Source organism: Oncorhynchus gorbuscha, linkage group LG01, assembly GCF_021184085.1.
Source record: "Oncorhynchus gorbuscha isolate QuinsamMale2020 ecotype Even-year linkage group LG01, OgorEven_v1.0, whole genome shotgun sequence".
In the NCBI taxonomy this organism is placed as follows: domain Eukaryota; kingdom Metazoa; phylum Chordata; class Actinopteri; order Salmoniformes; family Salmonidae; genus Oncorhynchus; species Oncorhynchus gorbuscha.
Genome location: NC_060173.1, coordinates 85429160 through 85572627, shown reverse-complemented (window position 1 = coordinate 85572627; position 143468 = coordinate 85429160). Strand labels below are relative to the sequence as shown.

Sequence of the window (143468 nt, the reverse complement as noted above, 5' to 3'; positions counted from 1 at the left end):
TTTTAACTTGCTCAGAATTTTCACACAAGAAGTTTGAAATCTTTGGTCTTTCCCAGCATCCTTCACACCATCTGTCTTCCTCGGAATCTTTTAAAGATAATCTCTTCTCAATTCCCAGAAAGACAGGGACCTTCCCCTATCACCACCTCTCATTTTCTCTGTCACCTTCTCTCTCTCATCCATGACATTCTCTCTCTTTTCTTCACACCTTACAACACACACTGACACAAACACACACACAAACATATACTCATCTTGCCCCATCCAACAAAACAGTCTCCTACTCCATATACAATGGGAGACGATAATACAACAATTTTGACTCTGATGTCACTACGATAGCAAACACATTCTAATCTTAATGTCTTACACAAGTAATGTCTCATGTTAACACATCATTGGTGTGATATAGGGATAACCGTCGACTAACGTCATTGATGTTCTCTTTTTGTGCACACACACACACACACACACACACACACACACACACACACACACACACACACACACACACACACACACACACACACACACACACACACACACACACACACACACACACACACACACACACAGTGTGTCAGATCTATCACCAACACTTTGTCCCTTGCTCATACTCAGTAATCTGCTCATTATCAGGCTGGTGGTGATGTAAGCTGGATGTTAAGTCTGTATTGGTTACATGGTGTTTGACAGTTTCGACAAAGGCTTCAAGCTCATTGTCAGGGCTGTCGGAATCAGTCCAATCTGTTAACAGAGACAACCAAAAAGTAACATGGGAAAGAAGGATATAAAATATGATAGTGAACCATGAACATCAGATGTGTACATACTGTAAATGTATACACCTGCATAATGCAGGCATACTCAAACTGATTGCTGAAAACACATGGCAACATTCGCGAATACACACACAGGGAGCTGTCCACTTCTATCAACACAAACAAGTTGCCTGTAATGCTCACACACAAGCATAATAAATCTATTCCCAGTAATGGGGAAATGTCTATTTCTTCTCTGGTTCACTTCTAGTTGTTTCAGTCACTGATGCCTCTCTCACAGCTCCACATATGAGACCCATATGTTTCTTTCTCTTGTCCTCCCCCTCACTCCTTTTAACACAACCAAACATGGAGTGGGGACGGTAATAACCACGACACCTTCCTCTGGCGGAGCTCTGTCTCCTTGTCCTCCTCCGACAGCGGCTCCCTTACACTCGCCCGCCACTAGCTCGCTGGGAAGTAGGTTGTTGCCATGGTGACAGTGCACTTGACGGACAGGTTTGTGTATGTGTACTGGCGCTCAGTGAGGAACGTCCCCATTACCTGCAATTAGCAGCTCCACTACTCTACACACACACACACACACACACACACACACACACACACACACACACACACACACACACACACACACACACACACACACACACACACACACACACACACACACACACACACACATATTTACAGTTGGCTCCAAAATTACTGGCACCCCTGACTGGCAATGCACAAACAATACTTTAAAAAATATAAACAATATAATTATAGAGATAAGCTCAAAATACCAACATGTGAGAAATACTGTAATTTATTAATGTTTCAGTGGAACCAACCAAAATCATACAATTATTTAATACAACATACATTTCACCAAAATCAAGGTTTCATAATTATTGACACTCCTCATTTAGTACTAATGCAAACAACTCTGGCAAGGTTAACAGCATGGAGTCTTTTCCTGTAATGTTTGACAAGGTTAAGGAACACATTTGGAGGGATTTTGGACCATTCCTCTATGCAGATCCTTTCAAGATCCTTCACATTCTTGGGTTTGCGCTTATCAACTTCCCTCTTCCACTCAGCCCACAGGTTTTCCATTGGATTGAGGTCCGGCGACTGAGATGGCCATGGCAGAACATTGATTTTGTTTCCACAACTATTTCTGTGTGGATCTTGAGGTACCCCGCTATCATCCAGAAGGCGAGGTCAGTACAGGTGCATCAAAGCTGGGACCGAGAGACTGAAAAACAGCTTCTATATCAAGGCCATCAGACTGTTAAACAGCCACCACTAACATTGAGTGGCTGCTGCCAACACACTGTCATTGACACTGACCCAACTCCAGCCATTTTAATAATGGGAATTGATGGGAAATGATGTAAATATATCACTAGCCACTTTAAACAATGCTACCTTATATAATGTTACTTACCCTACATTATTCATCTCATATGCATATGTATATACTGTACTCTACATCATCGACTGCATCCTTATGTAACACATGTATCACTAGCCACTTTAACTATGCCACTTTGTTTACTTTGTCTACACACTCATCTCATATGTATATACTGTACTCGATACCATCTACTGTATGCTGCTCTGTACCATCACTCATTCATATATCCTTATGTACAGGTTCCTTATCCCCTTACACTGTGTATAAGACAGTAGTTTTGGAATTGTTAGTTAGATTACTTGTTGGTTATCACTGCATTGTCGGAACTAGAAGCACAAGCATTTCGCTACACTCGCATTTAACATCTGCTAACCATGTGTATGTGACAAATAAAATTTGATTTGATTTGATTGATTTGATGTTTTTGGGTCGTTGTCTTGTTGGAAAGTCCACATATGGTCAAGTCCCAGACTTCTGGCAGAGGCAACCAGATTGTCAGACAAAATTGCCTGATACTTGGTGGAATTATGCCATCAATCTTAACCAGTGTCCCTGGACCTCTGGAATGAAAACAGCCCCAAAACATCACTGACCCCCCTCCACATTTCACCGTGAGTAAGAGGTACCTCTCCTTGTATGCATCTCTGTTTTGATGCCAAACATGCCGATGCTGTATCTGACCAAACATTTAATTTTGGTCTCATCTGACCAGAGCACCTTCTTCCAGTCATAATTTAAATGACGTTTGGCAAACTCCAAGCGCTTGCGTCTGTGTCTTGGGGTCATTAAGGGCTTTCTTCTAGCAACTCTTCCAAAGAGCCTGTGGTTGTGGAGGTGGCGTCTGATGTTGCTTTTTGAAACCTGGTGATCCCAAGATGCCACCAAGGATGGCAATTCTTTCACAGTGATTCTTGGGGATTTTGTTGCTTCTCTCACCATCCTCCTCCCTATCCTGGTTGGGGCAAAATGCATTTGCGTCCTCTATCCGTGAGGTTTTCAACTGTTCCATATCTTTTAAATGTTTTAACAATTGTCCTGACAGTGCTCATGGTCTACAACCATCTGTCAATTTTGAACTGCCAGTTCTTTTACTTTCTTCATGGTGATGGATGACAAAGGGATACTGCATGCTTGTTACCTCATTTTTATACCCTAGTGAAACAGGAAGTGATGTAATGGCTCAATATAGTTCCTTAAGACTTAGATAAACATAAATAAGTGGAATTGAATTCCTGGTTTAAATTTGGTAGATGTTATTTAAAATAATATTTAAGGGTGCCATTAATAGTGAAACCTTGATTTGGAGGACATTGATTTTGAATTAAATCAATAAATGATTTTGGTGGGTTCCATTGAAACATTAATAAAGTACAGTATTTCTCACATGTTGGAATTTTGAGTTTCTCTATAATTATATTGTTTATATTTTTTAAAGTATTGTTTGTGCATTGCCAGTCAGGGGTGCCAGTCATTTTTGATCCCACTGTATATACTGTATATATATTAAAACACCTACACACACACACACACACACCTATATGTCAAAATACACACACACACCTACGCGCACCCACCTAGACTACATACAAACACTTATAAAACTGCTATACTCTCCTGAAACACGTTATACTTAAGTATAACACACACCCACTAATTTGTATAAAAGTTGTATGCATGTGTGTCATGTGATATGCACATACCATACATGCACAGAGACCAGTTGTACAAACATCAACAATGCAGTCACATACTGTACACATGCACTCAAACAATTGGAGAGGCATACAAATATACCCACACACAAAAGCAGTCAGACACACACCACATATTACATACTGTCATACACTCTGTTTTCCTCAGCATATCAGATCATTTTTCACACACAAATACAAACTCCAAACAAACAAACAAATCAACAGCCAGGCCCGCTCAGATCTACACGGTACATTTACAGCAACATTTTTACAGTTAGCTACTGTAATTCTATATTACAGTACTGTACTGTAAAGAGCAATGCATTTTGGGAGCTCAATGGCATTTTGCTACACTGCTGTAAAATTACAACAATTGCTATAATTGTACAATACAATTTCAGCAGAACACTGAATTATGGTGTATTGTGAGAAAAGGTTGTGGGTGGTGAAAGAATCTCTGGCTCATAAAAATATTTTGAGGCATGCCTTGTAAGAGGCTATATTTGTTGCACTCATTGGTAAAAATGCTTTACCCCACATAATACAGTGTCATAACATATTAAAAAATGTGTCCTGTAAATCTATAGTAATTTACTGGCTACTGTGCTACCAGTAATTTATTGTATTTCAGTACCACCTCACAGAATACAGTACCATACCATATTTTTACATCTAAAAACCTTTTCCTGTAAATCTACAGAAATGTACTGACTACTGTGCTGCCAGTAATTTACTGTAATTCAGTACTACACTTATAGAACATAGTACCATACTGTAATTGTGATGTACCAAATACCTTTTGTGTGCGCATGCTGTTGTTGTGGTTCATTAACACACTTTGAGGCATATCTTGTAAGAGGCTATACTTGTTGCATCCATTAGTGAGAGTGCTGTACCAATTTAAGTAATATGTGGTAGTAGTTCCCTAACAGTTAAATGTATATAGGGGACAGATCAGATACGTCTCAGACCTTTAATGGGCGTTTAGCTCTTTTTGAACTGTTTTGCCCTGTTGTCTCTGCCAGTTTCAAAGCCTTGTTAAGGCCTCTACAAGTGATATCAAACACCAAATATTCATTTGGTATTCTGTAATATAGAATTACATATTTACTGTTAGCAACTGCTATAATTGTATTACAAAACAATTGAACAATAAAGTACTGTATTGCTGTATATGTATATTGGGGTGGCAGGGTAGCCTAGTGGTTAGAGCGTTGGACTAGTAACTGGACTAGTTGCAAGTTCAAATCCCCAAGCTGACAAGGTATAAATCTGTCGTTCTACCCCTGAACAGGCAGTTAACCCACTGTTCCTAGGCCGTCATTGAAAATAAGAATTTGTTCTTAACTGACTTGCTTGGTTAAATACAGGTAAAATATTACCTGCACTATTCTGTAAATTATGGTGCATTGTGGAAAAAATGTTGTGGGAGGGGAAAGAGTTGCTGGCTCATTAACATATTTTGAGGCGTGCCCTGTGAATGGCTATATTTGTTGCACCTGTTAGTGAGAATGCTATACCAATTTAACTGATATGTGGTAGTAGTGCCCTGACAATGTAATGGATATAGAGAACAGATCAGCTTGACTGTGTTTCTTGAACCTTTCATGGTTGAATATTAAGTGCTGAGCTGTTATAATGGCCAGTTTTGAAGTCTTTGTTTTGGTCTCTAGAATTGTAAGTGATATTGAACACCAACTAGTATGCTGTAATATACAAATGCCAACCTGCTTGCACTAACTAATCCCATGTAATTACTGTAAAATACCAACATTATTACAGGAGAATTTACTTTTTTAGAGTATATTTGGCAAATATTACAGTATTGTACTGTGTCATTGCTCTGCATTATCCAATTACTTACAGGAAGCTGGTTGAGAGTTACTGTGAATATTACAGTAACATACCTTGCATTGGCCAGAGATTGGCAATGAAACATTAGAAAATGTAACATGTTACAAATAAAGGATATTTTGAAGACCGATGTATCCTTAACTACAACAACATTCCCAGTAACGGTTAAGGAAATGTTTTACTTGCGGACTGTGATATGTAGGTTTTTATCAACCTTAGATGAACGCACTGACTCTAAGTTGCTCTGGACAAGATCGTCTGCTAAATGACCAAAATGTAAATGTTAAAAATAAACATTTGCCAAGCACACTGCTGGATATCATTCTAATGAGCTCCGCCCTTAAACTGTTTGTATTTTGATCAAATATGGCCTTGTTTGGAGGCGGTCTTCATTAGAATAATACCCAGCAGTGTGCTTTGGAAGTGTTCATTTTTACATTTACATTTTGCTCATTTAACAGAGACTCTTTATCGAGAGACTTACTAACTGTGTATTAAATGAAGGTAAATAAGAATATACCACAGTCATAGCAAATAAAAAGATGATGTTACCATTACCGAGAATGTTGTAGTTAAGCGGGTTACTTGCAAGTATATCTTTCTACTAGAAAATACTACAATACATGTATTCCAATTCAACTGTTATGAAATAGGCAACATGAATTGTAGGTCGGTCCAGCAAAATATAAACAACAAAATAGGCATTGAAGTACCTACAGTATGTCAAATACATGTGACATAAATACTGCCTGTCGTTGGTACTAGCTAACAGCACTGTGCATCTGAAGCAGTTTACTAAGCACTGTGCTTCCAGTAATGCACTGTAGATTATAGAAATACAGCATGTTGCTGTAGTCAGGTGTTCCAGTAACATGCTGTAAATTTGTGTTACAGTAAAGGTCCTGTAAATCTAAGGTAATGTATTGGCTTCTTATTGGCTGCTGCCAATAATTTACTGTACATTTACAGTAACCTACTTGCTACTGTGCTGCCTGTGCTACTGTTAAAATTACAGAACGTTTTTTACAGTGTATATTTAACACACTGTACTCTGTTGACAACTGCTGTTGTCACACAGTTGTCATCGCTCTGCAGGCCTAATCTTGCATATGCAGGAAATGTTGTTTATGCATGAAGTCTGGCTTCTTATTTATAGTACAATAGTTACATCACTGGTCCACACTCAAAACAAGAGAGTTGAAATTATTCTAGTCGGCTATATATTATTCAAGAAGCGGTTACAGACAACCTTGATCTTTTGGCACAATGAGCGCTATTGCTTCAGCATTAATAAATCAGGTTTGGTTGAACCACGGTCCTGTAGTCTGGCTGCTCTCATTCTTCCTCCCCCAGAACTCCTACTGTGGCCGCAAATCAGAAGACAGCAGAACTTTCCCTCAGAGCAACACATCAAAGGGATTATAACACCATCAGCAAGAACATTAGCAGTTACACTTTACAGAGAGGGTCTATCATGAAGTAAATACGACACTGTCAAATGAATTATATAGCATCACACATAGGGAACTTGTAACAACAACATCCTCTTATGACTAAAGGTAAAAGTTTGACCCAAGATGCTTTCGGTCTCATTTGTCATAACATTGCATCACCTGTCACTAGTTGTGACACAGGATTTTATTCTCACGGCAGCCTTTGTGACTTCAAATAAAGCTTTACAATTCAAAATTAGCCGTCACGATACATTAATCTGTCTTCTCCAAGTCAGATGAAATTTTCTGCCAAGTGTAATGGTTTTCTAGATGAAAATCCGTTTCAGTGTCAGTGAGACCGCTTCCAGCAGTTTTATAATGACAAAGCTAGGACGGGCGTAAAATGATTATAATTCTCATACCTTTCTCTCTTTCTCTCTCCCATCCAAGTCTCTACCCTAATATTTCACTTATTTTTTTCATCCCTTTTTCCAGTCATTTTTTCGCTTTCCATTTTATTCGCATCCCTCTCTTTTTCCTCATCCCGCCTCAAACAGAAATACACAGCTGTGGGAAGACTGCGGCCCTCTCACATTTTGTCTTGCCTTACATCCATAAATACAGACAGAGAATAGAGAAGCCACCTGCAACCTCTCTTCTGTTCACTAGGTTATAATAGAATAGAAGAGCAGGCTGACCAATGAAAAAGGACCACGCCCCAGGTATTTCTCTTGAGGCACACATAACAGTTCATGCTGTTATTTCACATGGATTGATGGAAGTCCTATGTGTTAGAATGTGGTGTGAGCATTTTTAGCACCCGCTCATGAAAATATGAATTTTCATTTTGCAACTTGCTGTGCCTGGCATTCCTTCCCTTGGTGGGCACTGTGCCACTCGTCATGCCTAGCTCCCCTCAGAGCTTATCGGCACCTGCAGGTCATAAAAACAATGGAGGCTGATTGCAGAGAAGCGGAGGGCGTGTGGAAGCCCACGCATGACAGGAAAATATACTCCTCAGAGCCAAACACACACGCCAGCTCCCAATAAACCCTCCAGGATGAAACACACCGCGTGGTCAGCTCCCAACACACACGCTAGAACACAGCATACCTGCTACAGTACCATCCAATGAGGTGGATGACACTTCTCCAAAACAACAACAACCCAGCGTCATTAAACATGTTCTCCAACACACTTCTCTTTGAAAACAAGCATACACATACTGAATCATATAGTTGAGCCAGAGACATCCATCCAAATATTTTCACTGTATTGGTTTAGGTAACGATGGGAGGGGAAGAAGCAGCGGACTTAAACACTTAGATGTGAGCAGAAAGCATTACGAAGATCAATTCAGAATGCAGCACGGACACATGGAAATATGACTTTCTGTCAGAAACGCTGTGGATTCGGGCATCTACTGGTATGCAAAAAGCACAATGATGTCACGCCTTGGTCTTAGTATTTTGTGTTTTCTTTCTTTATTTGGTCAGGCCAGGGTGTGACATGGGTTATTGTGGTGTGTTTTTTGTCTTGGGGTTTTGTGGGGTGACTAATTAGTCTATGGCTGCCTGAGGCGGTTCTCAATCAGAGTCAGGTGATTTATCGTTGTCTCTGATTGGGAACCATATTTAGGCAGCCATATTCTGTGAGTGTTTTCGTGGGTGATTGTTCCTGTCTCTGTGTAGTTGTTCACCAGACAGGCTGTATAGGTTTTCTCGTTCAGTTTGTTGTTTTGTATATTTATAGTTATTTCATGTATCGCTATTCTTCATTAAAGAACATGAGTAACCACCACGCTGCATTTTGGTCCGACTCTCCTTCAACAGACGAACGCCGTTACAGAATCACCCACCACACCCGGACCGAGCGGCGTGGTAACAGGCAGGAGCCGCAGGAGAGGCAACAGAGGCAGCAGCAGCAGGAGCAGCAGCAACTACAGTGGGAGAGGCTGCACTACTTGGAGAAATGGACTTGGGAGGAGATTCTGGACGGAAAAGGACCATGGGCACAGCCTGGAGAATATCGCCGCCCCAAGGAAGAACTGGAGGCGACGAAAGCGGAGAGGTGCTGGTATGAAGAGGCAGCACGGCGAAGCGGATGGAAGCCTGAGAGTCAGCCCCAAAAATGTATTGGGGGGGGGCTTACAGGGAGTATGGCTATGCCAGGTAGGAGACCTGCGCAAACTCCCTGTGCTTACCGGGGGGCTAGAGAGACCGGGCAGGCACCGTGTTATGCTATGGAGCACACAGTGTTTCCAGTGCGGGTGCATAGCCCGGTGCGGTTCATACCAGCTCTTCGTATTGGCCGGGCTAGAGTGGGCATTAAGCCAGGAAAGGTTGGGCAGGCTCGGTGCTCAAGAGCTCCAGTGTGCCTGCACGGTCCGGTCTATCCAGAGCCACCTCCACACACCAGTCCGCCGGTGGCAGCTCCCCGCACCAGGCTTCCTGTGCGTGTCCTCGGTCCAGTACCACCAGTTCCAGCACCACGCACCAGGCCTTCAGTGAGCCTCGCCTGTTTAGCGCAGCCAGAACCTTCCTCCTCTACAGCACTGCTGGAGTCTCCCGCCTGTTCAGCGCTGTCAGAGCCTTTCTCCTCTCCTGCGCTGCCGGAGTCTCCCGCCTGTTCAGCGCTTCCAGAACTTTCCTCCTCTACAGTGCTGCCGGAGCCTCCTGCCTGTTCAGCGCAGCCTGAGCTGCCAGTCTGCATGGAGCAGCCTGAGCTGCCAGTCTGCATGGAGCAGCCAGAGCTGCCAATCTGCATGGAGCAGCCAGAGCTGTCAGTCTGCATGGAGCAGCCAGAGCTGCCAGTCTGCATGGAGCAGCCAGAGCTGCCAGTCTGCATGGAGCAGCCAGAGCAGCTAGATCCGCCAGTCAGCCATGATCTTCCAGATCTGCCAGTCAACCAGATTCTTCCAGATCTACCAGTCAACCAGACTCTTCCAGATCTGCCAGTCAACCAGACTCTTCCAGATCTGCCAGTCAACCAGACTCTTCCAGATCTGCCAGTCAACCAGACTCTTCCAGATCTGCCAGTCAACCAGACCCTTCCAGATCCGCCAGCCAGCCAGGATCTGCCGGAGCCAACTACCTGCCTGAGGTTCCTCTCAGTGCTGAGCTTCCTCTCAGTGCTGAGCTTTCTCTCAGTGCTGGGCTTTCCCTCAGTGCTGGGCTTTCCCTCAGTGCTGGGCTTTCCCTCAGTGCTGGGCTTCCCCTCAGTGCCAGTCTTCCCCTCAGTGCCGAGCTGCCCCTCAGTCCCGAGCTGCCCCTCAGTCCCGAGCTGCCCCTCAGTCCCGAGCTGTCCCTCAGTCCCGAGCTTCCCCTCAGTCCCGAGCTTCCCCTCAGTCCCGAGCTTCCCCTCAGTCCCGAGCTCCCTCATTCCCGAGCCGCCTCAGTCCCGAGCTGCCCCTCAGTCCCGAGCTGCCCCTCAGTCCCGAGCTGCCCCTCAGTCCAGTGGGGTTCTGGGTGAGGACTACTAGGCCATGGTCGGCGGCGAGGGTGGACTATCCCAGGTCGCGAAGGGGAGGAACTAAGACATTTATGGAGTGGGGTCCACGTCCCGAGCCGGAGCCGCCACCATGGACAGACGCCCACCCGGACCCTCCCTATGGTTTTGAGGTGCGTCCGGGAGTCCGCACCTTAGGGGGGGGGGGTTCTGTCACGCCTTGGTCTTAGTATTTTGTGTTTTCTTTCTTTATTTGGTCAGGCCAGGGTGTCACATGGGTTATTGTGGTGTGTTTTTTGTCTTGGGGTTTTGTGGGGTGACTAATTAGTCTATGGCTGCCTGAGGCAGTTCTCAATCAGAGTCAGGTGATTTATCGTTGTCTCTGATTGGGAACCATATTTAGGCAGCCATATTCTGTGAGTGTTTTCGTGGGTGATTGTTCCTGTCTCTGTGTAGTTGTTCACCAGACAGGCTGTATAGGTTTTCTCGTTCCGTTTGTTGTTTTGTATATTTATAGTTATTTCATGTATCGCTATTCTTCATTAAAGAACATGAGTAACCACCACGCTGCATTTTGGTCCGTCTCTCCTTCTACAGACGAACACCATTACAAATGATAAGATTTACAGACATCAACAGAGGGATGGAGGATGGAGGAGAAAATCTCGTGAGAGGACAACAATTCGGCCTAAGTCGTCTGACCTTAAATTCCACACAGCTGAAAGCATGTAGAGTTTGGGCCAAGTTATTATACTGTTAGAGGCAGCATTCAAATTGGTGCACAGTTAATTCATTCAACATTGTTGATAACATCAACCAAGATCAATGAAATATGCCAGATTATGACCACAACACATTTTAGACACCTTTCTGGAAACCAAGGTTAGCTTAAATATATAGCATTCAAGTGCACTGCTTGGGTTAGTATAGGTAAGCTGGAAAAAGTATGAATGGTTGTATTTGGAATGATAGGAGAGCATTGTAAACCCACCATCAGTGGTGTAAAGTACTTAAGTAAAAAATACTTTAAAGTACTACTTAAGTAGTTTTTTGGGTATCTGTACTTTATTATTTAGATTTTGATTACTTTTACTTTTACTTCACTACATTCCGAAAGAAAATTTTACTTTTTTTGTACTTTTAACTCCATACATTTTTCCTGACAACCCAAAATACTTAGCAGGACAGGAAAATTGTGAAATTGACACGTGGTTATCCCTACTGCTTATGGTCTGGCAGACTCACTAAACACACATGCATCTTTGTAAATTATGTCTGAGTGTTGGAGTGTGCCCCTGGCTATTCGTACATTTTAAAAACAAGAAAATGGTGCCGTATTTGAAATGATTTATACTTTGACTTCTACTTTTGATACTTAAGTATATTTAAAACCAAATACTTTTAGACTTTTACTCAAGTACTATTTTACTGGGTGACTTTAATTTTACTTGAATAACTTCCTATTAGGGTATCTATACTTTTACTCAAGTATGACAATTGGGTGCTATTTCCACCACTGTCCACCATCACCATCACAATGCTCTGCACAATTCAAGGCAACAATACACCACATGCTGTATATGAACATAAGCACACATACAGTGTATATGAGGACATTGACACCTGATACAAACCAGGATGTCACTACACCTACTCAGAAAACAGCAACACCACAACACGGGGGAAAGTCTCTATAAAGAGTTTATACTAAAACACAGATAATGCTCTCTGTCACAAACCACACACACACACACACGTACACACACACGTACACACACACGTACACACACACACACACACACACACACACACACACACACACACACACACACACACACACACACACACACACACACACACACACACACACACACACACACACACACACACACACACACACACACACACACACACACACACACGCAGAGACTAGGAATATAGAAACACAAATCATAATACAGGTAGTTATCTCGTATTTTAAGCACAATGGTAGCCATGCCGATTTGTTGCTATTTATGCCATCTTGGAAAATAATGCATTTAATAATAAGGTTGTACTTCATTTTAAGGGAAATAAATTACCATGTATTTACTATTAAAATACATGGTGAGATGGTATTTACACAGCAATAACCAAGAATTATCTGTAGCTAAACAGCTCACTTCACCACAGGCTGACTATGGAGGGAATGGAGGCTGTATGCTGAATGTCCCCTACTGTCTGGACAAACACACTTGAGCTAGAGGCATAAAAAATTCATGTCCAGACCATTAGTTGCCTTATGACTCTCTGGAGCACTTAGAGGTGTTTAGACACACACACACACACTTTTAAACACACAAACTGTACACACACGAACTCACACACACCCGTATTATCAACACACACACACAGCTTCATCACTATGCTTTCCTCCCTGCTCTGCATGTGGTTAGAAAGTGTGTGTTCAGCACAGATCCTTTTACACTGTGAGGTGCTATAGAAAGAAACTGTGTGGGCATACTGCAGTATACTAAGATAAATACGATAGATACAACCACTATAGAATGGAAAGGATTCCCATATGAAGCACATCTCAGATCAACCTATAATCCATGTCAGTGATGATGTCATCATTAGAAATCCCCATACATCCCTTTACAGATCTTAACCCTTTCAACTTTGTGTGCATGTGTGCGTGCGTATGTGCATACAAGCCCTAAAACTGGGAAGGACAATGGAACCACCATTTCTCTAGATGTAGTACACACACACATCCAGAACATATATCCAAACCACTGAAACATGCCTTCTGCCTTGCTCCTCCACTCTTGCTCCTTTAATTCTATCTACCCATAGTGCATCTCTGTGACTTCCTGTCGAGGGCTGCCCAGGGGCTGCCATTAAGGCTGTGGAATGAGATGGTCTTTCTGTGCGTTCGCCTGAGTGTGACAGCAGGAGAATGGGGGTCAGCACAGACACATTCAGAGCTGGCAACCATGGTTTGCCCTGGCAGCATGCCTTTAAAAGACTGGCAGACCTTGAGATAACATTTTTACAACCCATCTCACGCCTGACTGGACTACATGGTACAGATTCATGGGATGGGGAGACTGTAGGAGGATAGTGGGGGGTTACCGGGATAGCCTTATATAAGCCTAAATAGTCTCATTGGTGATATATGGCTTATAACGTATGGTTACATTTCATTTGCTCTGTTAAACCTACCCTTTGGAATGATGTAAGTAGCAACAGTCAATTTATATAACTTATTAAGAGATCTTTCAATAATCATTCTCATGATAGCACATTGGTAGAAGTCAGTGACAAATATCAAAGCTGGGCTTGGTTAAAACCCTTGATGGAAGACCAAATGAACAGCTGTAAATAGATCAACTCTGCAATAGGAGGTGCTGCCCAGCCTACTGTTTTTTTTCTGATAGTGAATATAACGTTGAAGATCTGACGTTGTTTCAAAGGTACAAATTCAACGTATTTTATACAAGGAAATGTGTTATAATGATGACATAATCCTGCGGTTTAAATTCCACCCTCAAAACAACAGTTTACGCTGATGACTTTTTCAAATCCAATATATGATCCATTTCACAATACGTTGGCAAATGACATTGGAACAACGTTGATTCAACCACCTTGTGCCCAGTGGGAGGAAACCAATGTGTCATTTTGTAATTTGGTTGACCTATCCCTTTAATGATTGACAGCACGTTAGCCAATACAGGACAACAAACAGACACCAAGTTAATAAGTATGACCAGGTGTTGGTTCTTCTCCTGTCACGCGGTCCATGTGTTATGACAGGAAATAGCAAGATGTGTCACAGTACCGCGCCTCAAGAAGACTTGAGTATTTTTTTTCTTCTTTCTTATTTCTTGAACCTTTATTTAACTAGGCAAGTCAGTGTTAATACACATGAATGATTCATCCTCCTGGCAGTCTGTGGTAGAATAACATGTCCACCAGAATGAGGACGCAAACTCAACTAGATGCTTCCTGTCTGCGATGTTATCTGTGTGTCTCCTCGTGTTTATCACACAGAGTCATTAATGAGACATCAACTAAATGCGCAGAGACACGAGGGACTGACTGGATCAGCTCAAGTGAACTGAATGAGTTTATTGAAATTATCTGACTCCAAACTGGATTCAACTGACTCCACACTAAACTGAATTGACTCCATAATGAATTGAGTTCAAGTTCAAGTTATATTGATTATTCCAGCAGTGGGACATGTATTTGTTTATCAGGTATGCAGTTTAAATGCACTGACGTTAACTGATTCCCCACTGAACTGACTGAAATGACTCCTCATTAAAAGACATGAAACTGTGCTGACTCATCCATTAGCGTAATGGACTCATCTGTGAACTGATCTTAATTGAGTTTAATTAATTCTGTACCTAACCTAACCACACCAGCAAAACCAGCTGAATCCAGATATAGAGTATTCATATTTAGTATAGTATTAGTATTCATATTTAGTATAGTATTAGTATTCATATTTAGTATAGTATTAGCATTCATATTTAGTATAGTATTAGTATTCATATTTAGTATAGTATTAGTATCCATATTTAGTATCGTATTAGCATTCATATTTAGTATAGTATTAGTATTCATATTTAGTATAGTATTAGTATTCATATTTAGTATAGTATTAGCATTCATATTTAGTATAGTATTAGTATTCATATTTAGTATAGTATTAGTATTTATATTTAGTATAGTATTAGTATTCATATTTAGTATAGTATTAGTATTCATATTTAGTATAGTATTAGTATTCATATTTAGTATAGTATTAGTATTCATATTTAGGCCATTAAAAACATCAGCAGCACAAAACAATTAAAAACAGGACAGAGACTCCAGGCATATTTCCCTGAACTGTCACTTCCTCATTCTTGTCTTAATATAGAAATATTGTGAGATTCACAGAGTTCAAAGAATCATATGGGGCATGTAATTATATGGGGCCCGTAGTCATATGCGTTCCACACACTTTAGCATGCAAATCACAGATGCGCACACGCACGCACAATTGCTTAATCAGCATCAGTCTGTGATTTGAGTGGACTTCAAAAGGACAAGAATGAGAGCTAATGTGTTAATGTGCTCGAAGTGAGCTGAATATGAATAAGCTTGTTGAGTAAAATTACTAATTCATGTTTGCTCAAAACCACTCAAAAGCATTATCATATTTCCCAGCATGCTCTATTGCCGGTTGACTTTCAGAATTGTTTGTTTCAATAGCTATGTTTTTGCATGTAAATTGATTGGTTGATTAATCTTATGCTACACAAACGTAAATAACATACATTTTTCGAAAATAATCCAATCTGTTAGTAAAGTAACTTCATTGCTCCCGTTACTGAGATGAGGCGACTCTAGGATACTGGCCTTCTAGGCAAAGTTCATCAGTCCAGTGTCTATGTTATTTTGCACATCTTAATCTTTTACTTTTATTTGCCAGTCTGAGATATGTTTTTTTCTTTGCAACTCTGCCTAGAAGGCCAGTATACTGGAGTTGCCTCTTCACTGTTGATGGTGAGACTCATGTTTTGCAGGTACTATTTAATGAAGCTACCAGTTGAGGGCTTGTGAGGTGTCTGTTTCTCAAACTAGACACTAATGTACTTGTCCTCTTGCTCAGTTGTGTACCGGGGCCTCCCACTCCTCTTTCTATTCTGGTTAGAGCCAGTTTACACTGTTATGTGAAGGGAGTAGTACACAGCCTTTGTTTCTCAGAACAAGAATAGACTGACAAGTTTCAGAAGAAAGCTATTTGTTTCTGGCCATTTTGTGCCCGTAGTCGAACCTACGAATGCTGAAGCTCCAGATACTCAGCTAGTCTAAAGAAGGCCAGTTTTATTGCTTCTTTAATCATAATAACAGTTTTCAGCTGTGCTAATATAATTGCAAAGGGATTTTGATCAATTAGCCATTTAAAATGATAAACTTGGATTAGCTAACACAACGTGTCATTGGAACACAGGAGTGATGGATGCTGATAATGGGCCTCTGTACGCGTATGTAGATATTCCATAAAAAATTATCCAGCTACAATAGTCATATACAACATTAACAGTGTGTACACAGTATGTCTGATCAATGTTATGTTATTTTAATGGACAAAAATGTGCTCTTTTAATTTCCAACTGACCCCAAACTTTTGAACGGTAGTGTATATGTGATGACGTTGAATCAATGTGCAAAACGGATTTGATTTGCTAAAGAGTAATAAACATCAGGGAATTGTCTTTTTCATCCAACTTTTACCTAAATCCAATGACACTGACATGTTGGGTTGATTTCATGTTGCATTTACTTTAGTTGACAAATGTAAATCAAAATGTTGAACTGACATCTGTTCTCAGTAGGTAAGCCCTAAAAGAAAGACCTTATTATATATGTAATGTATTGTCATAAACAGTTACATTTGACAGATTACATATTCACTTAGACCCTCACTTGGTGAAGCCTACAGGCCTGAAAGCCACTAAATGCAAATAAGTTACAATTCAACTTGAGAATTGATTCTATGTTCGCTCAATCTAAAATTAAACTAGAGACACCAGGATGGCGCCGACAGAGATGGTCGCCTCGCTTCAGGTCCTTAGGAAACTATGCAGTAATTCGTTTTAGCCCAGAAAATCTCAAGTGTTATTACATACAGCCGGGAAGAACTATTGCATATAAAAGTGACGTCAACTTACCAACATTACGACCAGGAATACAACTTCCCCGAAGCGGATCCTGTGTTCGGACCTCCAGCCTGGACATGGGATCTTGACCCAAAACAACGTGGTCACCGCAGGAGAGGCAGACGGACATTGGAGACGGAGCGGCCTACTGGTTAGACTTAGAAGGCGAGCACACCATCCACTGCTTCTGAGCATATTACTCACCAATCTCCAATCTCTAGACAACAAGGTAGACGAAATTAGGGCACGAGTTGCCTTCCAGAGAGTCATCAGAGATTGTAACATTCTCTGTTTCAGGGAAACATGGCTCACTTGGGATATGTTATCAGAGTCTGTACAGCCACCCGGTTTCTTCAAACATCTCGCCGACAGAAACAAACATCTCTCTGGTAAGAAGAAGGGCGTGGGTGTATGCCTTACGGTTAACGACTCATGGTGAAATCATAACAACATACAGGAACAAAAGTCCTTTTGTTCACCTGACCTATCATTCCTTACAATCAAATGCTGACCGCATTATCTAACAAGAGAATTATCTTCGATTATAGTCACAGCCGTGCATATCCTTCCCAAAGCAGATACCTTGACGGCCCTGAAAGAACTTCACTGGATTCTATGTAAACTGGAAACCATCTCCTGAGGCTGCATTTATTGTAGCTGGAGATTTTAACAAAGCTAATCTGAGAACAAGGCTCCCTAAATTCTATCAGCATATCGAATGCACAACACGAGCTGGTATTTATTTAAAAGTTTTATTTTATTTGACCTTTATTTAACTAGGCAAGTCAGTTAAGAATGAATTCTTATTTTCAATGACTGCCTAGGAACAGTGGATAAACTGCTTTTTTCAGGGGCAGAACGACAGATTCTTTGTCAGCTCAGGGATTCAATCTTGCAACCTTTCGGTTACTAGTCCAATGCTCTAACCACTAGGCTACCTGTAGCATTCTGGACCATTGATACTCTAACTTCCGCGATGCATACAAAGCCCTCCCCCACCCTCCCTTCGGCAAATCTGACCATGACTCCATTTTGTTGCTCCCAGCCTATAGACAGAAACTAAAACAGGAAATGCCAGTGCTCAGGTCTAGCCAATGCTGGTCTAACCAATTGGATTCCAAGATTCTTCAAGATCGCTTCGATCACGTGGACTGGGAAATGTTCCGGGTAGCCTCAGACAACAACATTGACATATGCACTGACTATGTGAGCGAGTTTATTAGCAAGTGCATCTGTGATGTTGTACCCACTGTGACTATTGAAACCTTCCCTAACCAGAAACCGTGGATTGATGGCAGCATTCGTGCAAAACTGAAAGCGAGAACCACTGCTTTTAATCAGGGCAAGGCAACTGGAAACATGACCGAATACAAACAGTGTAGCTATTCCCTCCGCAAGGCAATCAAACAAGCAATGCGTCAATACAGAGACAAAGTAGAGTCACAATTCAACGGCTCAAACACGAGACATATGTGGCAGGGTCTACAGTCAATCACGGATTGCAAAAATAAAACCAGCCCTGTCGTGAACATCAACGTCCTGCTCCCAGACAAATGAAACAACTTATTTTCTCACTTTGAAGACGATACAGTGCCACTGACATGGCCCACTACCAAAGCCTGTGGGCTGTCCTTCACCGTGGTCAATGTGAGTAAAACATTTAAACGTGTTAACCCTCGCAAGGCTTCCGGCCCAGACGCCATCCCTAGACGCCAGCCCAGACGTGTCCTCAGAGCATGCGCAGACTAGTTGGCTGGTGTGTTTACGGATATATTCATCCAGCCCTATTCCAGTCTGCTGTGCCCAAATGCTTCAAGATGGCCACCATTGTTCCTGTTCCCAAGAAAGCAAAGGTAACTGAACTAAATGACTATCGCCCCGTAGCACTCACTTCTGTCATCATGAAGTGCTTTGAGAGACTAGTCAACTGCATCTTGGCTACGCCGCACGGCCATCGCTCATCCATATATTTATATATACATAATTCTTATTCATCCCTTCACGTTTGTGTGTATAATGAAGTTGTTGTGAATTTATTAGATTACTTGTTAGATATTACTGCACTGTCGGAACTAGAAGCACAAGCATTTCGCTACACTCGCAATAACATCTGCTAACCATGTGTATGTGATCAATACAATTTGATTTGAGAATGTATGTATGGTTCGACTAAATGCCCAAATATTGTACAAACTCAGTGCTATTGCAGCTGGTTGCCTCAACATATGTTTCATGTCATACACACATCATGCCTGCACTTACAAACTAAAACCACACCCACATACACAATAAGTCAACAGAAACAGTAGTTGCAGTAGAAAGACCCAGCATTGCTGTGCTAGGGAGAGCTTGAGAGTTGGTCTAGGTTTTAGTAGTTTTAGCTGCTGTGACCTGAAGGAAAGCCCTCTTTTAGAAACTTAGCTTAAACAGCTCTGCACACACACAAACACACACAACGGCAGTCACAACCACACAAACACACACACAAATGCATTCACATACATAGCACACAAACAGATACTGTACACAACCAACTGTAGTTTTTATCAGTAGATGAAGAGGGCATGTGCCTGAGGATGATGACTGTGTACAGTGTGAGTCTGGGACAAAGGTAGATAACGATACGGTTAGAATGTCCGTCCACGAACAGCGTCTATAATCATCTCATTGACGTCACACAGACGAACATTGTGCACACAGGACATCAAATCTATGTGGATGTATCACACAAACACAGAACACAAAAAAAAACATCATCACGTATGTGTCGCACTCGTTGAGCCCTGACTGCACAGGGTTCCATTTCCTGTCCTTCATCATAAATGAAGATTGCATCACAGAACAGAAATATCATTTTGATCCTGTACATAAGAATGAATCAATTTGTTGTGCCCTGGTGAAATGTACAATTGAAGTTGGAAGTTCACATGCACCTTAGCCAAGTACATTTAAACTCAGTTTGTCACAATTCCTAACATTTAATCCTAGTAAAAATTCCCTGTCTTAGGTCAGTTAGGATCACCACTTTATGTTAAGAATGTGAGATGTCAAAATAATAGTAGAGAGAATGATTTATTTCAGCTTTTATTTCTTTCATCACATTAGCTATCTGAGCAGCTAACCGATCGCTGCAGCTGTACATAGTCTATCGGTAAATAGCCCACCCATTTTTACCTACCTCATCCCCATACGGTTTTTGTTTATTTACTTTTCTGCTCTTTTGCACCAATATCTCTACCTGTACATGACCATCTGATGATTTATCACTCCAGTGTTAATCTGCAAAATTGTAATTATTCGTTAATTGTTTACTCCATGTGTAACTCTGTGTTGTCTGTTCACACTGCTATGCTTTATCTTGGCCAGGTCGCAGTTGCAAATGAGAACTTGTTCTCAACTAGCCTACCTGGTTAAATAAAGGTGAAAAAAAAAAAGTTTACATCCACTCAATTCGTTTTCGGTAGCATTGCCATTAAATTGTTTAACTTGGGTCAAACGTTACGGGTAGCCTTCCACAAGATTCCCACAATAAGTTGGGTGAATTTTGGCCCATTCTTCGAGACAGAGCTGGTGTAACTGAGTCAGGTTTGTAGGCCTCCTTGCTCGCACACACTTTTTCAGTTCTGCCCACAAATGTTCTATAGGATTGAGGTCAGGGCTTTGTGACTTTATTGTCCTTCAGCCATTTTGCCACAACTTTGGAGGTATGCTTGGGGTCATTGTCCATTTGGAAGACCCATTTTGTCATGTATTGTCATGTTATGTCTTGTTCCTGTTCTTTCTCTTCACTTCGTTTCCCCCTGCTGGTCGTATTAGGTTACCTTCTCTTCCTTTCCTTCCCCCAGCTGTTCCTCATCTCCTCTAACTACCTCGTTTACTCTCTCCCACCTGTTCCCTTTTTTCCCTCTGATTAGGTCTCTATTTCTCTCTCTGTTTCTGCTTCTGTCTTTGTCAGATTCTCGTTTGCTTCACCCTTGTCCCGTCCTGTCGTAATCTGCCTCTTCATCAGATGCTACATGTGATCAGGTACCTCTGTCCTCTACAACCCGCGCCTACCCGGAGAGACCAGCAGTCTGTTGCCGCTAACCCTGCTATTCTCCTCTGCTGCTAGAAGGGGACTCTCCTGTAAAGATCAGAGGACTTTATGATTTATTTGTCGCCCTCTCAGCGGGTTGTCTATTTTGTCAATCGATACATCTGAAGAGGATATATGTCTTCACCGTGTTTGGACATGAAAAGACTCTGTTTCTGTTAAACCGCTTTTGGGTCCTCACTCACCTGCATAACACATTTGCGACAACTTTTGAGGTATGCTTGAGGTCATTGTCCATTTGGAAGACCCATTTTCGACCAAGCTTTAACTTCCCAACTGATGTCTTGAGATGTTGCTTCATTATATCCACAGAATTGTCCTCCCTCATGATGCCATCTATTTTGTGAAGTGCACCAGTCCTTCCTGCAGCAAAGCACCCCCACAACGTGATGCTGCCACCCCCATGCTTCACGGTTGGGATGGTGTTCTTCGGCTTGCAAGCCTCCCCCTTTTTCCTCCAAGCATAACGATGGTCATTATGGTGAGTAGCCTTTCAGGTTATGCCGATATAGGACTCGTTTTACTGTGGATATAGATATTTTGTACCTGTTTCCTCCAGCATCTTCACAAGGTTCTTTGCTTTTGTTCTGGGATTGATTTGCACTTTTCGCACCAAATTATGTTCATCTCTAGGAGACAGAACACATCTCCTTCCTGAGAGGTATGACGGCTGCGTGGTCCCATGGTGTTTATACTTGCCTACTATTGTTTGTACAGATGAACGTGGTACCTTCAGGTGTTTGGAAATTGCTCCCAAGGATGAACCAGACTTGTGGAGGTCTACAATTTTTTTACTGAGGTCTTGGCTGATTTCTTTTGATTTTCTCATAATGTCAAGCATAGAGGCACTGAGTTTGAAGGTAGGCCCTGAAATACATCCACAGGTAAACCTCCAATTGACTCAAAGTATGTCAATTAGCCTATCAGAAGCTTCTAAAACCATGACATCATTTTATGAATTTTCCAAGCTATTTAAAGGCACAGTCAACTTAGTGTATGTAAACTTCTGACCGACTGGAATTGTGATACAGTGAATTATAAGTGAAATAATCTGTCTTTAAACAATTGTTGGAAAAATTACTTGTGTCATGCACAAAGTAGATGTCCTAACTGACTTGCTAAAACTATAGTTTGTTAACAAGAAATTTGTGGAGTGGTTGAAAAACGAGTTTTAATGACCCCGACCTAAGTGTATGTAAGCTTCCGACTTCAACTGTATTTATCAAATGATTAATTGAGATAGAACGTCTTTTACAAAGTCTTATTGAGATCAAGTCTCTTTTGCCAAGTGTCAATCTTGTTTACGATACTCTCATTAATATAAAAATCTCATTTGCAATAGACTTATTGAAATAAAATCTCTTGCAATACTGTGATGTGAGTCACTGAGGCAGATTCAGCGGTTTAGAATAACAGTGTGATGTTGTGAATGGCCCTCTCTGGGTTTCCCTCCGTAACCCACTCCTCCCTCCTAAAGTCTGTGACAGATACTGGAGGGCTGAGAATAACTGTTTTCCAGACTACCCCTGGGGTCAACCAATTTGCAGGGCTTCCCTCAGCTCTTCCTGCCTCACGTCAACTCAACACTCCTTGCTATCTCTTTCTCTGTCTGTCTCTATCTTCCTCTCCTCCTCTCTCCCTTTGTATTTCTTCCCTTATCTCTTTAGTACTCTCCCCCTATCTTTGTGTCTGTCTTCTTCTTCTTTCTCCATCTCTGTCTCTCTTCCTCTGCTCTGTCTGCTAGAATATATTACAAGGGAGCTACCTGTTCAGGACTCACATTTTCCTTAATATTACACAGCTCTGTCCTCTCTGTAGGACCACAGCTCTGTCCTCTCTGTAGGACCACAGCTCTGTCCCCTCTGTAGGAACACAGCTCTGTCCCCTCTGTAGGAACACAGCTCTGTCCCCTCTGTAGGAACACAGCTCTGTCCCCTCTGTAGGAACACAGCTCTGTCCTCTCTGTAGGACCACAGCTCTGTCTTCTCTGTAGGAACACAGCTCTGTCTTCTCTGTAGGAACACAGCTCTGTCTTCTCTGTAGGACCACAGCTCTGTCTTCTCTGTAGGACCACAGCTCTGTCTTCTCTGTAGGAACACAGCTCTGTCTTCTCTGTAGGAACACAGCTCTGACCTCTCTGTAGGAACACAGCTCTGTCCTCTCTGTAGGAACACAGCTCTGTCCCCTCTGTAGGAACACAGCTCTGTCCCCTCTGTAGGAACACAGCTCTGTCCCCTCTGTAGGAACACAGCTCTGTCCCCTCTGTAGGAACACAGCTCTGTCCCCTCTGTAGGAACACAGCTCTGTCCCCTCTGTAGGAACACAGCTATGTCCCCTCTGTCGGAACACAGCTCTGTCCTCTCTGTAGGAACACAGCTCTGTCTTCTCTGTAGGAACACAGCTCTGACCTCTCTGTAGGAACACAGCTCTGTCCTCTCTGTAGGAACACAGCTCTGTCCCCTCTGTAGGAACACAGCTCTGTCCCCTCTGTAGGAACACAGCTCTGTCCCCTCTGTAGGAACACAGCTATGTCCCCTCTGTCGGAACACAGCTCTGTCCTCTCTGTAGGAACACAGCTCTGTCCTCTCTGTAGGAACACAGCTCTGTCCTCTCTGTAGTCCTTATTATGCACTCTTACATCAGAGAGAGGAAGTATGTTTTTCATATCCCCAGATTTGAAACTTCCGGTGGAGGGACAGAAAAGTCAGCTAAATGTTTCCATGTCCCACTAGTTGGGGGAAAAACTGCTGTGTCTTGTTAGATGACATTAAAGTGAGAGCAAGAGAGAGAGCAAGAGAGAGAGAGCGTGCGTGCGTGTCATCTCTGCCAATCAAAAAAACAGCCAATCTTCCCCTCAGCTGTTTGAGGTATCTGCAGAGGCATTTCCTATGTGACTTCCTGTCCGTCTGGACCAATGAGACAGGTGATAAATCTCCACAAGGGAAGAAATGTGTGTTGAGGGGGGAGCAGGGGGAAGGGAGGTTAAGACAGAAGGGCAGAGAGAGGGAGGAGTAGAAATAGGAGAGGAAATGTGTCAGAAAGAGGGGAAGAGCATAACAAGTGGTGGGGGATCAGTCCGGGTTAGGGATATGGTGGGGGGTTGAGGTGTTCAGAGGGGTGAAAGGGGTGGAGCAGAGGGGTCATTAGACAGCTTCATCCTGTGATAAATCAGAGAGCACTCTGCCTGCTGTTTTACATCTGAATACAGACGTGACAGGAGGGCAAGAGGACACCGTTCTCAGAGTTACTACATCACACAGACTCTCCATGCATGGGAATAACAGAGGGAGAGAGAGAGGACAGCAAGAGGAAGAGAAAAGAGACCCTTTTCACAAAGAAAGGTAGACACACAGACACAGGGATTGAGAGAGGGACAGACAGGCAGTGACAGTAATTGAGGGATGCCGGCGGATGAAGATGATGGATAAAAAGGAGAGAAAGACGGATGATATCTGTCCATCCCCAATGAAAGCAATATATCCACTGCTAGGGGAATTATTAATGACTTCCATTGATTTACGGTGTGAGACAGATACCCAGCAAACAACAAATTTATCACCTGTCTCATTGGTCCAGATGGACAGGAAGTCACACAGGAAATGCCTCTGCAGAGAACCTTCAGTTAAGAGTCTCATTAGGTCATTACCTATGTTTTCAAAGGAATGTTCCCGTGATGTGCAAGGAATATTTCCAAGAGACCATTCCTTTAATATCAAAGGGGCCTATTCCGACTTCACACCTGTCCAACTCACTTGTCAGTATTTGGTATTCAGACTTAACTTATTCAGTCGTGTAATGCGCTCTGCAGGTGTGGCTACCTTGTGCTCTCTGAATACATTTAATTAAATCACTGAAAACCCATCCACTTGCTTGCCAACAGATTTTCTCATGGAGTTTTCATTCAATAGGCTTTTCAGTACATGTATCTTAAACCATCCCTTTAAATACAGTGTACGTTTAATTAGAATTGTGTGAACAGACTCAATAACATACAAAGAGAGAAAGGGTTCAGGATATATGGGTCCATGGAAAGAATGCCGTCTATATATCTTAGTCTCCGTTTCAGCACCAACTGGTAGATTTAAAAATACTCTGATCTTGTAGAATGTTTAGGCACATTTTAGGGCTAGGGAAGTATGTACGAATCAATAAAAAGGAGAGTTTTTAAGGAAAAAATATAATGGTGAATCAAAAATACAGTGGTTTGATTCATCCTGAAAGTTGTCAATTTCATGTTCAATCCATGAAATATTGGAAGGTGGAGAAAAGTGTACAATAGGGGTTGAACAATAGTCCTATAAATCTACCCTAAACCTCACTAATCATGTAAATGTATGGCAACGGTCCAGTCATCGTGAACCAGGCTCCAGGTTTAACCTGTGTTGTGCCAGGCTCCAGGTTTAACCTGTTATGTGTGGTCTGAGTTCCATAATCATTCAAATAGGCTACATGTCCCAAATTATTGCACAACATTAGCCTAATGTATTCCACTAATGCTTGAGACCTTCAGGAACACCTAAACAGACGTGACAGAGGACAGAAAGGTAAATGGAATGGAATGATGCAAAATGTAAGTTACACATTGAAGAGAACTAACACTAAAGTGACCATTATAAATGTATGTGGGTATTACTGATGGTGGCTCCCGATATTTAACTAATTGTAAAATAAACCAGAGAAACTCCTGGGCATAGGCCAATTAAACAGCCTGATCTCATAGCCTAGACGTAACATAGTACATGTAAATAGTTAGAGTGTTGGGCCAGTAACCAAAAGGTTGCTAGATCAAATCCTCGAGCTGACAAGGTAAAAATCTGTCATTCTGCTCCTGAGCAAGGCAGGTGTGAAGTCGGCAAGGATTTGGCCAGTTGCTGCGGGGAGTGCAGAGCTGTTGGCCGGGGTTGTGGTTGTCAGGTAGAATGCATGGCCAGCCGTAGAGAAATGCTTCTTGAAATTCACAATTATAGGTTGAATTATCAGTGGGTGACAGTGATTCCTAGTCTCAGTGCAGTGGGCAGTTGGGAGGAGGTGCGCGTATTCTCTAGGACTTTACAGTGTCCCAAAACCTTTTGGAATTAGTGCTGCAGGATGCAAATTTCTGTTTGAAAAAGCCTTTGCTTTCCTAACTGACTGTGTGTATTGGTTCCTGACTTCCCTGAAAAGTTGCATATCGCGGGGACTATTTGAAGCTTGTGCAGTACGCCACAGAGTCTTTTTGTGCTGGTCGAGGGCCGTCAAGTCTGGAGTGAACCAGGGGCTATATCTGTTCTTAGTTCTTAATTTTTTGAATGGGGAATGCTTATTTAAGATGATGAGGAAAGCACTTTTTAAAGAACAACCAGGCATCCCCTACTGACGGAATGAGGTCAATATCCTTCCAGGATACCCGGGCCAGGTCGATTAGAAAGGACTGCTCGCAGAAGTGTTTTAGGGAGAGTTTGACAGTGATGGGGGGTGGTCGTTTGACCGCGGACCCATAACGGACGCAGACAATGAGGCAGTGATCGCTGCGATCCTGGTTGAAAACAGCAGAGGTGTATTTAGAGGGTAAGTTGGTCAGGATGATATCTATCAAGGTTTACGGATTTGGGGTTGTACCTGGCGGCTTCCTTGATCATTTGTGTGAGATTGAGGGCATCTAGCTTAGATTGTAGGACGGCCGGGGTGTTAAGCATATCCCAGTTTAGGTCACTAGCAGTACAAACTCTGACGATAGATGGGGGGCAATCAATTCACATATGGTGTCCAGGGCACAGCTGGCAGCTGAGGGGGGTCTATAACAAGCGGCAACAGTGATGGACTCATTTCTGGAGAGATGGAGCTTTAAAAGTATAAGCTCAAACTGTTTGGGCATAGACCTGGATAGTATGACAGAACTCTGCAGGCTATCTCTACAGTAGATTGCAATGTTATGTTTAAGGTCAGAATATGCATAGAGAATAAAGTGCATATAAAGGTCATTAAGTTCAGTTTACGCTTAAATCGGGTCAGAATCGTGGCTAAATAGAACTTTCCCAAAACGTGGTTAACATGGTCTCGGATCTTAAGACATTCATGTTCTAGACACGTTTCATGGGATCGTTGCAAGGACATTCATGTGTCCAGTTTCCTGTAGGTTAGGAGAATATTCCATCAACGTCCCACCAAACATACACAGGACAGGAGAGTAAGGTGACTCCCCTAGCAGGTGTCGAACACAAGCCACCAGCACCAACGATGAACACCCTAACCTTTGTCACAATAAGGGATAGCTTGCAGCATTTCCCCAAACTCGGTCTTCGGAACCCCAAGGGGTGCATGTTTAGGTTTTTGCCCTAACACTACACAGCTCATTCAGATTTTCAAAGCTTGATGATTAGTTGATTATTGGAATCAGCTGTGTAGTGTTAGGGCAAAAACCAAAACCTGTACCCATTGGGGTCCAAAGGACCAAGTTTGGGAAATGCTGTTCGAGGATATGTGCTTATTCAAATCAAATCAAATTGTATTTGTCACATACACATGGTTAGCAGATGTTCATGTGAGTGTAGCAAAATGCTTGTGCTTCTAGTTCCGACAATGCAGTAATAACCAACGAGTAATCTAACCTAACAATTTCAACAAAATACTACATAGTTTCCTGGAAAGGGCCAGTAGTTAGGCCCTTTCCAGAAGAAACCCTAACCCCACCTCCCTAGTCACAGATCTGAAATAACTTGATAGATGTAAGCAATAGGGTGAATGCACTTTGAAGTAAATCCACAGATTATCTATTATATTGACCAGATACTCTAGTGGCCGCTTTAACAATGAAAAGTATAGTATTCAAAATTGGAAGGCAGTCTGGAGGAGGCAAGATCAAATGGGTCCATTCTAGCCAATAAGAGAGCAGCTACGAGTGTGAACAACAGGCACAACGATTTCCACTAGTTCCACAGCCACAAAGTCAAAATTGGCTATATCATAAAAAATGTATGAAGACATTTTTAAATGGTTTATATTAATTTAAGGTTAGGGTTACGCATTCGGCTAGTAGTGTGGCTAAGGTTAGGATTATGTTCTATGGGTTATAGTAAGTAATAAGGCCAAAAATATCACAAATATATACTTACATTCAAAATCAAATAGCTAAATAATCAATGGTATGACCATCTTAAAACAATTCCATATGCTAGCTTAATAGACCTTTCCCTCCTCTATTCAATACTGGCCATGTAATTCTGATAAATTAAATAAACATTCTTAGAATAGCCTAATTGACTCCTATGCAGTCAAGATCTCCCCGGAACACTGAATATTTCAACCTTACAAACATTTTAGTTATCTACCTCGCCCACCTTAGCCCAGTTGATCCCTGGTTCATTGAACTAGGGAATTATTTTATAAAGATATTTGGTTGTAATTGTAATGTTGCAGAGTGGCCAACCTCCTCCTGGAGAGTCCAGGAGAGCTACTGAGGGTGCAGGCTTTTGCTCCAGCCTTGCTCTAACACACCACATTGTAAGAAAAAATCAGCTGCTCAACAGGACCTTGATAAGCTGTCTGGTGTGTTTGAGCAGGGTGGGATCAAAAGCCTGCACACCCAGTAGCTCTCCAAATGAAGGATTGATGGACCACATGTGTTTTATACAATAGCCCATCAGTGCAGTATTTTACTTTGGGGGGGCATTGCTCAAGGCCACAATGGCAGGAGACATAATTCATGGGATCAGAGACCAGCAGCCTTCCATGTTGAAGTGGTTCCTTGTATCATACATTACAATTTTCAGTCACCTTTTTGGCTCATGATGTTACAAACCTTTTTTGGGGGGAGGGGCAGCTACTCTTCCAAGGGGCCTGCAAAATCAAGGCAGTTATCCAATTTGTAAAACATTACGATACATTTCAAAACAGATTTCACAACACATTAAGTGTGTGCCCTCGGTCCACTATTGTACTACTACATATCTAAAACACAAAATCCCTGTGTACATGTGTGTATAGTGTGTCGGCAATCATGTGTGTGTATGCATGTGTCTGTGCCTGTGTGTGTGTCTCTTCACAGTCCCCGCTGTTCCATAAGGTGTATTTGTATCTGCTTTTTAAATCTGATTCTACTGCTTGCATCAGTTACCTGATGTGGAATAGATTTCCACGTAGTCACGGCTCTATGTGGTACTATGCACCTCCCATAGTTTGTTCTGGACTTGGGGACTGTGAAGAGACCTCTGGGTGGCATCAAATCAAATCACATTTTATTAGTCACATGTGCAGAATACAACAGTGAAATGCTTACTTACGAGCCCCTAACCGACAGTGCAGTTTCAAAAAATATGGATAAGAATAAGAGATAAAAGGGACAAGTAATTCAAGAGCAGCAGTAAAAAATAAGAATATATACAAGGTGGTGCCGGTACAGAGTCAATGTGCAGGGGCACCGGCTAATTGAGGTTGTATGTACATGTAGGTAGAGTTAATTAAAGTGACTATGCATAGATGACAACAGAGAGTGGCAGTGGTGTGGAGAGGGGAGGGGGAGCAATGAGAGTAGTCTGAGTAGCCATTTGACTTGATGTTCCGGAGTCTTATGGCTTGGAGGTAGAAGCTGTTTAGAATCCTCTTGGACCTAGACTTGGTGCTCCGGTACCGCTTGCCCTGTAGTAGCAGAGAGAACAGTCTATGACTAGGGTGGCTGGAGTCTGACATACCAGGCAGTGATGCAACCAGGATGCTCTCAATGGTGCAGCTGTAGAATCTTTTGAGGATCTGAGGATCTGAGGACCATGCCAAATCTTTTCAGTCTCCTGAGGGGGAATAGGTTTTGTTGTGGCCGCTTCACGACTGTCATGGTGTGCTTGGACCATGTCAGCTTGTTGGTGATGTGGACACCAAGGAACTTCAAGCTCTCAACCTAATCCACTGCAGCCCTGTCGATGAAAATGGGGGAGCGCTCGGTCCTCTTTTTCATGTAGTCCACAATCATCTCCTTTGTTTTGATCACGTTGGGGGAGAGGCTGTTGTCCTGGCACCTCACGGCCAGGTTTCTCACCTCCCTATAGGCAGTTTCCTTGTTGTCGGTGATTAGGCCTACCACTGTTGTGTCATTGGAAAATTGAATGATGGTGTTGGAGTTGAGTGAACAGGGAGTACAGGAGGGGGCTAAGCACGCACCCCTGAGGGTCCCCTCTGTTGAGGAGAAGTGTGGCGGATGTGTTGTTACCTACCCTTACCACCTGGGGGCGGCCCATCAGGAAGTCCAGGATCCAGTTGCAGAGGGGGGTGTTTAGTCCCAGGGTCCTTAGCTTAGTGATGAGCTTTGAGGGCACTATGGTGTTGAACGCTGAGCTGTAGTCAATGAATAGCATTTTCACATAGGTGTTCCTCTTGTCCAGGTGGGAAAGGACGGTGTGGAGTGCAATAGAGACTGCATCATCTGTGGATCTGTTGGGGCAGTAGGCAAATTGGAGTGGGTCTAGGGTTTCTGGGATGATGGTGTGGATGTGAGCCATGACCAGCCTTTCAAAACACTTCATAGCTACAGACGTGAGTGCTACGAGTCAGTAGTCATTTAGGCAGGTTACCTTAGTGTTCTTGGGCACAGGCACTATGATGGTCTGCTTAAAACATGTTGGTATTACAGACTCGGACAGGGAGACAGGAAAATGTCAGTGAAAACACTTGCTAGTTGGTCAGCGCATGCTCGCAGTACACATCCTGGTAATCCGTCTGGCCCTGCGGCCTTGTGAGTGTTGACCTGTCTAAAGATTCGCCTGCGGAGAGCGTGATCACACAGTCGTCCTGTATGTCTTGCGGGGTATGCATGGGTGTCCAAGCTGTGTGCTAGTAGTTTAAACAGACAGGTCGGTGCATTCAACATGTCAATACCTCTCACAAGTACAAGTAGTAATGAAGTTAATAACTCCTCTACATTGAGTCAGGAGAGATTGACATGGATATTATTCATTCATGTTAGCTCACCGTGTACATTTAAGGGCCAGCCATGCTGCCTTGTTCTTGGGCCAATTGTAATTTTCTAGTCACTCTTTGTGGCACCGGACCAGTCATGGGCTTGTAGGACCTGCCTTGTTGATAGCGTTGATAAGAAGGCAGAGTGCCACTTTATTATGGACAGACCTCTCCCCATCTTAGCTATTGTTGCTTCAATATGCTTTGACCATGACAGTTTACAATCCAGGGTTACTTCAAGCAGTTCAGTCTCCTCAACTTGCTCAATTTCCACATGATTCATTCCAATATTTCATTGAGGTTTAGGGCTTAGTGAATGAGTTGTCCCAAATCCAATGCTTTTAGTTTTGGAAATATTTAGGACAAATATATTTCTTGCCACCCTTTCTGAAACTGACTGCAGCTATATATGTTAAGTGTAACAGTGATTTCACTTTCTGTGGTAGCTGATGTGTATAGTGTGATAGTCATCACACAGGCTTTACTCAGAGCCAATGGCAGGTCATTTGTAAAGATTGAAGAAAGTAAGGGGCCTATAAAGCAAGGGATGTAAATCTATAACACATATTTTTCCAGCAGCAGATTATGATCGATAATGTCAAAGGATGCACTGAAGTCTAACAAAACAGCTCCCACAATCTTTTATTATCAACTTCTCTCAGCCAATCATCACTAATTTGTGTAAGTGCTGCATATGTTGAATGCCCTTTCCTAGAAGTGTGCTGAAAATCTGTTGTTAATTTGTTTACTGTGAAATAGAAATGTATCTGGTCAAACACCATTTCTTCCCACAAGTTTACTAAGGGTTGGTAACCGGCTGATTGGTCGTCTGTTTGAGCCAGTAATGGGTGCTTTGCTATTCTTGGGTAGTGGAATTACTTTAGCCTCCCTCCAGGCCTGTGGGCACACATTTTCCTGTAGACATAGAAGAGATGACAAATAGGAGTGGCAATATCGTCCGCTATCAACCTCAGTCATTTTCCATCCAAGTTGTCAGACCCAGGTGGTTTGTCATTGTTGATAGTCAACAATATTTTTTTCACAGTTTGCCTTTTTGCCCTAAATGTAATTTAAGGTGGTCCAAAGCTTTTCTCTATTATTCTTTATATAATTTATATTTGGATCATAGTACAGTTTCTTCTGCTTTTTGTTAATTTTAGTCAGATGATTTCTCAATTTACAGTAGGTTTGCCAATCGGCTGTGCAGCCAGACTTATCTGCCATTCCTTTTGCATCATCCCTCTCAACCAAACACTTTTTCAATTCCTCATCAATCCACATCTATTTAACAGTTTTTCCCGTCATTTTCTTAATGGGTGCATGATTATAATTAACTGGAATGAGAAATTTCATAAATGTGTCAGCGTCGGGATGATCCTAATTACACACCACAGACCAGCAAATATTCTTTACATCTTCAACATAGCAATCACTACAAAAACTAATTGTATGACATCTTATACACTATATTAGGCTCCGCCTTTGGAACTCTGGTATTCCTATATTTATTTTATTGTATTTTTTTAATGTAACCTTTATTTAACTAGGCAAGTCAGATAAGAACAAATTCTTATTTACAATGACGGCCTAGGAACTGTCACGACTAGAATTTGTTCCCTCTCCTTGCTTTCAAACTAGGGATTTCGTGGCCAATTGAAGTAAGACAGTAATTTTGCTCGTAGGTAATGCATGTATTTTTGAATGTTTGAACTAACACATCCAGCCCAAAGCGGAAGGTTTAAAAAATACTTAGTAGTCGCATTTAGATCTAGAGCATATCTTTAATCACTTATTAACATATTGTTTTCATCAGAAGAGAAATGTGTGCAATTGTATTCACTGTTTCCAGCAATCACTGAATACTAAATACTAGTGCAAAAAAGTCTATATCACCACATCCGTGTCATACCATGTACAATATAGCCAAAGATCTACCCACTGGGCACACAACGGTTGAATCAACGTTTTTTCCACATCATTTCAATTAAATGACATTGAACCAACGTGGAATAGATGCCCAGTGGGTAGGCAGTGGGGATTATCTCATTTATATGATTAAAAAAATATTGTGGATTTGCAGAGAATGAAGTTGGGTTACTTCTGAGTATGTTTCTGGGTTACTCCTAAGTCATCAACTCCAACATTGTGACCTTACATTATAGAGCTTTGCTTTGGTGTGGATTGAGGCCTATACATTCATATCAGTTTCCTTCTTTCAATTGTGGATTTTGTTTCTGTGTGGCTATAGAAAATCTACAAAACAATGAGCAAACCTGCAAATGTATTGAATTACATGAAACCGGATTCTGATGATATGAGTCCTGTGCACAATGTGCTTTTTTAAAATGGTCTATTTTACAGTTTATCTTAATTGCGTACAAGCATTTTTTGGAACAATGTTGTTAATTTTCTAAGCAAGACACATAAAACTGTCATTTTGAAAAACTGTGAATGCGTTTTCAAAATGTAGTTGCTTTCTCAAAACATAAATACATTCCTCAAAACTATATTATACACATGCAAACAAAAATGTGTAATTCTGATACACACACAGTGCTTTCAACTTACCTATTTGACAGGCATGACTACATTGTGTATGTTTAATTACACAGTAATTATTATTCTACATATTCTAGCCTGGGATTTGAACTCATAACCTCTTAGTTCACGACACTCCGATCTTTCTGCTACTCCACCATGTCGGTGTCAGAAACTGATTTCACCTGTATTCCTACACTTTGGACTTCAAAGTAAATCTCAACTTTGATAAAAATACACTCAAGAAAAACTATTATTTAAAAAATCATAGATATTCAGGAGTATCATTAAAAAATAATAATATGCACCACCAACATTAGACAACTATACAGAAAAAAACTGAAATTGCTTAAATAATGACATTAAATCAATGATGAGAGAATAATCAAAATAACTGATAACTACTGATAGTAGTGCAGATGGCACTCTTTTTCTGCAGAGATTATGGGTAATTCATGTGTAGGGAAATGCTACCGACCCTCTGGCATGCAGAAAGATTAGCGTACCCCATATCCAAATGTTGTGAGGTCATAATTTAGCTAAACTGATACATTTTAAAACATGTGGTCATATGTGAAGTGTTCCAAAAACACGTTTTCACATGCGCACTGTGCCCAGCCTTCGCACGCTAACCAACCCGAGGTAGGCTGCCTGTTCCCATCTTGCACATCTGCGCGGCACCTTCAGCATTCAATTGCTAAAATGACTTACACGATTTTAGGCTTTATTAGTTGAGTGACAACCTATGTCATTTGCTAGGTTATTGTTATCTATGCGCTGTTGAAAATAGTGTTTTACTGGAACAAAGGTAAGCTACCAGAGACACAACTCTCATCTGGCTACACCTGCTGAACTAGGTTTACGTTGGATTTTATTTCGATTGTTCAGGTTCACCATCAGACGTAGATTTGCTTCAAACAATCAGGGTGTATTGGCATTTTTAGATATACAGGGTCAATTGGATAATTTCATAACGAGGACAGCAATCATATTGCGTGGCGCACTGCGTGGCCAAAGCTGTAGGAGAAAAGAAGTTCACTCGAAACTTCCAAACGCTCAAAAACCATTTGATTTTAAGATGGGTGTGAAATGTGAATGTGTGCTCCATATTCATTGGCTATGTCAAAGCTAAGTTGTAAACGATACATATCGATACATTACTATCTCAAACACCTAAAGCTGCACTATGTCACTTTTTGGGCGACCTAACCAGTGGTGGAAAAAGTACAAAATGTTCATACTTTGAGTAAAACTTAAGATATCTTTATAGAAAATAACTCAAGTAAAAGTGAAAGTCACCCAGTAAAATATTACTTGATTAAAAGTCAAAAAGTATTTGGTTTTAAAAATCCTTAAGTATCAAAAGTAAATGTAATTGCTAAAATATACTTAAGTATCAAATTCCTTATATTAGCCAAACCAGACGGCACGGTTTTCATTATTTAATTTTATTCACGGATAGCCAGGGGCACACTACAACACTCAGACATAATTTACAAACGCTGCGTTCGTGTTTAGTGAGTCAGCCAGAGCATATGCAGCAGGGACGACCAAGGATATTTTATTGATAAGTGTGTGAATTGGACAAGTTTCCTGACCTGCGTCAAAATGTAACAAGTACTTTTGGATGTCAGAGAAATGTAATTTATAGATTTGTCATTCTCATTGAAAGCAAGTCTAAGAAGTGGTAGATCTGTTCTACAGTATGTGTGCTATTTCTATGCTTCCCGTTTTTAAGTTTAGTTTTTTCTCTTTTCCTTTTGGTTTTGTACACCAGCTTCAAACAGCTGAAAATACCGTATTTTTGGTTATGTCAAATATATTTCACAGCGGTTTAGATGGTACACTGCTCATAATAATGATTGGAACGGATCAAAGGGAATGGCATTAAACATATGGCAATCATGTGTTTTTGATGTATTTTCTACCATTTCTACCTGCCCATCATCCCCAATTAAGGTGCCACCAACCTCCTGTGAATGATTCTCTACACCCTTCAAACTCAACTCTGGACCTGGAAGTTTCACTGCGTTTTTTTCATTGTTCCCCTCTAACAGGGAATGATTTAGACCTGGGACACCAGGTGGGTGCAATTAATTATCATGTAGAACAGAAAGCCAGCAGACCTCATGGGGTAAGAGTTGAATACCCCTGCTATACACTATACTTGCTTGTTCAAATCAAATTGTATTGGTCACATTCACAGTGTAGCGAAATTCTTGTGTTCCTAGCTACAACAGTACAGTAATATCTAACAATTCACAACAATACACACAAATCTAAAAGTAAAAGAAAGGAATTAAGAAAAATATGAATATTAGGACGAGCAATGTCGGAATGGCTTTGACTACAGTAGAATAGTATACAGTATATACAGTACATATGAAATGAGTAAAGCAGTATGTAAACATTATTAAAGTAACTAGTGTTTTCAACCCAATGTCACACTCTCCTTCTCTCCCACTGGGCTTGAGACACAGTGGAATGTAGTGGAGGGGTTAGAGTGCCAGTGAATCATCTACTAGAAAACTATGCTGCCTCCTTTCCCTCATCCATCCCCCCTCTTATCCACCCCCACCCCTCTCCTCACCCTCCTCCCTACACAAAGGCTGGTGGTGCAGCTCTGATCCAATCTGACCAGACAACTCTGGGGACAGAGGACACACAGCCAGGACTATCTCAACACTCAGGGCACATACACACACGTACACACGCATGCAAAGGTCACAGTGTGACTGACTGTGTAACTGAATGAGTGACTGATAGAGAGAGAGTGCCATGGAGACAACACTTTTCACAGACACAGAGGTCACACTCAGAGTGATGAAGGAGGGAAGAGAGGTTGGAGAGAGGGTGAGAGAGGGAGAGGCCCTCCACTGGGACCACAGTCGTAATCAATGGGAAAGAGGGATGAGGAGGGGGATGGAGAGAAAAAGAAGAATGCAGTCAAGAGGGAGGTTACAATCAAAAGGAGAGATGGATGGAGGAGGAGGAGGAGAGAGAGAGAGATAAAAAAGCAAAAAGAGAAGTTTAGAGTCGAGTTGTGAATTTCTTTACTTCCTGTAATCAGGGAAAGCGCTCTCTCTCATCAGATGCCCTGAGGTAGATCCACCCTCTCCTTTAATCACAGAGTCAGACAGAGAGGGAGGAGAGAGAGAAAGAGAGAGAGGGGGGCGGTTAGCCATCAAGGTTAGACAAAACTTCTCTCTCTTCTCCACTATTCTCCACTTCTCCTTGTGTTTCCTCTACTGTGTTTGAATGGGGCACATGGCCGTGAACTAGTGACACATTTTAATGCCAGGTGTAACTACGACTTGCCCAGATATGATTGTAATCTGATCATCTGTAGTCGTATCTGTTCATCGCAGTCAGGTATAAGCAGGATATGTTCTGACATCCTCACAGCTCTCTCCGTCGCCCAACTCTCAACCATTTGTTACCTAAAAATCCATTTCTCCCAACCGAGCATTTGGAAGTATTAGGTGGGCCATCTCCAATAATGCACCAGAATTGTGTAATCTGCCGAACACACCAAAACTTCCCTGTTTGATGTCATGGCTCTTTTAATTTCCTAAAACTGCAGATCTGTTTCTACCTCGTGATCCTTGTGCATTACATAATTGAGGTAGAACTGCTGTAGAAACTGGATATGTTAAACAATAAATTGTGTTTATCTTACTATGATATCCCTGACAGTTTTATGGATTCATCATTGTTTGGTTAAAGTACCATTATGTGGCTGGCTGAGTGTAAGCCTCTCTGTCTGTTTGTCTGTGAGACTGGCCTGTTTATTCACTTGATGAATATTCATCTGGTTTGTTGTGGAAAATTTGATCCAAAGATTAAGGCGGAGACTATTTAATTATATAATAGAAAAACATGTAATGCAAGCAGCTGCAGGGGAGATATACCTCTCAAATCTACAGTTAGCAGCACATGTCATAAACCCAATTCCTCAAATAGAAATACAAGTGAATGGCATGAGGCACGGACACACTGGTAGCGTTTGCCGGCCGAGAGTACTTAGCCCCTCTGAATACAGTGCCGGACGTAATTTCAGAACAGAGTGCAAACTGATTCAACATGTAGAAACAGTCTAGAACATCATCAGTAAGACGCCTACCGGCGGACGGTCCCTAAAACAAACGGCGCTGAACGAACGGCAGACCCTCATTCGGTGAGATGTGTTTTCTCCTTAATGAAAGATTTGTATCCGCAACTAAATGGCTGGCATACACATCTCACAACCTATACACATCTCACAACCTATACACATCTCACAACCTATACACATCTCACCACCTATACACATCTCACAACCTATACACATCTCACAACCTATACACATCTCACAACCTATACACATCTCACAACCTATACACATCTCACAACCTATACACATCTCACAACCTATATACATCTCACAACCTATATACATCTCACAACCTATATACATCTCACAACCTATATACATCTCACAACCTATATACATCTCACAACCTATACACATCTCACAACCTATACACATCTCACAACCTATACACATCTTTTATGTCTTTAGATATGTTTGTCAGATGTTACTATGGAATACTGAAGTATAATCACAAGCATTTCATACGTCTCAAAGGCTTCTATTGACAATTACATGAAGTTGATGCAAAGAGTCAATATTTGCAGTGTTGACCCTTCTTTTTCAAGACCTCTGCAATCCGCCCTGGCATTCTGTCAATTAACTTCTGAGCCACATCCTGACTGATGGCAGCCCATTCTTGCAAAATCAATGCTTGGAGTTTGTCAGAATTTGTGGGTTTTTGTTTGTCCACCCGCCTCTTGAGGATTCACCACAATTTCTCAATGGGATTAAGGTCTGAAGAGTTTCCTGGCCATGGACCCAAAATATCAATGTTTTGTTCCCTGAGCCACTTCGCCACTTTTGCCTTATGGCAAGGTGCTCCATCATGCTGGAAAAGGTATTGTTCGTCACCAAACTCTTCCTGGATGGTTGGGAGAAGTTGCTCTCGGAGGATGTATTTTGAACGTCGTTTTCCACTCGTCCCCCTCTCTGATGCGGACCAGATGGTAAGCAGGTCGAGTTTGGTGAACACCGTGGCACCATGGAGGGGGGCAAAAGCAGAACTGATGAGTGGCAAGGGGTACTTGTTCTTCAGAGTGATGTTATTCAGCCCACGGAGGTCTGTGCACGACCTGAGAAGTGGAGGGGAGCGTGGCAGGAGCAGATGTAACAGCGACTTCGGGATGCTGGTATTCTAGGCAGAGTTCCTCTGTCCAGTGTCTGTGTTATTTTGCCCATCTTAATCTTTTCTTTTTATTGAGATATGGCTTTTTCTTTGCAACTCTACCTAGAAGGCCAGCATTCCAGAGTCGCCTCTTCACTGTTGACATTGAGCCTGGTGTTTTGTGAGTACTATTTAATGAAGCTGCCAGTTGAGGACTTGTGAGGCATCTGTTTCTCAAACTAGACACTGTAATGTACTTGTTCTCTTGCTCAGTTGTGCACCGGGGCCTCCCACTTTTTCTATTCTGGTTATGCGCTGTTCTGTGAAGGGAGTAGTACACAGCGTTGTAATAGATCTTCAGTTTCTTGCCAATTTCTCGCATGGAATAGCCTTCATTTCTCCGAACAAGAATATACTGCAGAGTTTCAGTAGAAAGTTATTTGTTTCTGGCCATTTTGAGCCTGTAATCGAACCCACAAATGCTGATGCTCCAGATACTCAACTAGTCTGAAGGACTGTTTTATTGCTTCTTTAATCAGAATAACTTTTCAGCTGTGCTAACATAATTGCAAAAGGGTTTTCTAATGATCAATTAGCCTTTTAAAATGATAAACTTGGATTAGCTAACACAATGTGCCATTGGAACACAGAAGTGATGGTTGCTGATAATGGGCCTCTGTACTCCTATGTAGAAATTCCATTAAAAATCAGCCGTTTCTAGCTACAATAGTCATTTACAACATTAACAATGTCTACACTGTATTTCCGATCAATTTGATGTTATTGTAATTGTCACCTTCTGACCTTAGTTCTTTTATTATGTCTTTGTTTTAGTATGGTCAGGACGTGAGTTGGGGGGGTTGTCTATGTTCCTTTTTCTATGTTTTTGGATTTCTGTGTTTGGCCTAGTATGGTTCTTAATCAGAGGCAGCTGTTTATCGTTGTACCTGATTGAGAACCATATTTAGGTAGCCTGGTTATACTTTTGAGTTGTGGGTGATTATTTTCTGTGTTAGTGTTTGTTACCACACGGGACCGTTTCGTTTGTTTCACTTTGTTATTTTGTATTTTTGTAGTGTTCAGTTTGTCTTATTAAAATGGACACTTACCACGCTGCATATTGGTCCGACCTCTCTTACTCCTCATCAGAGGAAGACGACACAGAATCACCCACCACCAAAGGACCAAGCAGCGTGTTAAAGGGCAGCAGCAGCGATCGCAGGACTCTTGGACATGGGAGGAGATTCTGGACGGAAAGGGACCCTGGGCACAGGCTGGAGAATATTGCCGCCCCAAGGCTGAGCTGGAGGCAGCGAAAGCCGAGAGGCGGTGGTATGAGGAGGCAGCGCGCCTGGAAGCACGAGAGGCAGCCCCAAAAATTTATTCAGGGGGGCACACGGGGAGTGTGGCGAAGTCAGGTAGGAGACCTGCGCCAACTCTCCGTGCTTACCGTGGAGAGAGAGGGACCGGCAGGCACCGTGTTATGTCGTGAGGCGCACGTTGTCCCCGGTGCGCAGGCATAGCCCAGTGCGATACATAGCAGCGCCTCAAATTGGCCATGCTAGAGTGGGCATCGAGCCAAGCGCCATGAAGCCGGCTCAGTGCATCTGGTCTCCAGTGTGTCTCCTCGGGCCGGGGTACATGCCACCAGCCTTACGCATGGTGTCCCCGGTTCGCCAGCACAGCCCAGTGCGGGCTATTCCACCTCACCACACTGGCCTGGCTACGGGGAGCATTCAACCAGGTAAGGTTGGGCAGGCTCGGTGCTCGAGTGCTCCAGTGCACCTTCACGGTCCGGTCTATCCGGTGCCACCTCCACGCACCAGCCCTCCGGTGGCAGCCCCCCGCACCAGGCTGTCTCTCAGTCTCCTTCCTACAGGTGCTCCCGTCTCCTTCCTACAGGTGCTCCCGCCTGCTAAGTGCTGTCAGAGTCTTCCTCCTGCCCAGCGCTGCCAGAGTCTCTTGTCTGTCCTGAGCTGCCAGAGTCTCTTGTCTGTCCTGAGCTGCCAGAGTCTCTTGTCTGTCCTGAGCTGCCAGAGTCTCTTGTCTGTCCTGAGCTGCCAGAGTCTCTTGTCTGTCCTGAGCTGCCAGAGTCTCTTGTCTGTCCTGAGCTGCCAGAGTCTCTTGTCTGTCCTGAGCTGCCGGAGTCTCCCGTCTGTCCTGAGCTGCCGGAGTCTCTTGTCTGTCCTGAGCTGCCGGAGTCTCCCGTCTGTCCTGAGCTGCCGGAGTCTCCCGTCTGTCCTGAGCTGCCGGAGTCTCCCGTCTGTCCTGAGCTGCCGGAGTCTCCCGTCTGTCCTGAGCTGCCGGAGTCTCCCGTCTGTCCTGAGCTGCCGGAGTCTCCCGTCTGTCCTGAGCTGCCGGAGTCTCCCGTCTGTCCTGAGCTGCCGGAGTCTCCCGTCTGTCCTGAGCTGCCGGAGTCTCCCGTCTGTCCTGAGCTGCCGGAGTCTCCCGTCTGTCCTGAGCTGCCGGAGTCTCCCGTCTGTCCTGAGCTGCCGGAGTCTCCCGTCTGTCCTGAGCTGCCGGAGTCTCCCGTCTGTCCTGAGCTGCCGGAGCCTCCCGTCTGTCCTGAGCTGCCGGAGCCTCCCGTCTGTCCTGAGCTGCCGGAGCCTCCCGTCTGTCCTGAGCTGCCGGAGCCGCCCGTCTGTCCTGAGCTGCCGGAGCCGCCCGTCTGTCCTGAGCTGCCGGAGCCGCCCGTCTGTCCTGAGCTGCCGGAGTCTCCCGCCTGTCTGGTGCTGCCGGAATCTCCCATCCGGTGCTACCGGAATCTTCCGTCCATTCGGAACCCATGGCTTGTGTCCCCAGTCCGAGGTCACGGCGAGGATCGCCATGTTAAAGAGGCCACGGAGGTGGGTAAAGAGGCGGAGAAGGACTATGGTGGAGTGGGGTCCACGTCCCATGCCAGAGCCGCCAACGTGGACAGACACCCACCCAGACCCTCCCCTATAGGTTTAGGTTTTGCGGCCGGAGTCCAGACCTTTGGGAGGGTGTACTGTCACGTTCTGACCTTAGTTCTTTTATTATGTCTTTGTTTTAGTATGGTTAGGGCATGAGTTGGGTGGGTTGTCTATGTTCCTTTTTCTATGTTTTGGGATTTCTGTGTTTGGCCTGGTATGGTTCTCAGAGGCAGCTGTTTATCGTTGTCCGTGATTGAGAACCATATTTAGGTAGCCTGGTTTCACTTTTGAGTTGTGGGTGATTATTTTCTATGTTAGAGTTTGTTACCACACGGGACCGTTTTGTTTGTTTCACTTTGTTATTTTGTATTTTTGTAGTGTTCAGTTTGTCTTATTAAAATGGACACTTACCACGCTGCAAATTGGTCTGACCTCTCTTACTCCTCATCAGAGGAAGACGACGAACGTTACAGTAATGGACAGAAATTCTTGTTTTTGAAAGAAAATCACATTTTTGAAGTATCCCCAAACTTTTGAACGGTAGTGTATATGTATATTTTTAATCCCCTTTATTGGATCAAGACTCCACACTACAGTCCATCACCATTCAGCCCTCATTTGTCATGCTCAAATATGAGAACACATGGTAAAGAGGATTTTTAAAAACTCCAGAGCTCCCTCATCGACAGAGCACAATGCCCCCCGAAGGCCCCTTGTACCAATGACGGTTCCCCACCAGCCTCTAATAGGCATACTTAACCCTCAGCCTTGATACCAGCATCCCCTTAGGCATGCCCACCACATCCACAGACCCCTGTCCCTGTATGCAATTTTACTTAGTCTTCCAGATAGCTAGCTTGGCTGCTCCTGATATGAAGTTGAGTAGGACTATACCACTCCCCTGAGCCTAAAACTATACTTCGGTCTAAAAGAGAACAGCCTGGAAGAGAAGACCTCTTCCAAGGCAGAAAACCAGCTGGTTAATGGTGTAAACAGCCCCTCCACTCTGGGACATTGTACAAAAAGATGCGCTGACTCGGGACAGAATGGACAACCCTCCCCAACGCTAGGATCTAGGTGCACCAGATGTCAGTTGGTGGCTATCACCCCATGTATTATCCTCCATTAGAGGTCAGCTGTCGGTTTATCAATTGGCAGCTTATATAGAGACCGCCAGCAGCCTTTCGGGGAAGCACCTTTCCTACCATTGCCGTGAACTCCCCCAGTTCTGGGGTCTTGAATGGCAGCAGCAGCCCCTCACCCTCCTGCACCGCCCCCGCAGCAGGGTGACGTCATTCAGAGTAGGGACAACGTAACCTTGGCTCTTCTTCTATTGGTCAGCGTGTGTGTTATTGGACACTTATGCCTGATAAGTTGCTGGCAAGGATTCAGAGACCTCTGTTACCAACTGCTTCAGCAGGCTAAATATTCCACTTCTGAAGACTCAACAAGATTGGGTTTAAGCAATATGGTAATTGCTACACCTTGCCTTCTGATTAGCTGGGTGGAATCTTCTCCATATTGTTTACACCTTGACACCCGAAAAGGTTTCATGGTTCCTTGAGGTTTCATGAGATGTTGTGGAAATTAATATTTGTGTCATTCTCAACTTTTGGCCACGACTGTATAATATTTCTCTATCCTGGCTCTCTCTCTTTCCTATCACTTTCTTGCTCAGTCTCTCCTCTCTCTCGGGAGGATAAGTTAAAAGCACATTACTGGGGCTACCTGAGAGCTGAGGATTCTTGCGGAATGTTAAACAGTCTTACCAATGGCACTCCGCATGACATCCCAGGGCCCTAGACACTGCTGGTCAGAGGTTGGCATAGGCATTTCTGTCATCTGTTCAACTTTATTTTCAAGATTAGCTTTTCAAATATTATTCCAAATGAAGGGGAATTCATTTTTAACACGTTGCCACACACGTGCGCACACTGTCTCACCACATGGTTTTTCATCTCAAATCCGACTGTGTCGTAAGTCTTCATATACAGGCCCAGCCGTGGGTGAAGCTTGTAATGATTCGTTTGGGACGCCTGGATCAATATGTTAGCTGAGCTCCATATCGGCAGCTGGGGAGATGGTTTGTGTGTGTTTTCTGATCAGGCGCAACGGAGCAGGAGTTATGACTCAGAGGCACTGCAGCATTAAATACCCTGTACACACACACACACACACACACTCCACTCCCCTGAACTGAACTCAAACATGGTCCACAGTGCTGAGTCAGAGGCCAGAATATCATTGTTCTCTTTTGAACAACAAAATAGAGTTTTTCCTGGTCTTTATTCTGCCTGGTCCTATTGATAATGTTTCAGAAAAAGGCCCCTCTCAGAAGATTCTATTACAGTCATTAGAAGTAACAGACGAACTCTCTGTTCCCATTGTAACTAGCTAGCATGTATTTGTCATTTAAAGAGTGACTGCCTTTTAAAAAGCAACAAAGCAACAAATCCCTTTGAAAACGTCCTATGTGGCACCAATATGAGTCAGAAACAGTTGTTCTAGTGTCAACATTGACTACAAAGTGTAAATAGTATCATTTTGGTCATAAAGTCAGTCTCGTATAAAATGGAGTTTGGATCATCTGGGTAAATGTGGAGGTTTTGATTTGACAATGTCCATGTTTGCCCACTAACATGGGGTGAACAGCTGCAGTGATTGCTCTCTATTCCAGCAGCTCTGACTGTTCACATAAGACAAAACGTTGCAAATTCTTTTACACCTTAGTTAGATGTATAATTGTGCAACTGAAACATCCTCGGCCAAAACGTCAAAATGTATTACAGATTTCTTGAGTTTTCTTAGATTCATTCTGGGGATTTTGAGGAACTGAAATAGGCTTCTCGTGGGAATAACAACATGAGCTAAATAACCAAATGCAAAATCAGTCAGGAAACAGACCTCTAAGACTGAAATCTAAATTCTCGAATGAACAATAGGAAAAAACTTGCCAATCAGTGTGTTCAGTGGCTCTTTCAGACTGATACTGTACAGTGGTAGCTCGGGTGGTAGAGCATGAAGCTTGCAATGCCAGGATAGTGGGTTCGATTACCCACATGTGCAAAATGTATGCATGCATGACTGCAAGTTGTTTTGGATAGAAAGCGTCTGCTTTCTAAATGGTAATCGAAACCAAAGCTGAGAACAGATACTGAGAAAAAATTGTCAAACAGGTTTGTGAAACGGTCAAATTGTCACGACTTCCACCGAAGTCGTCTCCTCTCCTTGTTCGGGCGTCTCCTCTCCTTGTTAGGGCGTCTCCTCTCCTTGTTCGGGCGTCTCCTCTCCTTGTTCGGGCGTCTCCTCTCCTTGTTCGGGCGTCTCCTCTCCTTGTTCGGGCGTCTCCTCTCCTTGTTCGGGCGTCTCCTCTCCTTGTTCGGGCGTCTCCTCTCCTTGTTCGGGCGTCTCCTCTCCATGTTCGGGCGTCTCCTCTCCTTGTTCGGGCGTCTCCTCTCCATGTTCGGGCGTCTCCTCTCCTTGTTCGGGCGTCTCCTCTCCTTGTTCGGGCGTCTCCTCTCCTTGTTCGGGCGTCTCCTCTCCTTGTTCGGGCGTCTCCTCTCCTTGTTCGGGCGGCGTTCGGCGATCGATGTCACCGGCTTTCTAGCCATCGCCGCTCCATTTGTCTTGTCTTGTTTTCATACACACCTGGTTTTCATTTCCCCAATCAATCTACGTGTATTTAACCCTCTGTTTCCCATCGTGTTTTGTGTGTAAATGTTATTGTGGTGTCTTATTACGCGCTTTACTTTTGTTATGTTCCGGGTTTTGAGCGCGTTTGATTTATGTAGTGCTCTCATTTTGGAACTAAAATAAAAGTGCGCCTGTTTACATCACGCTACTCTCCTGCACCTGACTTCACCACTTATACACCTGCTGACACAAATCAGAAATTCTCATCAATGGCTGACTACCTACAACCACAGACTATCTGCACTGACTCTATGCACACTCATAAACTCTGTCCAAACACCCAGACACTGTCGCACCCTCACACACTGGCATACTCACATACTGACGCTCACACGCTATCCCCATGTACGTTGCTGCTACTATTTATTATATTTATTTAACCCTTATTTTACCAGGCAAGTTGACTGAGAACATGTTCTCATTTACAGCAACAAACTGGGGAATAGTTACATGGGAGAGGAGAGGGGACGAATGAGCCAATTGGAAGCTGCGGAGTCACTTTAAACCCTGATTACACGCACATACAGTGCCTTCAGAAAGTATTCAGACCCCTTAACTTTTTACACATTTTGTTACGTGCCTTATTCTAAAATGTATTAAATACAAAAAAACTCTGCAATCTACAAACAATACCCCATAATCACAAAGCCAAAAAATGTCTGCAGCATTGAAGGTCCCCAAGAACACAGTGGTCTCCATCATTCTTAAATGGAAGATGTTTGGAACCACCAAGACTCTTCCTAGAGCTGGCCACCCTGCCAAACTGAGCAATCGGAGGAGAAGGGCCTTGGTCAGGGAGGTGACCAAGAACCTGATGGTCACTCTGACAGAGCTCCAGAGTTCCTCTGTGGAGATGGAAGAAACTTCCAGAAGGACAACCATCTCTGCAGCTCTCCACCAATCAGGCCTTTATGGTAGAGTGTCCTAACGGAAGCCACTCCCCACTAACAGGCACATGACAGCCCGCTTGGAGTTTGCCAAAAGGCACCTTAAGACTCTCAGACCATGAGAAACAAGATTCTCTGGTCTGATGAAACCCAGATTGAACTCTTTGGCCTGAATGCTAAGCGTCACGTCTGGAGGAAACCTGGCATCATCCCTACGGTGAAGCATGGTGGTTGCAGCATAATACTGTGGGGGTGTTTTTCAGCGGCAGGGACTGGGAGACTAGTCAGGATCGAGGGGAAAATTAACAGAACAAAGCACAGAGATCCTTGATGAAAACCTGCTCCAGAGCGCTCAGGACCTCAGACTGTGGCGAGTATTCCCCTTCCAACAGGACAACGACCCTAAGCACATAGCCAAGACCATGCAAGAGTGGCTTCGGGACAAGTCTCTGAATGTCCTTGAGTGGCCCAGCCAGAGTCCTTACTTGAACCCGATCAAACTTCTCTGGAGAGACCTGAAAATAGCTGTGCAGCGACGCTCTCCATCCGAACTGACAGAGCTTGAGAGGATCTGCAAAGAAGAATAGGAGAAACTCCCCAAATACCCAAGAAGTAAATGTGATATTTTTATTTTATAAATTAGCAAAACATCTAAAGCCCTGTTTTTGCTTTGTCATTATGGGGTATTGATGAGGGGGGAAAACTATTTTAATCAATTTTAGAATAAGGCTGTAATGTAACAATATTTGGAAAAGGTCCAGGGGTCTGAATACTTTCTTAAGGCACTGTAGCCACCTTAACTTTCACCAATATCCTTGCCATTGATTTTGGGACTGATATTGACCCTGTATATAGTGTATATATTCATGTATGTATTAATCTATTGTCATGTGTGTTTTATCATCTGACCTAGTATTATTGCATTGTGTGAAAAAGCATTTCACTGTACTGTTTACACCGGCTGTATCCTGTTCACGTGATTTTAAAAAACGTAGATTTGATTTGACACACACAAACGCTCGCGCACACATATGCACACATACGCACACACACACACACAGTGTAGTAGTAGGAACTCTCCTGGCAGTATGAGAGATCCTGTTAATGCAGTTTTAATGGGGCTCTGATGGCCTGTCGTCTAGCAGGGTTTAAATGTTTTAATGTTGCTATTTCTCACTCCACTACTTTCAGCCTGGGAGGAGTGGGACCAGGGAACAGCCTTGGGGTTAAAGAGCTCTAACTGGAACTATGAGCTATTATAGCTATCCATTCCTTTCCAAAATGCTTAGAAGTGGCTTAAAGGGATACTATGGGATTTTGGCAATGAGGGCCTTTACCTACAGTACTTCCCCAGAGGCAGATTAACTTGTGGATACCATTTTTATGTCTCTGTGTGCAGTTTGAAGGAAGTTGCGTTAGCGCAATGACTGGAAGTCGATGGGTATAGCATGCTAGCAGATAGCGCAATGCCTGGAAGTCGATGGGTATAGCATGCTAGCAGATAGCGCAATGCCTGGAAGTCGATGGGTATAGCATGCTAGCAGATAGCGCAATGCCTGGAAGTCGATGGGTATAGCATGCTAGCAGATACCCATAGACTTCCAGGCATTGTGCTAACACTAGTTCGTGAAACTACCTCTCTCTAACTTCCTTCATACTGGACACAGAGACATAGAAATGGTACGAGTTGATCTGTCTCTGGGGACATTAGACATTAGAGCTGGATTGCCAAAATCCCTAAGAATCCCTTTTAAGGCATGAGGAAGTAAAGCTGAGAGTATGAGGTAATCAAGAGATTTGACCTTTATTTAACTTGGCAAGTAAGTTAAGAACAAATTATTATTTTCAATGACGTTCTAGAAACGATGGGTTCACTGCCTTGTTCAGGGGAAGAACAACAGATTTTTACCTTGTCAGCTTAGGGATTTGAACTTGCAACCTTTAGGTTACTAGTCCAATGCTCTAACCACTAGGCTACCCTGCCACCCCAGATGATGATGATGATGAGGAGGTGAGGATACGGGGTTGAGAATGAGGTGAATGATGGGGGGTAGGGGTTATGGGGAGATGAGGGGACATGGGGGGGGCAGTCATGTTTCTGAGAGGAACACAGAGGGTCTTTCATTGTACCCTCACACACAGGGGAACATTCCCATAGCTACCCCTGAGAGAGGGAGAGTGGGGGTGAGAGAGGAGAGGGGGTTACGAGTTGAGAAACCCAAGAACACACTCAGCACTGAAGGACCACAGCACTAATGAAGATTACAGGAATTATGAGTGTATTTATAAGTACGGCCAAGAGTGTGTGTGTGTGTGTGTGTGTGTGTGTGTGTGTGTGTGTGTGTGTGTGTGTGTGTGTGTGTGTGTGTGTGTGTGTGTGTGTGTGTGTGAATGCACCTACATGTTAAATGAGTGGTGTGTGTGTGTGTGTGTGTGTGAGTGAGTGTGTGGTGAGACACACATAATATGTGTGTGTGTGTGTGTGTGTGAGGAGAATGACTTTGGGGTCAGGTCTAGTGAGTATTTAAAAAGACATTCTACTCCAAAATTAGTGAAAATAAAATGATGCTGACATCTAGAACATCATTCCCCTGCAGAAATGAGCCCAATAACATATTGGTCCATATTATCAGGCAACTGTGCTATTTAGCAATGAGCATTATCACCTGTAGTTCCAGGTAAAATCCTTTTGGACGTTCTCCCTGGAACCAAAAGGGGTTCTCCTATGGGGACAGCTGAATAACCCTTTTGGAACCCTTTTTTCTAAGAGTGTAGGTGCCTGGTTTTGGAACTGCCGGAACACAGCCTGATTGAACCCCTACATGCATTCATATGGACACACATGCACGTGTTTGAGGACAACCTGTGATCCCCTGCCAGTACAAACACACCTCCATTCCATCACCTCGTCTATGCCAAACTCCAGCTGCCTAGAGACTCTAATGTGCTCTGTGGAAACATATCATGCAATACCGTAAGTGGAGAAAACTCATATTGGAAACAATTCATTGCATTGCATACGGTCATAAACCATGTGTGTGTGCGTGTGTGTGTGTTAGGTATGAAAATGAAAGGAGGAACTGTGATATTTCCCCAGAGGGGTGTGTCAGAAGTTGTGTCTTATGCCACCTGCCTGTTCAGAAGGGAGCAACGTTTTGTAGAGCAGGGCCCAGATTCACAAAACCTTCTTAATAAGAAATGTATTCTAAACTGCCATTTTTTCCTTAACTATAGACAAGTAGAAACTTAAGCAAAGTGTCTATTCCTCAAAAAAGGTTTCTCCTTAAGCAAAAAGTTAAGAAGAAATTAGATCCTTGAAAATAAAGTTCTTGGAAATGTTGTTAATTCCAAGACAGCTAAACCCTTGTCTTAAACTGAGAGATAAAGCTCATGAAAGCGATTGTTTAATTCACTCTCAAACTTCATCTGAAAGTTTCAGTATTGATTATTTTTAACCCAAGAACATGTTTTAGAACAGCAATCTCAAGAAATATGCCAACGTGATTGCCATTGCTAACTAGATAAAACGGTTGCCTAGCAACAACCCTCTTAAGAAGATTTGTGAGAAGATATTTGAGAAGTTCGTAAGAAAATCATTAAATATTAAGATATTGTTGAGGAATTGCACTTAGCAAACTATCTTATGAACTTATTTTTTCTTAAGAAGCTCCTTACATTTTTGCTTAAAAAGTGTTTTGTGAATCTGGGCCCTGATATTATATTATGTCATGCAGAATTAAACTGGGGATCATGTCAGCACTATTCATTACATTTCTAGATGCAATGCTTCACCTTGCTGAATACTTTCCAGATGTGATGTCCCAGGAGCCTGGGCCCCACTCTATTGTGATGCTTCCTGTTTTTTTTCCTTAGTTAAAGTCTGTTTTCTCAGTGTGATGTGATGCATGGCTAAAGGCTAGCTGACAGAGGCAAGCACAGAGAGACAGGGCAAGGGCTTCTTTAAGGAGACTTTGTTTCAGGCTTCTGGCTGTCAGCCATCATCTTCCACACACAGTAGCAAGACCACATTCACACATTCAGTGGCAAGACCAGCCTCACACACACTGTGACAAGACCACATTCACACACAAGTGCATGTGTACCAACAAGTTTACGGCAGCGGAGACACACACAAACTATTCCAAATATTTGAATTAATGCTCAGAAAAACAGTTCAAGACCCCCACATGTAGAGGCAGCAGAACAACAATAAAATAACAAAATGAACAATAGTGCCGTAGTTTGTAGATCACTAATAGATACTGTTATACTGTATACAAGTTGACAATCTTTGCTAAGGTCTTTGTGCAGTCTGCCCCAGATAAATATCCTACACTGTACCGCCACCTGGTGGTTCAATCATGTAAAAAACAACTGGAGGAAAGTCTGTGCCTGATAACAGCTTGAACATTCAAACAAATGTTAATTTTTTTCAGCCGACTACTTAGTACCTACCTACCTCTTTGTTCCTTGTAAATTATACAACATTTTAAAACTGAATAGAATCAGTATGAGGTTCATGGCCAAACTTACCATTTTGTCAAATAGAAGGCATCATGTGGTAAAATAACTTTAATTAAAAACTAGCTATCTAAAAATGGTCAGTGCATGCAGACACCTGTTCAAAGAGCACATATCCTTCATCACACAAACATCACATATCCTTCATCACACAAACATCACATATCCTTCATCACACAAAGACCTTGTAGGCTACATCCAAAGCCGCAAACAAATACTTTAAAAACATAATTATAAAAGCATCTCTGTAAAACAACAATAATAATACACATCGTTGCTTCTCAATACAGCCATAAACAGCAGAATGTTCTACAAAGCACAAAAGAGAAGAGTACACACAGCAAGTGACAGTTTTTGTGTGACAAATATATCATTGTGCATCATCCTTTGGCCACTAGGCGGTGTAAACAAGCTAAAATATGTATGTTGAACAATCCACCGTGTGTGTGTGTGTGTGTGTGTGTGTGTGTGTGTGTGTGTGTGTGTGTGTGTGTGTGTGTGTGTGTGTGTGTGTGTGTGTGTGTGTGTGTGTGTGTGTGTGTGTGTGTGTGTGTGTGTGTGTGTGTGTGTGTGTGTGTGTGTGTGTGTGTGTGTGTGTGTGTGTGTTGGAGGGGGACTTTGTGTGAGATCACTGCTTCAAGCTTTGATTTGAGTTTCACAAAGGAAACCCTTAAATCATGAAGGACTGGGTGTGCTTGTAGTTCTTGGGCTGCAGAAAGGGAAAGAGTATCCATTAGTTCACTAGACCTGTTGGTATTATCAACAACTCAGTCTTATCAACACGGTGGTGTGGTCAACAACTGCTCAAAGACCAGTCCAATGTAAAACATGACAACTTCTCTACCAAGCCTATACTGATAGCAGAAAAACTAGGGTTGGGAACACACTCACGTTTCTGGTGGGAGGAGGAGGTGGATTGTAGGAGTTGGTGCTAAAAGAAAAAATACAAACACCACTATGAATTGTTTTTCTTTTTTTTCTGTAAAGAGCCAATGAAATGAACTAATGAAAAACACAATGATAAGTTGCCAGAATGGTTGTCTGAAACACGAACCTTCTCCCTTTCTGCTCCTCTGTTGGCAAACATGAAGAACAGGACAGTTAGAACATATTGTTAATGTCATCAGTCAGTCACAAGCTCAGTCAGTAGTGGTAAGTGCTCACGCTTTTTGCAGCAGCCCCGTCGATGACGGAGGCACACACCCAGGCAGCACATGACAACGAGCAGGAAGAGACCTACAGCTCCGGCTATCAGTGTCGTCATACTCAACTGATCTGAAAGAGGGGGCACAGAGGCCAAGGCGAAGAGATGGGATAGGGGCCGAGAGTGAACAGGGAAATGCAAGAAAGATAAGCATGATTGATGATTGGAAAAGAGAGAGAGGGTGAAAAAAAGGAAGAAAAAAGACAGAAAGGGTTCAAATTTCCACAAACATTATAAAACACACACACACACACTGGATTGTACATACATTCTATGACCTTCATGTGATGGGCCACACAGCTCTTTGGCGCCCCCACACTGTTGGATGCCTCGCAACGATACTGGCCTGAGTCAGCCTTGGACACACTCTTGAACTTCTGCTCCGGAGACACACAGAGAGAGTCGAGAATCGGTGAGGACAGAAAGAGAGTATGCAGGGTGAGAAAACGTCATTAACGTGCCTTTGATCAGGCACGTGAACCACCTCCATTACATGTTACTCACCAGTGTTCCCTTGTCAGTGTCCATGCTAAAGGTGGTGTCAGTTGTGTGTGTGGTGCTCAGCGCCTTGTTGTCTTTGTACCAGATGTAGGTAGGAGGGGGTACACTGAGTTTATCCTTACAGTGGAGCTCTACCCCTGCCCCAGACAAAACTGAGCTGGGCACCTCACAGGACGGGGTGTGGGGGGGAACTGGGGGAGGAGGATAGGATTACTAACGACAGCACAAAGGCCCCTCAGTACAAATACACAGACACCCTCAATCTCTCTCTCACACACACATCCACACGCACACTCTCACCCAGTACGCTGAGGGTGACGTTAATCTCTCCCAGGTTGGTGTGGTCTGCTGGAGCACTGACCTCACAGCGGTACAGCCCAGAGTCCTTCTGGGTAACGGCGTGCAGCGTCACTGTCGCACCCTCGATGTTGGCCCGACCTGCAAAGGATCCTGGGATACCACAGGTGTCAAGGGTTACAAAGATGAGAGAAAAAGTGTAGAGAGAGGAAAGAAGAAAAAACAACAAGAGGGGGAGGAATGTAGTAAGAGATGGTGTTAGAGGGGAAGAGATAAGAGAGACGGAGGAGAGGTGGAGCGGTGCAGTAGAGTAGAATCAGGAAAAGGGTTGAAGAAAGAGAGGCGAGGAGGAAGGGAGAGAGGGAGGTCTAGTGGTCACCGCTGAATTTGCCATCAAAATAAACAAAGGTGATGTCCTTCCCTTTCTTCTTCCACTCGATACGAGGGTTAGTCTCCTTCTCTGTCTTGAACTGACAGGACAGCACAGCATCTGACAGAGACCGAGAAATTCAGAGAGAGAGACAAAAACAGTGAACAAACAGTTCATGAACTCACACAATTCATGAACTCTCACAATTCATCCCCTCCCCTTCTCTTCATCATCTAACTTCTCCTCTCATACCTGTGTTCTCATGGACCACCACTCTGGCCTTACTGGTGCTCACTGTCAGAGAGAGGGAGGCAGGACCTGAGACAGTGAGACAGTGAGACAGTGAGACAGTGAGAGAGAGAGAGAGAGAGAGAGAGAGAGAGAGAGAGAGAGAGAGGTGATTCAAGAGTAAATAATACACACAGCAGCACTCAACATTAACTATTTGTAGCAATGTTTCTAACTTCTAACATTCTAAATTAAATACAAAAACTTTATGTAAACATGAACTGAACTGAGATTTTGTACTACACAGTCCAGATTGGGCTGAGGGGGGTATTTCAGAAGGTATTTGTTTGAGAAAGAGCAGACACAAGTCCAGACACAGACAGACAAAGAGACACACACACACACACAGTGAAAACACTCATTCACTTACTATACACACTCACTAACACATGTACACACACACAGAGCGAGGCGGTGTAAACCCACAGAATAGATATGCCCTGGTGCCTGGTGTTACCAGTAGGAATGTCATGTGTAGGAGGAATGGAGGTGATGGATGGCCTACCACTGATCTCTACATGACCTGATTAACCTGCACACACACTTAAACTAACATAGGAATACACACATACTGAAACAACACGCAAATATCAACACAGGAAAACATTTTCTGGGAGATGATTTGTTTACTCTCTCTCTTTCAGACACACACATTTTACATTTGAGTAATTCAGCAGATGCTCTCATCCAGAGTGACTTACAGTAGTGAGTGCATACACACGCAGACAGTAGATGGAGACGGCTGCTGGTCATCCACTATCACTGTCCTTAATATTTTTGACTCTGTGTTTGTGGGGGGGGGGGGGTCCCCTCTATACAAAGCCCCTCTGTATCACAGTAACTCTACACCAACATAGGGTTTTTAACTCTCTCTCTCTCTCTCTCTCTCTCTCTACCTCACACACACACACACACATCAGTCATCTAACCTAACTGTAATTGCTGATATTACATCAGATTTCTTTGGACCAGTGAACAGTGATAACGATTCCCATGGCTGTTTGGAAGAACAACCTCAAACACGACAGACAGTCTGTAACCCTTCCAGATAGCAACTGATTGCATCTCTGGCCAATTAGCAGCTGGGTCATGGAGGGGCTATTGACAACATTAAACAGGACCATTGCCTGCCTACACCAGGCATCAGAGAGGTTGGCTCTCCAGAACCCTGGAGCCCCTCAGAGATCTGGCCTTTCATCAGTCTCTGGGTCTCTGGGCTTGGACAGCATCAGAGGGTCTAAGGTAAATAGAAGATCTGTATGATTCCCGTCCCACTCTTCCCAACCCCAACCTACTCCCAGCCCAATCCCAGCCCAATCAAATCAAATCAAATGTATGTATAAAGCCATTCTTACATCAGCTGATATCTCAAAGTGCTGTACAGAAACCCAGCCTAAAACGCCAAACATGCAGGTGCAATCCCGAAACACATTACACACACTTCACCAAATCGAACTGTTTAAAGTGTGCTTAGTCTCAGGGACACATACACAAGAACATACAATTCACGCAATGCATATATATATATCCAATTTGTAAGTCGCTCTGGATAAGAGCGTCTGCTAAATGACTTAAATGTAAAATGTAAATGTATATAGCTTACACACACACATACAGCGTGAGAGGCAAAGCTATGGTAAACACTATGATGGAAAATGAAGTGGGAGGCTGTCAATGTTTTGACCCACATTTGCACCCCAGTTCCCCAAACCCTCTTGCTGCTTAATGTGTAAATGTATGTGTTTAAACTGTAGTGCTCTGTGTTGTAAATGTGTCTGAAACTTTGTGTGTTCCTATTTTGACCAGGTCTCTCTTGTAAAAGAGACTGTTCATCTCATTGAGACTAACCTGTTAAAATAAATGTAAAATAGATTGAAAATCATCAAACATCAATACCATATAGCCTGTATGGTATTGAATACAAATATCCTGTATTAGTCATATCTATGAAGGTTGCAGTGTGCATGACAGCTCATTGACTCCCCTTGAATTCATATTTTCATAGTGGTATAAAGTACTTAAGTAAAAATACTTAAGTAGTTGTGGGGGGTCTCTGTACTTTACTATTTATATTTTTTACAACTTTTATTTTTACTTCACTACATTCCTAAAGAAAAGAATGTACATTTTACTTGTTACATTTTCCCTGACACCCAAAAGTACTTGTTACATTTTGAATGCATAGTAGGACAGGAAAATGGTCCATTCACACATTTATCAAGAGAACATCTCGGTCATCCCTACTGCCTCTGATCTGGTGGACTCACTAAACACACATGCTTCGTTTGTAAATTGTGTGCCCCTGGCAATCCATTAAAAAAATGTATTGTGCGGTATGGTTTGCTTTATATAATGATTTATACTTTTACTTTTGATACTTACGAATATTTTAGCAATCACATTTACTTTAGATACTTAAGTATATTTAAAAACAAATACTTTTAGATTTTTTCTTAATTAGTATTTTACTGGATGACTTACATTTTTACTTGAATAAATGTATATTAAGGTATCTTGACTTTTACTCAAATATGAAAATTGGGTACTTTTTCCACCACTGTATTTTCAGACAAAATACCCATTGGGCCAAGATAAAACAAATAAAAGTCTGCATCTCCATCTACTTACTCTGCAACAAGACGAGGAAGATAAGAGACAAAATCCCCATGCGGTCCATAGTTCTTCCTAACGAGTAAACAGTGTCCAGTGAATTTAAATAACCTAGAAAGATATTTGAGTGTCTGAGAACGTTCGCTCCAGACAAGACTGAAACACTTCCAGACGTTCAGAAGTTCTTGAAGTTTTCTATGTGCGCGCTCCCGATGGAGACCATTTCATCGAGCGGAGATACTCAGGCGCGCGCTCACCACGACACACGCGTCTGTGATTTTGGCTATAGTAGACAAACGTTTTGTCCTCGAAGAGGATTTTACCTCTTCAGTGTGTGTAGGCAGTAAACGGTTATGTACAACGTTATTAACGAATAATGGGCCAATGTATATACCGTTAAATACACCACCCAGCAAACACACAAAGTTATCTAAAAGTTGTGGGACTTAAAGATGCACTATGCAGAAATCCACCATTTCCTTGTTGCAAAAATTCTAATAGTTAGCCTAATTTCAGTTTATGTGACAAAACAAGCAAGCATAGTGTAGAGAATCACTGTACGCTCTACTAAACTGCTGTGAAATATATTTTCCATAACCAAAAATATTGTGTTTTCAGCTGTTTGAAGCTGGTGTACAAAACCGAAATTAAAGATGCAAAACAAAACGTACGAATGGAAGGTATAGAAATAGCACATAGTACAGAACTACTGCTTCTGAGACTTTCTTTCAATATGAATGCCAGAACTGTAACACACATTTCTATGTGAATTTGGTTGGGTCGCCCAAAAAGTGACATATTGCAGCTTTAATGTGTCATTGCTACTATCATGTATGTTAGATATAGACTATAGTAGTCAAAATAGTGATGATCAATTTGTAATTTTCTACCAATTTGTAGCAAACATCTTTTCTCTATCAATTTGTGACAAAGGTGTACTTGTTGTCTTGTTGAAGTAACAAGTAACAAGTTCTAAGTTATGATAACATTCATATTTCTGTTTATGCTCATCGTACAATCTAGGCTACAACATTCATATTTCTGTTTATGCTCATCGTACAATCTAGGCTACAACATTCATATTTCTGTTTATGCTCATTGTACAATCTAGGCTACAACATTCATATTTCTGTTTATGCTCATCGTACAAACAAGGCTACAGCATTCATATTTCTGTTTATGCTCATCGTACAAACTAGGCTACAGCATTCATATTTCTGTTTATGCTCATCGTACAATCTAGGCTACAACATTCATATTTCTGTTTATGCTCATCGTACAATCTAGGCTACAACATTCATATTTCTGTTTATGCTCATCGTACAAACTAGGCTACAGCATTCATATTTCTGTTTATGCTCATCGTACAATCTAGGCTACAGCACTGTTTTTGCAAATGTAGATATTTTTATGTTTTTATTTCAAAATGTGTGGTTGTTATAAGTAGGGCCATGCTTTTTAGGTACTTTTTGAGCCACTTTTCTTTTACCGGTATTTCCAGCGTTATCCACTAGTGTTGCTGCAGGTAGAAAATCCTAGGAAATGTTATTTAATTGAGACAAGCTGTCTCCAATCAACCAATTAATGTCTGGTTGTGCGCGTGTTTTTGGCTGGGGAGGCCTGACCCAGGGTAGACTCTGAGAATGTTCTTCGCACAAAAACTATTATTTGGCAGGGAATGCTATTTGTAGATCAGTAATTCTACTACACCTCACTTTACTCAACCTGATGCTCTCCAACGGACTCGGAAGTTGTCGGAAGTTGTAGCTAGAAATGTGTCAATTAGGGGCAGTTAAAGGGGAGAGTCAATGAAATCAATCAAGTATATTGTAGCGAATTCAGGTGTAGCCCCTTTCGGGACTTGAACCAAGGTCTAGGTGGGGGGTTTGGACCTCTTGGCGTAACAGTTAAGGTGTTGGTTTGACAGTCGCTGTAATGCGATGCTACTGGCGGCAGAGAAGTCAGGCACAGGAGAGTAGAAACTGATTTACAACCGTTGTGTTTAATAACCATAAACCAACAGAACAATAAAATAAATGGGTCAAACAAAACGCGGTACATACCAGCATACCGTGCATAACCACTACAACAAACAATTACGGACAAGAACATGGGGGGGGGGACAGAGGGTTAAATACACAACATTTTATTGATGGAATTGGAACCAGGTGTGATGGAAGACAAGGCAAAACCAATGGAAAATGAAAAGTGGATCTGCGATGGCTAGAAGGTCAGTGACGTCAATCGCCGAACGCCGCCCAAACAAGAAGAGGGACCAACTTCGGCGGAAGTCGTGACAGTCACTGGACATTACAGGAGGCTGCTGAGTTGCGGATGGCTCTTAATAATGGCCGGAACGGCGCAATTGGAATGGCATCAACCACACGGAAAACATGTGTTTGATACCATTCCACAAATTCTTCTCCAGCCAATACCACAAGCCCATCCTCCCAAATGAGCATGCCACCAACCTCCTCTGCTGGCGCATTCACACACACTGATGGAGTCAAGAAAACACACTGCCATTGTTCTGTCCTATAGACAGAGGTGGCTTTGGGGAGGTCAATAGGCTCCACACACACACACACACACACACACACACACACACACACACACACACACACACACACACACACACACACACACACACACACACACACACACACACACACACACACACACACACACACACACACACACACACACACACACACACAGGGGATCAGAGAGGGACAGCTGGATGGGCTACTGTGTCTCTGCTCCCCTAGATCATGGGTATTATGTGTCTCACCACTCACATTCACACAGACAAGTACATACAGTTATACATTTAACATGTAGGTGCATTCACACACACACACACTGCTGTGGCACCTGTTTCCAAGCCACTGTCTGTGCAGCTGCTGTGTTGAGAGAGGACCCTGCTGCTGTTAGCTCAACACACACACACACATGATGGAGGGGTTGACAGGAAACCCCATTGCCATTACCCACAACCATTCCCTCTGACCACAGGGAAACATTAATCAACAGCTATTCCAGTATTTTTACCATATTTACTACCTTTTCTTGTAAGGCCACTAAAATGGATAAGAGACTGATTACAAAATGTAAAGCTGCAATAAATAAAGTAGCAGATCAAAGCACACGAAAACAAAACGTGATAGATAGATTAATGACAGGCTGATAGATCAAGATATACATGCAGCATAATTCCTTGTTTTTGCTCGCAATTTCTTTAGGAGCTAAATTATCTGTAAACTAAACTAATAAACACGGAAGGGGAGGGACTACTGGGTTGTTTTAAGACTGGACCTCAGTCTCTTGTCCAGTGTCCTATCAGACACTGGACAAGTGTCCGCCTGTTGTGTAGTGACCTGAATCAGGAGGTTGATCCCTAGTGGGATTGGATCATACTAACCAATACTGTACTTCTGTCTGACATACATTTTCATTCCAGAAAACAGGTTTGGCTAAGTCCATTGTCATTAAATCTTTAATCACATTCAAAATACCAAAAGGAAATTGACAATTGCAGGATTACAAAACAATGACCACTTTACAGTTAAATTGCCATTCTGTAGCCTGGTGTTATACACCTGCCTCTGTGACAAGCAGGATAAACATTTACTATTTCATTTTATGTACATTTTATAGACTCATTCTGCAAGGCCCCACACACGTGACCAAAATGCGCTGTTACAAAGAGTCTGCCAGCGACTGTTGTTGATGTATAACATGATAATTATTACATATTGAGATAGGGATACTGTTTTTTTACTGTACAGTCTGGGAAACCAGGAAGCAGAGGGAGAAAAATAGAGGGCTGCTGAAGAGATATTGAGATGGAGGACAAATGTGTTTAGGAATTTACCTGCACATGATAGGAGTGGAGGGGAGATTTAGGGGAGGGTGGTAATAAAGGACCAGCTCTTTATAGGGCCAGGAGAGCTCAAAACAAGATCATACAGACACACATCACAAAGCAGACAATTGGAGCTGTTACCTTGACTACATTCACAGGTAAGGCAATAACAACAAAGCATGAAATTATACTTTTTTTCTTCACAAAGAGCAAGGTTGTTGATTTGTTCAGTTCAGGCTGACATCAGAGTGATATGAGGGATATTATACGTATATTTACGCACCTCCAAGACATATGATATACACTAATGGTCTTGTTACTTTAGACATAAACGAATGTAGGGAGGTCGGTCGCCTAGCAATCCAAGGGTTGCATGTTTGAATCTCTTCAGGGACAACTGTAGCAGTTGAGCTAATCCTTCTTCTAACATTTTATGTAAATTCTCCTAAACTTTGTCATTACAATGAAAAAAGCAGCCTGGCCTCAGAGAAAGACGTATAATACTATACCTCCTCCAAGATGTATGATAATGTCATGTTCTAACCTTAGTTCTTTTGTTATGTCTTTGTTTTAGTATGGTCAAGGCATGAGTTGGGTGGGTTGTCTATGTTAGTTTTTCTATGATTTGCTATTTCTATGTTTGGCCTGGTATGGTTCTCAACCAGAGGCAGCTGTCTATCGATGTCCCTGATTGAGAACCATATTTAGTTAGCCGGTTATCTATTGTGTTTCGTGGGTGATTGTTTTCTGTGGTGTGTCTGCACCAGCCATAACTGTTTTCAGTTGTTTCTCTTTGTTATTTTTGTTATTTTCTGTGTTAGTGTTTGTTACCACACGGGACCGTTTCGTTTGTTTAACTTTGTTATTTTGTATTTTTGTAGTGTTCAGTTTGTCTTATTAAAATGGTCACTTACCATGCTGCAAATTGGTCCGACCTCTCTTACTCCTCATCAGAGGAAGACGACGAACGTTACAGAATCACCCACCACCAAAGGACCAAGCAGCGTGGTAATGGGCAGCAGCAGCAGTGATCTCAGGACTCCTGGACATGGGAGGAGATCCTGGACGGCAAAGGACCCTGGGTACAGCCGGGAGAATATCGCCGCCCCAAGGCAGAGCTGGAGGCAGCGAAAGCCAAGAGGCGGCGTTATGAGGAGGCAGCGAGGCTGGAAGCCCGAGAGGCAGCCCCAAAAATGTCTTGGGGGGGAGGCACACGGGGAGTGTGGCGAAGTCAGGTAGGAGACCTGCGCTAACTACCCGTGCTTACCGTGGAGAGAGGGGGACCGGCCAGGCACTGTATTATGCCGTCACTTTGTTATTTTGTATTTTTTGTAGTGTTCAGTTTATCTTATTAAAATGGACACTTACCACGCTGTGTATTGGTCCGATCTCTCTTACTCCTCATCAGAGGAAGATGACGAACGTTACAGAATCTACATTATACAATTAGTATGCTATTGTACAACCAGGTAAGGCGTATGATACGATAGATCCTCTAATTTATATGATCTTGTACGACTGTTATTCCATTCATAATGTAACGTAATACATCATACTAAACTAATGGAGGGAAACAAATTTGCATACCAAATCCTACATATTGCTTACTCTGTGTTTCTAAGTGTTATTTGTCTCCCTGTCTAAATTAATATGAAGACTCTGGTCTTGCTATTGTTAAGCCTAGCAGGCAAGGTGTCTCAGAAGTTCTACATTTCTAAGTTCTCTCATACAATATTCTACCATCAGAATAATATGATAATGGTTTCCAAAGTTCTTATTCTTCTACATAGTGGTGTGCTGAATGCATGACAAATGAGTAAAACACCATTCTCTGTCAGATCGCTGTGGCCCCTCTGTGCTAGTACATGTTTTGTGTGCACTCTGTTTGCAACACCAGTACAGTAGTATCTTATTTTGAACCAGTTTGCTACATCAGAAAAATGATCTTGGGCAGGCGGGCAGGTGCAGGCAGCGATCGACCGGTTGAAGAGCATGCATTTAGTTTCACTTGTATTTAAGAGCAATTGTCGGCCACGGAAGGAGAGTTGTATGGCATTGAAGCTTGCCTGGAGGGCAATTGTCCCAGCTTTGTCCGGGTTAGTGGGCGGTGTAAACTGTCATTGTAAATATGAATTTGTTCTTAACTGACTTTCCTTGTTAAATAAAATAAAAAATGTACTCTGTTCCATCTGACTGCGCAATCCACTGTCTCATCAGCCCAGTCAGGCAAATTATAAACTTGATCTCCACTATAAAAAGCATCGATACATTATCTCATATTTCTTTTAGACTAGCATTTAGTTTTCAAAATAGGAGATTTGTATAAACCTTGCTGCCTGCTCTCCGACATTTGCAACATATTCAAATTCAATTTCCAACTGTCTCATAGTAATGAACGTGTAGGGGTCGTGAGTCAGGATGTCAGACAGAAAGCGTTTCTCAGCCAGTCGAAATCATGAATCAGCTGGCATATTTTTTTATGGATATATACAAAGAAATGTCAAATGAAAAAAAGGTAAAACGAAATAAAGTGCAGCTAGTTTGCAGTCTTCACAGCTTCAGTGTTTGAAGTTATTGTGTTGGCTGTGTTGTTAGCTAGCTCCTCTGAACAACAGTGTCCTGACGAGAGAGCACATTTTCTATGCCAGGCGAAATCACGCCTCATTAGCTCATTGTTATGGATGTGTACTAATAAATGTCACTAGAAAACAGCTTAAATGCGGCCACTGTTATTATTTTTGACGTTGACATGACTTTAAATTAGTCGTAGTTGGCTAGCTAGCAAGTATGGCAATGGAACATTTAGAACGAATGTCTGTAGATACAGAACAAAAAGACTGAAGGACTGGGTCGCGTCTCTGGCAACCGAACCAATAGAGGGTAGCAACCCCTGCCAATATATCCTCCAAACACCAGTTAATCGGGCATTATCACTTAAATAGTAGTACGCCAGTGCTACATTTGTAGCTGAATTTCAACGAATAGAGTACATTTTGCTAATGTAACTTCAGAATGAAAATATTAATTTCACCTATTTTTTTTTAACATTCTGGCAATAAAGAGCATATGTTTAACATAATAAAAACACGTTTTCTCGTCTTAAGGGGTAAAACCCCCAAAATGTCTATAGTAAGTGCCAATAAAATGCCATTGAAGTAACAGGTTTGTGGTTTTCATCTTAAATCAGCCATAAATCCACAATCTTAGCAATCTCTTCTTAGCTAGCTACATAGCCGTCTTTGTATCAAAGATAATTGCGTAATTATCGTATTTCGTCATCCTAACAGCAGCTAGCCAGCTAGCAAACGTCCACCGAATAGCAGCACTGTAGATACTATTACACTCAACTGAACGACTTGATTAGTGTAGTGTTAGCTAGCTACATAGCTGTCTTTGCTGTCTTCGTATCCAAGATAATTGTGTAGTTTAGAGTGTGTAGTCTTAGAGTGATTATCTTAATTTACCGAGGTTAGCTAGCCAGCTATTTGTCGTCCTTGACGTAGGAGACACTGCTAGCTAGCCAACAGCTAGCCAACGTCTTCCGAATAGAACTCAACAACCCGGTCGCATTCCGCTTCGCTCCACAGGTAGTATCACATTTTCATTTCATTTCATTACAGTACAACGGTTTGATTTGTTTGATCGTAGCTAGCTACATAGCTAGCTACATAGCCGTCTTTGTATCAAAGATAATTGTGTTGTCTAGAGCGATTTTCTAGGTTAGCTAGCCAGCTATTGTCGTTCTTTTAACGCAACGTAACGTAATCAACACTGCTAGCTAGCCAGCTAGCCCCCGAATAGCAGCACTGTAGAAACTATTACACTCAACGGAACGACTTAATTAGTGTAGTGTCAACAACGCAGCCACTGCCAGCTAGCCTACAAAGTCAACAACGCAGCCACTGCCAGCTAGCCTACTTCAGCAGTACTGTATAATTTTAATCATTTTAGTCAATAAGATTCTTGCTACGTAAGCTTAACTTTCTGAACATTCGAGACGTGTAGTCCACTTGTCATTCCAATCTCCTTTGCATTAGCGTAGCCTCTTCTGTAGCCTGTCAACTATGTGTCTGTCTATCCCTGTTCTCTCCTCTCTGCACAGACCATACAAACGCTCCACACCGCGTGGCCGCGGCCACCCTAGTCTGGTGGTCCCAGCGCGCACGACCCACGTGGAGTTCCAGGTCTCCGGTAGCCTCTGGAACTGCCGATCTGCGGCCAACAAGGCAGAGTTCATCTCAGCCTATGCCTCCATCCAGTCCCTAGACTTCTTGGCACTGACGGAAACATGGATCACCACAGATAACACTGCTACTCCCACTGCTCTCTCTTCGTCCGCCCACGTGTTCTCGCACACCCCGAGAGCTTCTGGTCAGCGGGGCGGTGCACCGGGATCCTCATCTCTCCCAAGTGGTCATTCTCTCTTTCTCCCCTTACCCATCTGTCTATCGCCTCCTTTGAATTCCATGCTGTCACAGTTACCAGCCCTTTCAAGCTTAACATCCTTATCATTTATCGCCCTCCAGGTTCCCTCGGAGAGTACATCAATGAGCTTGATGCCTTGATAAGCTCCTTTCCTGAGGACGGCTCACCTCTCACAGTTCTGGGCGACTTTAACCTCCCCACGTCTACCTTTGACTCATTCCTCTCTGCCTCCTTCTTTCCACTCCTCTCCTCTTTTGACCTCACCCTCTCACCTTCCCCCCCTACTCACAAGGCAGGCAATACGCTCGACCTCATCTTTACCAGATGCTGTTCTTCCACTAACCTCATTGCAACTCCCCTCCAAGTCTCCGACCACCACCTTGTATCCTTTACCCTCTCGCTCTCATCCAACACTTCCCACACTGCCCCTACTCGGATGGTATCGCGCCGTCCCAACCTTCGCTCTCTCTCCCCCCGCTACTCTCTCCTCTTCCATCCTATCTCTTCCCTCTGCTCAAACCTTCTCCAACCTATCTCCTGATTCTGCCTCCTCAACCCTCCTCTCCTCCCTTTCTGCATCCTTTGACTCTCTATGTCCCCTATCCTCCAGGCTCGGTCCTCCCCTCCCGCTCCGTGGCTCGACGACTCATTGCGAGCTCACAGAACAGGGCTCCGGGCAGCCGAGCGGAAATGGAGGAAACCTCGCCTCCCTGCGGACCTGGCATCCTTTCACTCCCTCCTCTCTACATTTTCCTCCTCTGTCTCTGCTGCTAAAGCCACTTTCTACCACTCTAAATTCCAAGCATCTGCCTCTAACCCTAGGAAGCTCTTTGCCACCTTCTCCTCCCTCCTGAATCCTCCTCCCCCTCCCCCCCCCTCCTCCCTCTCTGCAGATGACTTCGTCAACCATTTTGAAAAGAAGGTCGACGACATCCGATCCTCGTTTGCTAAGTCAAACGACACCGCTGGTTCTGCTCACACTGCCCTACCCTGTGCTCTGACCTCTTTCTCCCCTCTCTCTCCAGATGAAATCTCGCGTCTTGTGACAGCCGGCCGCCCAACAACCTGCCCGCTTGACCCTATCCCCTCCTCTCTTCTCCAGACCATTTCCGGAGACCTTCTCCCTTACCTCACCTCGCTCATCAACTCATCCCTGACCGCTGGCTACGTCCCTTCCGTCTTCAAGAGAGCGAGAGTTGCACCCCTTCTGAAAAAACCTACACTCGATCCCTCCGATGTCAACAACTACAGACCAGTATCCCTTCTTTCTTTTCTCTCCAAAACTCTTGAACGTGCTGTCCTTGGCCAGCTCTGCCGCTATCTCTCTCAGAATGACCTTCTTGATCCAAATCAGTCAGGTTTCAAGACTAGTCATTCAACTGAGACTGCTCTTCTCTGTATCACGGAGGCGCTCCGCACTGCTAAAGCTAACTCTCTCTCCTCTGCTCTCATCCTTCTAGACCTATCGGCTGCCTTCGATACTGTGAACCATCAGATCCTCCTCTCCACCCTCTCCGAGTTGGGCATCTCCGGCGCGGCCCACGCTTGGATTGCGTCCTACCTGACAGGTCGATCCTACCAGGTGGCATGGCGAGAATCTGTCTCCTCACCACGCGCTCTCACCACTGGTGTCCCCCAGGGCTCTGTTCTAGGCCCTCTCCTATTCTCGCTATACACCAAGTCACTTGGCTCTGTCATAACCTCACATGGTCTCTCCTATCATTGCTATGCAGACGACACACAATCTTCTCCTTTCCCCCTTCTGATGACCAGGTGGCGAATCGCATCTCTGCATGTCTGGCAGACATATCAGTGTGGATGACGGATCACCACCTCAAGCTGAACCTCGGCAAGACGGAGCTGCTCTTCCTCCCGGGGAAGGACTGCCCGTTCCATGATCTCGCCATCACGGTTGACAACTCCATTGTGTCCTCCTCCCAGAGCGCTAAGAACCTTGGCGTGATCCTGGACAACACCCTGTCGTTCTCAACTAACATCAAGGCGGTGGCCCGTTCCTGTAGGTTCATGCTCTACAACATCCGCAGAGTACGGCCCTGCCTCACACAGGAAGCGGCGCAGGTCCTAATCCAGGCACTTGTCATCTCCCGTCTGGATTACTGCAACTCGCTGTTGGCTGGGCTCCCTGCCTGTGCCATTAAACCCCTACAACTCATCCAGAACGCCGCAGCCCGTCTGGTGTTCAACCTTCCCAAGTTCTCTCACGTCACCCCGCTCCTCCGCTCTCTCCACTGGCTTCCAGTTGAAGCTACAAGACCATCCGCTACAAGACCATGGTGCTTGCCTACGGAGCTGTGAGGGGAACGGCACCTCGGTACCTCCAGGCTCTGATCAGGCCCTACACCCAAACAAGGGCACTGCGTTCATCCACCTCTGGCCTGCTCGCCTCCCTACCACTGAGGAAGTACAGTTCCCGCTCAGCCCAGTCAAAACTGGTCGCTGCTCTGGCCCCCCCAATGGTGGAACAAACTCCCTCACGACGCCAGGACAGCGGAGTCAATCACCACCTTCCGGAGACACCTGAAACCCCACCTCTTTAAGGAATACCTAGGATAGGATCAAGTAATCCTTCTCACCCCCCCCCCCCCCTTAAAAGATTTAGATGCACTATTGTAAAGTGGCTGCTCCACTGGATGTCATAAGGTGAACGCACCAATTTGTAAGTCGCTCTGGATAAGAGCGTCTGCTAAATGACTTAAATGTAAATGTAATGTAAATGACGGGGGATGCAAGCTTGTGTGCAACAGGGTGAGGCAGTTGAATATATTGTTAAAACATTTGTTAAATAAATTCTAGCCTATAAGGGTTGTTTTGCTCAACATGATCAGTTTTCCACCATGAAACAAATCTCCAAAATGAGTATAACCAGCCCACCTGCTTTTACTCTATGATTATTATATGTTCAATGTTTCTTTTGAAAAAATAATTTAAAAAGTTATAGTTTCACCATATTTAAACAAGAGTTCAGTTCACATAACTGGGTTGAAGTCAGAAAAACACGAGGTTTTTTTCTTTTCTCAATCTGATTTATAGAGTTTTCCATGTGGTCTATATTAAAGGGCACTTCCTTTAATATAACAGCTTCTTCATTTTATTTATCCATTATTTTACCAGGTAAAGTGACTGAGAACACATTCTGATTAGCAGCAATGACCTGGGGAATAGTTACAGGGGAGAGGAGGGGGATTAATGAGCCAATTGTAAAATGGGGATTATTAGGTGACCGTTTGAGGGCCAAATTGGGAGTTTAGCCAGGACACCAGGGTTAACACCCCTACTCTTACGATAAGTGCCATGGGATCTTTAATGACCTCAGAGAGTCAGGACACCCATTTAACGTCACATCCGAAAGACTGCACCCTACACAGAGCAGTGTCACTGCCCTGGGGCATTAGGATATTTTTTTAGACCAAAGGAAGGAGTGCCTCCTACTGGCCCTCCAACACCACTTCCAGCAGCATCTGGTCACCCATCCAGGAACTGACCAGGACCAACCCTGCTTAGCTTCAGAAGCAAACCAGCAGTGGTATGCAGAGTGGTATGCTGCTGGCAAATATCGGTGCACAGTATCGACTTAAAACATCAAAGGGACACAAAATGTTATTGATGTATTTTAAGGGCTTGACTGTGATCCCAGTGCAGGGACACGTGGTGGAGGCTGACCATTTTCCCCTAGCCAGACAAGGCCCCACTGCAGAGTGAAAACCAGCTGGCTGGAACCCTGAGGCAATTGTGAGAAGAATCCAGCTGAAACCTGCTGAACTTAACCATCCAGTGCAGGAGAATCTAGGGGATCCCAGCCTGGATGTGCAGGTGATTCCAGTAAGTCATGAAAAGTCAACTGAATGGATGCCAGTGGTACAGGAGAAACCAGAGACAGAAGACACTGTTGGGCTGGAGACCCAGGAGGATCGAGTGGAACTGAGCCCTGTCGAGCAGGAGAAACTAGAAGAACCGAGCCTTATGAAATCTGATGGGCAAGAGAAACCAGAAGAACTGAGCCCTGTGAGCCCTGTCAGCAGAGGAGGCTCAGCCTGAGCAGGATATGGAGGCTGAGATGGAGGGGGACCTACTGAGGATGGAGATGCAAGATCCAGAGATGGTGGAACTAGATATGGAAGAAGTAGAGACAAAGAAGATACAAGATCCAGAGCAGGGGTTAGATATGAAAAACCAGAGATGGAGATGAGAAAACTAGAGATGGAAGAACCAAAGATGGCAATGGAGGAGCCAGAGATGGAGAAACCAGAAGTACAGATGGAAACAAGAAGTACAGATGGAAAAATGGCAGCTGAATTAGAAATGGAGCCAGAGGTGGATATGGCACTTGCAATGGACAAGGGGCTAACACAACAAGAGAATGGCCCTCTTATGAAGGGTGAATATGTGATGGCTGAAGAGCCAATCATGGAGTTGGAACCATTTGGGGCAGCAGGGTAGCCTAGTGGATAGAGCTGACAAGGTACAAATCTGTCGTTCTGCCCCTGAACAGGCAGTTAACCCACTGTTCCTAGACCGTCATTGAAAATAATAATTTGTTCTTAACTGACTTGCTTAGTTAAATAAAGGTAAAAAAATATATTTTAAAAAACACTACCAGAGGACGGTCTGATTTAAGAGTATGGGAGAGGAGGCAGGCCTATGGATGACAACAAGATGGCTCCAGAGATGATGTATCAGTTTGGAAGATGAGCCAATGTCAGAACTGGAGCCATCGCTAGGGGAGGGCCTGGTTTGGAGGAAGACGATGAGTATTTAACAGCGGAACAACCAAATCATGGAGCTGGAGCCTGGGATTAGGGAGATAGTCTTTGGAGAGGATCCAATCATGACAGATTACACCATCACAGGGGAGGAGCCAGTGATGGAACTGATGCAAGACATGGGGCTTAAGATAGAGGGGGAGTACTTGCTGACTGAGAAACCCATCATGGAGCTGGAACCTGGAATGAGGGAGGCGCCTTTCACTCAGCATTATCCAAGGACAGACTAAGGCTGTGACGGTAGAATAACCAATGATGGAGATGGATCCACTAGAACAAGGGTTCTCAAACTTTTTCACCCAGGTCCCCCTTTCCAGCATTGGGTACATCCCCCCCTTGGCAAAAGCACTGTTTATGGCACAAACTGTTCACACTTCTCTTTTTAATGGAGAGAATTTTGCATGTTTAAAGCATATTTTCTTGCAATTCTATATAATTTTGCCATGTCTAATGTGTATTCATGTGATATTCAAGTGACTAAAAAATGACAATATTTATTGGCTGAAAAACAAAATAGAAATAGCCCTCTAAGGTATGTGATGACTAACGTGGCAAGAGGAATTGATGATGCACTGCCCAATTTCGAAATCGCACCTTGTGCATTCTACTATTACAACTTTCAAGAGTAAGATTGAGTTCCTTTAAAAAATAATTAACAAAAACACTTTTTGGGGTGGGGGTGGACCCTCGCCCTACAGTTTGGGAACAACTGCTTTAGAAGGGGAGACGCCTCTTAGGGAAGAGATTTTGCTATTGGTGGAGGGCTTTCGAGTAAGAGAGAGGCCTCTCGTGGAGCAGCCAAGCATGGCGAGGGCCTCATGATGGTCGGAGCAGGGTACATAGTGGTGGAGCTAGAGCCCTCAGAGGTGGTCTTTAAATAGGGAAGGGGGGGGGGCTAATGAAGAACATGGCCCGAATTGAACCCACAGGTCATAAGGTGAATGCACCAATTTGTAAGTCGCTCTGGATAAGAGCGTCTGCTAAATGACTTAAATGTAAATGTAATGTAAATGTTAGAGGGGTGTGGGGGGGAGGGGGTCCACACACTACATGTAAAATCATGTTGCAATTCTGCTTTCTACCATAGGGAGGAGCTCCTGCAGTGGTGTGGTCCTAGAGGGTAAATGCTACTAATTCTTTCGAGGCACAAAAAATGCTGCTGATGCAGAGCTCCTCATGGACCTAATGCTTCAGCAGAATTGTGAATACACACACTCCTGGGTGTGAGGGCTGCACTACCTGGATGTGAGTGTTTGTGCGCATCCTGTTTTTTTCATATTTGTGTAGACACTATTTTCTATTCTTTGCTCTGTCAGACTGGTGCCCACTGCCCTGAGGATTGGCTGCCTGAAGAGCCAGTGGAGGACTGTCTGGAGCTTTTGGTAGTTGGTACGTATGACTGAAAGCCAACTAATCATGCAGTGTTTTCTTAAATACTGTATATCCATATTGCGTATGGGGAATGGAAGGATAGCTATGGATGGTATAATGACATATACAATTAAATAATACTTTGTTCTTCTGCTATTATTCATTTGTTTGTTTGCTGTTCAGGAAAAGGGAAGTTCAATAATATGCCATGCTGTGATCTGCAAGTGTTCATCTGCACTTACCCTGTCTAGAAACGGAGTAGGACAAAGTTGCCCCTAGTAGACACTGATCTAAGGTCAGATTGCATTCTTCACCCCAATGTTGATGATTTGGGGAGGGTAAGCTGATCCTAGATCTGTACCTAAGTTCATCCTCTATCCTGAGCTCTAGGAATACAGCGGTCTTAGTTTCTGTGACCCTTGCACTTTGAACCTGTGGCCCCTCTTGAACCTATGGCCTCTCAACTGTCAGTTCCACTCTAAATCTCAGGAAGTTTCTAGTTTGAGCAACTTGGGAATCATGTTAGTGTAAAGGTTATATAAGTGACTAATTAATTATGTAAATAGTACGACTAACTTCTCTAGTGTGGGTTTTGCTCATTGGTCTCCTTTTTGATGACTCCATTAAAGCTGCGCTTTAGGGTCATAGCAAAGGGCAGACTGGGGGGAGCTTTGGCTGAGCACTGTTTACTGACAACATACAACCCATGCACTACACAGCACATACACTGAGTGTACAAAACATTGCTCTTTCTGACCAGGTGAAAGCTTTGAACCCCTATTGATGTCACCTGTTAAATCCACTTCAATCAATGTAGATGAAAGAGAGGAGACAGGTTAAAGAAGGAATTTGAAGCCTTGAGACATGAATTGTGTATGTGTGCCATTCAGAGGGTGAAGGGATGGCAAGACAAAAGATGTAAGTGGCTTTGAACGGGGTATGATAGTAGGTACCAGGCACACCAGTTTGAGTGTGTCAAGAACTGCAATGCTTCTGAGTTTTTCACACTCGAACAGTTTCCCATGTGTATCAAGAATGGTCCACCACCCAAAGGATGGCCAGCCAACCTGACACAACTGTGGGAAGCATTGGAGTCAACATAAGCCAGCAGCCCTGTGGAACACTTGACACCTTTTAGAGTCCATGCCCCAATTAATTGAAACTGCTCTAAGAGGAAAAGGCGGTAAAACTCAATATTAGGGAGCTGTTCCTAATGTTTTGTACCCTCAGTGTATACAACCCATATTAGACCCATATATGACTCACATTCAGCCCATATTAGACCCATACACTACACGGCCCATATTAGACCCATACACTACACGGCCCATATACAGCTTTCTCTTCATCAGACTCACGATTCCAAACATTCCAGTGTTTCCTGCATGCCGTCTGTTGGATCAGGGAAGAGCCACTCTGTCCAAGCGAGTGTTAATTCCCAGGCCAACAGTCTCCCATGGTGACCAAGGCTGCACACATCCAGCTCTAGTATTTTAACTCCGTCTCATTGTCCACTGGGATGCTAAATAGTGTATCTGTGTGTGAATATGTACCAGTGTTTTTGAGAAGTTGAGAGAACAGACTGAACTACTGTACGCCCATCCACAGATCTCCATCACACACACACGCACGCACGCACGCACGCACACACACACACACACAATAAAGCCTGCTGGGACTCCTACATAGTTGTGTATGAGTGTGACTAATTTTCCATTGGACTACAGAGGCTGTTAATGAGCTTCTGAGAAAGAGGCAGCATTAGCAGCTCTCAGGTGACAATCAATCCTGTCTAATCATTTGAATCACTAATTACCACGCACACAGAAATATCACATGCAAACTCATAATACAAATTCTCTCACGTACAAACACAAACTGAAATGGGCACCCATGCTCTCTTTCCCCCTCCATCCCTCTTGCTCTCTGTCTAATTCCAGCCAGTGGTTGAGAAAGGCAACCTTTCACTGTGAGACAATTGAGGCCTGTTTGGGTGATGATCAGAAACAAGGTCATTGTTCATGTACCGGGAACCCGGCCTTTGGCAGGGTTTAGGAGATCAGCCCTCACAATACAACTCCAATCTATTACCGGCGTTGAAATCTAGACCAGCTTTGCATCGCATTACATGAAAATGGCAACCTTATTCAATCATATCTGGAGATTAAACACATTCAGGACAGGTTAGTCACAGTCACTCAACAGTGTTCCTCTGAAGAATGTTATACTGTTGAACCCTTTCACCACTTGATGACTGTAATGCTGTATTTTGCAGACATAAAAACATTTACAATCAAGAGCAATTTTGACCCACAGAAGTTTGATAAAAACATGAAGCCGTACTGTAATATGTGCATTCCATCAAAGAGAGGGTTCCTCTTGATACATTTTCTAGGATACATGTGAAATATTTAAAATTGTCCAAATAATGCATTTCAGAAATATATATTTAATACATGTTTAATACCTTCAAACATATTACAGAATGTATTTAAAATGTATACCAAACAAAAATATAAACACGACATGCAACAAGTTAAACATTTTACAGAGTTACAGTTCACATAAGGAATTCAATCAGTCAATTTAAATAAATTCATTACATCCTAATATATGGATTTTACATGACTGGGCAGGGGCGCAGCCATGGGTGGGCATAGGCCCACCCACTGGGGAGCCAGGCCCAGCCAATCAGAATACGTTTTTCCCCACAAAAGGGCTTACACGTGGTCTGAGGTTATGAGGCCAGTTGGATGTACTGCCAAATTCTCTAAAACAACATTGGATGCAGCTTATGGAAGAGAAATTATCATTCAATTATCTGGAAACAGCCCTGGTGGGCATTTCTGCAGTCAACATGCAAATTGCATGGTCCCACAAAACTTGAGACATCTGTGGCATTGGATTATCTTTGCAAAGGAGAAATGCTCACTAACAGGGATGTAAACAAATTTGTGCACAAAATTTAAGAGAAGGAAGCTTTTTGTGCGTATGGAACATTTCTGAGATTTTTTTATTTCAGCTCATGAAACATGTGACCAACACTACTTTATGTTGCATTTATATTTTTGTTCAGTATATAAAGTACCAGTCAAATGTTTGGACACACCTACTCATTACAGGGTTTTCCTTTATTTTTTTACTATTTTCTACCTTGTAGAATAATAGTGAAGACTTAAAAACTATGAAGTAACACATATGGAATCATGTAGTAACCAAAAAAGTGTTAAACAAATCCAAGTATATTTTATATTTGAGATTCTACAAGTAGCCACCTTTTGCCTTGATAACAGTTTTACACACTGGTGTCATTCTCTCAGCCAGCTTCATGAGGTAGTGACCTGGAATATATTTCAATTAACAGGTGTGCCTTGTTAAAAGTTAAATAGCGGGACTTCTTTCCTTGCGTAGTGATGGTATACAGAAGATAGCCCTATTTCGTAAAAGACCAAGTCCTTATTACGGCAAAAACAGTCCATCATTACTTTACGACATGAAGGTCAGTCAATAGTACAAACAATAGTACGCAAGTATAAACACCATGGGGACCACGCAGCCATCATACCGCTCAGGAAGGAGACGCGTTCTGTCTCCAAGAGATGACAGTACTTTGGTGCGAAAAGTGCAAATCAATTCCAGAACAACAGCAAAGGATCTTGTGAAGATGCTGGAGGAAACAGGTACAAAAGTATTTATATCCACAGTAAAACGAGTCCTATATTGACATAACCTGAAAGGCCGCTCAGCAAGGAAGAAGCCACTGCTCCAAAACCGCCATTAAAAAGACAGACTACGATTTGCAACTGCACATGGGTACAAAGATCGTACTTTTTTGAGAAATGTCCTCTGGTCTGATGAAACAAAAATAGAACTGTTTGGCCATAATGACCATCGTTATGTTTGGAGGAGAAGGGGGATGCTTGCAAGCCGAAGAACACCATCCCAACTGTGAAGCACGGGGGTGGCAGCATCATGTTGTGGGGGTGCTTTGCTAAGGGAGGGACTGGTGCACTACACAAAATAGATGGCGTCATGAGGAGGGGAAATTGTGTGGATATATTGAGGCAACATCTCAAGACATCAGTCAGGAAGTTAAAGCTTGGTCGTAAATGGGTCTTCCAAATGGACAATGACCCCAAGCATACTTCCAAAGTTGTGGCAAAATGGCTTAAGGACAACAAAGTCAATGTATTGGAGTGGCTATCACAAAGCCCTGACCTCAAGCCTATAGACAATTTGTGGGCAGAACTGAAAAAGCGAGTGCAAACAAGGAGGCCTACAAACCTGACTCAGTTACACCAGCTCTGTCAGGAGGAATATGACAAAATTCACCCAAATTATTGTGGGAAGCTTGATGAAGGCTATCTGAAACATTTGACCCAAGTTAAACAATTTAAAGGCAATTCTACCAAATACTAATTGAGTGTATGTTAACTTCTGACCCACTGGGAATGTGATGAAAGAAATAAAAGCTGAAATAAATCATTCTCTCTACTATTATTCTTCAAATAAAGTGGTGATTCTAACTGACCTAAGACATGGAATTTTTACTAGGATTAAATATCAGGAATTGTGGAAAACTGAGTTTACATTTATTTGGCTGAGGTGTATGTAAACTTCCGACTTCAACTGTATGTAAGAGTGATTTTTCATTTTTTTTATATAGACATTTCCAAAAAATTTGAATAGTTTGTTATTGCTTTGTCATTATGGGGTATTGTGTGTAGATTGATAAGGCAGGGAAATTAAATACATTTTATGTGACGTTAAATATATTTAAATGTATTTATTTTTTCTCCTATGGGTAGGCTTAATCTGTGTCTGGGAAACAGTCCCTCTGTATTAAACCAGTATTTTTGTATTCCATTCAAATGAAACTTCTTCTGCAGCTGTTGCTACTGTGGACGTGTGTGCACTCTTTAAGCCCAGACACACCTGTTTCTCCAGAGGCTATGAGAATGAATAAGCCTGCAGCCTGCCTGACTAACACACACACAGGCTGGATTAGACTCCACTCCATCAACGCTCAATCATAAACTACATGAGCTATAGGCCCATCCATATTTGGCATACTCTAGCCTCTCAACTGTTCACCAGACATCCATTGCCATAGTCTCACTGACCCCAAACCAACTGTTTACTGTAAGTCAAACAAGCATGATCATAAAGATTACAACTACATCTCCCACATAGTACAGTCCCATTATCTATTCTACTCACCTGTCTCTCTTGGATACAACAGGGAATGATATTAACTCATATTAACATGGTATTCCAAGCCTCTCCAGATCAGCTATTATCCAGCGGAGTGACAGGAAATCAGAATCCTCTGATCCATTTTTGGAGGAATCTGCTCATAAAAGAGGCAAGCCATTGAAACAGGCTGTTCTGTTCTCCTGTACATAATCACCAATCAAACAACCCTCTTATTGTCTAACATAAATCTAACTATCCTGTGCTTAGACTGGTATGAGTGTTTTGATATTGAGCAATATCATTTACATGACAACGAGCCTGGCTTATAGATTTACACACTCAGAAATCCTCTCATCTGTAAGTGTCAGCTGGCTCTAGTCTGTGTGTCGTTATCCGTGCAGGTGAGAGAGAGGGATGGTGGAAGAGAGAGAATACAGGCCGGGGAGATGAATGACAGAGACAGAGAGAGAGAGTGAGTCAATTGTGGTGAGAGAAACAGGAGAGGAGAGCCAACTCATTCAGTGCTGACAGGGAGGAGAGGGGGTCAAGTCCGGGTCAGTGATACTTGACCCCACAAACTAATGTCACACAGTACACTAACTTCATAAGACTTCCACAAAGTGTATAGTGTAATCTGAGCCATAGGCAGTAACCACGGCAGGCATGCCTTAAGTGTGTCCTTGCTCCATATCTCATATTATTGTCATACTCTCATAAGTCTGGTTTCAACGGGCTGCAGATGGTCGATATGGGATCAAACCATGCTTTCCAAACTCAGTGGAGGAGGGTATTGCAATGCAGAGGCTCTAAAACATTCCGAACGGGGGTTGCAAGATACTGCTGGATTTCATTTCATTAAAGCTAACCACACGCACACGCAAGCACGCACACACACAGGTGAGAACAACGAAGTCTCAACATATACATGAAGAGTGACCCTCTGATATCGGACACCAGTTCCCGCTGTGACCTCCGAACCAGAGTGCCCTGGCCATTCCCTGGTTTGGGCACTGTGTTGCCAAGTCCGCTGTTTCATTTAGACTAGCAGAAAGTTATCCTCCGCTTAGGTTCTACACTAACCTGGACGCACACACCAGTGGAGGTTGCTGAGGGGAGGACGGCTCATAATAATGGCTGGAACGGCACAAATAGAATGGCATCAAACACCTGGGATCCATGTATTTGATCCCATTCCACTGATTCTGCTCCGGCCAATACCGTGAGCACGTCCTCCCCAATTAAGGTGCCATCAACCTCCTGTGGAACACACACATAAACATCTCTGAAAATGGTGACTTCACTTGGCTCCATGTCAGTGGGATCAGTGAACAGTGGAGAGGGCTTTAGTCAAAGTGGGGGTCTGGCTTTAGGCAGCATATCTGTCTCCCGTTCTCTCAGACTGTCACTCTATCATACTAGCTTAGTCTGACGTTCCCTCCCTTCCGTAATTATAGCTCTGTGTTTTGGGGACATATTTAAAGGGATGCTGGCCAGCTATAAACACAGGATGCAGAAGGTCAGTCACAAAGACAGAGAAAGAGACCACCACCTCACACAGGTCTGTATTACATATCGTACATCATCCCATCTTATCTCACGCATTCTGCTCAATTTCATTCAGCTTGATTAATTTCTCTGGAGCATGAGTCTATGAATCTGCAAGCCTCCTGGACATTAGTATGTGGAGATTAACGTGTCTGTAAAAGCCTTGTTACATTATAACTTAACTTGTATTAATGATGCTCCATTCTGATACTTACAAACACCGTCTTAGCGAACAATGTTTTGATGTGAAGTCTGGTGATTGTATGTGTGGAGAAGATCAACTGTAAGAGCATGGAGCTGAGGGAGGTCGGTGATGTATTCCCTTTCAGAGCGTGAGTGGCATGCTGCTGACGGTTGATTATAAATAAGTATTTCTCTGGGCCAGAACCCAGACAACCAGACCCAGGGGAGATAGGGGAGCAGCGGACTCACCATTGCCCAGTCCAAGCACAAGGTGGCGATGGAGACTTACTCTACAGCCAAACAGTCTGACCAGGAGGTTCCCAAGAAAGAAAGGACAGATGGAGAGCCTGGTGAGAACAGGGACGAAGAAGAGACAATGGAAAATGGAACAACAGGTGAAGGCAAGCAGTGGTTTCCTAACCTTAACAGTAAGGAATGGTGACTGTGATCTAGTGTAGAAGAAAATGCGAACTAAGACTCACACATTTGCTACTAGCACAATCTTTGCTGATGACTACTTCTTCTCCCACTGCCAGCCACGTGGCTTCCTCTCATCACCAAATTTGGTGGTGAGTGGAAATGCCACCCGGATGCTTCAGATTTATACATCCTGTGAAACATCTGTCTCATTGTTCGAACTGTGGTTGTGTGTAATGGTCAGTCTTATTTTGTGACCCTGTGTACTGTAATAGTGATTATTAAAATATTGGCCATCCAGTGTGGTGTAGAATTCCTGGTTGTATTGTGGTCCTGTTCTCTACAGTGGTGTCTGACTGTAAGCAGATGGCCAGGGAGGCGTTGGACAGACTGAACGTCTGGGAGCAAAGTGTTTACTACACCCTGGGAAAAGAGTCCTTCTTCATTGCTGGTCATGAAATCTGCATCCGAGAGTCTCTGGACTCCTACGGCGCCCTCATCTGGCCGGGGGTGAGTTCTACAGATGCACACCGACAGTGGAATATGATGATAGAAACCCATTTTTACAAGGAAAAAATGTAAACGCAGTGCACGTAATTCATATTGACTGATCTGGATTTACTGACAATCATTGTGCAATAGTTGATCGTAGTGATGATGATGATGATTGTGTGTGTGTGTGTGTAGGCGGTAGCTCTAAGTCAGTTCCTGGCGAATAACCGGCAGCAGGTGAATCTCCTGGATAAAGCAGTTCTGGAGATCGGGGCAGGCACAGGCTTACTGTCTATTGTGGCGAGTCTACTGGGTGAGTCTGTCCTTCAGTCTCATAGTCAGTCTGCCTAACTGTATAGTGGCCACTGGCCAGTCTACTGGGTGAGTCTGTCCTTCAGTCTCATAGTCAGTCTGCCTAACTGTATAGTGGCCACTGGCCAGTCTACTGGGTGAGTCTGTCAGTTGGTAACATGGTTTGATAAACTGATTGATTTGACTGATTGTTCCTTTGTGTCCTGTTTTCCAGGAGCCTGGGTAACGGCCACCGACCTGCCCGAAATCCTTCCCAACCTGACCTTTAACCTCTCTCGTAACTCCAAGAGCCGCTGCCGCTACACGCCCCAGGTGAGGGCCCTCACCTGGGGTCAAGACCTCGAGAGAGACTTCCCCTGCACTTCCTGTCGCTACGACTATGTTCTGGCAGCCGATGTGGTGTATCACCACGACTACCTGGAGGAGCTGCTGGCGACCATGCGCCACTTCTGCAGACCAGCAAGTGGCACCACGCTCCTGTGGGCCAATAAGGTGAGGTTTCAGTCAGACCTGAGGTTTAAGGAGAGCTTTGAGAGTTGTTTTAGTACGACGCTGCTGACAGAGCTGAAGGAGGGGGACGTGAGGATCTATAAGGCCACTGCACGGGAGTGAGGGGGAGGAAAGGAGGGAGAGGATAGACGTGGAGGGGATAGTGAGAAATGAAGGAGAAAGAGGGATGGAGAGACCAGGGAGGATAGGAGCTAGACTCAAGGAAAAGAGGTGAGAAATAGAAAGAAGAGATTGAGGTTGTTCTCCACCGTGGATGAAACAGGAGCTCACTAGCTCACTACAGAGAACGGACTGCCTGGAGCCCATTCTGTGGTGCTAAGTCATCCTCGGGATGGGAACATTCACCTCATCAGCATATTAGACAGACAACAAAAGCAGATTGTGTGTTTCAATTACATTCCTGTGAGCTACATTATATTTACAATGTGTCATGCAGAAACTCCATGTGACTTTTCAAAAAAACAGTGTTTTTTTTCTTCATATATTTGATAGTGACAAATGTTTTGTTAATAAATTTGCTTTGCAATACAGTGTGAAAAATGTGTTCCTTTCTCCATAGTCTGCATTGGCATCACCACAGATACATGTATATTGAAAGTTACTGTATAAAGTTAATGTCAAAACTCTACAAGACAGTATCACCTCCATATACAACAATGGTCAAACACTTTTCCACTAAACATGAAAACAGACTAGTTTAATAAGAAGCTAAACACTCATTTTTATATACAGTGCATCCTAGGTAAATATGAACAAAAATGGCTGTAAAAAATGTCATTGTTGTTTATCAGCTTGATCTTACACTGAAAATATCATATGAATCGATCCTTTGAGTTAAACATTTTCAAATAAATTAAAAAAGTCATGAAATAATTATTTTATGAAAGAATTTGTCACAATTATTGGCACCCCTGCACTTAGTACTTTGTGCACCCTCCCTTTGCCACGATAGCAGCTCTGAGTCTCCTATAATGTTAGATAAGACAGAATTAAGACCATTCCTCCATACAGAAACTCTTCAGATCCTTCAGAGTCCTTGGTCCTCGCTTGTGGACTCTCCTCTTCAGCACACCACACAGGTTTTCAATAGGTTGTGCCCTGATCTCGTCACAGGCGCCGTTCTTGAAGCATAGTCTCTGGTCAACCTGTTTCTCCAGCAGCCCGGAGCAGATGGACTTGCCGTTCACACTGAATGTCTCTGGGTAGACCACCGTCCCAGTCATGATTACGCTCCTTCAGCTCTTCCTTCCTACCTAACCAGAAGACGACTGCAGGTTAAAGACATTACATCAAAGTCATAGCCCAACTCTGGACCAAGAGAGCTACTGGGTGTACAGGATTTTGTTCCAGCCCTGCACTAACACACCTGGCTCAAATAATCATTGGCTATGAATGAAGAATGATAAAACAGGTGTGATAGTGCCGAGATGGAACAAAAGCCTTCAGACTCCAGTGGCTTTACAACATGACCAGAATTGGAGACCTCTGAATTAAACGGATTAGCCTTCACACTCATCAGTTTGAAGAGTTAAGACATGAAAGGGAGGCAGGATAGAGTGGGTTACCTTCTACCCTGGTTCCCTAAACGGGTTCTTGGCGGCCATGAACTCAAACAGCGTGACCCTCGGGGTGAAATAGTCTACTGAGGTGTCATACTTCTCCCCCTTCAGCAGCTCCGGGGCCATTAAACCCATGGGGCAGAGGTCAAAGGTCAGTCACAAGAGAGAGTGGCGCTTCTTGGAGACACTAAACGTGAGACCCATTGTGAGATAATGAGGTCGGGCAGGTGAGACTGACCTGGATTTCCGGCATAGCCTTCGCTTTTTGTCTGGTCCACTTTTAGTTCAACCACCATACCCAGGTCAGAGAAATGCACATTACCTAAGGACAACATCGCATCACAAAGCATCACGTCAACGTGTGTGTGTGTACATAACTGTATCAGTGTCATTATCCAGGAGGACGTTCTCAGGTTTGAGGTCTCTGTAGAGGATGCTGTAGAGGATGCTCTTCTGGTGGAGGTGCTCCATGCCCTGGATGATCGGAGCAGAATAGAAACAGGTTCTGGGCTCCTCAGACCCTGGGTTGTTCTCATCTATCAGGTAGATGTGGTATCTGGGGCAGTACGAGAACAAACATGTTACAGATCTATTACAAGAAACAACAAATAGGATAGTTCCTGCAGTGTGTGTGGGTATGTGCTTTGTGCATGCGTTTACTTCAGGTCACCTCCATTCATGATGGTCATAACCAGACAGAGTATTCTAGGCCAGCAACACAATGAAGTGACTGTGAACCCTGGTGCAAGGATCCTCTTCTCCACCATCGCCCCCTAAAGCAGAGGAGGGTGACAAACATGACAATGTATAATGCAGAGGGCCAAGACAGAGGCTAAAGTGATTAAGACCATTATCTCCTCATCACTTACTGGAGAACAGGTACTGTAGCCTACATCAAAACTGCTTCCATGAACATAACCATTTCCACTCCAGATAAGTGGGTTCTAACAGTCACAGAGGCAGAGACACTGTAGCACAACCCTCCATGTCATTAGTCATTGTGTTTACAATCCTATTCTGATCTAGCATTAATGGTCTACAGAAGCATACTGTACTGTAATTAACCAAGTTCCCCCTTTAGATAGTATCTTCTCTCTCACACGTCAACTACAGCAGTGGTCACCGATTGACTGGACAACCTTCAAGGCACTCCTTCCTAGTCGATCACCAAACATTTCTGTAGAAAAGCCAATGATAAAAGGCACAAAGGCTTGTGACCCTTTTTCCCAAGTTGCTGGTAGGTGCTCTTGATTCGGAAGCCCTGTGAACAGGGGAAGCAAAGTGTTCCCATTGTGAACCATTTATTGTGTCTGAAAAGATGAACTCAGCCTATCCGACGGACGAGAACTGTGGCTATAGCGCTGGCCAATCAGACAGCTCAAATCACAGTACCTCCAGCTTCCACGACCATGGCCACAACAAAGTTTGATACTCGCCACCGTGAGATTTAATACGTTTTAAAACCATGACCAAAGAGAGACTGTCAAAAATACAGCAAAGAGCTTGTGTTTTTATGAGTGAGTTCATGTCTATGTTCTATTCAACACTATTACAAAACGCACTTCTCTCTACTTCCACTCGCGCTGCAACTTCAAGGAATGAGTAGCCATGCGTTTTTATTAGTATTACCAGCTCGTCGTGTCTATTTTAATATCGAGGAGTATTTCACTTGCTCTGGTCATAGGAACAACATTAATTTGTGCCTGAGGCAGATGCGGTGCAAATTGAGTTTCGCCATCAGGTGGAAGACTGTGGCCCCTTTTTCTGGTCAGTCTAGGAGAGAGAAGGGCCCGTGAGATGCGTAACCTCAGCTGCTCTCTCCGTTGAGACTATTGCTGTGTTCAAAACAACTGGAAACTCGGAAATCTCCAACTTCCGAGCGTTAATGACAACTGGGAACTCGGAAATAAATGAGATCCGAGTGGGGGAAATCGTTTTGAGGAGTCATCCAAATCAGAAACTCCAGCATCTTTCTAGAGCTTCGACCTGAAGTTCACTAACATCATGATTTTAACTATTTTTTTTCTGGAGTTCCCAGTTGTCTTGAACGCACCATGACCATCAGACGCAATTAGTCCAGTAAAAATTAAATTAGAAAATGATTTCAATTTATGCTCAGCTTTGCCTCGCAAGTGCTGCACCAACTGATCTATTTTGTTATCAAAGCTCGAGTTTTGAAATATGGTCTGTATAGAAGAACAATATCGTCAGGCCAGGCATATACCCAATATGCTGTGACAAGGTATTAGGGCTACTGCACAAACCTCATTCTTACAAAACTGTTTTTATTAGTTTGTTAAAAAAAAATGTTTAGCTGTAGATCTCAGCTTGCTTTTTGACTGCATAGGAGATCTTGACTCAAAAGGTTGGGGACCACAACTAGAGTAAACATCAGGAGACTAGACTACAGTTCAGGTGGGGCATACTAAAGACACTCTACTCACACCTCATAGCCTTTCCTCTTCTTCAGCCTCTTCTTGTTGAGCTGCATGCAGGCGTACAGATTTCCTGTGGCTTTCATCTGACAGGCAGACACCTCTCTGAACCCCCCCCCTCCACTGAAGGAACCTCTTCAGGAACACGCTCTCCAGGAAAAAAGGTGGAGGGAGTATCCTAGAGGTAGCCAAGTACTGAGGTCAGTGTTTGGGCAAAGAGGCCCTCCACCTAGTTCACCGTTTCCGGAGTCAGAAATGGACAGTAGAACCTCCGGGTAGCGCTGGACAATACTAAAAGCCTTCTGGGCCCGGTCTGAGCCTTCTACTAAGTCGTACTCCTCAATGTCCAGCCAAAAGGAAGCAAGGACCATAGATTCGGGAGCAGCCTCAAGGAACACGCGGAAGAGGCGTTTGCCAATGGGCTGCTCCACGCAGACTGACTAGAAGGCCAGGTCCAGGGCTTCCTGGATGCCCTCACACACTGATGTGGGGCAGCTTGAGGCAGGTGGGGTACATGTTGTCAGACAAAGCAGCTAGGTTTGAGCCATCGAAGCTGCTACGGGCATTGATGTAGGTTGAGTTGGCAACCACCGTGGTCAGGCTGCCCAAATGCATGGCAATGGAGGGAGAGGGGCTGCCTGCAGCACTCAGAGAGCATGGTGAAGGAAAGATAGGGTGAGAAGAGTGAGATTAAGAAGTTCAAACGTGAGAGTAAAAGGTGTTAGAGAAAGGGAGGATTAGAGAAGGGTAAGATGAACAGAGGGAGCGATAGGAAGGAGAAAGATCAGTGCCTTCAGCAGGACAGAGGACACAAGAAGATCCTCCTCATGTCCCAAGGCATACTTCCTGAGCGCTATATCGGTCTCTCTCACACACACACACACACACACAACACCCTTCAGACAGTAATGCCTTTATCCACTAACTCCCTAATACCACAGGCTGAGAGTGAGCCCAAGCTGATAATGTATTCAGTCCCTGTGGCTGGAGTAGCACCTGTTATCTAAAGAACAAGAAGCAGTGGTGCAGCGAAGTATAGGGGAGACATGCACAGTCTAAAATGGACAGCTCTGGACCCTTCGGAGAGGCCCCTAGCCCTAGGAAATGAAAGGTTCAGACAGGTGAAAGCAACACGGTTATGGCTCCCTCTAGCCCTCAATTCTTCCATCATATCGCTCACACATTCAAATAAAATAAAATAAAATTTTATTATTCACATGCGCCGAATACAACCTTACAGTGAAATGCTTACTTACGAGCACCTAACCAACAATGCAGTTTAAAAAAATGTCTAAGAATAAGAAATTACAGTAATTAAAGCGCAGCAGTAAAGTAACAATAGCAAGACTATATACAGGGAGGTACTGGTAGAGTCAACGTGTGGGGCAATATGTACATGTAAAGTCATTAAAGTGACTATGCATAGATGACAGAGTAGCAGTGGTGTAAAGGGGGGTGGGACAATGCAAATAGTCTGGGTAGCCATTTGATTAGGTGTTCAGGAGTCTTATGGCTTGGGGGTAGAAGCTGTTTTAGAAGCCTCTCGAACCTAGACTTGAAGCTCCGGTGCCTCTTGCCGTGCGGTAGTAGAGAACAGTAAGACTAGGGTGGCTGGAGTCTGACAATTTTTAGGACCCTCTGACACTGCCTGGTAGAGGTCCTAGATGGCAGGAAGCTTGGCCCCAGTGATGTACTGGGCCATACTCACTACCCTCTGTAGTGCTCAGCAGTCGGAGGCAGAGCAGTTGACATACAAGGCAGTGATGCAACTGTAGAACCTTTTGAGGATCTGAGGACCCATGCCAAATATTTTCAGTCTCCTGAGGGGGAATAGGTGTTGTTGTGCCCTCTTCACGACTGTCTTGGTGTGCTTGGACCATGTTAGTTTGTTGGTAATATGGACACCAAGAAACTTTAAGCTCTCAACCCGCTCCACTGCAGCCCCGTCGATGAGAATGGGGGCGTGCTCGGTCCTCTTTTTCCTGTAGTCCACAATCATCTCTTTTGTCTTGATCACATTGAGGGAGAGGTTGTCTTGGCACCACACGGCCAGGTCTCTGACCTCCCTATAGGCTGTCTTGTCGGTGATCAGGCCTTGACACTGTTGTCAACTGCAAACTTAATGGTGTTGAAGTTGTGTCTGGCCGTGCAGTCATGAGTAAACATGGAGTACAGGAGGTGACTGAGCATGCACCCGAGGTGCCCGTGTTGAAGATCAGTGTGGCGAAAGTGTTGTTCCCTACCCTTACCACCTGGAGGCAGTCCGTCTGGAAGTCCAGGATCCAGTTCCAGAGGGAGGTGTTCAGTCCCAGGGTTCTTAGCTTAGTGATGACCTTTGAGGGCACCATGGTGTTGAAAGCTGAGCTGTAGTCAATGAATAGCATTTTCACATAGGTGTTCCTCTTGTCCAGGTGGGAAAGTGTGGAGGTCAATAGAGATTGCATAATCTGTGGCTCTGTTGGGGCAGTTGGCAAATTGGAGTGGGTCTAGGGTTTCCGGGATGTTTATGTGAGCCATGACCAGCCTTTCAAAGCACTTCATGGCTAAAGATGTGAGTCCTACGGGTCGGTAGTCATTTAGGCAGGTTACCTTGGTGTTCTTGGGCACAGGCACTATGGTGGTCTGCTTAAAACATGTTGGTATTACAGACAAGGACAAGGAGAGGTTGAAAATGTCAGTGAAGACACTTGCCATTTAGCTCAGGATAGTCACCCTGGGCACCATTATCATAATGCAGTCAATTAAACTGCAAGTTAATTAACAAAGATTTCCCATTGGATTTAATAGGTTTGACACATTTGAAGTTTTACTGTCCTAGTTCAGCTATTGAAGACAATTGAGAAAATACAACCCAACTGCTTTTCAGATTAGAAGTTATAAAACCGCACAAAACGCTCACTGAAGTCAACTTGTTAAAACATTCTCTATATTTAATTTTCAAACTTATATTAGATTACAGAAAAGGTATTTTGGAAGAATCAGTACATGGGTTGTTCAGTTTGAAAAAGGCGATCTTCGAAGTGAGTCCATAGAGACCTACACAACCCACATATTTGAGACATCGATCATGTCCAGGCCTTCCTTCCGCCACTGACCTGTAAAGGATGCTATAAACTACAATCTTCACAGGATCCGTTTACATTTCACAAATAAAGCCTAACATTGTCCTATAGTTAGCGTGGGTAGGAGTTATTTTCTTCGCTGGTGCCAGTCATTTGTAAACACTACCACGGTGTGACAGGGTCTGAGGGATTGAGTCGCTGCTAAAACGCTCCAAAAACAAGGAGCAGAAAAGCAGCTGCCTACAGAACTGTGGGGAGCAGATACAAATTCTCTGCTTGAAATCAATGCCACAAATAGCAGGGGAGGGGAGGTATAACAAAATAGTGTCCACACTTTCAAAAGGGCAGTTTCAATCTTTCTTAGCGTTGTGGCAACTAAATCAGCCATTTTGGATCCAGTGAATGTCTCTGAGCAAGCGGTCTGGTGCAGTTACACTGGCAGCCATCTTGAAACAGTGGTTCACCATTGAGTCTCTCCAACGTAATCAAAACATAATAAAGATAACTATTTCACACACAAGGAACACTATACATTCTCCAACAGCAATGAGTTGGCTGGAAGATTTTTTGTTGTAGCTTTATTCTCAGGTGGGATGGCTTGCCAAGAAGAGGGTGATAATACACAGAAAGGACGCAGCAGTGCCAAAGCCATAAACTACACTTCCCAGAGAGCCATTGGCTATCATGTGATTCAGGACCCCGCTCTGAGAAGAGGGTTGCACAGCCTCCATACTCAAACATTCTTCAATGCCCTTGAGAGAAAGTGATACAGAGAGAGATGCAGAGACAGACTGCATGTTGGAGATGAGAAATGCGTGGAGTGGCAGGAGGTTAATCTTCATCGTCATTCTCATCATAGTCATCCTCCTCGTCATCATCCCCCATGTACGACACAGGGGTCTCAACACGGGAGCCGCTGTAGTGAGAGTCATTAGAGCTGGAGGCCAGGGTACCATCTGCACCACTGTCACTACAGAGAGAGAGAGAGATAGAAATATGGTAACTCTTCCTCTCCCTCTATGTGAACGTGTGACTAGGGCAACAGTAGGAGAGAGACTCACCTGCCCTGGCCGTGATGGCGCCCCCCGTTGGTGGAGGATCCTCCAGTGATGTAGACGTTACTGATGGGGCCCTGGGCCATCTCTGTTTGAGACAGTAGTACACACATTCACATATATACCTTAGAGAGAACCAAACAGGACCAATCTACACCAAATTAGCAACATGTTTGAGTATTTCATGCCCAATTAATCTCACTTACCTTGATATGGATCATGTGGAGCTCAATGACTTGACCTATGGCTGAAATTTAAGCATGCACTATGAACCCTGACCCCTATAGTCTCTGACCTGTGACGTAGGGCTCCAGGGCTTTGGGCACCAGGCTACGTGCCACCTTCAGGTCCTCCGGGGAACACTTGCCCACCTCCAGGCCACAGGCCATGCCCATACGCTTCAGCACCTCAATGTCATCGTGGATCTCAAACATGCTGTCAAAGTTGAACAGGTACTCAAACCTGAAGAGAAGGAAAGTAAAGAGGTGAATATAATGGCATGGTTAGAACATGAATGAAAACATTCAATCCTGGAAAAAATTGAGCAGGGTGTTGCCATTGCCTCAATACGAAACTTTATTGGGGGGGGTGGCAGGTAGCCTAGCGTTTAGGAGCATTGGCGCAGTAACCGAAAGGTAGTTGATTCGAATCCCTGAGCTGACTAGGTGAAAAATCTGTCAATGTGCCCTTGAGTAAGGCACTTAACGCTAATTGCTCTGCTCCTCCAGTCACACTGGATAGGAGGCTGATAAATTTACATTTTAAAATTGGCCATTTACATGAAAATCTATTTGGTGAAAATTCTGTGGGACAAAATAAAAATGTCTACATGAATTAAGTTGATGATCAATTTACACAGACACTGAAATATTACAGTCACTCACTTGTCGTTGGAGATGCTGCAGTCGATGACAGTCTTCTTGCTAGTGTTGACAATGATGAAGGGGAGGTGGATGAGAGAGTTGGGGGGTGGAGGTCTGTTGGTCTGCTGTTCCGTCTGTCGGTTCCGCTGCACCAGGTTCTTAAAGGCTATTTGCTGCAGGAGAGGATCATGGATAGAACATTAGAAGAATGTTAAAGTGCCAATCGGCAGTTAAAACAATAAAGCATTGTCACCACCACTGTCGTTTCGGTAGAATGCTGAGGGATGGGGCTCGAGAAATATAACAACTCAAATTCAGACAAAGCTATGGATGCATGGACATGATATCAAAATGATAGTTTTTTTAACCAGTAGAAAAGGCTTATATTTTGGATTCTGATGGGGTACGGCAGTTCAGCTAAGCTATTGAGGCATTCCTAAGTCATAGTCTTAAAGAATCCATGGGTACATATTAATTTAAGTCTAAAAAAAGGTATGTAGCAACTGCTGATCTCCCCTTTAAGACAACCTGTGGTCTTATATATGCTTGCCTTTATCAGTGATTGTATTGTTGTCGATGAGGCAAGCTAGTCCTGTAACAGGAGGCAAGCTAGTCCTGTAACAGGAGGCAAGCTAGTCCTGTAACAGGAGGCAAGCTAGTCCTGTAACAGGAGGCAAGCTAGTCCTGTAACAGGAGGCAAGCTAGTCCTGTAACAGGAGGCAAGCTAGTCCTGTAACAGGAGGCAAGCTAGTCCTGTAACAGGAGGCAAGCTAGTCCTGTAACAGGAGGCAAGCTAGTCCTGTAACAGGAGGCAAGCTAGTCCTGTAACAGGAGGCAAGCTAGTCCTGTAACAGGAGGCAAGCTAGTCCTGTAACAGGAGGCAAGCTAGTCCTGTAACAGGAGGCAAGCTAGTCCTGTAACAGGAGGCAAGCTAGTCCTGTAACAGGAGGGAAGCTGATCACCTGTAATATAAGCTCTTGGAGTTGTGACTGCTTCTGCTTGATTCTCTCCAGTCGCCTTTGTCTCTCCACCTACAGAAGAGCAGAACACAGCCAGGGTGTGAGAGCGTATTAGAAAAGAGGGGGGTGAGGGAGAAGAGAGTTCATGGTGTACCAGGTGTGTGTATATACACAGTGGCTTCGGAAAGTACTCAGACCCCTTGACTTATTCCACATTTGTTACCTAACAGCCATATTCTAATATTGATTAAATTGTTTTTTTCTCCTCAATCTACACACAATACCCCATAATGACAATGAAAACAAAAACTGGTTTAGACATTTTTTTGCAAATTCCTATTAAAAGAATTAGCTGAAATATTACATTTGCAGAAGTATTCAGACCCTTTACTCAGTATTTTGTTTTAGCACATTTGTCAGCGATTACAGTATTGAGTTACAGCATCGAGTCTCCCCATCCAACCAGACAGAGCTTGAGAGGATCTGCAGAGAACTGGATAAACTACCTAAATACAGGTTTGCCAAGCTTGTAGCATCAAACCCAAGAAGAGGGGTGGCAGGTTGCCTAGTGGTTAGAGCGTTGGGCCAGTAACTGAAAGGTTGCTGGATTGAATCCCCGAGCTGACAATTAAATAATCTGTTGTTCTGTCCAGAACAGGGCAGTTAACTCACTGTTCCCCGGTAGGCATTCATTGTAAATAAGGCTGTTTAGTAACAAAATGTGGAAAAAGTTAACTGGTCTGAATACTCTCTGAATGCACTGTGCATATACACTGAACAAAAATAAAAAAGCAACATGCAATTAAAAAGATTTGACTGATTTACAGTTCATAAGGAAATCAATCCACTTAAATAAATTAGACCCTAATCTATGGATTCCACATGACTAGGAATACAGATATGCATATTTTGGTCAATTAATAAAAAGGTAGGGGAGTGGATTCAACACCTGCATTGCTTGCTGTTTGGGGTTTAAGGCTGGGTTCCTGTACAGCACTTTGAGATATCAGCTGATGTACGAAGGGCTATATAAATAAATTTGATTTGGATCAGAAAACCAGTTAGTATCTATCTGGTGTGACCACCATTTGCCTCATGCAGCATGACACATCCTTCGCATACAGTTGATCAGGCTGCTGAGTGTGGCCTGTAAAATGTTGTCCCACTTCAATGGCTGTGCAAAGCTGTTGGATATTGACGGGAACTGGAACACGCTGTCGTTCAAGTCAATCCAGAGCATTCCAAACATGCTCAACGGGTGACATGTCTGGTGAGTATGCAGGCCATAGAAGAACTGGAACATTTTCAGCTTCCAGAAATTACGTTCAGATCTTTGCGACATGGAGCGCTGCATTATCATGCTGAAACATGAGGTGATGGTGGCAGATGAATGGCAGGAAAATTGGCCTCAGGATCTCATCACTGTATCTTTGTGCATTCAAATTGCCATAGATAAAATGCAATTGCGTTTGTTGTCCGTAGCTTACACTATAACCTCACCGCCACCATGGGGCACTCTGTTCACAACGTTGACATCAGCAAACAGCTCTCCCACACAACACCATTCACATGGTCTGCGGTTGTAAGGCCAGTTGGTTGTACTGCCAAATTCTCTAAAACAACTTGAGGCTTATTGTAGAGAAACAAACATTCAATTATCTGGCAACAGCTCTGCATAATCCTGCAGTCAGCATGCCAAATGCACAGTCTCGCAAAACTTGAGACCTCTGTGACGTTGTGTGACAACTGCACATTTAAGAGTTGGCTTGTATTGTCCCCAGCACAAGGTGCACCTGTGTAATGATCATATGGTTTAATCAGCTTCTTAATTTGCAACAACTATCAGGTAGATGGATTATTTTGGCAAATAAGAAATACTCACTAACAGGGATGTACAATTTGTGCACAACATTTGAGAGAAATAAACTTTGTGTGTATGGAAAATTTGGGGGATATTTTATTTCAGCTGGTGAATTATGGGACCAACACTTTCCATGTTTAGTTTATATTTTTGTTCAGTGTATATATTAGACTCACCTCTAGGTTCTGGCATTCCTGGGCCGAGTTGGTGGGCAGACCAATCCACTTGATCTCTTTCTTCTCTTTAGAGATGATGTTCATGGCCATAAGCACATTGAGTGCGTCGTACACACGCCTACGGATGTTCTTCTGGTCATACACATGCTACAAGGAGAGGGGGAAGGGGTTAATCTCTGACTCCTGGGTGTGCAGAACGCTTCCATTGGGTTTGGTGTCATAATGATCATGTGGATTTGTCATAATGAAACCAGTGTGCTGAAGCCTAATTTACTACTTCCGTTTTAGCATGAGCGAAAACAACCGCTTCAGTCCGCACTCCAAAATGTCTTTAAGACTTTACAAGGTGGATGAAGCGGAACACTGAGGATGGCAGCTGATGTTTGAAGTCCGAACACCAAAAGCAAAAGTAGTGGACATAAATTAGGCTCGAGGAAGACCTCCATGTCATAACTTAATTTCCTAAGTAGGTTTGTTGTGTCTGAAATTGTCATGTCATAGAGATTTGTTTTGTCTAAGATTAAGGCTGAAAAACGTGATGGTTGTCAGAGAGTGATGTCATAACGAGGAGTTCTGTCAGAGGAGTTTAAGAGTGATGCAACAACAGAGAATTCTGTCTGACAGTGTGATGACAATTAGGAATTCAGACAATGTCTGATGTCAGAGAATTATGTCTCAGAGAAAGTGAACTCAAAGACTTCCCCAGGCTGTTTTGAGGAAGAGCCCTGTGCATTGTGCATACAGCTGCAAAACTCACAGAGTCATTGGGGGAGATGTGGTTGTCTGCAGCGCTGAACTCCGCCACCAGCTCATCTGCCACCTCATTGTACGAGGTGACACCCTTCTTTTGCACCTTCTCACACACCTTCATGGAGAAATGCCTCAGGCCCTTTCCATTCTTCTCCCCCTTCTTACCACGCTTCCTGTGGACAAAGGTGGTTAAACAGAGCTATATACTTCTAGACTACACTGGCATATCACACAGAATAAATCAACTAAACTCACCCCGATGACCAAGGCGACGCGTCGGCCGGCTGGCTCTGTGTGAGGAACTGGGAGCTGGGTGTGTGAGGGCTGTTCACCAGTATGGCACTGGAAACACTGGGCCTCTGGGGCGTACCAATAACCTACAGGGGGGAGGGGGAGAGCTCAACCAATTCAGTTTTAGAGTACTAGAAGCTTTATAATCCAAAAGAGTCATTTGCTTTGCAGCAAGCTTTACATACACCTACAACACACATCAATATGAACAGACCATCATAGTCATACATCATTGAAACGGTTAGTGTAGGGTTGGGCGACAATACGATTGAATTGTCTATCAACGATGATTGACAGCCATCATCAACGGTGAGGACATTGTGATTAGGGCTGGCACAGTTACTCTATAACAGTGTTACCAGATTAAGATCTTCATTCGGCTTGTCACCTAAAACCCTTACACATTTGTACAGATGCACAATTAAGAGCATGACTGGTACGGCAACTGCACTGCCCACAACCGCAGGGCTCTCCAGAGGGTGGTTCGGGTCTGCACAGCACCGGGGGCAAACCACCTGCCCTCCAGGACACCAACAGCACCCGATGTCACAGGAAGGACAAAAAGATCATCAAGGACAAGAAACACCCAAGCCACTGCCTGTTCACCCCGCTACCATCCAGAAGGTGAGGTCAGTACAGGTGCATCAAAGCTGGGACCAAGAGACTGAAAAATAGCTTCCATCTCAAGGCCACCAGACTGTTAAACAGCCATCACTAACAGTGAGGATACATACAGACTTGAAATCATTGGCCACTTAAATAAATGGATCACTAGTCACTTTAATAATGTTTACAAATCTTGCATTACTCATCTCATAGTATATACTGTATTTTATACCATCATTTGCATCTTGCATACACTGCTCATTTGCATCCATATATTTATATGTATATATTCCTATTCCATTCCTGATAACATATGCAAACATTTCTCTCCACCGGATGCCAAAATGTGTATCATTGCCAGAAATGAATATAAACTTAAATTTGTTCTCTCCGCTGTCAAGATAGGGAGGATGTGGGTACGCAGACCGGCGAGCCACTGCGGACCCTCAAACAGCAGTGTAAAGTATTTCAGTAAAAATACTTCAAACTACTACTCAAGTCATTTTTTGGAGTATCTGTACTTAACCATTTATATTTCTGACAACTTCTACTTCAATACATACTTAATGAAAATATTGTACTTTTTTACTTCATACATTTTCCCTGAAAACCAGAAGTACTGGTTACATTTTGAATGCTTAGCAGGACAGGGGGAAAAAAAAACTGTCAAACTCACACACTTAAAAAGAGAACACATGACCTGTGTTCAAATACTCATACTAACTGCATTAACTATACTATTTGCGATGTAAATTGAGTATATAGTATGGATACAGTTAGTGTGCCAAAAGTTCCCGGATGTCGTACCACATTCGTCAAAATACGAAGTGTACAAGCAGTGGACACTATTTCAGTGCTTTTAGGGCCCATAATGCAATTCTGGAAATGGGTGTGGCTTCACAACGTTTTCAGATTTGAAGAATATATGCAGCCGAAGTCCAACGAGGGCGGAAACAAATTCATTGCTTTAACGAATTACGACAAATGTTAAGTAATGTATTAAAGTAATAAACTTTTCAAATGGGTTAACTTACATGTTATGTCTGACAATTTTATAGCTATCCTTATGAACCATATAGCATATAACTACAGAAGTATCTACCGGTATGTTAGCTAGCTACCTAAAGTTAGTTGGCCTACTGATACATTAAACTTGCCAGTATATTACCTATATGCTAACTAACTACACAACAATAATTGACTTATTCCCATCATTCTTAGCTTAACTAAGTGGTATAGTCATTGGGCTTTCTCAATGGACATTCGGGTGCATTCATAAATTCGCTCTGGCTATATACTCTGATTTCAGAGCACTCTCATCTGAGTACCAGAGCGCAGAATAACTGATGAATTTACAAGTGCTCAACACCCATTGAATATGGCCGGTGTCAGTAAACGTCAGCAAAAACAGGTAATTAAATTGTTGCCAGCAGCACAATTAGTCACCAAAGCTCTGGATAACATGAAAACTGCCTAAACAGCTCTGCTATGGCGAGTAAAATGGTCAGTGAGGTTCTCTCTCATTTGTGTCTGGAAGTAGCTAACCAATGTTAGCTTGGATGCTTGACTGCCCACAACGCTTGAATCCTCGGCCCGAGTATCCAGTGTGCGCTCCGACTAAACACAAATGCACCTTTTGTAAATCATGTCTGAGAGTTGGAGTGCCCCTGGATATCAGTGTCAGGTTGTATATCAATGTTTTATGGGTGGGTGTATCTCCCACAAGACCATAAGAAATGGAAAGAGCATTATGCCGCTGACTCATAATATACCAAGTGCCTGTGGTGGAGTGAGTCTTCTCTGAGGTGAAGAGAACTTCCTGCTCAAATGAAGTACGGGAGACAGGCCAGGTAAGTAATCTATTCCATTGTCTGCTGGCCAGCCATCAGGTGATACCTAAACTGATTCCCTCCATGTATATATTCTCATGTATGTAATGGGATGGTGTGTAATCCTGCTGACTGCAGAGGTTGATCAGCTTAAGCTCATCCCCGGTCACCTCACAAGGCTAATGGTTTGGGCTTAGAGACCATGAAGTATGTGTGTGCTTGTCTATAAACTGATAGATTGTAGCTGTGAAGCGCTTTGGCCAAGTGTACGCAAGTGGTGAGCTTGCATTTTTTATTTTTAAATCTTTATTTAACTAGGCAAGTCAGTTAAGAACACATTCTTATTTTCAATGACGGCCTAGGAACAGTAGGTTAACTGCCTTGTTCAGGGGCAGAACAACATTTTTTTTTACCTTGTCTGCGAGAGCAAATATCAACCTGCGATCTACCACACGGTCTCAAAATAAAATACTTTGTCATCAAGTATGTGGTTGTGATATGCCTGTATTTTTTTACTTTGCCTTTATTTAACTAGACAAGTCAGTTAAGAACACATTCTTACTTTCAATGACGGCCTAGGAACAGTGGGTTAACTGCCTGTTCAGGGGCAGAACGACAGATTTGTACCTTGTCAGCTCTGGGTTTTGAACTTGCAACCTTCCGGTTACTAGTCCAACGCTCTAACCACTAGGCTATCCTGCCGCCCCCCCTGCCGTATTGCAGTATATTTCTGTCCATTCGGGTAAATAGCGAAGGTAGACAGACACACTCACCATGTGTGGAGCAATGTTGACATTGGAGAGCCCCAGTGTTTTGGGCAGTAGTTGTTTGGCCACAGGGATGGATGCAGGATGGACGGCAACCAGAGACAAGACACCTAAGAAGGAGCAGAGTAAACACTAGGGTCAAAGAGGTAATCTGGAACCACTGTCAACAAAATGGCTGCCTCTTCATATCCAGTTCCCCCAGGTAGATTGTTACAGAGAACAGGCAGGAGGCCCTATGGGATGCAAACTTACTGGCGGGTACACAGATATTTAGAACACCTGCACTGTCTGATATGGAAGCCAGTAATAAGACGAGCAGAAGTTGGGAGCGGAGTAAAATTAGAAACTTCTGTGTAGTCTTATTGCCCCCTGCTGTTGAGTTGAGGACATATACCGGACATAGACAAGGTTTGAATGACACTGATCTGTATTCTGGAGCACAACACTGTGCTTTGCTCACCTTTACTAGGACTCAGATTCTGGTCAATAAAAACCTTCAGTTCTCCATTGGTTTCCATCAGACCAACCTGTGGGGAAGACACCATCAACATCTACTCCAGTAAAATCTCAACAGCTGGTCTCTATAGAATCTCTCAAATGTCTAAGTCCCCCAGGACCAAGGTGGAAGTATACTGCATCTGGTTGTCTCTGATCAGACTCACATCTTTGGCCATCATCCTGTCGGAACAAAGTAAGGCTCTGTCTGGAGAAAGGGAAGCTCTGATGTCACCAACGAGTTCCCTGAAACAGAACAACCATGATACAGCAGGGGAGTGTGTAATGCAATGACGAGAGCTGGATTTTTAGCTGTCCATGCAAAAAAGTACACTGTGGAAACTACCCATTTAAAGTTGGCTTTAACCTGAATAATTCCAAGAATGCATTGGACAAAGCAGGACGACTTTGGTATGGGGAGCAATTCAGCAAAAAACGATCAACATAAATGAGCATAAATAAAACATTACCCAGGAAATTCCTCCCCTCCCGAGTTGGTTAAGCCTCGGGTGTCATGAGAATGTCACACAGGTGAACTATTGCACATGTATACGAACTGCATATTGTACATGAAATATTTGCAAAGGTAGGTAGCAGATTGCATTATTGATCAAAAATCAAGGCCGCTAGTATGCAAGCAATATATTGCACAAAAGCACTAGCTGGCTACATCGCTATAGCCTGAACAAAAACATTGCTAGCCGACTAAATTGTCTTTGGAAAGCAATTTCGATTGCATATTTCAAAGTGATGAGTTCGATCACCTGTGATATCTATCAAACGTCCTCATTTTTATATTTCTGATATCTTACCATAACTTTTATCATGCAAACTGTAAGGCCTAGTAGGTGTTGTTGACCACGTCCTAGACCCGAGATTCCCCACGAAGTTTACGAGGCAGAGCAGAAATTGCTAGCCAGCTTCAACAATGCACGTTGTCTGGCTGGCTAATTACTTTGTACATTAATTTGTTTCTATCCAGCACTCTGCGACAGCTAACTCAAGGGGCAAACTGATGCTAACTAGCTAGCAAGCTACCCACCTAACGTTAGCGTTAGTGATATTACAGGCCAGCTAGTTTAGAGGCACATTGAGACTATTCCAAATGCACTTGAGATTGTGTAACTATAAGAAAACGGATTCAAATATATCCTGCGTGCATTATAATAATAAAAGCCAACACATGCATTTGCAATAAGGAATTACCAAACAATTTAAAGATTTAATTTGATATGCACTTACGAGTGCACTCTTTTCGTCTGCTTCTTCGACGGCTGTTTTGTTGGCATCGAGGACAGAGGAAGAGGAGGTCTAAATCCCTATCGCCAAACAGGAAACAAAACTATACGTCAAATTATCTTGATTCTGAAATAATGAATTTAAGCTTCTAAGCAATTCAACACTCCACGCATGAGGTATGTCTACATGCCTAGTTTGACCTTAACGAATTAGTTAGGCAGCTTTCTGGTCCATCATGTCTCAATCTCAAAATGGATGCTTTTCCAAGTAACATCGCTAGCCACCGAGCGAATAACTATGAATTACATTAATAGCGCTCGGATGCCTCGGGCGTAAATGGTAAAAGAAATAACTAAAATGTCTAGTTTGCTAGCTGTAATCTAGCTGTCGTACGTGTTGTAATTGGTCGGTAGGCAAAGACTAGAAGATTACTGTTAGCTAGCAAGCTAGGACAAAACTTTGCCTACTAACGTTATATTGTAGGAATAAATCTGCAACCATCAATGACAAAGAAATATTTCATAAAAAATAACTTGACACTAACGCGCAAGAGAAAGTAAATACGTTATATTAGCTATGACTGGCTAACTACAATAACGCGATTCATATTTTGATGGTCAACTGGTGGGCTTGATAACCATAATGGATAGCTAGGTGTACGAGTCTTGCAATTTTAGCCGGTTGGGTAAATTAGCCAACGTTAGCAAACTGGCCAACGCGGTCAAAGCACTAGTTAGCAGTAGCAAGTGGTTAGCTAGCTTGCTAACATAACAAGTTACCTCCAAGTTACAAAGCAGATAGCCTATCTTTTGGAGAGATCACTGGATAGACAAATATCCCTTTCGAATGTCAAATGTATAAATTCCCCCCTTTCAATCAATAAACACCCAAGTCTATTGCCTTTGCTAGCTGTTAGCTCGAGATTCGTGTTCAGCTGTTACCTTCCACCGTCCTAGTCTGAAACCAATCTTGGCGGTGTCTAACATCTGAAGTTTCGGATTGGATAGCTTCAATATGACGCAAACAAACCATGCCGCTAAAGCCACGCCTTTGGCGCGTTCTGATTGCTTCGCGCACTAGGACCTCCTATCCCGGGTTCACCCATTGGTCTCCAGCTTTTTAGCGTTTCAGAAGCCTTTTCCGGGATTTAAAACTGAGTAAAAATAGTAACAGCTAGGAACAGTGAGAAGCCATTCGAAAACATCGCAAATCAGAGATCAATGTCATAATAAGTAATCTGTACAGTTATATATAGGCCTAGCTGGCTCAACTGTCTTAAACACACTGATCTAGGAACTGCTCATATTCCCTGAATATGTACCTTAACCTTTGGGGGTAGTTGCAGCACTGACTTTAGATCAGTGTTCACAAAAAACCTCATCCAGCACCGTCAGTGTCCTGAACCCTTACATACCAATCCTTTATTTTTTCTTGTGACATGATGAACTGTGTTGATTGGGGAGTCAACTGTGAATTGTCTATTGTTTATTACAACCACAACATTCAACACATCTATTTAGAGGAGAGAATGAGACTGTTCAGCTAAAGACTTAGTTAAAAAATAAGCATGAGGTGTTTGTGTTGAAAATAACTTATGGAACTTTCTTGGTTTTCTGTTGAGAATAACTTATGCTCAGCTCAATACATTACGTTTTTATCTGAATGCCATGTTGATACCAGTTAAATATTTTCCTGATTACATCTGAATGTGAGTGTTGTACCTATGGTCTGTATGTTGAAGTTGATTTTGAAGGTGAGGTCTCACCTTTAAAAGTCATCCTATGAGCATAACCACGTACACCACAACAACCACAGACATTTTTTTAAACACACAGTCTGACAACCATATATAGAAGAATGGCAGCGCAACCAGCCTAGTGGTTAGAGCGTTGAGCCAGTAACAGAAAGATTGCTGGATTGAATCCCCGAGCTGACAAGTTAAAAATCTGTCGTTCTGCCCCTGAGCAAGGCAGTTAACCCACTGTTCCACCGAAGATGTGGATGTTGAGTTAAGGGAGCCTCCCGCACCTCTCTGTTTCAGAGAAGGGTTAAATGTGGAAGACACATTTCAGTTGAATGCATACAGTTGTACAACTGACTAGGTATCCCCCTTTCCCTTTTCACTGATTCATTAAGTGATAGATAGAACGCCCTTCTCAACTGAGCCTCCCAGTCCCATCTCAGTCATTCATGACCCCCTCCAACCTGTAATCATAGAGAGAAAGATATGAGAGTTGTGTCCTCCCAAACTCACCTGCTAGTCACACACACAAAAAAAGAAAAACGTACAACATGCAACACATGTAACATAGGCCCTAAACACATTTAGTGATGCTTAATAGTGTGGATGGATATCAGTTGTGATAAAATGTTGCAGAAGAAGATTATGTGGGAGGTTTCTGTTGAGAGATGCAAGTAGGCTAAATTTTGACTGCTATCGCCAATCTGAATACATCTATTTTTAATTTAATCTTTATTTAACTAGGCAAGTCAGTTAAGAACAAATTATTATTACAATAACGGCCTACCCCAGGCCAATTGTGCGCCGCCCTATGGGACTCCCAATCATAGCCGGATGTGATACAACCTGGAATCAAACCAGGGACGCTTCTTGCACTAAGATGCAGTACCTTAGACCACTGCACCACTAGGGACCCCTGCTTTTAAACATACAGCCAATTTCTGATATATTTTTTTCCCACGCATTGGTCTTTTCACCAATCACATCAGATCTTCTCACTTATCAGATTTCAAGGCATGAAGCAACTCCTTTCATGACGTCTGCTTTACTTGGATATTGGGAAATGTGTCTGGTTTGCAGCCCCACACAATTTCCCCTGGCCCAAAGAACAATATTTTCCCAACCTCGACGGTAGGCCTACCTGAGGTATGTACTTTAATCGAACAGTCTGCTAATGAGCTTTGTGTACATAAAGAAGGGCTCCTTCAACTTCCAACTTTTAGATTGCTAACGTTAATCCAATAAACGACTGTGGTTTAGCTAAATTGAATGCTGACACCGAGACAAGTTTATTAATATGATAGCAATAATAGGTATTATGGGGTCTAATATACATTTCAAATTAATAATATGTTTTTAGCACACATAAGAAAAATACTTGTTGATCTTAGACTTGCTTGCAAGCTACTTCCGAAACAAACATACGTTGCATATCGGGATATGTAGTCTTCGTGACTGATCGGTAGCCAGATCAGTTGTCATCCTTCTCTTTTGTAGATTTCTGATTGATACAGTGGCATCCATATCTAGGTTTGTGCATAACTCGAGTCCACTCGACAAGTGTTACTTGTCAAAGTTTCATTGTTATCCCGTGATATCTGTAGGATATTTACTCAAATGACCTCGACGTGCAACTCTACAAGGCAAGGGCTGTCAGTGCTTCCGCGCAAGCGCATAATGAGCGACTGGCTATCAAATTGGTAAAAAGCGGTGTGAAAATGGTAGGTAAGGAGGGCATTAATAAACAGATTCTCAAACATAAACCGCTGCTGTGATGTTGAACCCCGGGATTATAACATGTTGCGCAAGGTAGAAATTGTTCCGTCGCGGCTCACGGACTGTCTCCTGTCTGTCTGTGTTGCCATTGTTGAGCTGTTTCACTTGACTTAACGTATTTACCAGGGAAAGGAAAGGAAGGTCAGTTGGTGGTATTTTGAGACCTGGAACCGCATTCGTCCAGCGCGCAGCTAGCTGGTTACGACTCCCTTTTTGGTAGTCTGGAAATGCGAGCTAGTCAGACGCTCCAAATTGAGAAGTTGGTCGTGGTTGACGGCGGTGGCCAAGCCGGACCAGTGAGCGCGCAGGACGGATAGTGTTTTCTCGCACACCCGTGAAATATCCTATGGACGCCCGATCTGTTGTTGCATGTTTTTGATGATTACGTTTCCGTCCGAGGTAGTTGTTTGTTTGCTCAACAACATCATAGGTGTCGCTTTTCACGCACACGCTCAACAGAGTAGTTATAACCGAACCAAAATTCACTCTATGGTGAAGGCAGTTAAGTAGTTATAAGTCTATAGAGTTATCCAACACCCGGTGATCATCGTTTACAGTTGTTGACTGTCTATTAAAATAGATGCATGTCTCGAAGTTATGGAAATATGCCTAACTTTTAACACGCAAGCAGGACTGCATTACATGTGTAATTGTGCATGCACTCAGTTTGAAATGAACACACCTGGTAACTTCATTACACAATCTGCTTAGTGCTTACTCTGCAAAGTTGGAAATACCCCCTGTATATCTGGCAGTAGCATGGTGTGTTTGGGACCATGGGACGCCCTGGAACAGTTGAGCAGTGAGGTCCCATTGATGGCATCCCCCTACTCGTGTTACATTACATTCCACTAGACGCCCCATATACTGGGGGCCTTCTGGTGTGCACGTGCTCTGAGCTTACCCAACGTTCTCCACTCTCAGAATAGTTCTAGGTCTGCCTTGCTTGTTGACTGGACGCCCAAAGCTTGTTTGCTTGTCTGTCTCCTGCTGTCTGTTTGTCGACTTGTATCTCATCATATGAAGTGAGTGTCTGTCTGTGACCACCTACCCTTATGTCTGGTGTCCACATGACCTCGGCCTGAATGTCTGTGGATGTGTGTGTGCCCCTGTGTATCCTGCTGTGCGTCTCAGTGTGTGTGTGCGTCTTGCTGTCGGTGCTGCACGGTCTCTCGGTATCTGACAGCCCGTGTCCTGTCTCCGTGCAGCATAAGCTGAAGTCTTCGCAGAGGGACAAGGTCCGGCAGTTCATGTCCTTCACGCAGGCTGGGGAGAAGACTGCTGCTTACTGTCTGACCCAGAATGACTGGAAACTAGAGGTGGCCACAGACAACTACTTCCAGAACCCAGACCTCTACTACAAGGAATCAATGAAAACCCCTGTGGAGAAGAAGAAGCTGGAACAGCTCTACAACCGCTACAAAGGTGTGGGGGAAGTTATAGAGGAATACAGCCTGTGGACATTGTGTGTCAAAGTTTATGTATCTGTTATGGGTTAGTAAGTGTGTAGTATGTATTTGTGGTGTTATGCGTTGTATTGGTTATCCTGTTTCTTGAAAGAGGAAATTTGTAAGTTTTTCTCAAATCCCTAAGATGATTGTATATACATGTCATTTCCATAGATCCCCAGGATGAGAATAAGATAGGCATCGATGGCATCCAGCAGTTCTGCGATGACCTCACCCTGGACCCGGCCAGCATCAGTGTCTTGGTGGTGGCGTGGAAGTTCCGGGCCGCCACCCAGTGCGAGTTCAGCAAGAAGGAGTTCCTGGATGGCATGTCTGAACTGGGGTGAGCGAGGGGTGAAGTCATCACTCTGCGACGCAGCTTCGTTTGGTGGCATGACATGGTGTTGTTGGTTAATGCCAGTACATGTTATTGTGGTGTTTGTTGTTAGTGTGTTCACATGGTGGGGAGAAGTTCTATATTTAGACTCTGAACTTTGGCATTAATACTGTGTGTCTTATGTTTTGTGTGATACCAAGTCAGGTAAGTTAGCTCTGGGTCTTATTTAGAAGGTACAGAACAGGAACATATTTTTAAATGGAAATTGAAAATAAGTGTTCTTATTGGACAAGGTTTGCAACTAAAGGTTATCTTGTTTTGTGCCTACCAAACACTGCCCTGGGGAACCCAATGGATGGGTAACAGATCATAGCACAAGAACAGTTTAGGAACCACTGGATTAAAAGAGGTGTGTGTTTTTGATTGAGATCCATTTACTTGTCCACTGAATTTATCTTCTCTCAAGGTGCGACAGCCCAGAGAAGTTGAAGGCTCTTCTTCCCAGGTTAGAACAGGAGCTTAAAGACAGTGGCAAGTTCAAGGACTTCTACCAGTTCACATTCAACTTCGCCAAGAACCCTGGACAGAAGGGTTTAGGTAAGCACAGATGAAAGTTAGTTACATTAGTGTTCACAAGAGTTATTGTAGTTACATCAGTGTTTCTTAAATCCAGTCCAGAGGACACCTGAGGGTGTGCAGGCTTTTGTTTCAACCCAGTGTGAACACATCTGATTAAACTATAGTGAGATAACAAGGTGTAACTCTGGCTGTGTTTTAGATCTAGAGATGGCTGTGGCCTACTGGAACCTGGTACTGACAGGCCGCTTTAAGTTCCTGGACCTCTGGAACAGGTTCTTATTGGTGAGTGACAAATGTTATGCATCCCAATCTAACATTACATTTTGAGCTGGACTCTGTGCTTGCTATGTACATCCTGTGTCTTGTTTTCTGCTTGTGCGCTTTTTCCACTTTTGTTTTCTCGTGTTTTATATAGGAACACCACAAACGGTCGATTCCCAAAGACACATGGAACCTACTCTTGGATTTTGGCAACATAATCGCAGACGACATGTCAAATTACGACGAGGAGGGTGAGTTTAAAACCCGTGGTTACCTGGAGTGTATTCAGTAGGGTACAGAGTAGTCATGGTTCATTGCTGTTTGCAAAAGTGCAATACACTGAATGTTGCTCTCAACTGAATATACACAATGACAGACTGCAGTAGTCATCAAACCTGGTCCTGGAAAGCTACTGAGTGGGCAGGCTTTTGTTCCAGCTCAGCACCAACACACCTGATTCAGCTAATCAAGTTTGTGATGAGCCGTAAATTAGTTGAATCAGGTGATTCAGTACTAGGCTGAAACAAAAGACTGTATACCCTGCAGCTCTCCTGGACCAGGTTTGGTGACCAGTGACCACTGCTTTAGATGAGACACTGATTTAAGGTCAGTTTTGTCCCCCCCCCAATGTTTACAGTTAGGATGTAGAGGGAGTCAGCTGTTTTGAGGTCTGGGCTAAAGGTAACTTCCATCCAAGCGATGGATTAAGAGAGTCAATAAAGTGACCGCTAATCATACGTCTCCTTCCTGTCAGGGGCGTGGCCAGTTCTCATAGACGATTTTGTGGAATTCGCCCGGCCGATCGTAACAGGATCCAAACGCAAAACCCACTACTAAAAACCCAGCTCTTGAAAGGGGGTCTGAACTTTGGTTCCTCTTCATTGACTGTTGGATTTAAAAACAATATATACTTTTTAAGAGGAAACAGAGAAACACTTGAATCCGTGACACTGCACAACTATCAGGTAACCAACCTATGAGGGAAGAGTGAGAGGAAAACACAGGAAGCAAGGCTTTATTTCTATCCTTGTTTGATGGGAGTCGCCACGTGCACATTGCCAGCTGGCAGTACATGTCCCAGCCTGAGGGCCAGCTGGGAAGAGGCCTTGGGGATATCAGTGTTCCAGGCAACGCTCCCTTTGGAATCTCAGTATTCCAGTGAAGAGGAGAAAAGGAGAGATTCCCCCCCTGGCACAGTCTCGCTCTCTCTCTCTCTCTTGCAGCTCTGAGAATTCGGATTTACAAGTGTGAAAAATTGTGTGTTTTTGGGGTTGATCCTTGTTAGTTAGCTTTGTGTGGCACGCAGGGCTCTGAGGGGACTGTTCAGAACGGGCCTTGTTTCTAATACAAACACTTTGGGACAGACCGAGCTGCTTGCAACGTTTGCTCACAACACCAGCGTCAACAAAACTGTTAGTTATATACTGTATATATTATACTGTCTTTTAAAACAGTATGTACAGAGAATTATATAAAGAATAATATAAATAAGTTACATTTATGAATATAAGAGACATCTTTTTGTGTAAATTTAAAAATAAAATAAAAGATCTGGTATATGATGCCTCTAACATTTGATAGAATTTTAGGTCTGGTGTGTACCAAGTCATTATTTTATTTCAACGTTTGGGTTGGAAAAATTCCAACATTCTGTGTTTTAGAATCTTCTTTTGGTTCACTATGTTATATTTGTTAAAAACGAATACATTTCAGCCATTTTAAGTAAATGGACCCTGACTCTAAATGTTTGTCCCATTCGACATCTGTATATTAGGCAAAGGCTGTTCATTCTGGCCCACAAAGACTGAAATACTGTTCTGTTCTTCCTGGTTGTTTTGGAGGTTTGGATAAAACAAATGTAATGCAGTGTCTGCAGGCCAATTAATGACACTAATTTGTCAATTAAGTGTAGGCACAAAAGACCAGCAGGACTGTGGACCTCAATGACTGATTTGTGCGCTTCTGCATTACGTAATTTAAACACCCCAAATACGGAACCACAAAGCAGTCACTGGGGGGCACTGTTTGTCATGCATGTGTGTGCGAGAGGGAGTGCTTTGGACAGTGCTTACGTGTGTTGAAAAGGTGCCTGCTGCCCATCATCTTAGTATTAATGCCTTTGTGACACGCATTTATTTACACTGTCATTCACTAATCACACAGGTATTGTTAGTTTGGAAAGGAATATTGAATAAAGCATGTTTTTATCAGAAATTAAGAGGCTGTTCTGTAATGTGATGATTCAGTCTCATGTTTTAAGTGTCTCTTGCTATTTGCAAAATGTTTCACCTACTGAACACATTCCTTCTGAACACATCCACCCCAGCAGACTCAAGTTATGCACCACACACACTGCATCATGAGTATTTAAGACCCAGTCCAATTAGCTGTTTCCCTCTAGTACTGTCTTCCAACTCCACAAGCACCTGTGCTTCATTTACACATCACACAAGGGCCTTACGCAGGTTGAAAATGTCCCAGAAACCTCAATATAACCTACTGTATTGTGTAGATTAGAACATACATTCTCTATGTTGTAGGACAAGACTAGAATTTGGACTAATGGCAGGTTACTATACTGATGGAGGGAATGAACAGATACTGTATTGTTGGCATCATTACTTGTGTAATGTTTAACCAACAAATTACATTTGCTATGGATGTTATCACCATCCCAATGTTGCTCTTAGGCACATATCTATGATCTGCTTAGCCTACCTTTTACAAACCCTAAGCTTAACCATTAGGGGAAACCACAACTCTTATACACCCAGAATGCAATATTTATTTTGTTGATCAACTGTTGAACATTAGTCTAGGCTACTGGAGAGTGGAAAGTAGGTTTGTCTTTTGTGAGTAAATAAATACACAACACTGACATGAAGGCACAAAAGTGGCATCGGTTGCTGACATGGCTTGATAGAACCAAGGAGACCATTGAAGATGGAAAGCGAAACGAGCACTATATAGACATGAATTTGCGGCCTGCAGTTACACGCTATTGGACTATAAACCAAGTGGGCTGAATGTAGAGTTTACTGAATGGATATACCTGAGGTGGGGGAAGTTTACAAAACAAGTCCCGCCTCCTGATTAATCATTGGCTAGATAGGGGAGAGGAATCGTATTCATATGGGCTGAAGAGCGGTAGTAGATGAATTAATGGACTTTTCCATGTTTTTTGTTTCAACATTTTATGGCAAGATATTTAATTTCACATTAGCCTGCAAGTTGTTTCGTGACATGGATTGGCTCCTCATTAACCTTTGAGCATCCGTGTCGTTACAAGTCCGTTTTTTTTGCTCCCGCTGACTGGCAGCTGGCAATGTATGATAGTAGTCTATGACTTTCTGATGTGATTGCAACTATTGGAGTTGGTTGGATCAGAAACTTAAGTTCGAGAGTGGGTGTCACGTTTTCACATTTTACCGACAATTCGGAGGAGTAGGCTACAAACTATGGAGAGTGAAACGAACGGTAACATCTCGATCACTTCCCAGCTTCACCTGAACAACAGCACCAATGCGAATGACAGGTAGGGCCCTAACAGTTTTGACATTTCCTCGTGTGATTTTTGTGTTGTTGCAATGATGAGTATCATACATTTATTTGTCTCCGACTTATCCGTGATGAAAGCATGTAATAATCAAACAATTGATTATTACAAGCAATGAAAAGTTTTATACAGCATCTGTCGTGAAGTTGTGTATCAGGTGACAACGTCATGGTATGACAATAATTAACCAGGTGGGCTTTTAGTGTAGGGCCTATCATCTGGCTTTTACGTTGCTGTCTACAGTATGTCACAAAGTTTGCATTTACCAGCTGAATTGCCATTAAGTACACAATTGTGAAACCTCTACCTTTTTTGTTTTATTGCATGTTATGTGTGTTGGGGATGTTTGAACTTGTCTTTATCTTCCTTCTTTTGGCTTGGTTTTTGATATGCAGTTTCAACCTCTAGGGTTGTAATTTCACACGGGTTGATTGAACAGCATGTCATCTGATCCCAGCTACCTGTCACAGTAATCCCAACCACCTAGCTCAGGTTATTGTAGCTAAAGCTTGGCCAATGTCATGTCACCTGACTGTCACTATGCTATAACAGTTCCAGGCTTTCAACCCACACTGACATCCCTCTGTGATCAATGCAGTCTACTGGGTCTAGAATGTGGGTCATACAGATCCATAGTTTTTTTCTGTGTGTGTATTCTCAGACTGACCCTGCTTTATCTCTCTAGGGTGGACTTGTATGGGTTTGAGATGCCTGAGGGTTATGAGTCCTATGAGAAGATGATGGCTGAGTATGTAGCCGTGCTCACCAGAAGGTCCATCAAGTGGTCTAAACTCCTACAGGGGAAAGTCCACGTGGAGAAGAACCTGAAGGGTGTGATGCGTGCACACACACACACACACACACACACACACACACACACACACACACACACACACACACACAGGGAAATATAACACACACACACAGACAGGGAAGTAAACACACAACACATACATATATTGAATAAGAATTTTCATTCTATATTTGCATTTGGAGTTTTGACTGTAGTCATGGTTTCGGTTCTCTTAGTGAAGCGGTACGTGCGTAAGGGTGTGCCCAACGAGCACCGAGCCCAGATCTGGATGGCAGCCAGCGGGGCCCAGGAGCAGCTGGAAAAGAACCCAGGGTACTACCACTCTCTGCTGGGTACTGAGCAGCAGCACGATGCCAAGCTGGAGGAGACCGTCAGGATAGGTACTGTAAGCAATATCAAATGTTTTATGGGCAATTCCACGCCAGCAGGGGTGGAAAATATTTTTGGAATCTCAGATTCTTCTGGCAATTGTTAAATAGGAACTTCATTGGTAGAAAGCATGAGCAGCAGTGAGCTGCATTTTCCTTTCTGTTTTCTAGGAAGGATGTTTACCATGCTTTTTTACATTTGTATCACACATTTGATGATGAAATTAGGCCATTTTAGGCCCTTTTTAGACCTATACACTCCTATAAGACCCTATGTTCTGTGAACCATAAATTATACAGGCATTTATACTCCTTATAGTGTGCTCCCAAATATGGAGTATGTCTTCATTATGAAATACACATTTTCACATTCATTCATATTTATTCAACATGGTACTTTTAATGATATTCCTTATTTTATTCATTGCAATTGACATTATAGGTCATTAACAAAGGTCACAACCCTCCTTCAGGATTGCAATTTCAGTCACCAGCAAATGGAGTTCCCTTTGAATCCATTTTCCCATTCACTGTTGATGTCTATATCAAATACGGTTCACAGATCATAGGGTCTTACAGGAGACATGTACAGGTTAAAAAGGGCCCAAAATGGCCACTTTTATCATGAACTTCTAAAAAATGTGCTAAATGTAAAAAGCATTTCAAACATCCTTCTTCCCAATGGAGTTTATGTGAGAATTTCCAGAACAATCTGAGATACCGAAGATATTTTCCGCTCCTGCTGGCGTGTAATCGCTCTATAGCATCTTGCAACAGAAAACATAATTGCTGTCTAATGAACAAGACCCTGATTGTTCCTTTACTATGATTGGCTGATGGCGGAGTGCCCTGTCTCGCCAGACATGCACAGAACGTTCCCTGACAACGTGCAGTTCCGGAACAGCTCAGAGCCCTGTCTGCAGAAGGCCCTGTACAACGTGCTGCTGGCGTATGGACACCACAACCAGGCTGTGGGATACTGCCAGGTACTGGGCCTTATAGATACTATAAATCATCTGTTGGATGGATCTCACCGGTCTCCTGTGTCTGTCTTGCTTACCTTTGTTTACCTAACGTGTGTACAATACGTCCACTGTCGCCTCTTCCATGTCTATCTGTTCTGTCCCTTGTGGCTGTAATAACTGCCTATACCTCACCTGTCCTCTAAAGTGTGTGCATTGTGTGCACAAGTTTCTGTTTGTGTGAAGGGAGTTATTGTTTTTCTCTACTCTAGGGTATGAACTTCATTGCAGGCTACCTCATAATCATCACTAAGGATGAAGAGAAGTCCTTCTGGCTCATGGACTCTTTGTTGGGAAGAATACTCTCTGGTTAGTCCCACACGCTCCTGTTGTGTCTGTCTGGTTGTGTGAGAGGATACGCGTGGTGAGGTTTGCATAGTCATAGTAGTAGACCCACTTGTTTGTTTGAAGATTTTCCCTTCTGTGTATTTTGGGAGCTGCTAATGTGAAATAGCGCCATGGTCACGAGGCTTGTGGTAAGACTGTGGTGTTGGTATGTCAAGCTCTCATTACGACATGAGCAAACACAGGATCTATCTCAGGTTTCAGGATATATGCCATCTATGTACACACACACAACCTCTTGTCAAACACTGGACTGAATTAACCTGACACGTTCTTGTTGTAGACTACTACAACCCGGCCATGCTGGGATTGAAGACTGACCAGGAGGTGTTGGGCGAGCTGGTGAGGGTCAAAGCCCCGGCTGTGTGGCAGGCCATGGCCCAACACAACGTCATGTGGACCCTGGTGGTCTCCCGATGGTTCATCTGCCTCTACATTGATGTCCTGCCTGTAGAGGTGAAGGGGATTGGGGTAGTGTGTGGATGTTTTGGTAAAGTCTGGGTCTATCGTCTCCCTCTGTATGATAATTATTCTATTTTTTTCTTCTCTTAGACGGTTTTACGGATCTGGGACTGCCTGTTTTACGAGGGCTCTAAGATCCTGTTCCGCGTGGCCCTGACTCTGATCCTCCACCACCAAGCTGAGATCCTGCAGGCCCGCTCCATGGTCGAGGTGTGTGAGCGCTTCAAACTGATCACCCAGGGAGCCTTCACATACGACTGCCACACCTTCATGCAGGTAAGCTACTCCAGAAGAGAAGTAACCTTAGGTAAAGGTCTAGGGTCTGTTCCTAACCTTAATGTCAAATGCAGCTGGGTGAAAATTAGGTACCCTACTGTAATTGTTTTCAATTAACATTGTCAAAAAGCTTCTTAGCGAAGACTCATTTCTCAAACAATAATTTTGCTAGGACTATCTGGGAGGGGAAAACTTAAAGCCAGCTGTTATTGGCAGAGAGGTTTGGATCTTTCTTATTGGTCTGTTAACTAATTTACCAACTGGTGATGTCACCAGGCATGCCAAAACACCATCCCACCAAAACAGGCTAAACTTTCAGGCAGTCTGTTCAAACAGCTCTTGCACAAAAAGAGGGCATTTAAGGTTCACAATTCCTCAGTATTATTCCAACCTCATGTGGAAATGTATAAATAAAACACAGGAAAAATCACATTTGTTGACTGCATTGGAAATTTAACAAAAGGCACATTTCAATCGGTGGTCCAGGTATGACATTGCATAAGTGTGTGTGTGAGCCTTTCCTCTTTTCAAATCAAATCAAATCAAATTTATTTATATAGCCCTTCGTACATCAGCTGATATCTCAAAGTGCTGTACAGAAACCCAGCCTAAAACCCCAAACAGCAAACAATGCAGGTGTAAAAGCACGGTTGATAATGATGATCTTTTGACCTGTATTGCTTGTCTATTGTTCCCACAAGCAAGGGGGAGGAGTTAATGCATCAGACCAACTCCTTGAATAGCCAACTCTTGAACTTGGTCTAAAACAGGGGTTCTCAAACATTTTCACTCGGCCCCCTTCCAGAATTGGGGAACATCTCGTGCCCGCCACGTCTATTTCTATGGGCACAAGCACTGTTCCTGACACAAACTGTTCCCGTCCCACTACAATCTATGGGCTAAAAAACCTAGCTCAAATGTTAGCTGACATGGGCTAGTTGATCTGGACATTTGATGAGTTATAAATAGCTAAGGTATGCAATGACTGACATAACGAGGGAAACTGATGCACTATCCCATTTTGAAATTGCATTTGTGCATTCCCAGGGAACCACTAGTCTAAAACACTTGCTCCAAAAAATGTTTTACCCTTAAGTCTGTGTACATTACGATTTATACTTGGGATATAATTTAACAGGAAAAGGTCAAAAATAGCTGAAGTGCATCTTTAACCATGAGTAAGGAAATGCGAGAGACTTTAGATCAGCATCTATTGATAACTTCACCGATGAACTCTGGCTTTTCTCCTTTTCTTGATATTGACAGGAAATCTTCAGGGAACCAGGAAGTCTCTCCATGGCAACCATCACTAAGCTAAGGGAGACATGCCGAGAACACATAGTGACTGAGATGTCCAGACTCCGCCCTTGACCACTCCACCACTAATAAGCTCTTAAGGCAATCACCCTGTGGTTATCCTGGGCTTGTTCCAGGTCATCTTCATTGTAGTTGAGCTACAGATGATCAGAGTTCACATTTGGAGAAATAACCAGGAACCACAAATATGATGACAATCACTCTTCTGAGATGCTGAATTGAGCTGCGTGATTGTAGTACCCCCATCTAGCCAAATATTATTTGTATTGTAAAAAGCATTAAACTATAATCTTGTACTTTTTGCACTTTTCCTGTGGTAGGATCATGGGAATGATAAGTTGTGGTTTGACAGAGTGGAGAAGCGTTGTAAATAATGTGTCAACTCTAAAATGAAGTCAGGGGATGTAGTTAAATTTTCCACCCTTCTCCCCAAAGGGTACCATATTCCAGTCCAACCCAGGAATCGCCTGGGGAGGAAAATGTGATAACTCTAGACCATACTTACACCATCCCAATGCTTTAAAATCCATGAGGGAGAGTGAGCAAGTGCACACTTAGGCCTGAATCATAACTTGAAGTGTGCATATAAGTTCATGCAATCTTGCATTGACTCAATGTATGATGTGCGATCATACCTCAAGTTGGAATTTGACTGGTTTAATTGGACCAAAGTTGACTCTTTTCAACAAAGGCCTGCTCTCTCACTAACCTTCAATTGGAAGTTAATTAGTCGATTACATTTAAGCAAAATGTATTGCTTTGTTCTCCAAGCTTAGCGATTTGTGTTCCAATACAAGCAATCTCGAATAGAACCAAGGGTCCTGTCAAACACCAAGACAAACTAGATAGAGCTCATTCCTCACCTTTTTTATTTGCTCCGCTTTTAGAAAACAATTAAAACATTCTTTTAAACCTTAAGGGCCGGATCCAATCTGTATCGCGGAACAGCCGCGTTAAAATGCAGGTAATTGCTGATTGAGTTGACATGTAGCGCTTACGTTAATGCAGTCTCCAAACACAGGAACATCTCGCTCTGATACTGATTGAATCCAGCCCTGAATCACTACATATGGATATTAACAATTCTAAATGAGGGGTGGAGTGAAAGTTCACATCCTTTTCACTTCCCCGTTTCACTACAAACAATGCATCATCTATGATCATTCAATAGGCCAGGCAAATCAACAAAGGGAATGTCCCTAACAAGGTCACATGCTGTGTAGATAGAAAGGGTATGTCCCCAATGACAACGAAGATGTGCACTACATGGGGAATAGGGTGTACTTTGAGACATAACTGAGAGAAACTATAACATTGGCATAGATCCCGTCCTTCTTGTAAGTGGGGAGGCACAGATTCCATTTGGCACGGGCATTTAAGATGTATTCCTCTCTAAAATGGTGTTGTACTATGGACAGTAACGCCAACTCCCTTAAATTGTTCTAACTATAATAGCCTGAACCCTAACTTGAGAAAACAACTATTCACTTAAATGTCCAGTTACATTTTAAACTAGTATTCGGCCTTTGAGCACCATGTAATTTTACTTAACATAATCACTGGAAGTACCAACAGATCTGTCTTAATGTAACTATAATTGGTAGTACCAGTATTCATAAAACCAGGTTTAATTCACTGCTAAGGGGAAAGAATTGGCACATCAATTAGGTAGTAACATGGTAGTCATGTTTCATAACAGCCATGGTACAGTGCGCTGTAATACCAATGTCTAAGTGGAGCACACGCACGCCCACCACGTTCCTTCATTCTAGTGTAGCGTGATGCTCGTTCTGTCAATTCTGTTTCACATTCCCTCTTAGAATCATAAGAAAAAAAATCTGAGGCCTGGTCCAGAAACAACCTCGAGCCCTGCAAATGTACTAGTCAGACAAAGTAGAGATTCCAAGTTATTTAGGGGTTATAGGGTGGTTTGTGGACTTTGATTACCATAAATTAGTCCCCCTCTCTGCAGACAACTGCTTTACCATCCAATTACCTTCATCCTTGTTCCTCAATCCATTCCAAGGGGAACCCAAAGTAAACAAAAATGTGCCCCTATGGATTGACAAACACTACCATTCCCAATCTGCAGCTGACCTCCGGTCCCAAGCTAAACCCCTAACCACAGATCTAAGGTCAAATTATTCAACTCCTAACAAACAGGATACAAAAATATCTGACCCCGGACCAGCGGTTAGAGGCAACTTCCATCAACTCCATATTCAATGATGTTGCAAACATTATGCAACAAGTTAACTTTCATTGGTTGAGAGAGGGGAGCAGCCAGCTACAGTCATAATATTCCCTTCACACAAGAGTAACAGTGACCTATTATGTGACTGACAATGGCCATCATCAAAAACAAAAAAAGCCATTAAGCAGCAGCAGCAATGCTTGTAAACAAACAATCCCTCAGAATTCCCATGTCAGACACCAGTAAAACGTAAGCATGATAAAAATACCTCAGGCTACACAGAGTGTGGATTATTATTCAGCATATGGTTATGAGCACGCCACCACACCATCCCCTCTTGCAGTGTTGAGTGACTGTGTTGAATGTTTCGTTATGTCATTACAATCTGTCAGCATACAAAGGAGCAGTTCAGTTCTGAAAGTGCAAATCAACCCCATGGAGACCCAACGTGGAGTAAGTGAGTACAAAGGGGAGGAGGTGGCAGCAAGGATTCTACGGTAAGACCAACTGAATGGGGTTGGGGAAGTTCAGTTGAGGGTCGGAGTGAGGTTCAGTCAATCGGGTGGGGGTGGGGGGGGGGGTCAATTGACAGGAAGTAATCTCAGATAGTCTGGTACCCGGCATGGCTCCTCTTCCTGCCGATAAGGTAGGCCACAAGGACAATGAGGACCAGGCTGGCCAGCGCAGTGCCCACGATGATGGGGATCAACATGTCATCCTCATCCAGCTGACACTCCTCCGCTGGAGAGATTGAGAGAGGAGAGACCCCAATGGAGAGAGAAAGAAAAGAGCAGGTGAGACAGGTGGAAAAAAATGGAAAGAAAAAAAGCAAGAGTTGAATTAGTGACCATCTATTACTCCAATCTCAGAACTCTGGATAACCACTTTCTTGAAAGAAGTCCCATAGTAACACCCAGTATAGTACCTGTACCAAACTGGTCCCCGGTTAGGCCGAAGGGCTGCACCTGCAGCTGGAAGGTGTTGAGAGAGAAGTTCACAGCCACAGCCAGAGTCTGCTCCTCACGACACATGTAACTACGCCCCAGGGTACCACGCAGGTAGTCCAGACTACTGTTACTGGCTGAGAAGGGCTCTGGAGAGACAACAGTGAGGTTATAGGTGGGGTGGGAAAGGGAGGATTATAGAAGGGTTCAACACTGGAAAAACTGCAGATGGAGGTTAAGAAGATAGATGGATCATGTATTATTCACAAAATTATATGCTGCAGAGATGATCCATTGATTGGTGAACTATGGATCCAGACTCACCACTCATGTCCGGCCAGGCTGCAGACAGAGTCACTCCACTCAGGTGGTACTTACTGGACGTGGCATTCTGCAGACACAAGAGAACCAATGACGAGACACGGTATGTACATCAAACACATACACAGGATTACAGAGCCAAGCCCACTCCATTTAAACCAGGATGGAACAAACTAAATCACGAGTGCCTGTTCTCTGCTTGTTTATTAGGCTCCATCTTGTGGCAGTCAGGTGTTAGTGCAGAAAGGTTTGTACTACTGATACAGAAGACTACCTTAAACATGTACTGATAGAGTAAACAAATCAATTCCCAGATAATGTTTTCCTGTGTTGATATTTGCGTGTTGTTTCAGTATGTGTGTATTCTTATGTTAAAGTGTGTGTGCAGGTTAATCAGGTCATGTAGAGATCAGTTGTCTGCCATCCATCACCTCCATTCCGCCGACACACGACATTCCTGCTGGTAACACCAGGCACCAGGGCATATCTATTCTGTGGGTTTACTCTGCCTCGCTCTGTGTGTGTCCACGTGTTAGTGAGTGTGTGTCTGTCTGGTAAGAGGTGAATGGTACAGCCAAAGATGAGAAAAACAAAGTAAAGAGAAGCTAAAAAAAAGGTAGAGCGCTCTGACCAGGGAGAAAACGAAGGTGAGGTTGGTTTTCTCCTCAGCCATCAGCAGCAGGGTGGCACTGTCCGAGTCACATGACCCTGAGCTCTTAGTCACGTTGGGCTGGAGGTTCAACACGTCTTGCACAGTCTGCACACACAGGACAAGACACAAGTTAGTGTGGGGGTGCGAGAGAGTGCCTGGGCTGCAAGTATGTGCAAGTATGTGTCCGTGTGTGTACATTATTGAGAGAGGCAGAGCTGAAGCGGATGTTGAGCTGCAGTCCCATGCGGGCCATCAGACAGACGGTCCCATTGCCGTTGGTTACAGTGTAGTTTCCCCTCTCAGGCTGGGCTGGGGGCGCAGGAGGCGGAGCCGTGGTTTGAGGGGCAGCAGCAGTGGGCGGGACGTCAGTGGCAGCAAAGCTCTGATGCAACGTGACCGCTGTAATGGAACAATAAGTCAATAAAGTGAAACAGCCAATGCCAGTCTACAATCAGAGTACATGCATGGATAGAAAAAAAAGATACAGCTCGGTCCGATCCTCAGCTAGCTGGTGGTTAGGTCTCACAGGGTACATCTCAATAGTCTTGAGTGTTCTCCTCTATCTGTATAGATGTGAAAGAACTAGACAAGCAACCTCTGGAGGCATTCAACGCCATAATGTTGCCTTCACCCATCATGCGTTATCAGATATGAGGAGATTAAGTGAGACACTTGAGATGCACCCATTGAGTTGGTCAGTAACTTTGGGGTAATATTGTGGCTAATTCCTTTAATGGGTTGGCTTAATTGGGCGGTAACAATACTCTGGTTCCATTTATTTTGCAGTCACAAATTCCAAGCGCTTTAGTGGGTCACACCTAGGGTTGCAAAGGGTCGGAAACTTTACAGTAAATTTCCATTTAAGATAAGCCTGGGAAATTTGCTTAAATTCTTTTAAAAAGTTGGCTTAACAGGGATTCTTGTTCTTGTGGCATATTTTGGTAACACTATCCCCAATTCAATGCGATTGCAACCCTCTGCATGCATTCTTCCATCAGCTGATTCTCCAGATCTTGCACACTAATGAGATGCTATTGAGCCCATACTACTACAGTGTCTGAGCCAATGACTACATGCCTTCTGGTAAGTTTTGATTACAATACTGGGTGGGGTGAATATATTTTATGACATGCATGATTTTGTTAACTAGTAAATAGTAGCCTACAGGAAAGTGTGTTTCAATCATTTCTAACTTGCTGCTCCTGCATTGAAGGTGCTCCTAAAGGACATCATGGCACTGAAAACAATGGATACAATCTACAAGACAGCCAAGGAAATGGTTAGGTATGTGAAGGGTCAAGTTATTCCAGCAATCTACCTCACCAAGCAAAGTGAGAAGTATAAGAGCACCACATTGATGCTGCCCAGCAACACCCGTTTGGGTGGGGAAGGAGTCTCCAAGAAATGGCCATATCGCAGTCAGCTGATATAGACAGCCCCATCAAGAGGATCCTTCTGGATTATGTATTTTGGGAGAGAGTGGTAAGCAGCCTGAAACCTATAGCAGTGGCCATTGCAGTGATTGAGGGCGACAATGCCATCCGGTCTGATTTTCAGACTCTGCTTGCAGATGTAAGAGAAGAAATCTGTACTGCCCTGCCCACTTCACTGTTGCGCCAAGCAGAGGAAACTGCAGTTCTGAAATGCATCAAAAAGCTTTGACTTCTGCCTGAAGCCCATACACGCCACAGCGTACATGTTGGACCCCAAGTATGCTAGCAAGAGCACACTGGTGCAGAGAAACTAGGCCTGTGGTGTCAACACTTCAGTGTCTCGCCACCTTGGCCTGGATGAGGGCAAGGTTCTCGGCAGTCTGGCGAAGTACACTTCCAAGCAAGGGCTTTGGGATGGAGATGCAATATGGCAGTCATGCCAACATATCTCATCAGTCACCTGGTGGAAGGGACTTTGTGGATCTTTGGCTCTTTCCCCTGTTGCCTCCATCATCCTCCAAATCCCACCAACATCAGCCGCCTCAGAGCGCAACTGGTCCTTGTTTGGGAACACACACACCAAAGCATGCAACAGGCTGACCAATACAAGGGTTGAATAATTAGTGGCCATCCGGGCAAACTTGAGGCTTTTTGAGCCTGACAATGATCCATCCTCAAGGTTGGAAAGTGACAATGAAGATGAGACCCCGGAGTCTGATGTTCAAGAGGTGGACATTGAGGAAGTCCAGGGAGAATCCTGAGGAAGACAACCAACGCTTTATTTTCATTTACAGATGTTAAACGTTTTTGGGAGATGCGATGGATCATTCAATATTCCCCATCTTTTGTTCAGAGAAATCATTCCATGTGAAGAGTCAACTCAATTAAAATTCAATTCATAACTAAATGTTTTTTATTTCTATTGGAAGGATTTAAATCATTTGAAATTGTCTACTTATGACAAGGTAAAAGGTTCATTTTTCTGTCTCCACATGATATTGTCTCCATATATGGTAAATATATCCTATACAAAAAACATCTACATTTTAAATTATATTCATATATTCCTGTTCATTCCCACAGAAAGTTTCCACCTCTGAATATTCCCCAAAATGTGAAACCCTTGACTCACACAAGTGTTTTTTTAAGAACCATTGGAATGAAGAAGCATTTCTGTTCTACTTGGTTCATTTGAAAAAATATAAAAATAAAAAATAAAATCTACAATACGGTCACATTCATCACAATTAGCTTCATGTGGCTTCCAAGGCTACATCATTGTTGATGTCATCGCTCACATTCTCTTTGGCCAATGTCCGTCTATCTCCCTGTGCAGAGGAAAATACTAGTTAACACTGTCACCACTACCTCACTTTTGTAGGAATAGAGGAGGAAACCTTAGGCTAAGATGTAAAACATATAAAAAATATTCAGCAACTTGAGGACAATTAAGTTTAGAGCTGGGCAATATAGACAAATCCATATCACGATAAATTGACAATCACAATAACACAACATTAATTATTTTTATATTGCCCTTAACTATTACTACTTTGAATGTTGTGGCTATCAATTGTCCTGTTGGCAATAGCCCATATTAGCAGACTTATTTAATTTCAAACTCCACATTCCTCTAGTAAAAGTCTATTTGTGGAAAACATCACCCTGATTAACTATTTACTTATGGCTTTGCCTACACCTAAATACTTTATTTATTTATTATATGAGCAAAAGATATTCCACTTTATTTGGAACGCCAAGCCAGAAAATTGAGCAGGCCTATTTATGTAATGAATATGGATTTGGAGGGCAGAAAATATTAAGCATTGGACCGCTTACTTAAGACTTCAGTCATACAAAAGCTATACTTAAAATCTGAACTGGTTCTCTAGCAGATTTGTAAGAATGGCTCACCCAGTGTTCCAGAATGGCCTTTTCCCCTTCATTGTTGTTTACATCTCACTTTCGGTTACTTAAATTAAATAAATAAAAATATTGCTATATTTAAAACAAGCTGATTGCAATTTTAGTATAATCCACCAGAAAATAATAAATATTTATTGTAATATTTGTTAACAAACTAATTGATAATTGATAATAAAACAAAATATATAATAAAAGATATATTTAAATGCTGTAATAAATAGAACTGGTGGAGTTGTCACATGCAGTTAACAGAAATATATGGAAATGTCTGCTCTATCCAAAATTGCAGCATTACCGCAAAAATGGAGGCGGCAAGTGGAAGGGGTAGAAGGTAAGGAACTTGTCTGTCGGCCCTGCATTAAAGACCAAAACTGATTAAAGAAAATTGTGATTAAAGTATACCCGTTTAATTTAAGCCCCAAAAAATAGACCACTGCACCATACAGCTTGCATTAGATCACTTGTTTTGGTACTGGCCTTATGTAGCTTGTTTATGGATGCACATTCATGAATGGCTGAAGAATTGCAACATTTACCTGGAGTTAACGCTGCAAATATTTCTGCTGTTTGACTTAAAGCCATAAAACAAAAATCAATGAAATAATACTCTTAACAAAAATGTTCATCTTTAATTTAAAATATGTAGAAACTATGAGCATAGAAAGGTTCAGAACTTTTGTGAAACAATTAGAAAAATATATGGCCACTAGAAATCAAAGCTGGATGGTTTTCAGATATAGATAGGAGGGGTTGAGGTCAACTAAAAAAACAGAAAACAGTGTAAAATATACTGTCAGTAAAATGTATACAGTATGTATCAGCTGGAAGTAGAAGCCTAAGTATTGTTGGCCATTAGTTTACTCCAATTAGGGGAGGGGTGGTAGGGATAGGGAGAATAAATTAGTAAAATATATTTAATTTAAAAAAAATGTAGCCTACACTTTAAAAAATAGGGGGGATTGGAAATGGACAATTACATTGATAGAAGCCACAAGCTGCAATATTAAAGCTGACCTACTCCCGAAGAAAAATAAATAATTTATAGTTATTGATCTGTAAAATGTCCCCGGTAAATCATTGGTTCGTCTGTATCGATCATTTTCATTTCTGTCTCACTTATTACCTCAGACAAATAGACAATCAATTTCCACAATATCTTGACATTATCTTAGTTGCCTGTATCCATTTAGATTACATTTAGGCCCAGTTTGTCCTACAAAGACAAGATTACAAAGGACAGGCTGTACACATGTTACTGCGATCTAATAGTGTGACGACCCTCCCACTCTGTCTGCCGTATTCTGTCTTTGTTCTTGTTTTCTTATTAGGATGCCGGTGGGCGGAGTTGAGAGGGTCGTCAGCTACATGGGAAACACCTGGGCCAGGTGTCTCCCAGGATAAATAGACCTCTTCAACATTCATGGAGGAGACTCTCTCCATGCAGACACCTGTTGTAGATTGTGGTGTGGTTCTTGGTGGCCTTTTGTTTGTTTGCTTTGGCACCTTTCAACACCCTGCATTATCACATTCATGCATGCAAAACACTCACTTACACTACGGACTACTGATTACACACACCATTGGATATTTTCCTTAGTTGCTTTAGTTAATAAATATATCTTTTGTTACTCCTTATCTCCACGTTGTCTCCCTTTGTTACGGGCTTTGAGCCGGTTCGTGACAAGTGGGGGCTCGTCCGGGATCTTTGAACTATTGGTTTGGGAGACCGTGGAGGTACGTGTTTGGTTTGAATAGTGTTTGAGTGTGATCGGCCCAGTATTGGTTGCCTTTGTTGTTTGGTTTGTGTGCTGCGTTGGAGAGAGTATAATGGTTAGTTTCCAGGCCCTGCCTAGCCTGAACTCTTGTTCTACTTTCTGTTGGGACGTCAGTCTGAAGTGAGTAATCTGCTGTGTACCTCGGTGGGAGATTTGGGTAGGGTAGTGGAACTTGCTACCCGGAGCTATAGCCTTTTTCCCCTGATAGGTTTAGCGACGTGTTTCATTTTTTGGAATATGTTGGGCATGGTTAATGTTTGTTATTTTTGTGTGGTGTCTGTGGACTGAGCAGTTGTCTCGGGGCACATCCGTGGCTTGGTGGAATTTGCCAGCATGCTGGGGAGTTCTATTTCCTTGCCAGCGGGCTACAGTGCGTAAATTCCCACCGCAAATCTGCACGAAGACTAGGGTTGAGTTATTGTAGGTTTTGGGGAAGCTCCATATCTCATCTCTTCTGTGGTGCTCAGGGTGATTGTCAATTCTCGGGTTGTGTTCTGGTGTGCTCAGCAGAAGGGAAGAGCGAGAATTGTTTTTTGTGTGATTATGGCGTCTTATGTAGATAAGTTCATTCGCTCTCCATCAGAGGAATTGTTAGATTTAGGTACTAAAGAACAGCTGTTGAAGGTCGCGGAACACTACAAGGTTGAGATTAGTGATAAACGTCTAAAGAATTCTATTAGGTTGATATTGAAAGCCAATCTGATGGAGAGTGGTATTCTTGAAGTTACCACCGGGCCAGCCTCTGCTGAGGATTTGTTGTCTCCCCATAACGTTACAATGGCCATTCCATCGGTTAGTCCTAGTAGCCTTCTTTTTGAACAGCAGAAAGAACTGCTTTTGTTACAGCTAGAGCATGATCGTGAGAAGCTAGAGCATGATCGTGAGAAGCTAGAGCATGATCGTGTGAAATATGAAAAGGAATTGGCATTTAAACAAGATATGGAGCGTGCTAAAATCAAGTTGCAACAAGAACGTATAGAGTTGGTTAGGGAAGGAAAGATCTCAGGGGAGAGTTTGTTTTGGGAAGGTGACCCAGATTTACCTAGGGGTAGTTCCGCTTTTGGTCGTGCCCCAGAGACATTTGATATTGTTGGGAACTTGCGGTTATTGCCTCGGTTTAATGAAAGGGACCCCGAGACATTCTTTTCGTTGTTTGAGCGGGTTGCTGACGCTAGGAGTTGGCCTGATTCTGACCGCACTTTAATGTTGCAGTGTGTGCTGACTGGTAAAGCGCAGGAAGCATATTCAGCTCTTAGTGTACACGACAGTGCCAGTTATGATAAAGTTAAAACAGCTGTGTTACAGATTTATGAATTGGTCCCTGAGGCTTACCGCCAACGATTTAGAACTTTAAAAAGGGACGATAACCAGACTCATGTTGAGTTTGCGCGACAGTTATCTTTACAGTTTAATCGCTGGTGTTCTGCCTCTGCAGTTGTGACTTTCCAAGGGCTGTGTGATCTGATTATGTTAGAGCAATTTAAGGACACAATTCCTGATCGTATTGCCACTTATATTAATGAACAGAAAGTAAAGAATGTTGCTGAAGCTGCGGTTTTGGCGGACGAGTATGTGTTGACTCACAAAAGTGTCTTTGCAAAACCCCGTATTCGGAAAGAGTGGGGGTGTTCGGATAGATTTGGGCTTCGCTCACCGAGATACTTTGATTCTCGGGCAGAGTTCTATTCAACTAGGGTTGAACCTGACTCCCATGGTAAGGCTGACTTTGGGCAGGAGTGTCACTACTGTCAAGGTTCAGGTCATTGGAAAAACGAATGTCCACTTCTCAGGTCAAGGGTGCTTACGCTAAATCTAAGCCTGCTGCGTTAGCTGCACCTGTTCCACATCAGTTCATTCTTGACTCATTTCCTCAGGCCCAGGAGAATGTGAAAGTCCATATTGATCCAGACTATTTACCTTTCATTACAGAAGGTTTTGTGTCTATGTTAGGAAGTAAAGACCTAGTGCCAGTGAAGATCCTGAGAGACACAGGTGCCTCTGAATCATTTGTGTTGGAGTCTGTGTTACCCTTTTCTGCTGAGACTGATTCGGGGAATAGTGTTCTAATTAGGGGAATAGGTTTGAACACTCTGTCAGTTCCATTGCATAAACTGATGTTGGATTGTGGGCTGGTGAAGGGCATATTTGATCGCCGAACTGAGCCTCGTCACTTTAGTCCAGGTGACCAGGTTCTTGCTCTGCTGCCAATTGTTGGTTCTCCTTTTCAAGCCAAGTTTCAAGGTCCATATACAGTGGTGCGCCAGTACACTGAGCAAAATTATCTAGTTGCCACTCCAGAACGGAGGAAAGCACACCAGCTGTGCCATGTAAATCTGTTAAAACCCTATTATGCACGTTCCTCTGAGACTGAACAGTGGGATTCTACAGAGGACGGTAAACCTGTTCTTTTGGCTGATACCGTTGTTTCCTTGGGTTCTTGTCGTGCTAGATCTGTGCATGAGGAGGAAGATGTTCCTGGTCCTGACGATTGTATATTGCAGGGTAGATTGAAAAATTCAGAAACACTGGATATTTTAGACAGTCTTCTCACTCACCTACCTGTTGATGAGCGGAAAGAGATGGTTGGTCTGATTCAGAGATTTCCAGGTTTATTTTCTGATACACCTACACGTACAAACTTAATAGAACATGATATTGACATTGGAGGTGCTGACCCCATTCGTCAGCGGTTCTATAGAGTTTCTTCAGAGAAACTACGTTGTCTGGATGCTGAGGTCAAGTACATGCTGGAGAGTAAGATAGCAGAGCCTTCTTTCTCCAGTTGGGCTTCTCCCTGTATCTTGGTCAGTAAACCGGATGGAACAAACCGTTTTGTACGGACTACCGTAAGGTAAACAGTGTCACAAAGCCAGATTCATTTCCTCTTCCTCGGATGGAGGACTGTGTTGATCAAGTCGGTGCAGCTAAGTTTGTGAGCAAATTTGACCTGTTAAAAGGCTATTGGCAGGTGCCACTGACGAGTAGGGCACGTGAAATCTCTGCCTTTATTACACCCTTTGGTCTGTACTCGTATTCAGTTATGAGTTTCGGTCTGCGCAATGCACCTGCCACTTTTCAGCGACTTATGAACAGGGTTGTCGCCGGTCTGACCGGGTGCGCTGTTTATTTGGACGATGTAGTGATCTATGCAGATACTTGGGAAGAACATCTGTCCCGTATTCAAGCCTTGTTTGAACGTCTGGCTGCAGGTCGCCTCACAATCAATCTGGCAAAATGTGAGTTTGCTCAGGCGACCGTTACATACCTTGGAAAAGTGGTTGGGCAGGGTGAAGTGCGTCCTGTTCGGGCTAAAGTGGTGGCTATTGATGCTTTTCCACCACCAACTACTAAAAAGGAACTGATGCGTTTCTTGGGCATGATTGGTTATTACCGTAGTTTTTGTAATAACTTCTCTACTGTGGTCGCTCCCTTGACAGATATGCTGAAAGCTAAGGCTGTTTACGTTTGGTCTACTCGTTGTCAACACGCTTTTGAAGATTCAAAGAGGTTGCTTACCTCAACTCCAGTGCTGGCTGCTCCTCGCATGGATTTGTCATTTACCTTGCAGGTGGATGCTAGTCATGTGGGGGCAGGTGCAGTTTTGCTGCAAGCAGATGTGTCTGGGATTGAGAAGCCTGTTAGTTTCTTTTCTAAAAAGTTTAACGATTATCAGTTGAACTATTCGGTTATTGAAAAGGAAGCGCTAGCACTCATTTGGGCGCTACAACACTTGAAGTGTATGTCGGGTCGGGGTAGTACCTATTGTGGTCTACACCGACCATAACCCCCTCACTTTTTTGAGGTCCATGATGTGTCCAAACCAGAGGATAATGCGATGGTGTTTATTTTTACAATCATTCCATCTCGATGTGAGGCACATCCGGGGGACTGAAAACGTGATTGCTGATGCGCTCTCTCGTGCGCCCTGTTCCTAATGTTTACGTGACTAACCATTGTTTCGTATTGTCATGTTCTCTCTGTCCTGTCTGCTCCCTCCTGGTCTTGTTTTCTTTCCTCTTAAATGTTGCTTCCTGTGCGAAGGTTGCTGAGGTCTGGGGAGGAGGTTGGCTGGGGCAAATTGTAAGTGTGAACACGTAAACCCTCATCAATTTGGGGCACAGAGGCCTGTGTCAATTTGGGACGCAGAGGCCTGTGTCAATTTGGGACGCAGAGGCCTGTGTCAATTTGGGACGCGGGAGGCTGGTATGTTGTTCCGGGGTCCTTGTTGGTCCCCGGTTTTATGGGGGGGAATGTGACGACCCTCCCACTCTGTCTGCCGTATTCTGTCTTTGTTCTTGTTTTCTTATTAGGATGCCGGTGGGCGGAGTTGAGAGGGTCGTCAGCTACATGGGAAACACCTGGGCCAGGTGTCTCCCAGGATAAATAGACCTCTTCAACATTCATGGAGGAGACTCTCTCCATGCAGACACCTGTTGTAGATTGTGGTGTGGTTCTTGGTGGCCTTTTGTTTGTTTGCTTTGGCACCTTTCAACACCCTGCATTATCACATTCATGCATGCAAAACACTCACTTACACTACGGACTACTGATTACACACACCATTGGATATTTTCCTTAGTTGCTTTAGTTAATAAATATATCTTTTGTTACTCCTTATCTCCACGTTGTCTCCCTTTGTTACGGGCTTTGAGCCGGTTCGTGACAAATAGCATGGCCTTCTACAGCACATGACTACCAGCTTATTGCCCAAAGCACTAAATCGGTTACTTGCCAAGAAACAAGCATATAATGTAATAAACAAAACAACCGAGTGCTGTGACAATAATGATACAGGTCATAATGAATCCAGTTTTTTTTATCACTGTCACAGCACTTTTGGAATCACGTGAGGGGCCCATTGCCACAAAAGCGCACATGCACCGCTTGACTTCGTCATGCACTACAGCCACTAAGCAAGACAAACAACTCAGTCTGGACCCGCATCGACCTGTAACATAGGGCAATGCAAGTCAAAGGGCAAACGAAGAACCAGCTTTACACGTTTACATAAACCAGCAAACGAGGTTAAAATATGTTAGAGGACCGAGTTATGGTGTATTCGCGTTAGATTCATTGTATTTATTGTGCCCATCTAGCATCTATACTCACCTAAAAACGTGATGAACGCCAGGAACAAGGGTTGTTTGCGGTTGTGTTGTTTCATATTTTTTATTCGGTTGTTTGCCAATGCGAAACACAACTGCATGCACACGACCCAGAGACAGGAATGCAGGACGATCTGTGAGCTAGCTTTGCTAGAAACAACGCAAACCCACTGTTCGTGCTCTCTCTTTGCTACCGCGAGCAAGAGTCCTCTGGAAACAAATCTTTTCGGAAATATTTCCTTTCCCTTTGATTACTTTGCTCTTTTTGCTTTACCTCGTGCCGATTAAATTGATGATCGTTGTGTTTGGACCGTCACATACCACGGATGATTTATGCTCTGCACCAAGAAGAAATGACAACCGTCATGTAACGGAGAGTTTAAGAACCGCCCAGGATAAACACGTGACATGAGTAGTGATTCGTGTTGACGTTCGACAGCTGTGGAGTTACAGATGTGACGTTGGTTGCGATGTTGCCATGGAGATGTAATGTTGGAAGTGACGTGTTCTGGATTTTGGTCGCGGTAGTTTGCCTCGTAAATAACAATGCTACCGTTTTCTCCATACAGTTTATTTTCTAAAAAGAAAAGAAGAAGAGCATATTCGTTTTGAAACCAGCTCATCCAAAAATGGGCCCCAATAGACCTACACCATCACTCTCTTCACTCATTAAATGTTCATATTGAAGAGGGATTTTGCTCATCATTCAGACCAGTTGTGGTCCATCTTCCATAGTCAGATGATGCAGGGCGAGCATTTCACACAGGGATGTCAAAATGCCTTGTCATCCACTTGCTATTTACCCCCTTCTTCACCTCAATTAGGTCTATTGACACTCAAGCTGCAACCTCGAACCTCGTTTCTGGTCTTCTTCAAGTCTCTAATGTCTTAAACAGGGATGAGTGAAATAATTAGATTCTTAATAAGGCCATTTTATCATTTAGCTAGTCATGTTGGCAATAGAACAACCTTTCAAATTATGCCCATCTGACCCAGATTGCGATTTATAATGGCCTGTTATTGGATTGCGTAAACAGCAACAGTAATTGTGTAAAGCCATGTCTTAATTACTGAAAAAGGTAAATGGTTGAGGTGGATATCATTTGAAAGCCTATAAACAGGGCTGTCAAACTATTCTATGATTTCTTGGGGAGAAAAGTTTTTTAATATAATTTTTTATTTTTTTACCTTTAACGTCAATTATCTAAAAACGCATGGATTCCGATTCTTAGACACTATTTTACATTATCTGATGTGTCTGTGTTATGCCAGTCATCGGTTGAGACACAGCATACTCTCGAATACAGGCTAGGTGTCATTTCAATAATAATAATACAAATATGAATAGAATGAACCTATCCCTGCAAACCACTGCAATTTAGCTGGTACACCATTCAAATGTAAATGTAATTTTTAACTGTCTAGTACTACCAGAAATATGGCTGCCGGTCCACCCAACATGGAAAGTCAACTTGAATAGGAAGGTCTATTATATTATCTATATTTCTATGATTTCAATAGGTTACCTATGAAAGATTGACAGCTAAATGTATAACAATGGATATTCCCACTCAAGTCAACATTCTCTGATGTGTGGACCTCCAACCATCTTTGTGGTAATCATTTGAAAGTTGAAATGTACATTTTATTCACATTTTATTACATTTATCAGCCAAAACATGACACCCAGTCTGTATTCAAGAATATTATATGTCTCAACCGACATCGAAAACAGAACAAACACCTCAGTACGAAAGACTATTGAGACTCCCGCCCACCGGGAGCAGAGCATGCTGGGTGATCTTTAACTGAGGAGAAGGTAGTAAAGGAGAGAAAGTACAGAAGCCGTGATAAGTCAAATCAAATCAAATGTTATTGGTCACGTACACATGGTTAGCAGATGTTAATGCGAGTGTAGCGAAATGCTTGTGTTGATGGTTCCGACAGTGCAGTAATAACAAGTAATCTAACAATTAACAAGTAATCTAACAATTCTCCAACCTAATACACACATATCTAAAGGGATGGAATACGAAAATGTACATATGGATGAGCGATGGCCGAGCGGCATAGTCAAGGTGCAATAGATGGTATAAGGTACAGTATATGCATATATTTATTTTTTATATATTTCACTGTGCAAGTCAGTTGAGAAAAAAATATTATTTAAATGAGGCTGGGTGTCGCGATAAGTTCCAGCCATCTCCTGTGATTACCTTTAGTTCGTGTTCTTTGTTTTAGCCAAGGCCAGTGTGCGTCCTTCAGAAATGTGATTTCATATTTCTTACAATCATGTGTTGTGGACGCACTCCTTTGTTATGCTAAATCGCGTTTTTACCGCGAGCTAGTAACTGTAAACTTTCTAACCCTGTTGTTTCTGTCATCTCATTTCAGACATTTAGCATTTCAGTGTCGAGTTTTATGCCCAGTGGTTATATGGATGTATACTGTATAGATTATGTGGGTATTTTGTTAGCATTGAGCCTTGTGGATGCATTATACATTCAAGTTCATGCAGTTGTGTAAAGATGGTGCTGCTCAGTAGTACTGTGTACTGTAGTTGCACACCTCGGATCATTCATTTGTGAAGTCACAGCCATGTCATTAGGTTGTATTGGCATGTGCAGCAGATAAGCTATAAATAATATTGCTACAATATGTAATGTAATTGGAGGTTGTAGTAAGCCTATACCTGCCATTTACTATTGTACTTAATGTCATGTTTGTCATTTATTATCATGTCTTGTCCCTGTGCTCCCCATGCTATTCGTTTCCCTCTGCTGGTCTTATTTGGTTCTTTCCCTCCTTCTATCCCTCTCTCTCCCCCTCCCTCTCACTCTCTCGCTCTCTCTTCTCTCTATCGTTCCGTTCCTGCTCCCAGCTGTTCCTATTCCCCTAATCATCATTTAGTCTTCCCACACCTGTTCCCGATCCTTTCCCCTGATTAGAGTCCCTATTTATTCCTTTGTGATCCGTTCCTGTCCCGTCGGTTCCTTGTTTTGTATTCACCATGCTGTGATTGTGTTTCGCCCTGTCCTGTCGTGTTTTTTGCCTTCATCAGATGCTGCGTGTGAGCAGGTGGCTCTATCAACTACGGCCTGCGCCTACCCGAAGCGACCTGCAGTCTGTGGCCGCTTCTCTAGTTATTCCCCTCTACAGACTAGAGGATTTTTGTTATTCCCTGTTTGGATTTAAATAAACTCTGTTTCTGTTAAGTCGCTTTTGGGTCCTCTTTCACCTGCATGACAGAAGGAACCGACCAAGGAATGGACCCAGCGACTTCAGACGCTCGTTACACTGCCGTCGAGATCCAAGGAGCCATGCTCGGCAGACACGAGCAGGAATTGTCTGCTGCTCGCCATGCCGTGGAGAACCTGGCCGCTCAGGTTTCCGACCTCTCTGGACAGTTCCAGAGTCTACGTCTCGTGCCACCTGTTACTTCCTGGCCTGCCGAGCCTCCAGAACCTAGGGTTAATAACCCACCTTGCTACTCCGGGCAGCCCACTGAGTGCCGCTCCTTTCTCACGCAGTGTGAGATTGTGTTCTCTCTCCAACCCAACACATACTCTAGAGAGAGAGCTCGGGTTGCTTACGTCATTTCACTCCTTACTGGCCGGGCTCGAGAATGGGGCACAGCTATCTGGGAGGCAAGGGCTGATTGCTCTAACAAATTCCAGAACTTTAAAGAGGAGATGATTCGGGTTTTTGACCGTTCAGTTTTTGGTGGGGAGGCTTCTAGGGCCCTGGCTTCCTTATGCCAAGGTGAACGGTCCATAACGGATTATTCCATTGAGTTTCGCACTCTTGCTGCCTCTAGTGAGTGGAACGAGCCGGCGCTGCTCGCTCGTTTTCTGGAGGGACTCCACGCAGTGGTTAAGGATGAGATTCTCTCCCGGGAGGTTCCTTCAGATGTGGACTCTTTGATTGCTCTCGCCATCCGCATAGAACGACGGGTAGATCTTCGTCACCGGGCTCGTGGAAGAGAGCTCGCATCACGGTGTTTCCCTGCTCCGCATCGCAACCATCTCCCTCCTCTGGCTTTGAGACTGAGCCCATGCAGCTGGGAGGGATTCGCATCTCGAATAAGGAGAGGGAACGGAGGATCACCAACCGCCTGTGCCTCTATTGCGGAGTTGCTGGACATTTTGTTAATTCATGTCCAGTAAAAGCCAGAGCTCATCTGTAAGCGGAGGGCTACAGGTGAGCGCAACTACTCAAGTCTCTCCATCAAGGTCCTGTACTACTTTGTCGGTCCACCTACGCTGGACCGGTTCGGGTGCTACATGTAGTGCCTTGATAGACTCTGGGGCTGAGGGTTGTTTCATGGACGAAGCATGGGTTCGGAAACATGACATTCCTTTCAGAGAGTTAGATAAGCCTACGCCCATGTTCGCCTTAGATGGTAGTCATCTTCCCAGTATCAGATTTGAGACACTACCTTTAACCCTCACAGTATCTGGTAACCACAGTGAGACTATTTCTTTTTTGATTTTCCGTTCACCGTTTACACCTGTTGTTTTGGGTCATCCCTGGCTAGTATGTCATAATCCTTCTATTAATTGGTCTAGTAATTCTATCCTATCCTGGAACGTTTCTTGTCATGTGAAGTGTTTAATGTCTGCCATCCCTCCCGTTTCTTCTGTCCCTACTTCTCAGGAGGAACCTGGCGATTTGACAGGAGTGCCGGAGGAATATCATGATCTGCGCACGGTCTTCAGTCGGTCCCGAGCCAACTCCCTTCCTCCTCACCGGTCGTATGATTGTAGTATTGATCTCCTTCGGGGGACCACTCCTCCTCGAGGTAGACTATACTCTCTGTCGGCTCCCGAACGTAAGGCTCTCGAGGATTATTTGTCTGTGTCTCTTGACGCCGGTACCATAGTGCCTTCTTCTTCTCCGGCCGGGGCGGGGTTCTTTTGTTAAGAAGAAGGACGGTACTCTGCGCCCTGCGTGGATTATCGAGGGCTGAATGACATAACGGTTAAGAATCGTTATCCGCTTCCCCTTATGTCATCAGCCTTCGAGATTCTGCAGGGAGCCAGGTGCTTTACTAAGTTGGACCTTCGTAACGCTTACCATCTCGTGCGCATCAGAGAGGGGACGAGTGGAAAACGGCGTTTAACACTCCGTTAGGGCATTTTGAGTACCGGGTTCTGCCGTTCGGTCTCGCCAATGCGCCAGCTGTTTTTCAGGCATTAGTTAATGATGTTCTGAGAGACATGCTGAACATTTTTGTTTTTGTCTATCTTGACGATATCCTGATTTTTTCTCCGTCACTCGAGATTCATGTTCAGCACGTTCGACGTGTTCTACAGCGCCTTTTAGAGAATTGTCTCTACGTAAAGGCTGAGAAGTGCTCTTTTCATGTCTCCTCCGTTACTTTTCTCGGTTCCGTTATTTCCGCTGAAGGCATTCAGATGGATTCCGCTAAGGTCCAAGCTGTCAGTGATTGGCCCGTTCCAAGGTCACGTGTCGAGTTGCAGCGCTTTTAGGTTTCGCTAATTTCTATCGGCGTTTCATTCGTAATTTCGGTCAAGTTGCTGCCCCTCTCACAGCTCTTACTTCTGTCAAGACGTGTTTTAAGTGGTCCGGTTCCGCCCAGGGAGCTTTTGATCTTCTAAAAGAACGTTTTACGTCCGCTCCTATCCTCGTTACTCCTGACGTCACTAGACAATTCATTGTCGAGGTTGGCGCTTCAGAGGTAGGCGTGGGAGCCATTCTATCCCAGCGCTTCCAGTCTGACGATAAGGTTCATCCTTGCGCTTATTTTTCTCATCGCCTGTCGCCATCTGAGCGCAACTATGATGTGGGTAACCGTGAACTGCTCGCCATCCGCTTAGCCCTAGGCGAATGGCGACAGTGGTTGGAGGGGCGACCGTTCTTTTGTCGTTTGGACAGACCATAAGAACCTTGAGTACATCCGTTCTGCCAAACGACTTAATGCCCGTCAAGCTCGTTGGGCGTTGTTTTTCGCTCGTTTCGAGTTTGTGATTTCTTACCGTCCGGGTAGCAAGAACACCAAGCCTGATGCCTTATCCCGTCTGTTTAGTTCTTCTGTGGCTTCTACTGATCCCGAGGGGATTCTTCCTTATGGGCGTGTTGTCGGGTTAACAGTCTGGGGAATTGAAAGACAGGTTAAGCAAGCACTCACGCACACTGCGTACGCGCGCGCTTGTCCTAGTAACCTCCTTTTCGTTCCTGTTTCCACTCGTCTGGCTGTTCTTCAGTGGGCTCACTCTGCCAAGTTAGCTGGTCATCCCGGTGTTCGAGGCACTCTTGCGTCTATTCGCCAGCGCTTTTGGTGGCCGACTCAGGAGCGTGACACGCGCCGTTTCGTGGCTGCTTGTTCGGACTGCGCGCAGACTAAGTCGGGTAACTCTCCTCCTGCCGGTCGTCTCAGACCGCTCCCCATTCCTTCTCGAACATGGTCTCACATTGCCTTAGACTTCATTACCGGTCTGCCTTTGTCTGCGGGGAAGACTGTGATTCTGACGGTTGTCGATAGGTTCTCTAAGGCGGCACATTTCATTCCCCTCGCTAAACTTCCTTCCGCTAAGGAGACGGCACAAATCATTATTGAGAATATATTCAGAATTCATGGCCTCCGTTAGACGCCGTTTCAGACAGAGGCCCGCAATTCACGTCACAGTTTTGGAGGGAGTTCTGTCGTTTGATTGGTGCGTCCGTCAGTCTCTCTTCCGGGTTTCATCCCCAGTCTAACGGTCAAGCAGAGAGGGCCAATCAGACGATTGGTCGCATACTACGCAGCCTTTCTTTCAGAAACCCTGCGTCTTGGGCAGAACAGCTCCCCTGGGCAGAATACGCTCACAATTCGCTTCCTTCGTCTGCTACCGGGTTATCTCCGTTTCAGAGTAGTCTGGGTTACCAGCCTCCTCTGTTCTCATCCCAGCTTGCCGAGTCCAGCGTTCCCTCCGCTCAAGCGTTTGTCCAACGTTGTGAGCGCACCTGGAGGAGGGTGAGGTCTGCACTTTGCCGTTACAGGGCACAGACGGTGAGAGCCGCCAATAAACGCAGGATTAAGAGTCCAAGGTATTGTTGCGGCCAGAGAGTGTGGCTTTCCACTCGCAACCTTCCTCTTACGACAGCTTCTCGTAAGTTGACTCCGCGGTTCATTGGTCCGTTCCGTGTCTCCCAGGTCGTCAATCCTGTCGCTGTGCGACTGCTTCTTCCGCGACATCTTCGTCGCGTCCATCCTGTCTTCCATGTCTCCTGTGTTAAGCCCTTTCTTCGCACCCCCGTTCGTCTTCCCTCCCCCTCCCGTCCTTGTCGAGAGCGCACCTATTTACAAGGTACATAAGATCATGGACATGCGTTCTCGGGGACGGGGTCACCAATACCTAGTGGATTGGGAGGGTTACGGTCCTGAGGAGAGGAGTTGGGTTCCGTCTCGGGACGTGCTGGACCGTTCACTCATCGATGATTTCCTCCGTTGCCGCCAGGATTCCTCCTCGAGTGCGCCAGGAGGCGCTCGGTGAGTGGGGGGTACTGTCATGTTTGTCATTTATTATCATGTCTTGTCCCTGTGCTCCCCATGCTATTCGTTTCCCTCTGCTGGTCTTATTTGGTTCTTTCCCTCCTTCTATCCCTCTCTCTCCCCCTCCCTCTCTCACTCTCTCGCTCTCTCTTCTCTCTATCGTTCCGTTCCTGCTCCCAGCTGTTCCTATTCCCCTAATCATCATTTAGTCTTCCCACACCTGTTCCCGATCCTTTCCCTGATTAGAGTCCCTATTTATTCCTTTGTGATCCGTTCCTGTCCCGTCGGTTCGTGAGCAGGTGGCTCTATCAACTACGGCCTGCGCCTACCCGAAGCGACCTGCAGTCTGTGGCCGCTTCTCTAGTTATTCCCCTCTACAGACTAGAGGATTTTTGTTATTCCCTGTTTGGATTTAAATAAACTCTGTTTCTGTTAAGTCGCTTTTGGGTCCTCTTTCACCTGCATGACACTTAATTTCCCCCTTTTCAGAACCGTACACACTCTTGGTTAAAACACAATTGTCAAGCAATACGCTGTTCTGTGCCTATGTGAATCAGCGTCATTAAACAACCTCAACTGGAATCCTACCGGTCTGTCATCTGTGCCCTTACCAGCACCTGGAAGAGAACACAGTGCTAAGTAAAACCTAACCCTAAAGAATATCCAGTCCACCAAGTCCTCAACTACAACTTCCGAAGATTTAAAAAAATAGGGTCTAAGCTACAACATAAACTCAGCAAAAAAAGAAATCCTCTCACTGTCAACTGCGTAAATTTGCAGCAAACTTAACATATGTAAATATTTGTATTAACATAAGATTTAACAACTGAGACATAAACTGAACAAGTTCCACAGACATGTGACTAACAGAAATGGAATAATGTGTCCCTGAACAAAGGGGGAGTCAAAATCAAAAGTTTAAGTCAGTATCTGGTGTGGCCACCAGCTGCATTAAGTACAGCAGTGCATCTCCTCCACATGGACTGCAACAGATTTGCAAGTTCTTGCTGTGAGATGTTACCCCACTCTTCCACCAAGGCACATGCAAATTCCCAGACATCTCTGGGGGAATGGCCCTAGCGCTCACCCTCCGATCCAACAGGTCCCAGACGTGCTCATTGGGATTGAGGTCCAGGCTCTTCGCTGGCCAGGGCAGAACACTGACATTCCTGTCTTGCAGGAACTCACGCACAAAACAAACAGTATGGCTGATGGCATTGTCATGCTGGAGGGTCATGTCAGGGTGAGCCTGCGGGAAGGGTACCACGTGAGGGAGGAGGATGTCTTCCCTGCAACTCACAGCGTTGAGATTGCCTGCAATGACAACAAGCTCCATCCGATGATGCTGTGACACACCGCCCCAGACCATGACGGACCCTTCACCTCCAAATCGATCCCGCTCCAGAGTACAGGGTTCGGTGTAACACTCATTCCTTCGACAATAAACGCGAATCCGACCATCACCCCTGGTGAGACAAAACCGCAACTCGCCAGTGAAGAGCACTTTTTGCCAGTCCTGCCTGGTCCGGTGGGAACGGTGGGTTCGTGCCCATAGGCAACGTTGTTGCCGGTGATGTCTGGTGAGGACCTAACTGACCTACCGTCTGTAAGCTGTTAGTATCTTAACGACCGTTCCACAGGTGCATGCTCATGAATTGTTTATGGTTCATTGAACAAGCATGGGAAACCGTGTTTAAACCCTTTACAATGAAGATCTGTGAAGTTATTTGGATTTTTACGAAGTATCTTTGAAAGACAGTGTCCTGAAAAGGGGCCGTTTCTTTTTTTTGCTGAGTTTATATAAGCACAAAAAAATAAAAACTCACCTGTTGATATCAATGGTACACCATTAGAGATCAAGTTATTCTGTACCTTAGCTTTGAAATGTTTTGATAATTTGATATCCTTGCTCGCTGTGTACAATACTGGAGCTGCCACCTTGCCATGGTGGGGTAGATTGCACATTTTTGTGATGTGTCCCTGTGGGCTGTAACAACAGCAACCAAATTTAGGCTCTTGCAGGTTTAACAATCCAGCCGTGCCAATAATCACAGTAATATTTACCCTCTTGTTTATTATTGCTTTATTTGACAGGAGGAAGCACACAGTACCTTTAGGAAATGAAGTTGATTTTTACATTCATAGGCTGTCTGTTGATAAAGCCTGAAATCTGTTACAAATGGAGATACTGAGGAGCTGAACATGCACTACGGAAAAACAAATGCTAAGAGAAAGGGATAAGGGTGTAAAATAGAGAAAGAGTGGTGGTTAGAGAGAGGAAGAGACAGCGAGAACTAAGACAGAAAAAGACAAGTATATATGCTTAGGGAGGTAAAAATAAGAACTTTAGATAGATGGAGAGAATGTAGAAGAGCGAGGGGGAGCAAATACATTGGTGTCAGTGCAGCCACTTCCTGTGATCAGAGAGAGAGAGAGAGCCCTCTAGAGCTAGCGCCCATCATTCAGCCCAGGACCAAAAGAGAGGGATCATCACCCGTGTCCTTGCAGAGAAATAGAGAAAAGAGGATGACCATTATATGGAGGACAGGTGTCATGCTGATGCTGATGTTTTTTTCTTCTGCAGGTAAGTGCCAACCTAGATGTATTACGATAGTCACTAAATAGCCATGGTAGACTGCACAGAAGTGGCGATACCATCAAAACTGTTCAGCAAGTATATGAGCTGTTGGTTCTGAATTTATGTGTGAGGGCTAAGGTTAGGAAAATGATACATTAAAGTTGTTTGTTTGGTTAGAAATGGACTTTAATGCTTTCTAGTGTGGCTAGATAGTACGTTTCCTGTGCTACTGTGTATATGCTCTGTCCAAAGCCCTTCGATGGCGTTCCTCTCCCACCCTCACCGCCTTCACCTCCTTACCCACCCAGAGGTGTTCTATCCTGAGTATGGAGAGTGTCCTCCCCCTGGTCAGGAGAGAGGCAGGCTCCAGGAGATTTAGTGCTCTGTACCCTACCTATATGTTCATGTTTGTGATTGAGCGGCTACCTTTCTACGCATCTATTTTTAGAGTCTGCGAAGAACATGAAAGCTTAGACGTGGCCTTGTTTGTTTCCGCATTACCAGAATGGCAAAGTCACAGACATACACATATGCGAAAGAGTAGCACCTGTTGGTGTTTGATAACTGAAAACTAGAGAGTGATTATTCAGAGACAATGTTGCTGCTGAATAAAGAGGGTGACTCAATAGTGAATTTGAAATAAAGTCCTTGATGCAAAATCAAAACTCCAAAAAGTGAATCTTTCCAATAAAGTAATTCTAACATACCATACATTCACGTGTGCAGGTCAATATCCTCAATTAGGTGTGTGTGTGTGTGTGTGTGTGTGTGTGTGTGTGTGTGTGTGTGTGTGTGTGTGTGTGTGTGTGTGTGTGTGTGTGTGTGTGTGTGTGTGTGTGTGTGTGTGTGTGTGTGTGTGTGTGTGTCTGCATGCGTGCACCTGTACAGATGTAGGATCTTAATTGATCACTATTTTGTTGCTGAGAATTTCCCTGCAAAGAAGGAAAATCAAACTTGTAGTGTATTTGAGTTTTAAAGAAGTGGGAAATAAACAGACTTGATTTGCCTGAACGAAAAATTAATCAACCCCTAAAAAAATGTATTTATTATAACCCACATAATAATTCACATTTCCTGTTGCTGCTGGATTATTTTCTTGCTGTAGCAAACTGTCTCTGATTAAGATCCTACATCTTGTAGAAATGTAGATGATCACCAGCTGGCCCCAGCTAAATGGTCTCAGGCATTTCCCCCCACACCTTTCTTACACTAATAAGTGCTAGAAATTGCCCAAGCAACAGCTTCTCTAGAAACCACTGAACTACATAGTGTGGAGGCAAACCACAGAAAGATTGAGAGAGATATAGCACTCCCCCTTTTTAGTGACAGGGAGACTGTTATCTATATTTCCGATTACATGCAGACTTTCTCTAACATTAGTGTACTGTAGTAAAATGTCTCCAATTTCCACCTATGTAAATATAGGTACAGCTCTGTGCTCAGTACTACCCCATTCTCCTTTCTAGTTAAGTATCCATTCACCTTTTTACAGTTTTTCTCAATCAAGTACAAGCATTTTTTTTTGTAACAATGTTGATTTTCAAAAACAGGGTCCACAAGACACACAATTCTGTGGCATTTTGCAAAACAGTAAATATGTTTTCAAAATGTAGTTGTCTTCTCAAAACATAAATACATTCATCAGAACTATATTATACCATGCAAATTGCAAATACATCCATCAAAAGAACAGTACTGCCTGCAAAAGATTAATCCAACCTCATACACTTATACTGTATCTTGAGTCCAAGCACACAAACAGAAAGTTAAAAAATTCCAGTTGATCAAAACATTTTCTTTGCCGTCACTAAATCATGATGATCAAAATTGGAAGAACAACTATCCAACGGTGCAGAATTATGGGCAATTATTCTGTTTTTTAATGCAAATTTCACCCAAAAATTTCATACACATCAAATATTCCTGATGAAATAAGCACATTCATTCATCGGTACTATCATAATCTAATTCCATCTATTCCACAATGGCTAGTTTGCTTATAGTCAGAAGTTAACATACGCTTAGGTTGAAGTCATTAAAAGTCGTTCGTCAACCACTCCACAAATGTCTTGTTAACAAACTATAGTTTTGGCAAGTCGGTTAGGACATCTACTTTGTGCATGACAAGTCATTTTTCCAACAATTGTTTACTGACAGCTTATTTCACTTATAATTCACTGTATCACAATTCCAGTGGGTCAGAGGTTTACATACACTATGTTGACTGTGCCTTTAAACAGCTTAGAAAATTCCAGAAAATTATGTCATGGCTTTAGAAGCTTATTATAGGCTAATTGACACAATTTGAGTCAATTGGAGGTGTACCTGTGGATGTATTTCAAGGCCCACCTTCAAACTCAGTGCCTCTTTGCTTGACATCATGGGAAAATCAAAAGAAATCAGCCAAGACATCAGAAAAACAATTGTAGACCACAAGTCTGGTTCATCCTTGGGAGCAATTTACAAATGCCTGAAGGTACCACGCTTATTACCACGCTTGTAAACATGTCCTATATCGACAAAACCTGAAAGGCCGCTCATCAAGAAAGAAGCCACTGCTCCAAAACCGCCATAAAAAAGCCAGAACACGGTTTGCAACTGCACATGGGGACAAAGATCATACTTTTTGGAGAAATGTCCTCTGGTCTGATGAAACAAAAATAGAACTGTTTGGCCATAATGACCATTGTTATGTTTGGAGGATAAAGGGGGATGCTTGCAAGCCGAAGAACACCATCCCAACCGTGAAGCATGGGGGTGGCAGCATCATGTTGTCGGGGTGCTTTGCTGCAGGAGGGACTGGTGCACTTCACAAAATAGATGGCGTCATGAGGGAGGACAATTATGTGGATATATTGAAGCAACATCTCAAGACATCAGTCAGGAAGTTAAAGCTTGGTTGAAATGAGGTATTCCAAATGGACAATGACCCCAAGCATACTTCCAAAGTTGTGTAAAAATGGCTTAAGGACAACAAAGTCAAGGTATTGGAGTGGCCTTCACAAAGCCCTGACCTCAGTCCTATAGAAAATTTGCGGGCAGAAGTGAAAAAGCGTGTGCTAGCAAGGAGGCCTACAAACCTGACTCAGTTACACCAGCTCTGCCAGGAGGAATTGGCCAAAATTCACGCAACTTATTGTGGGAAGCTTGTGAAAGGCTACCCTAAAACATTTGACCCAAATTAAACAATTTAAAGGCAATGCTACCAAATACTAATTGAGTGTATGTTAACTTCTGACCCACTTTGAATGTGATGAAATGAATAACAGCTGAAATAAATAATTCGCTCTACTATTATTCTGACATTTCACATTAAATACATTTCATACTTAAAATAAAGTGGTGATTCTAACTGACCTAAGACAGGGAATTTTTACTAGGATTAAATGTCAGGAATTGTCAACAACTGAGTTTAAATGTATTTGGCTGAGGTGTATGTAAACTTCCGACTTCAACTGTATTATTATACCTCCCCCTTCTCTGCGCTTGTGTGTGTGACCTGACTGTGTTTTAAAGACTCTTCATCTTCTGTGTGCCCTGTAGAGGCTTCATTGAATGAACCGGTCATCTGCTACATACTGGACGGAGTCCTGATTCTCTACTCCATCATCACCACCGTTCTATTCTTCAAAGTGAAGGTGAGTCACAATACAGGTGGGTAATGCCTTCCATTGTCTACCAATGATGAGGTACTAGTTATTTAAGTGTATACAGTGAGGATGAGTTAGTGCACATGTTACAGAGGCGTGTTATCGTTCAATTGAATACATAGAAATGGATGTAGAACAGTGTTATCCACTCCTTGTTTCTGCTCCTCCCCTCTTCTCTCTGTCTACAGTGGGGCAAGTCTGTAACTGCACCTGTGGAGGACTCCACATATGCAGTGAGCTACAATGCCCCATACTGTGTGTGTGTGTGTGTGTGTGTGTGTGTGTGTGTGTGTGTGTGTGTGTGTGTGTGTGTGTGTGTGTGTGTGTGTGTGTGTGTGTGTGTGTGTGTGTGTGTGTGTGTGTGTGTGTGTGTGTGTGTGTGTGTGTGTGTGTGTGTGTGTAGTGGCATCATGGACATGGTACTGACATTCTGAATGTACAGTACCGGTCAAAAGTTTGGACATACCTTCTCATTCAAGGGTTTTTCTTTATTTTTACTGTTTCTACTTTGTAGAATAATAGTGAAGACATCAAAACTATGAAATAACACATGGAATCATGTAGTAATCAAAAACGTGTTAAACAAATCTAAATATAGTTTATATTTTAGATTCTTCAAAGTAGCCACCCTTTGCCTTGATGACAGCTTTGCAGACTCTCTCCATAGTATTCTCTCAACCAGATTCACCTGGAATGCTTTTCCAACAGTCTTGAAGGAGTTCCCACATATGCTGAGCACTTATTGACTGGATTTCCTTCACTCTGCGGCCCAACTCATCCAAAACCATCTCAATTGGGTAGAGATCGGGTGATTGTGGAGGCCAGGTCATCTGATGCAACACTCCATCACTCTCCTCCTTGGTCAAATAGCCCTTACATAGCCTGGTGGTGTGTTTGGTCATTATCCTGTTGAAAAACAAATGATAGTCCCCTAAGCACAAACCAGATGGGATGGCGTATCGCTGTTGTGCCTTGAATTCTAAATAAATCACTGACAGTGTCACCAGCAAAGCACCCCCACACCACCTCCATGTTTCACGGTGGGAACCACACATGCAGAGATCATCTATTCGCCTACTCTGCGTTTCACAAAGACACGGTGGTTGGAGCCAAAAATCTCAAATTTGGACTCATCAGACCAAAGGACAGATTTCCACCATTCTAATGTCCATTGCTTGTGTTTCTTGGCCCAAGCAAATCTCTTATTATTATTGGTGTCCTTTAGTAGTGGTTTCTAATGCAGCAATTCGACCATGAAGGCCTGATTCACAGTCTCCTCTGAACAGTTGATGTGTCTGTTACTTGAACTCTGAAGCATTTATTTGGCCTGCAATTTCTGAGGCTGGTACCTCTAATGAACTTATCCTCTGCAGCAGAGGTAACTCTGGGTCTTCCTTTCCTGTGGCGGTCCTCATGAGAGCCAGATTCATCAGTGCTTGATGGTTTTTGCGACTGCACTTGAGAAACTTTCGAAGTTCTTGAAATGAGAGTGTGCAAAGCTGTCATCAAGGCAAAGGGTGGCTACTTTGAAGAATCTCAAATATAAAATATATTTTGATTTGTTTAACACTTTTTTGGTTACTACATGATTCCATGTGTTATTTCATAGTTTTGATGTCTTCACTATTATTCTGCAATGTAGAAAATATAAAAAATAAATTAAACCCTTGAACGAGTAGGTATGTCCAAAGTTTGACTGGTACTGTATGTTTTTGTAAAGGAACTCCTGACGGGTACTATTGCTGACGACTATGAGGATCTAAGGACTGACCAGACTGCAGCTACTAGACGGGTGAGTGAGAGGGCTATTATGACTAGCGTGTGAAAGGCCGTGTTATAATTCTGAGCACAGTCTTTTTAATGCGTTCATGTTTGTGGTTGTCCCTCTTAGAAGCGCAGACAGGAAGCTAGTAGCGACACATACCAGGTAAGGACTACTCCTTATATACCACAGGCTTATAACCGTGTTCCAATTCTGAGATGTTGCAGAACACTGTGATCCTAAATGCAGGTTCATCCACTTCTGCAAGCCTTCCATTCCAGGGGCGCTTTACTCATTCATTGACCAATACCATAAAACGTGTTTTGTTTTCTAGGCCCTCCAGATAAAGGATGATGGGAGTGAGGCCTACCAGGTGATCGAGTCCAAGGGGAGGGTAAGAGTCACATGTAGTGAACAAAACACATGACTCAGCCCCCTGTGCTGAGTCATGTGAACTACATATCTGCATTTACTGGTATTGTGACATAGAACATTGAAAATCTATAGGTTATGTACATTTGAGAGATGGAAAGATGAAATCTCTAATATCCATATCCTATACTGTGGATAGTCATCAGCATGTCATAAAACTGCTATCAAACTTACATGACAAAACTAGGGCAACACAAGTGAAATGTTGTTGTCCAACTTAATCTGTAGAAAAGCTCCTGAAGGCTATAAACCTACACATTCTTCCTGTGGGTTCTCTCTTCTCACAGACTCGCAAGAAGGACAAGAAAGCCAAGGTCTCCCAGCCTCTCAGTGCAAACACCCAGACTCAGACCCGGCCCTCCGCCCTGCCACCACCTCCAAACTGATCTGACCCAGTCAGCCCTCGGCACAGAGGCAGCTGTTTACTACTCCTGAGCTCAACTCCCTGCTCTGTTATTGCATGTTACAAATCAGCAGAAACGTGTGCTTATCTTATCTATGTGTATTATCATGTCATTTGTTAACTTTATTGACTGCTTTCTGTGCCCTTTATGGCTGTATGTGGTAATGTTGATATTTTGAACATAATAAAAGACACAGTACACGTTCCAATGTTAAAACACTTGGAAAATGGTTTAATGATGTTTACAACTAAAGAGAACTGTACAGTTACAGTAAAATATTGTTTATATATATATATAAACAAATAAAATACAGCAGACAAATGCATCAAATCTACCATGTGTCCTGATTCACATACTTTAAAATGTTCTACACAATCTTTCAGTTCTATATGCCACCACCCGCCATGTCTGGAGGGGGGCGTTTCGTAGTCAGATCTGAGGAATGTGTCAATAGTGAGCAGTGTTCTAGTCCAAACTGGAACGGTAGAACCGCGCGTCACAACAACAGCGTGGCTCCCAGAGTTCTAGAGTGACAAGACGGAGATTATTCAGAGGAAAGACTACAGTCTGGGACGATACAGTGGACACATTCCTTTAGTTTAGCCCAAACTTATTTTACAGAATGCATTTCTCAAAAATCCACAAACAGAAGTAATATGTACAGGTTTACCTTATTTTGTTTTTTATATATATTTTTTAAACCATGGTCACTTGGGCCGTGTTGACTGATATGATCACACACATAATTTGACACACCCAAAACATACAAAAATACTATATCTTTAACCTACCAAGTGTAAGACAGTTCTACAATTAGTTCCATGCTGTGACAGAAAAAGAGCGATACACCAAACAAGAAGTTTTTCATTTAGGTTTCTCAGAAATATACCAAAATATACATCTATGCTTTGGAATTACTGAGGCTAGAACTAAAGCCAGTGCTGGGGTTGTCTCTTAATACACAAGCTGCAGGGTGAGAGGAAGGGAGAGAGAGCGAGTGACAGGACAGAGAGTTATCTTTGGTATCTGCGTTTGTAAAACATTAAATATTTGGATATTTTTGCATTGGGATAATGCT

At 43.4% G+C, this 143468-nt stretch overlaps 7 protein-coding genes and 1 pseudogene across 16 annotated transcripts; 4 read left to right on the top strand and 4 right to left on the bottom strand.

Moving 5' to 3' along the window:
* Positions 1–51139: 51139 nt before the first annotated feature.
* Positions 51140–56552, bottom strand: LOC124021611 (junctional adhesion molecule 2A-like). Its single transcript, XM_046336779.1, has 10 exons — positions 56392–56552; positions 53728–53793; positions 53485–53595; positions 53109–53258; positions 52812–52999; positions 52576–52684; positions 52268–52378; positions 52158–52176; positions 51995–52034; positions 51140–51812 (listed from the first exon to the last, which is right to left on the bottom strand). Exons 1-10 carry the CDS (start codon positions 56438–56440, stop codon positions 51774–51776), a joined length of 882 nt encoding a protein of 293 aa, XP_046192735.1. The 5' UTR covers positions 56441–56552; the 3' UTR covers positions 51140–51773.
* A 20955-nt stretch (positions 56553–77507) lies between these two features.
* LOC124021437 (protein-lysine methyltransferase METTL21C-like) lies at positions 77508–79994 on the top strand. Of its 2 annotated transcripts, none has more exons than XM_046336692.1 (5): positions 77508–77569; positions 77942–78134; positions 78503–78666; positions 78844–78961; positions 79175–79994. In XM_046336692.1, exons 2-5 carry the CDS (start codon positions 78017–78019, stop codon positions 79570–79572), a joined length of 798 nt encoding a protein of 265 aa, XP_046192648.1. In that variant the 5' UTR covers positions 77508–77569; positions 77942–78016; the 3' UTR covers positions 79573–79994. The 2 variants fall into 2 exon arrangements, with proteins under 2 accessions (XP_046192648.1, XP_046192617.1); XM_046336661.1 differs by having other exon boundaries at positions 77942–78167.
* Positions 79995–80259: 265 nt separating this feature from the next.
* On the bottom strand, positions 80260–84246 carry LOC124048365 (annotated as a pseudogene).
* Positions 84247–86368: 2122 nt separating this feature from the next.
* tfdp1a (transcription factor Dp-1, a) lies at positions 86369–98427 on the bottom strand. 4 transcript variants are annotated; one of them, XM_046363827.1, is made up of 13 exons: positions 98359–98427; positions 97421–97497; positions 96346–96424; positions 96144–96210; positions 95690–95793; positions 92446–92567; positions 92198–92363; positions 91441–91587; positions 89407–89475; positions 88466–88617; positions 87877–88043; positions 87588–87669; positions 86369–87496 (listed from the first exon to the last, which is right to left on the bottom strand). In XM_046363827.1, exons 1-13 carry the CDS (start codon positions 98401–98403, stop codon positions 87358–87360), a joined length of 1416 nt encoding a protein of 471 aa, XP_046219783.1. In that variant the 5' UTR covers positions 98404–98427; the 3' UTR covers positions 86369–87357. The 4 variants fall into 4 exon arrangements, with proteins under 4 accessions (XP_046219783.1, XP_046219792.1, XP_046219802.1 ...); XM_046363836.1 differs by lacking the exon at positions 98359–98427 and adding an exon at positions 98197–98335; XM_046363846.1 differs by lacking the exon at positions 97421–97497 and having other exon boundaries at positions 98359–98422.
* Positions 98428–100148: 1721 nt separating this feature from the next.
* Positions 100149–105777, top strand: LOC124044258 (DCN1-like protein 2). Of its 6 annotated transcripts, none has more exons than XM_046363913.1 (7): positions 100149–100304; positions 102143–102359; positions 102557–102725; positions 103186–103316; positions 103498–103580; positions 103714–103810; positions 104314–105777. In XM_046363913.1, the coding sequence occupies exons 2-7, from the start codon at positions 102185–102187 to the stop codon at positions 104394–104396; spliced, it is 738 nt and encodes a 245-aa protein (XP_046219869.1). In that variant the 5' UTR covers positions 100149–100304; positions 102143–102184; the 3' UTR covers positions 104397–105777. The 6 variants fall into 6 exon arrangements, with proteins under 6 accessions (XP_046219869.1, XP_046219861.1, XP_046219878.1 ...); XM_046363905.1 differs by lacking the exon at positions 100149–100304 and adding an exon at positions 100720–100879; XM_046363922.1 differs by lacking the exon at positions 100149–100304 and adding an exon at positions 100826–100883.
* An 878-nt stretch (positions 105778–106655) lies between these two features.
* On the top strand, positions 106656–112015 carry LOC124044250 (growth hormone-regulated TBC protein 1-A-like). The gene is made up of 8 exons (XM_046363866.1): positions 106656–107094; positions 107801–107946; positions 108145–108309; positions 109159–109283; positions 109532–109628; positions 109948–110120; positions 110217–110402; positions 111669–112015. Exons 1-8 carry the CDS (start codon positions 107018–107020, stop codon positions 111771–111773), a joined length of 1074 nt encoding a protein of 357 aa, XP_046219822.1. The 5' UTR covers positions 106656–107017; the 3' UTR covers positions 111774–112015.
* Positions 112016–112565: 550 nt separating this feature from the next.
* LOC124044284 (lysosome-associated membrane glycoprotein 1-like) lies at positions 112566–126461 on the bottom strand. The gene is made up of 6 exons (XM_046363931.1): positions 126074–126461; positions 116027–116229; positions 115810–115935; positions 115182–115248; positions 114839–115006; positions 112566–114654 (listed from the first exon to the last, which is right to left on the bottom strand). The coding sequence occupies exons 1-6, from the start codon at positions 126168–126170 to the stop codon at positions 114515–114517; spliced, it is 801 nt and encodes a 266-aa protein (XP_046219887.1). The 5' UTR covers positions 126171–126461; the 3' UTR covers positions 112566–114514.
* Positions 126462–135422: 8961 nt separating this feature from the next.
* On the top strand, positions 135423–142724 carry LOC124044227 (T-cell surface glycoprotein CD3 zeta chain-like). The gene is made up of 7 exons (XM_046363816.1): positions 135423–136148; positions 139686–139780; positions 139981–140025; positions 141513–141584; positions 141684–141719; positions 141889–141948; positions 142274–142724. The coding sequence occupies exons 1-7, from the start codon at positions 135884–135886 to the stop codon at positions 142370–142372; spliced, it is 672 nt and encodes a 223-aa protein (XP_046219772.1). The 5' UTR covers positions 135423–135883; the 3' UTR covers positions 142373–142724.
* The last annotated feature ends 744 nt before the right edge of the window (positions 142725–143468 follow it).

What these genes read in the sequence shown, in the direction of transcription:
- LOC124044250 (XM_046363866.1), top strand. Translation starts at nt 107,018, where the DNA reads ATGGAGAGTGAAACGAACGGTAACATCTCGATCACTTCCCAGCTTCAC. An exon ending in AGCACCAATGCGAATGACAG is followed by an intron (nt 107,095 to 107,800) that starts GTAGGGCCCTAA and finishes TTATCTCTCTAG; the next exon opens with GGTGGACTTGTATGGGTTTG. An exon ending in GGAGGAGACCGTCAGGATAG is followed by an intron (nt 108,310 to 109,158) that starts GTACTGTAAGCA and finishes CTGTCTCGCCAG; the next exon opens with ACATGCACAGAACGTTCCCT.
- LOC124021611 (XM_046336779.1), bottom strand. Translation starts at nt 56,440, where the DNA reads ATGGACCGCATGGGGATTTTGTCTCTTATCTTCCTCGTCTTGTTGCAG. An exon ending in CTTCCTCGTCTTGTTGCAGA is followed by an intron (nt 53,794 to 56,391) that starts GTAAGTAGATGG and finishes TCACTGTCTCAG; the next exon opens with GTCCTGCCTCCCTCTCTCTG. An exon ending in ACACTGACAAGGGAACACTG is followed by an intron (nt 52,685 to 52,811) that starts GTGAGTAACATG and finishes TCTCCGGAGCAG; the next exon opens with AAGTTCAAGAGTGTGTCCAA.
- LOC124021437 (XM_046336661.1), top strand. Translation starts at nt 78,017, where the DNA reads ATGGAGACTTACTCTACAGCCAAACAGTCTGACCAGGAGGTTCCCAAG. An exon ending in GCGCCCTCATCTGGCCGGGG is followed by an intron (nt 78,667 to 78,843) that starts GTGAGTTCTACA and finishes GTGTGTGTGTAG; the next exon opens with GCGGTAGCTCTAAGTCAGTT. An exon ending in TATTGTGGCGAGTCTACTGG is followed by an intron (nt 78,962 to 79,174) that starts GTGAGTCTGTCC and finishes CCTGTTTTCCAG; the next exon opens with GAGCCTGGGTAACGGCCACC.
- LOC124044284 (XM_046363931.1), bottom strand. Translation starts at nt 126,170, where the DNA reads ATGCAGTTGTGTTTCGCATTGGCAAACAACCGAATAAAAAATATGAAA. An exon ending in GGCGTTCATCACGTTTTTAG is followed by an intron (nt 116,230 to 126,073) that starts GTGAGTATAGAT and finishes GTTCCATTACAG; the next exon opens with CGGTCACGTTGCATCAGAGC. An exon ending in AGCCTGGCCGGACATGAGTG is followed by an intron (nt 115,007 to 115,181) that starts GTGAGTCTGGAT and finishes TTGTCTCTCCAG; the next exon opens with AGCCCTTCTCAGCCAGTAAC.
- LOC124044227 (XM_046363816.1), top strand. Translation starts at nt 135,884, where the DNA reads ATGCTTAGGGAGGTAAAAATAAGAACTTTAGATAGATGGAGAGAATGT. An exon ending in GATGTTTTTTTCTTCTGCAG is followed by an intron (nt 136,149 to 139,685) that starts GTAAGTGCCAAC and finishes TGTGCCCTGTAG; the next exon opens with AGGCTTCATTGAATGAACCG. An exon ending in TGGAGGACTCCACATATGCA is followed by an intron (nt 140,026 to 141,512) that starts GTGAGCTACAAT and finishes GTTTTTGTAAAG; the next exon opens with GAACTCCTGACGGGTACTAT.
- tfdp1a (XM_046363827.1), bottom strand. Translation starts at nt 98,403, where the DNA reads ATGTTAGACACCGCCAAGATTGGTTTCAGACTAGGACGGTGGAAG. An exon ending in TCAGACTAGGACGGTGGAAG is followed by an intron (nt 97,498 to 98,358) that starts GTAACAGCTGAA and finishes GTTTGGCGATAG; the next exon opens with GGATTTAGACCTCCTCTTCC. An exon ending in TCCAAGAGCTTATATTACAG is followed by an intron (nt 88,618 to 89,406) that starts GTGATCAGCTTC and finishes CCTCTCCTGCAG; the next exon opens with CAAATAGCCTTTAAGAACCT.
- LOC124044258 (XM_046363879.1), top strand. Translation starts at nt 101,162, where the DNA reads ATGCGAGCTAGTCAGACGCTCCAAATTGAGAAGTTGGTCGTGGTTGAC. An exon ending in GATGGCATGTCTGAACTGGG is followed by an intron (nt 102,726 to 103,185) that starts GTGAGCGAGGGG and finishes TCTTCTCTCAAG; the next exon opens with GTGCGACAGCCCAGAGAAGT. An exon ending in GTCAAATTACGACGAGGAGG is followed by an intron (nt 103,811 to 104,313) that starts GTGAGTTTAAAA and finishes CCTTCCTGTCAG; the next exon opens with GGGCGTGGCCAGTTCTCATA.